The sequence below is a fragment of the Corylus avellana genome, chromosome 1, assembly GCF_965113065.1.
Source record: "Corylus avellana chromosome 1, dhCorAvel1.hap1.2, whole genome shotgun sequence".
NCBI classification, from domain to species: domain Eukaryota; kingdom Viridiplantae; phylum Streptophyta; class Magnoliopsida; order Fagales; family Betulaceae; genus Corylus; species Corylus avellana.
Window position 1 is genome coordinate 40,752,528 of NC_142490.1, and position 144,179 is coordinate 40,896,706.

The 144,179-nt window shown below is 34.8% G+C and overlaps 9 protein-coding genes and 2 pseudogenes across 12 annotated transcripts; 5 read left to right on the plus strand and 6 right to left on the minus strand.

Moving 5' to 3' along the window:
* Positions 1 to 11,797: 11,797 nt before the first annotated feature.
* On the plus strand, positions 11,798 to 12,742 carry LOC132171429 (glutaredoxin-C9 pseudogene; annotated as a pseudogene).
* An 8,393-nt stretch (positions 12,743 to 21,135) lies between these two features.
* Positions 21,136 to 22,922, plus strand: LOC148589846 (F-box/FBD/LRR-repeat protein At2g04230-like; annotated as a pseudogene).
* Positions 22,923 to 33,956: 11,034 nt separating this feature from the next.
* Positions 33,957 to 49,445, plus strand: LOC132168530 (Guanylate-binding family protein). The gene is made up of 14 exons (XM_059579523.2): positions 33,957 to 34,355; positions 37,415 to 37,576; positions 37,867 to 37,932; positions 38,189 to 38,332; positions 38,464 to 38,577; positions 39,671 to 39,772; positions 39,893 to 40,078; positions 41,894 to 41,983; positions 42,048 to 42,182; positions 44,984 to 45,106; positions 46,802 to 46,887; positions 46,986 to 47,598; positions 47,729 to 47,806; positions 47,974 to 49,445. Exons 1-14 carry the CDS (start codon positions 34,104 to 34,106, stop codon positions 49,015 to 49,017), a joined length of 3,195 nt encoding a protein of 1,064 aa, XP_059435506.2. The 5' UTR covers positions 33,957 to 34,103; the 3' UTR covers positions 49,018 to 49,445.
* A 1,649-nt stretch (positions 49,446 to 51,094) lies between these two features.
* On the minus strand, positions 51,095 to 55,717 carry LOC132168531 (NAC domain-containing protein 73). The gene is made up of 4 exons (XM_059579524.2): positions 55,634 to 55,717; positions 55,205 to 55,435; positions 54,944 to 55,133; positions 51,095 to 52,165 (listed from the first exon to the last, which is right to left on the minus strand). The coding sequence occupies exons 2-4, from the start codon at positions 55,352 to 55,354 to the stop codon at positions 51,555 to 51,557; spliced, it is 951 nt and encodes a 316-aa protein (XP_059435507.1). The 5' UTR covers positions 55,355 to 55,435; positions 55,634 to 55,717; the 3' UTR covers positions 51,095 to 51,554.
* Positions 55,718 to 72,556: 16,839 nt separating this feature from the next.
* Positions 72,557 to 74,185, minus strand: LOC132172163 (Protein kinase superfamily protein). Its single transcript, XM_059583613.2, has 2 exons — positions 73,611 to 74,185; positions 72,557 to 73,527 (listed from the first exon to the last, which is right to left on the minus strand). The coding sequence occupies exons 1-2, from the start codon at positions 74,158 to 74,160 to the stop codon at positions 73,085 to 73,087; spliced, it is 993 nt and encodes a 330-aa protein (XP_059439596.1). The 5' UTR covers positions 74,161 to 74,185; the 3' UTR covers positions 72,557 to 73,084.
* A 7,980-nt stretch (positions 74,186 to 82,165) lies between these two features.
* Positions 82,166 to 86,324, minus strand: LOC132170211 (HAESA-like 1). Its single transcript, XM_059581100.2, has 2 exons — positions 83,556 to 86,324; positions 82,166 to 83,034 (listed from the first exon to the last, which is right to left on the minus strand). Exons 1-2 carry the CDS (start codon positions 86,143 to 86,145, stop codon positions 82,643 to 82,645), a joined length of 2,982 nt encoding a protein of 993 aa, XP_059437083.2. The 5' UTR covers positions 86,146 to 86,324; the 3' UTR covers positions 82,166 to 82,642.
* A 20,874-nt stretch (positions 86,325 to 107,198) lies between these two features.
* Positions 107,199 to 108,546, plus strand: LOC132171359 (protein DMP4-like). The gene has a single exon (XM_059582656.2). The coding sequence runs from the start codon at positions 107,603 to 107,605 to the stop codon at positions 108,365 to 108,367; it is 765 nt and encodes a 254-aa protein (XP_059438639.2). The 5' UTR covers positions 107,199 to 107,602; the 3' UTR covers positions 108,368 to 108,546.
* Positions 108,547 to 108,630: 84 nt separating this feature from the next.
* Positions 108,631 to 112,403, minus strand: LOC132171358 (Pentatricopeptide repeat (PPR) superfamily protein). 2 transcript variants are annotated; one of them, XM_059582655.2, is made up of 2 exons: positions 112,197 to 112,403; positions 108,631 to 111,713 (listed from the first exon to the last, which is right to left on the minus strand). In XM_059582655.2, exon 2 carries the CDS (start codon positions 111,478 to 111,480, stop codon positions 110,041 to 110,043), a length of 1,440 nt encoding a protein of 479 aa, XP_059438638.2. In that variant the 5' UTR covers positions 111,481 to 111,713; positions 112,197 to 112,403; the 3' UTR covers positions 108,631 to 110,040. The 2 variants fall into 2 exon arrangements, with proteins under 2 accessions (XP_059438638.2, XP_059438637.2); XM_059582654.2 differs by having other exon boundaries at positions 108,631 to 111,726.
* Positions 112,404 to 116,097: 3,694 nt separating this feature from the next.
* On the minus strand, positions 116,098 to 117,702 carry LOC132170872 (anthocyanidin 5,3-O-glucosyltransferase). The gene has a single exon (XM_059582009.2). It carries the CDS (start codon positions 117,699 to 117,701, stop codon positions 116,244 to 116,246), a length of 1,458 nt encoding a protein of 485 aa, XP_059437992.2. The 5' UTR covers position 117,702; the 3' UTR covers positions 116,098 to 116,243.
* A 3,252-nt stretch (positions 117,703 to 120,954) lies between these two features.
* Positions 120,955 to 126,255, plus strand: APE2 (Glucose-6-phosphate/phosphate translocator-like protein). Of its 3 annotated transcripts, none has more exons than XM_059581710.2 (12): positions 120,956 to 121,554; positions 121,638 to 121,712; positions 121,876 to 121,941; positions 122,076 to 122,154; positions 123,153 to 123,273; positions 123,391 to 123,486; positions 123,877 to 123,989; positions 124,133 to 124,210; positions 124,319 to 124,435; positions 124,700 to 124,799; positions 124,903 to 125,003; positions 125,834 to 126,255. In XM_059581710.2, exons 1-12 carry the CDS (start codon positions 121,283 to 121,285, stop codon positions 125,849 to 125,851), a joined length of 1,236 nt encoding a protein of 411 aa, XP_059437693.2. In that variant the 5' UTR covers positions 120,956 to 121,282; the 3' UTR covers positions 125,852 to 126,255. The 3 variants fall into 3 exon arrangements, with proteins under 3 accessions (XP_088366678.1, XP_059437693.2, XP_059437694.2); XM_059581711.2 differs by having other exon boundaries at positions 121,332 to 121,559; XM_088510552.1 differs by having other exon boundaries at positions 120,955 to 121,554; positions 124,903 to 125,907.
* Positions 126,256 to 127,925: 1,670 nt separating this feature from the next.
* On the minus strand, positions 127,926 to 134,302 carry LOC132169803 (receptor-like protein kinase FERONIA). Its single transcript, XM_088510543.1, has 2 exons — positions 132,473 to 134,302; positions 127,926 to 128,672 (listed from the first exon to the last, which is right to left on the minus strand). The coding sequence occupies exons 1-2, from the start codon at positions 134,300 to 134,302 to the stop codon at positions 127,926 to 127,928; spliced, it is 2,577 nt and encodes an 858-aa protein (XP_088366669.1).
* Between the last annotated feature and the right edge of the window lie 9,877 nt (positions 134,303 to 144,179).

Below are 144,179 nucleotides of genomic sequence, written 5' to 3' on the forward strand. Positions count from 1 at the left end.
TAATTCGAATAATATCCGATAAAACCAAGTAATTTATCGTGGTTAGTACATAACCACTCAAAATCATTCATTTTGATGAACAACAATATTATCCACAGTGAACCAATAAATCCCAATAATTATCATAATTAGTCTCACGATAGGCGGGTACATAACCATTCAAAAATCATCGGTTTTGGTGTACAAAAAAAAATTATGCATATTTAACCAAAAGTTCATTTATCTCTAAGTGAATATCATTATACATGCAAGTAATTCAGCTTCAATTAGAAGATAACAGAAAAACCTCCAATCACAATTAAAATAAATATTAGTCATAAATTGTATATTTCATTTAAAAAACTTTTATTAGGTAAAAATGGAAAATAAATCCTTTTATATGTCTCATTTAGTCCAAAAATATTTTCACATAACTCATTAAAATGATTACAAAGTACACCTTTACAATAATAAAGACATAACATATTAAAAATTACTTGATAATCATTATAAAATATTATGGACAAAAAATTAAATTTTGTTCCATTAAATAAGAATTTTATATGCACAAATAATCTCTAGATTTACCCCAAGATATCCTTCAAACAACTAGAGATTTAACCAATAGACACTAAAATAACATTCAATCAAAATAACACAAAATTGTGACAACCACCAAATTACACAACATGCACGGCATCACCGAATTACATAAGGGCAATAATGTATTATGTATTAACATACCGCTGCTCTCAAGGTTCACAAAACCTTTTATTGAATTAACGATAAAATCTAACAATTTATCGCAGTTAGTCTCACGATAGGTGAGAGCATAATTGGTCAAAATCATCAATTTTATATGTAATACAATTATTCGTTCACCAAAAAAAAAAAAAACATTTATTGAATTTGCAATAAAATCCAACAATTTATCATAATTTGTCCCACGATAGGTGGGAACATAACCGGTCAAAATCATCGATTTTATACACAACACAATTATTCATATTGCACAAAATTTCTTAATCTCAATAAGAATGTATATAAATTCACATACATATCTCAAAACGAATGCATATAATTTCACAAGCAAAAATAATATGCGCACCCTTTTATTATAGCACATACCTGAAAATTAGTATTTGTTCATAACCACATATTTCAGTATTACAAATATTATGAACAATGTATACCAAATAATGTGTATATAAAATACACATATATTAACATTTTTTTTCTTCATATAATACTTACCCCTTTCTTTTCACTTCTGAATATGGGACATAACACTTACACGTGTATTTACAACAAATCTTCCACTCACGTGTGAGTTTCTTTTACATTGACTCGGCTTTCTCTTATATGTGAGTCATTTACAAATCATAGAGTGTCACATATACAAGAGTTGCATCATTTTTATTTTATCAATTGATGGGAGCATGACCAAATTTTATGATAATATATATAATTTACTACTCTCATAATGATACATCTCCAAGAAATAATACTTAAAAATTCTTGGCTCAAAAAACGCTTGTTGTGCATGACAAAGGAAATAAAAAAAATGTTGGATTCTATGTTCCACATTTAACATGCATGCAAGAAATTGTCAATCTGTGCACTATAAAGCTTGAATCTTTATGTTGAACATAAATATACTATATAACACATTAACAATTTATGCTCGACAAAAAATATTTCAATCAAAATAAACATCACTTATGATTGAAATAAATATCATGGAGTTGCCAAAACCCTCATTTGTTAGGGATAAAAAAAAAAATATGAATACTCAAAACCATATGTATACATAAAAAATAAAAAAAAAAAAAAAAAAAACAATGTGTATATTCACAAAAATAAAACACATTGTTGAAATAAATACTGCACAAAAACTTAACAAGCTCAAAACAAATACCGCAATTGAACCCAATCTCCTTTCCGCCAAATCCTCATATCCAATAAATCCAAGTTTATTAAAAATATAAAGAACTCATAATTTGACATAAAATGACATGAATCTATGATAAGTTTACACAGATTTAAAAATTATAAAGTGCCACAAGTGTCAAAAGAAATTCAAAAAGTCACGACACATGCTTCAATCTTTAACTTGCTTTGTTTGGTAAATAAGTAAATCAATGTTAATGCAAAAGCCTCATCGCTCCATCTATGGCATGTCCATCTTAACCTTTATATATATATATATATATATATATATATAAACGGTTAATACCTTATACTTCAAAATACAAAGCAAACCCAAAATCAGAGAAAAACACACACAGGCCACACTCCAGATTAAGCTAAAACCTCTTTTACACATATGTGATCAAGCTTTGTTAAAAAAAAAAACTGCGTTTATGCTTCAGTTTAATTGCGGTCAGAGATGGGCGTTAAGCCTGAGCATCCAGTAATTTTCACGCATAAACAATGAAATTTTGTCTTTTTTTTAGACTTTTTTTTTTTTTTTTTTTTGACTTTTACATGGCTTTTTTCTGTCCTTTGGATTCCATTACGAATGAAACATGAGAACCCACTCGTACCAGGTGCAGACAGGATCTAAAATAGATATAGATATGTTTGTAAACAGTGCAAATACCTACGCCGCCATGGAAATTGTGAGGTCTTCGGCCAAAGCATCCAGAAAATAAAATAAAAAACGCTAATTTTTTTTTTTTTTTTTTTTTTTGTGCAGTGGCCGGCTGGATTCAATATCTCATTCATTCACCAAAAAAAAAAAAAAAAAAAAAATTGCAGTGATAGCCCATACGATTTTACGAATAACCTTAAAAAGAAAAACAGCTCAAATGCAAGTTTAACGCAAATTTCATTGTTCACAAAAATAATAATAACAATAATATTATTTAAAACAACAAGATTTATCATAGCCATGGAGAAAAGAGACAAAAGGCTCTGATACCAATTGTTAGAATTTCATTAAATAAATCTGTCTTACTCCATAGCATGTGAACAATAATGAAAAGAACGTAAAAACATACCTTCTTTGTTAGAAGATGAGTCTGTCATCTTCCTCCTTTTATCCTGTTGTGTTGTGTGTGTAGAGGGCACTAGTCTCTCAACCCTAATTGCTCCATTGACCTAATGAAGTCTAATGGGCTAACTTCATTTATATATGTAGGGTGAGAGAACATGGCTTTCTCAAGTGTTTATAGAATTGGTCCAGCTCATTATGGACCCAAATATTAAAATGACTATGTTAGTCCACCCAAAAGTGAAATAAAATACAATAGAGGTACGTTATAGAATCACTTCAAGAATATGAAGATGTGCAGGTCGAACCGCATGAGAATGAAGGTTAATATATAATGGTGTGCCATAGCTGGAAGGCTCGGGGACTAGTGAAGGTGGATTGGGATGCTCCGGTTGATGATGACGGAACTAGGGGGAACTAGCATAGGCCAGCCCCCTCGGGCCCCTCCCCCAAAATAAGGAAAAAAAAAAATCTAACTAAAAAAAAAAAGAAATAGTAAAATAGGGCCAAAGATGGCCAAAATTTGGCCCAATTTTCTAATTTTTTAGCCCTATCCAATAAAAAATTTTGGCCCTATTCTTAATTTTTTTGGGTCATATTTATTAAGTTTTTTAATTTTTGGCCCTTACTTTCAAATGCCCACTTTTTTAGCCTTTATGGTAGTCTTTAGTTCATAAAAAAAAAAAAAACCAAAATATTTTTTTTTTAATAAAAAAATTCTAAAGAACTAAAAATAAATAAATAAATTGGCTGGCCCCCTCCCATAAATTGTTTTGGTTCCGTCCCTTTCGGTAGATACCCGAAATAGGAAGATGGGCATAAGAGTAATTATACGATTTTATGGAGAGGTGTTTGCCACTTTGCATTCTCCAAAATATAATATTATTGAGCCGGTTGTTGCAGAATATGTTGTAGCTTTAAGGGCATTAGTTTTGCTAATTAAAGAGATGGGGTGGCATAAGTTGGAGTTGGAAGGAGATGCGTTACAGAGGGTGTAGGCATTAAGAAATTATGACAAAAATTAGTATTGTTATGGCCAATTAATCGACGATACCCATATTGTGCTTAATTCTTTTCAATAGTATTAGAGGGTGTATAATGTGAGAATGGAGGCGAACGAAATAACTCATAAGCTAGCAAAGAATGCAATCTTATTTATGAATAAAGTAGTCCACATTGAGGAAATCCTTTAGTGTGTTAACGATATTGTTTCAGCTAAACACGTTTTTCTAAGAATTTTTTTTCGTCAATAACATGAATGAATGAATAGTTTAAATAAATAAATAAGTCTCATGTGCCTCCCTATCCCCACATGGATCTCACGTGCCATTTTAATGCCAGTTGTGTTTTCTTAAACATTAGAAGGCAAGCACCAACATACTATAAAGAAAGATGTCGCTTACAAAAAAAATTGTCACACATTGAATGAATTATAGATACCAACAAACGTCAGTGATTTCAATTTTTCTGTTTTAGTTACGTTTTATGCATCTCCTTTTGTTTTGTTTAATTATTCTTTCAAAAATTCCATAAGCTTAAAATTTTTTTTTTTTGATATTTTATCCTTATAGAACTAGGACTACATTGTTAAAGTATTAATCAAATAATTAATTAAATTTACATTTTCATATCAGTGCAAATGTGATTTAATATGATATATTAAAACAGATGTCTTGAGTTTGAACATTGCTTTTGTTAATTCACTCTATTTAAATTAAATATTTCACATGTTAGACATCACCTATAAAAAAGAAGTTTGAGCCCACACGTAAGTGATATAACATGGCATTGCCATTAATATTTATTATCACCATGAAAAAAAAAATCGACTTCTTTGGTATGTAATCCTAATTGAAGGTATGGAGGATTTGGATTTTTTTTTTTTTTTGGGTGGGGGGGATATAGAAATATCTAAATATCTAGATGATGTGGATCAGCTAGTGTGGTGGGAAAAAACGACATGTCAAATCATGTGTGCGTGGAATTTTGCCATTGACTCGTCAAACAAAATATGTGTCTACTTTTTTAATTGGTGCTGATGTGACACATTAACGGTTTTCATTAGAATTGCAAACCGAAGTTAAGTGTAATGGGTTATTAATTTGTAGCATAGGATTACCATAGAGAGTGCTATTTGTCAAAGGGGTATAACTATGGACTGATTTTGCATTTTTTGATATATTGCAATACAATGTTACAAAAATGTACAGTACAGACATGGTAGGTATGGCAAGTAAAGGGCAATAGTACAAGTATAATGGTTGGGCAAAATACAATTAACGTTTACTACCTAATTGCAGAAATGACAAACTTTAGCCAAACCAGAGATAAGAACCAAATTAAAAAAGAAAGAAAGAAACGAAACAAATTGAAGAATATAATTATGGATCGATGCATTTAAAATTATTAAGCCAATTTGAAATTAGGTCTTTCCTTTTTTCTTTTTCTTTTTTGTTGTATTATGGCAAGAATTTTAGTTTGATTCTCCAATCAATTAAGAAATTTTAAGGTTGCGTGCATGGAAGAAAATTTGACCCTCTTATATGTAAGTGTCACTCTCTGAGAAATTAACCTCATTGATATTTGGGGAAAATGATTGCAATTATAATTTATAATAGCAGTTATTTATTATTGTCACGAAACCACAAAATATTAGTTACATTTGCATTATATCCTAAAAAACATTAGTTGGCTAAACATTTGTTTCGAGATAATATTAAATGTGGAAGGTTGGGTATGGGAGTGGTAGTTTGGGATAATGAGGAACGTGTGAAGGCAGCTAAATGCGGCATTAGTCACGGAGGAGCTGATTCTACAACTGCGGAGGCATTGGCAGCAATTCATGCCTTGAGATTTTGCATGAAAATTGGAGTGCAAAATATCAGCATGGAAGGAGATGCTAAGAGTGTGGTCGATGGGCTGAATTCAAGGGAGGACAACTGGAGCAGGTTCGGAAGTACATCTTATAGCAGACATAAAACTCTGCTCAACAATTTTGCTTCTCGGGATATAAATTTTGTAGGAAGAAATGCCAATTTTGCAGCCCATAACATGACTAAATTGGCGGCGCAAATGGGAATAGAAAGAGAGTGGTTGGGAGAAATCCTTGATTGTATTTAGTTCAGGGATTATCCGAAGAAAACAATCTGTAACTTCTGATTGATTGATTAATAAAAAATTATCTGATTTACTCAAAAAAAGAAAAAAAAAATTAGTTGTAATTATAACTCGAGCTTCACAAAATGGTTTATATAACTCAGGCTCATCAAATATATAATCAATATATATAGGACTTGGTATATATACACCTTCGTTACCTAACGTAACACTTTATAACTTTTACAATTTCTCTCACTCAAATTCTTGATGTTTATGTCAAAGTCGTCTTGCTTGCCCCAATGTCCGTGACTCACGTGATGTTACTAAATTACTTTTTATTTTTTATTTTTTTATTTTTTTTTATAGCATTTGTAATAATTTAGAGAAGCCCCATATCTAGAAAAAAAAAAAAAAAGTTAAAATTATAATTAAAACCCCTTAAAATCACTTATAAAGTTGATAACAAATCGATTATTAATGGAGTCTACACCAATTTTCTAAAGTAGGCCCACGATCCTCTCTTCAAATTTCCCTTTCAACTTTATTTCCCATCAAGATTAGTGAAATTTGTTAAATTGTGATGCTTGTCCTGGCTCTGAAGTCATCTAACATGTAGAGAAAGGTATCCTCGTTAAGTACGTCATTAAATTTGATTAAACCATGTTAATTCGAAACACACGTCAAGGAGATGTTGAAAACTTTGTCGGTATACACAAATTAGGGTCAAAATAGCATGGGGGTTATATATTGAGGACAGCTATGTATATAGTGATTCTAATTAATTAGTCGCCTGATCTTCATACTAAGCAAAAAAGTTAAGAGGTAAGGAAGAAGAGGGCTGCTACGTGTCTCAAAATTCTTCGTAAATGATTTGGAAAGCACTATCTTAAGAAGGAGTGGAAGACAAGGAAGAGAATAAGAATTTTTTAAGGAAAAATGCTTGCCACATCATTTGAGAAGCATTTTGAAAAGAATATCTTAAGATGTTTAGCATTATCCAAAGAATTTGTCTTTTTTCCAGCCTGGAAAGCAATTGGGGGGGGAGGGAATAATTGATGGTTGGTTAATAGAAATTATTGTCATATTCGTGGGTGTTTTAGCAAATTTGTGTTCTTCTTTTTATAGAAATGCAGGGCGGAAAAGGAAAACAGTGGCCATTTTAAGATATAAAGACAATTAGACAAAGTTACATAAGGCTGGCCAACGTTTGTATGGATTCCATGGGTGAAAATGATTGTAGAAACATGAAGGAATGTGGCAAGAAAACGTAGACGTTTAATTTATTGCTTTGCTGGGTAGAGTCTGAAGACAATAAATTAATTAGGTCTATTTTCTGAAAAATGTTCTCTCTATTTTTGAGCGTTTGCCGTGGAGTAAATTATGGGCCAATCTTAAACCATCTTCAATTAATAAAGCGTAAAATATCTCAATCTTACCTCAAAAAGCCTTCTATTCTCACACACTCTTCCTCTGCAACTCCTTTAGTGTTTTCCTCGTTCTCATAACTCTTTAAATTATATGAAAATATAAAAAATAATTGGGCGATTTTCTTATGAAAAACATTTTTTGAACAAACTAATTAACAACAACAAAAATAGCAACTTTTTCCGCATGATGTTTTCAATTAAAAATAATTTCCGACTAAAAATATTTTAATCACGGGCCCAAGCAAAAAAATCCAAAGCATAAGTTGAGGAATCAATTGAATATGGAGATATTGTTGATTCTTTATTAAAAATATAAATTAATTAGTTGGAACCAAATTATTGTAGGTGACTCAAAGCAGACCACGATCTCTCTTTCTCTCTCTGCATGAGGCGCGTGGGGTCCAATACTCACAAGTCGTGTAACATGACATGAAAATAACGGCTACTTTAGACCAGTCTTCAACCTTTTATTTTTATTTTTATTTGTTTTTTAGTCTTCAACCTTTTATTATCTGGGTTTGTTCCTCTCCATTACTCATCACTTTCCTCCTCAAAATACGTGCCATAATGGCATGTCCGCATGTGATTTGTGAACCTTCTCTTTGAGTGCGCTTTCGATAGCAGATGATGACCATTTAATTTCCTCGATCGTTCCACGTACAGTGGACCGACCGACCGACCAGCCATTTTTTTCAAAGTAAACCCTAGCTGTAATTGCTGTCTTCTCCTCCTCCTCTTATTGTTCCAAATTCAAAGTAAACTCACGGAATTTCAAACTCGATTTGTCTTTCTTTCAACTAGAAAACAAAAACCCAATTCTTCTCGCATCAATTAATCCTATAAAAAAATTAAAAGAAAAAGAAAAAGAAAAAAAAGGAAGAGCAGAAAGAAAATCAAAACATCAAAAGGATCACGGATGACGTTTTTTCCTAACTTGTAGCATTATATATATATATATATATATATATATATATATATATGCTACTCTTCCATGGCATAAAAATACAAGTTTTCCTTTTTAGAGATTTGTCATTGCTCAAAGTTAAAGATTTGTTTTCTTTATTTTTCTAAAATCACCTTTGTTTTGCATGAATTACAAGTAATGCAACATAAAGTAAGTTTTCAGTTTCAAATAAAATTAGAAAACTAATGTAAAACAAAGGGAAAAATTATATTTAATCTTTAGGTTTTCATTACATTTGGATTCAATACTTGGGTTTTCAATTTCAGGAATAAGATTTGAAAGTTTTACCCGGGTTTACAATAAGTTTCTCTATCACTTTAATTACCATCAAAATAAATAGTTTTTCACTGTCACTTATGTTTCATTTAATACGTCAATGTCCATCGCATCCCAATGCAATGCAATTTCAACACAACCGAAGTCTTTTGTTACTATGGGTTTGCTCTTTAGATTAATCTTAGGTTTGTGGTTATCTAAGTTTTATGTGTCAAGTCAATTATTTTTTATGAGTCTTTTGTTTTTGTTTTTGTTTTTGCTTTTTTTTTTTTGTGAACTTAGCACTGCATTTGGGTATTATAACGTGTTAAATAAGACATATAACATATGACAAACCGTTAATTTTGACGATAAAATGACAAAATAACTTATTTTAACCTTAAGCAAAACCTAATGATTGTTTTCTTGAAATTGTAAACTCTAAGTACTAAATTTAATTAAGGGTTAAATACTAAATACCTTCCTGGGGGTTTGTTTTTTTATTTTTTTTTCTTCCTTAGGGTTTGATTTTTATCACATGAGATCCCTGTGGTTTTGATAATAAACTAAATTAGTCATTCCGTCAGTTACACGTTAGTTTACTAAACGGAAGTCCATGGGGACCAATCAAATGTTGACATGTGGCACCTACTTAAATTTTTATTTTTTTTAAAGGAAAAAAAATTTTGGCCACCCCCATCCGGCCGGATGGGGGTAGCCGAAACCGCCCCCATGGCCAAAGGGGGTGGCTCCCAAATGGCCAAGAGCCACCCGCAATTTTTTTTCCTTTTTTTAAATAATAATAATAATAATTATGTGCCACGTGTCAACATTTTATTGATCCACATGGACTTCCGTTAAGTCAACTAACGGTTAACTGACGGAATGACTAATTTGGTATATTATCAAAACCACAAAGACCTCCTATGATAAAAATCAAATCCTATGGGAAAAAAAAATAAAGAAACAAAATTCTAAGGGGGTATTTTGTATTTAACCCTTTAATTAATTAAGGAAAATGTTAGGTGTTCTTCTAGTATTTTTCTGGTGTCCTCCCAACTGTGATGTAGTTGAATTTTAAAATCACCGTTAAATTTAAAATTATCATTATTGACTTTTAATGTATTGGTGATTTCAAAAGTCACATTATAATTAAAAAAATACAAAAAAAAAAAAAAAAAAAAAACACTAAAAAAACATTTAACATTTCTCATTAATTAAAAAAACAAAATTTGGGGCGGCCTATTGCAAAAAGAGTAAAAAACTGCTATATAGTACATGAGAAGCGTACCTCACTTATTGCGTGTCCCTGTCCCACTTCCACACAATGCCAACGTGGAATGTCAGGAAAAAATGGCCTGACAGGATAAATGGCATGTGTAATCGCTGAATCATAAGATAGTAGTGCATTTTGTCCTTTAATTGCATCCATAGGCCGTGACGTTAGCACGTATAATACCATTTCTCCACCTTTGACCGCCCGTGGGGAATAGAATTTATTTAATAGAATGAATTAAGAAACGACCACACACACTGTCCCTATACGTGTCATGCAATCGTCAGCAGAGGACAGTACCCAAACTTTTGCAATACGTGGCTGAAAACGACGGGTTCGATAGGATAACTATATATGGGAATGGAAGGAAGGTGTATTATTGTTGTTCCGATCTCCTCCACGTGGCGGCTGTAGTGGGGGATCAGGTATGGCGTCATAGGCTGGAGTTGTTGTCGTTTTGGCTACGTGTCCTTCTTTGAAATCTACTTTTTGGCTACCCTTCCATTTGAGCTTCGGTGTGGATGCATGAAGGAGATTATTTCCCTTTGGGTTTGTGTGCGGTAAATATGGAAATATTTGGTTGGTAGTCACCAGGATTTGAGAGTTGTGTACGCAAAATCCACTCCATTAAATTACCAAGAAGTGAAGAAGAAGATGAAATGTGTGCGCCACTGGAGCCATGCCTTTATTGTCTTTCCAATAAACTTTTGCATAACTTCCAAAAGTTATTGTGATCCATCATCCCTATAAGGTTTTACTTGTTTAGCAAGTTAATTATAAAGTTATTATTGAACACAACAAATAATTAGGGCCCTTATCAAATGGATACTCCAATTTGATTTGTCATTTTTAAGGGAGTTAATGTAGGATTAATATATAGTTTGTTGTTTATGTGACATACAATGATAATGTTGTTGTTCTCTACAATTTGGTCGTTGGAAATGTGTTTATTATGTGCTTACACATTGAAAATATAATTTTTTTAAGAAAAAAAAAAGTCAAATTAATCACTAAGTTTCATGCGATTTTAATTTGGTTATTAGATTTTTAATTTTGACAACTAAGTTTTTAAGTTTTCATATGGTTTGAAATAGGTCATTCCGTCAACTTACGCTTATTTTACGAGTCGCGTGCCAATTGTACCGACACAAATAATATTTTTTTTAAGAAAAAGAGGTTGTTGATCAACTATGCCACATGACACATACAACTGGCACATAACGTGTCATTAATTAAAATTGTTTTATTTATATATTGTTCTAGATTTTTTTTAATCACATTTTAAAATACCTTCAAAAAAATCAGTTTACATATATATATATTTTTTGACATGTCCGTATAAGAGAAGAAAGATGGATTCGAACTAGTGATATCCACTTCATTAAGCCTGGTCCTAATGGATTGAACTACCTCTTAGAGATAATTAGTTAACATATTGAATAATAAATGATAGTCAATTAACATAATCTTGGTATGCTTGATAAACGGAACTGAATGCATGCTCTTCATTTCCATTTCAAATAAAATGAAGAAAAATTATTTTATATTTTGTTGTAAAATTTTAAAACGGTATTAATGAAGTGAAGGTCACTAATTCGAATTCATTTCTCTCTTTCATGCGGACATATAAAATATATATATATATATATAATGTGCTACTGGAGAGGATCTAATCCAAGATAAACATGCGAAAAACTATATTAAATTAATATAAATATAACCTCAGCCTTATCTGAAAGCTCCCCCCACAAAACCCCACCCTTTTAGAATTCCTCGTCCAATTGTCGGTGACCGAGTAAAAGCGCAATTGTGGAAGTCGTCACCGGTGGGACGTAGCTACATGGAATCTGTCGCCAAAGCGGTGACGTAATGCCATGTCACCACAGTGTAGGTGACGTACAAGTGTGCGTAACTGCCGTTGACGTTAGAGTACTCTCTCCTCCTTTATTTCCAGCCCTCACACTACAACCGCCCTACACACAAAAACATTATAAGTTTATAACCAATCCCCCTCTCCCTTCACCCTTTCTCAACGGAAACGCAGAAAAAACCTCTCTCTCTCTCTCTCTCAATCTCAATCTCTCTGTCAATCTTTGTACCATGTATCAAGCGATTCCTTACAGTTACAGAACATATCCTCCGAGCAGCACCGGGCTGTCGGCACGTGAGCCACGTGATAGGGAAGCCAGCGACGCAGCAAATGTAGGAAAAATGGTGTCCGAGAATGCGGTGATAGTGTTCGGGAGACGGGGGTGCTGCATGTGCCACGTGGTGCGCCGGTTGCTACAAGGCCTGGGGGTGAACCCCACCGTCGCCGAGGTCGATGAGAAGGACGAGGCTGCCGTGACAAAGGAGTTGTCGAGAACGGTTGGCGTCGAGGAAGGACATCTCGACGACGGTCGGTTGCAGTTCCCGGCGGTTTTCGTCGGCGGAAAGTTGTTCGGCGGGTTGGAGAGAGTCATGGCCACCCATATTTCCGGCGAATTGGTCCCCATCTTGAAGGAGGCAGGGGCTTTGTGGCTTTGACCAAAATTGGGTTTGTTTTAATATTACTGTGTTTAATTTGTTGTGCTAGCTTATAATTCCATAATTATGCTGGGTGGGTTCCTTCATTCTCAAGAATTTATGGAGGGAGGAGTACTGCATGGAATTTTTCTTTTTTGTTTGTTGTTAATTAACTTGTCCCTTTGGAATTGGAAAAGAAATATGTAGATTTTAATTTTAAAATTTGAATAACAATCTTTATCCATGGCATCATCGTTGGCATCGATCGTAAGTAATCAAATATGTTGTTGGGAAAAGAGAGAATTTTTCGTCAAACGGCCGCCCTCGATTAAGAAACTCAGAAACGCGCTGGACGACAGATCGACCTTCTTTGCACTCAACCAACTATTTTAGTCTTACAAAAAAAAAATATTATTTTAGTCATATTGACCATGCCGGCACCTTCGAATGGAAACATTAAACAAATACAAAATAAAGGATGAATTAATTGTCTCCTCTATTTTCACAAGAGAGCAAAACCAAATAATAATTTTAGAATATGGTGTTATCGTTAAGATGAAATATTTTTAAAAAAATAAGTCATTTTTCTTTGAGTATTCGGTGTGACATGTGCGTGATCATGGCTTCCAGAAAGGTTAAAACAGTTATGGTTTTTTAATTTTTTTAATTTTTATTTATTTTTATTTATTTTTTTATATATAATCAAAATCAATGAGAACAACATGAGCTGCAGTGAATAAATTATAGGGTTAATAATTTTTTTGATAATTCAGTTTTAATGTTTTTATTTTTTTTCCTATGTTTTAAAATCAGATAAATCTGGTACCTCACCTATAGGAAAATACAAAATCAATATCTCTGTTAGTTTTCGTCAGTCCCAATTAACGAAATTCCACTTGTCATTTTCCAAAATACGTCACGTGTCCTAAAAATTAATAATAATAATAATTAAAAAAAAAAAAAAGAAGGGAAAATTGTATGAGGTGGCCGGTCTGGGGATAGCTGAGAGGCCATGGGGGTGGCCCCATGCGGCCCCTCTGGGGGTGGCCGAACCACCCCCTTTGGCCTAAATGGGGTGGCCGGCCACCCCATAAATTTTTTTTTTTAATTATTTTTAATTTTGAGGACACATGTCGTGATATTAATGGAGATGATGTGGAATTCCGTTAATTGGGATGATGGAAATTAACAGAGGTATTGATTTTGTTTTTTCATAGGTAAAGTACCAAATTTGTTTGGTATTAAAACCTAGGGAAGACAAAATAAAAACGTTAAAATCGAGTTACCAAAAAATTTATTAACCCTAAATTATATAAAAATTATTTTGATTAATTATAGTTATCCCATTAATGCTCTTGAAAATGACAGCGGTTGACTAGAGTATATATCGGGGTGAGTCAATATTTGCATCCCACGCCGATTACTTTTGCTATATTCCTTACCGGCATTGCTTCTTGAATATATATATATAGCTTGAAAATGTCTTGTGCATGCTTTCTGCTAATATATATACTTTTGCTATCCAATCGGTGTGTACAAATCTGCCAAGAGATGCTAAGGTGAGTGCTTTGATTGACCCGACACTTTGTCATGGAACAATGAGCTCATCCGGAGATCTTTTTCTGAGGAAGATGAAATTATTTACAATTTACCAATAAGTAGATACCAGCATGCAACCGGATAAACTGATATGGTATCCTATCAATACTGGTGTTTTCTCGGTACGTAGTGCCTAGCACTTGGAGGTAGAGAGGTGTGGGAAATTGAGAGCACCTGTCGGTATAACAGGAAAATTTTTTGGGATAGTATCTGGAAATTGAGGATACCCAGTGCTGTTAAAATGTTTGTATGGAAGGCGTGTTGCAATATTCTTCCGACGAGAGATAATCTCAAGCGGCGAAATGTTGTTCAGGATGAGAGCTGCTTCATGTGCACAAGGAGTGTGGAGATAGCAAAACATGTATTGTGGGATTGCCCTTCTGCCTAAGATGTATAGGGTGGAAGCAAGCAGATTTTTCAAAAAAGTGTGCTGGGGAGAATTTATGGAAGTGATGGAATATTTAATGGGGAAATGCAAGCTAGAAGAACTTGAGTTGGCGGGGATTATTGCACATCAAATCTGGAAGTGCCGCAATAATGTTATGCATGGAGGAGAATTCTTACAACCGAAGAGGTTGGTTCAAAATGCGGAGGAATTGCAAAATCAATTTTCGAGGGCAAATCAAACCGACCCTGTCCAAGGGGAAGCACAAAGCTCGTCCATTCAGATACGTTGGTTAAATCCCCCCCTGACAGCTACAAAGCTAATTGGGACGCAGCCATAAACACTAAGGAGAAGATGATTGGAATTAGGGTGAATCTGGGTGATCATCAGGGATGATCAGGAACTGGTTTTTGCGGCTCTAAGCAAGACTCTGCAGGTAGTTTTCGACCCATCTACAGCTGAGGCAGTAGCGGCTCTCCATGCGGTGGAATTCAGTCATGACATGGGCTTGAGGCAAGTGATTTTTGAAGGGACTCGAAACATGTAGTTCTGGCCCTTTCAAAGACGGAGCAAAGCATTTGTAGTTATGGACAGGTCATTGATGATGCCAAGATAGTTTTAAAGGGGTTCGGAAGTTAGGAGGTGCGCCATGTCAAGAGAGAATCAAATATGGTGGCACATAGACTAGCAAAGAAGGCAGCCAAAAAATTTTTTGACAAGGTTTGGCTCGAAGAGACTCCTAATTGTATTTTTGACTTAGTCAATTTAGAGCGTTTAGCTCTTGCTATCATGTAGAGCTTTGGCTCTGTTTTTTTTCTTATGAATGAGATCAGATTTCAAAAAAAAAAACATAGTACGTTGTCACCAATAATTTAAGCACTATAATTATTTGAAGTTCAATTTTATTTATTTGATTTTTATTTTTTTTTAAACACACAAGATTCTAATTATAAAATCACATATTCATAAAGAATTTAATTCTGATCCACTGACTATAATTACATATCGCTATCAAAAATATTCTTAATAAACTAGGTTTTATATAAGATGGATAAGAATGATGATGATCATATCATATGCTTTAAAAATGCAAAGAAATGAAGTCCCTTCCATTTACTGCATTTTTCTCCTTTCATGAATTTAATTGGGTTAATAAACGTGATGTGATGGGAGGTGGGCTGTCACACATCACAACCTTTGATTAAATGGTTAAAATGATTTTTTTTTTAATTAATTACCTCAAAGTAATAATTATTATTGACCCGAGTGTAGCTTATCCGTACGGCTTTTCCTTCATAGTTGCATATTTTTGTTTCTTATATTATAAGAATGTGAGTGGGCAATCCACTAATTACTTAACTAATTAATCAATTTAACGTTGTAAGTCGGAGGAAATTGTCAAATGAAACTTTTTTCGTGTAATGATGGAATTAAATGAATTTCCAACACCACATAATACAAATATCTACGTCAGAGCTAGGCCGGCTAAGCTTAATCTAGAGACCTTATCAAAGCCCAAGTGAGGTCACATTGGGAGGGCCCATGAGCTTCTCATCTTTATTATTAGAGTATTGCTATTTAATACATTTTTGTCATTTTTCTTATCTTCATTTTTAATGAATTAGTCATTGAATTTATAAGATCTATATCGGTAAATGTGTGGTAATACAAATTTAATGACCGATTTTTTATTTTTTTTTTTAAACAAAAAAAATACAAGAGAACACTATTTTACTGTTTATACTTCATTAATTTCAAATTTTGAATTAATTTTTTTTTATCCCTTTTTTCTCACATAAAAATTTCTAATTTCTACTTTCTTCTTTCACCCTTTTTCTCATGTCTCCCTTGCTTCCCCTCTTCTTTTCTTACCTCCTCTTATAATTCTCTTCGTTCAGAACAGAGAGGGAGAGAGAATGAGACAGACAAAGAGAGCAAGAGAGCCAGAGAAAGAGAGATGGAGTGTAGTGACGTTGGGCTCGTCGGCTTGGACAACCTGAGCCTGGAATTGGCCGCTTCGTTACATCGTTCGCCACCTATTCCTTTTCTTTTCCTTTTAGGTAAAGAGAAATTATATTTTTCTTTTTTCTGTTATATATATATATATATATATATATATATAAAGGTAGTTAGCGGTTAGTTGGCGGTTATTAACCGCCCACCTTTTCAGCCCTAATAATTCCTCCCATTTAATTGAAGAACTTGGTAATAAAATACAATAGCCATCTCCATTTGTAATTTCGCATTCAACCGATTCTTAATATTGCATTCTTTTATAGATGCAACGGTGTCTCTTCGCAAAGAGTTGCATGTGTTAAAGAAATACAACCCTTGAAACTTGAAAGGATGCAACTCTTTGCATGAGAGACTATGGCATGCGAGGGTGCATTTTATTATGGTGAGCATGACTTTTTTTTTTTTTTTTAATTAAAAAGGACATGAGTAGGCGACTAACTACGGCTACTTTACCTGGGTCTGTGTTCATTCGCTAGTTAAATTTGTTTTTAATCACAAAATCGTTGGTTTTTTTTTTTTTTTTTGTCATGTTTAAGCACTAAAATGAAATGGGCATTCTACAATGGAAAATAACACTCAAATCCTCTTCAAAGGCAGAGTCAGGATTATCAAATCTATCAGCCAAAACCATGAACCGAAAAGACAAAAATAAATAAATAAATGTAGTTCATAAAATAATGAAATAATGAAATAATCTTAGCATTGTAAAAATATTGCCATACAAGTGAAATATACGATAAATTCATCAAAACTGTTCATTTACAACCTAATTTTGACAACATAATCACCTTATTAAATTACAATTTATCCCTAAAAGCTTAAGCAACTAGAAAAAAGATAAATTTAATTAATACTTTAACACTTTCTTTCATGTATGTGCTCAAACCCCCTTTTAATAGAATGATGTATAACACGTGAAATATTTTATTTAAATAGAGATGAATTGATGGAGTTCGGGTTCGAACTCATGACCTCTAGCTCTAATACCATATTAAATCACAATTTATTCCTAAAAGCTTAATCTCATAAAAAAAGATAAATTTAATTATTTAATCAACACTTCAACACACCTAATCAAAACATCTTCCCTTCATACACTAAAATTGCAATTTCTCAAAGACATAGAATACAATTTCGCATACCCAGAGCTGTCTTAGACTTTTACACAATCATGATGGATGGATTAAGAGAATGTTTTGATTCTTGCCATTCAATTTTCTCAACAACCAGTTAAAAGAACAGTTAGTGCACTAGTTAGAAGAAAATCAAATTGTGTGCATTTTTTTTTTGGGGGGGGGGGGGGGGTGGTGGGGGGGTTTGGTTTGGGGGAAAGAAGAAATTTCTTATTCAAGATTCCTAGGGGGTGGAATATGATGGACTAGAAATTTTCTTTCATTTTCTCACCTACCAGCCAGAGCACCAAACTACTTCTAAACTAAACATGGTTAACAAGCTCAAGTATCAATAAAGGCAATTCAGAGGAAAAGATTGAAACACTAGTCAAATATGTAGGTTTTCTTTCTTCTCTCAAAAGCCAATTGGAGTCCAATACCCAACAGCCCATTTATTTTTCTCCAACTTCTCAGAAATTACACAAGAGAATAATAAACAAATTAGTAGTTTTCACCAATTTCCTCCAAACTACTTTCAACCCAGTCTATAAAAATGGCACGTGAAAAAAACATGTTTTTTTTTTTTTTTTAACTTTTTAATAAAATTTCTTTAAACTTTATATTCACAATTGAAAAAGATGGAGATGTATTAGAGGTCTCATGCAAGCAAATGTAGTAATCCCTCATAAGCCAAAAGAATATGGTGGAGGGTGATATCTTGGATTCAAGATCCAATGGGTGTTTCATGTTTGTGCATATTACCAATAAAAAAGAATTTTGCTTTCTATCATCTTTCATGCTTATACTACTAAAGAACCGATGAATATCTTCGATTTGTTTTTTAGGTCGTTTGTTTAAAACAGCTTTAAGTAAGCAGGTGACGTCGTTTCTTTTAAATGTATGATTTAAAGGACAAGAAATATAAAAATTTAATGATGTTCTTTCGCTTGGAAGTGTTAGATTTTGCCTCATTGGTCTGACCTGTCAAGTATATACCTCTTAGATAAATTTATTAGCTTTATCACAATACTAAAGAAGATCCAATGTTGCATACACCATGTGACAATATAACATGCGTGAAGGAATAAGAAGGATTCAATCTCTATTAAATATACCGATAGAGAAAAAACTTGTAAACTGAAGGAATCATGCCAATTGCCGACCACATATTCCATAATTACTTAATAATTATAAGAGAAAAGTTTTGTTTCCATCGTACATGAGATATACAAATCCCAAAAGGTGATTTTCATTTCTTCCAAATCTTTGCTGTTGTTGCTTGTGATTTTGATGATGCTCAATCTGTTTATTTCCAAGAATATTAACATGGTCACACTTGAACATTATGCTACTTGGAAACTCAAGAGACCCACATCCCATCGGAGAAATTACTTCCTCATTCTCAAGGAAGGTTCAAAATTAATGAAGGGACATGTTACCAACCTAAGTTCGCAACGGGATAAATTAGGTTATAAGGGAATTTAGACCTTATAAATTCTAAGGGAACCTAGACCTTTCAAACACAAGGTTTGTGATTAATTTTTTGCTTACTTTATTCATAACACAGTTACCTTTAAATAGACAAACTATTGCAATATTTCTAGGGCTGAGTCATCAACTCTTATTAGAATATAAATTAAGCTTGAGTCATCAAGACCCTTATATAAAATAAAATAAAGATAATATTATAACCCTAATATGACTAGGGTTAGCCGACTTATATTAACATAATATAAACCTAATACATAAAATTAATACGGCTAGCCTAATATGGAAAGACCCATAACAAGAGAATTATTGGGATGATCTCCCAAATGAGCCCACCTAGTCACCCTAATTTGGATGAAGCTTTGGCTAATTCTTTAACAACTTCTCTTAATCTGAGAAATTTCATGATTGAAGCAGACTCATATTGTTATTTTGACCCTTCATCACTCGTACATTATCCAAGACGGGAGAATTTCTTTAGGAAAGCTAAAAGGTCTAAAGAATTGTAAACTTTTACGCCCATAATATACGACACGATGTTCGCAACCATGAATTTTTCCGACCGCACTCCTATAACCTATCCTCCTATTCCCTCAATCCAAATGGTAAGTGGGAAATACCAACCTCCCAAAACTGTAATGGCTTCTGCCTCTTTTTTAATATTTTAAACGAGAAATGTTAAGAGTCTATAAGTTTATAAATCTAATGATTGATTTTTTTTTTTTTTTTTTGACATGTCTACACATTAGGGGGAGGGAGATTCGAACTAGTGACCTCAGCTTTATTAAGCGTGGTCCCAGATTAAGCTACCTCTTGGGGATATCTAATGATTTATTTATAAAATGAGATAAACCAAATATAAAAAAAATATTGACCCCTAATATTTCTCATTTTAAATCGTGTCCCAAAAAGAAAAAGAAAAAGGAAAAAAAAAAAAAAGCAATCGCGTGTTACCTGGCTGAGCTACCTTCATATCCACGCTGTCATTTGTTTTTTGTTTTTTTTTTTTTTTTGGGATTGATATATCCACTCTGTCGTTCCGACATACAAGAGTCATAGCCCATAGTGACTGAAACACCCTTTCGCTAATTGAAATAGCGTTTCGACAATTTACTGATTTAGGTACATAGTCGTAATTTGACACTCCTTCTCCAGTCCAGTGTATATAAAGCCCAAAAGGCCAAACTCTCTGTCTCCTATTCCTCCTATGTTTACTTTATCAATTCTGAAGAATATCTCTTGCTTTCTAAGTTCTTCTCAGTGAGAAGGCTGGTCTTTCTCTATGCTTTCATTTAAGGACTAAATACTTTTTTGTCCAAGTGATTTAGCAATTTTATTTTTTGTCCCTTAGGATTTAGTTTTTATCACAAGAAGTTGGTATTTCCCACGTCGGCACCATTACGGCTACTTCAATTTTTTTAAAAAAATAAATTAATTAAATATAATTTTTTAATGTTTTTAATTTATTTTTTTAATTAGTTATATGGATACATGTCAATTTTTGAATGGTACTGACGTGGCTTTTCATCAAATTTTAGACAAAATTTAGACCGAAGTACTATCTCCATCTTTACGTAAACCCAAGGTACCTCATGTGATCAAAATTAAATCTTAAAAAACAAAAAATAAAGTCATTAAACCACAAGAGAAACCTTATAAACTTATATATATATATATATATATATATATATATGTATATATATAAGTTTATTCCTCCCTCACAAAACAATTTGTACATAACTGCTCGGCTGCTCTGAAATTTCACAATTTTGCGTTGCACTTTCCTCTGCCCTGGTTGAAGCACAAACGTCGTACGGAGGGAAAAGTTTGGTCTTCCTATGATTTTATTTATTTCGGAATAATACGTCTATTATTGTTATATATATATAACCGTAGTAGGACGTTTCTTTTTTACATGTTCACACAAGGGAAGGGGAGGAGGGATTCGAACTAATGACATCCGCTTAATTAGGCGTGGTCCATAGCCGATTGAGTTACCCATTGAGGACTACTAGGACGTTTCTGTTGCAACCTTATGGAGCACAAAATTGACCGGATATCCGAATTGCCGGAACCTATTCGATCTAGAGCACATTCTATCATTGATCAGCTTTTATAAAATACTTCAACTTAGTATATTGTGTAAGAGATGGCAAAAGGTGTGGACTTTATTCCCTATTATCGATTTTGATCGAGATGTACTTGACTTCAAGGAAATAGAGGACTTCAATTATTACGTGGGGAGAACTTTACTTAGCCGCTATAGGCAAAGGCTAAGTATAAACAAGTTTATCTTCGCCGCTGCTGGCATATTCGATTATGCTCTTCTGAACCATTGGATTGCCTATGCAACAGAAAGCAATGTAGAAGACTTTTAGCTAAGGCTCAATGAATACTACTATGAAGTGCCCAATCAATAATTGAGTTGCAGTTGATTGGAGTTAAATTCAAGTCATTTTATAGTAATATTAACTTATCTTCTTTGAATAAGTTGCTTTTGTCGCAAGTTCATGTGGATGACCAATTTGTCCAAATACTACTTGCTAGCTGTCCAGTGGTAGAAGAGATATCTCTTAAACGTTGTTATGGGTTGAAAAGTATAGTGGTGTCATGTCTTCTTAAACTCATGAACTTTAGGCTGTGCTATAATCCTATACTAGAGAGTGTTGAGATGGAAACATCAAATCTTGAAATTATTTTCTTGCTGGATAATGCCAATTCAGCCTAGTCCCATTTGAAAATCTAAAGGAGATATACTTATCTTCATCCAATATGACGGACAAATGGTTGCATGCCCTTCTTTCTAAACATCCACATACTCAATGAGATCTTGGACCTACATGATTGTGAAAAGTTGAAAATGATTAATATTTCAAGTCATCTCATGAAGAGTTTGACCATTATTAATTGCATAAGGCTGGTTGAAGTTAAAATTGCTACCCCCAACCTACATAGACTCAAGTATTATGGTGGTGCTATATCATTTTCTTCAAACATTTCAACTCTACCAGAAATCAATCTCGAATTTGAGAGCGATACTCCTTGGAATGTTGAAAAGATTGAATTCCTTGCAAAGTTAAGACATCCAAAATTATTGACCTGGGATACTCTCCATATCGAGGTATTCTAGCTTCTTTTAATTGATTCTCATTATTTTTATTTTCGTAGTCTTCGTAACTTTATACAGCAACTACAAAATAGATATTTTAAAAATCTAACATTTGTTTTTGTTTACTTATGTGAAGAGTGTGATTGCTCCAAAGGAATTGAGAGAAAACGTACCATCCCCATTGTATAATGTCAAGCAATTGAAGCTAAAATCATTTTTACCACCTACGGGAAAAATCAATGAACTTGTGGATGCTTTGTTGTGGATTTCTCCTCTTCTAGAGACTCTCCATATTGAATGGTGGGATAGGACACCTGACACTATATCTTTCAAGGTATCACATATCTCTACAATTGAAACCTCTTCCTTTTTTCTTTTTTCTTTTTTTTTTTTTTAATTTTATTGAAAATTGCAAATGTTAAGATGATGTTTTTTCTGGCATTTCTTATAATGTTCCTAACTTTGTGCTCGCACTTCAGTTTTCATATGAAAATCAAATTTGTAAAGGGGAAAAGCCTAGTTGTTGCAAACTTCTTTCAATTCTTTGTTGGCGGCATTCCTTAAAGACTATCAAGATTGAAAATTTAATTAGAAGATTTGTAGAAGAAGAGACTTTAAAGAAGTATTTTTTCGAGAATTCAAAAATCTTGGAGAGCTTTCAATACGTAAGTGGACCTGTATTGCCTGAAGATTGCGAAGATGAAGAACTATAGAGATTGTGCATATAAAAAAATCTAAAATAATGCATAATTCTTTGAAATTGTCAAACATATTATGAATTTTGAATGTGTTGTTGAATCTTTTGACTCGATTTTGTTGGTGTTTATATTGAATTTTAATAAATATTTTAGAAGACTGATCGACTTGTAAGATTTATCTAGGCATTCACCAACTTTTCATACATAATAAATTAATTTGTTATGTTTATTTTCCAGTGTTAGTAACTAGCAATACTATGTTCTTAATTTATAGTTAGTTCAAAAGATTCTAAATTAATTTTAGGGGTGGATAGTATGTTTGTGGCGGCGGAGCTATTGATGTTGTGTTTAGTTGAGTTGAATTAATTGATGTTCTCAATATAATTTTCATCTGCTTCGGCATATGAAGATAGAAAGTTATCTATTTACTAGGGGTGTCAACCCGGTCCGGTTTCCCGGTTTTTGGCCTAAAACCGGAACCGGAACCGGAACCGGGGTACCCCGGTTCTCAATTTTGAGAAACCGGAACCGGAACCGGGACCCCGGTTAACCGGGGTCCCGGTTACCGGCCGGTTCCGGTATTACCCGGTCCGGTAACCGGTTTTTTTTTAAAATTGATTTTTGGGCTTATTTTAGGTATTGGGCCTAAAATAAGCCATTTTTTTTTTTATAAGTTGGCCCATTTTTTAAAAAATCTATTAGTTTCTTTGTCTAAATTAAAGGGGCTTTGTTGTGATTGTTCCAAATAATTAAAAAATAAACCTTAAAAAGTCCAAAAATCCTAAAAAATCATTATTTTTGCCTATTTGAGCCTTAGACATAAAAATTTAATTTTTTAAAATACCCTAAACCTAAACCTAAGTGTAAAAAATATTAATATATATAATATATATATTAATATATAAATATAATAATATATAAATATTATTAAATAAAATGGAAACCCGGTTCCGGTATTCCCGGTAAAAACCGGGTACCAAAAACCGGTACCGGAACCGGGGTACCCGGTTTTTAGATTTTTCAAACCGTAACCGGAACCGGGACCCCGGTTTCCCGGTTTCCGGTTTTCCGGTTTCCCGGTTTTCCGGTTCCGGTTCCGGTTCCCCGGTAATTTTTGACACCCCTACTATTTACTAGAAACCAAGGAGAAAAGAAAGTAATGTCAAATCCTGTATATATTAGAATGGGTGATTAATATATAATATATATATATATGATGTCATAATGATTTCACCGGCATTACAAAACCTAGGGGTGAAAAGCCGACTCTAATTAGCGGTTATTGGTTAAAACTGTTAACTAGAATCGGGGTAGCCAGTTGGTCAATTTATAAAACTGGCACAGTTAACGGGCTACCGGTTACTCGGTTATATAATAACCGTCAATTACCTCTTGGTAGCCCGTTATCCAAACCAGTAACCAAGTCTTTAAAAAATTTGGCATTTTGGGCCTATTTTGGATATTGGGCCTACATTTTGGGTTTAATTTAGCAACTTGGGGCCATTTTTTAAAAATAATTAGGGCTTTTTTGGCCTAATAAGCTAGACTTTGTTGGGGTTGTTCAAAATAAAAAACCCTAAAGTAAACGACGACGTTTTATGTTCAAAAAATATATATATACATTCGTTTACCGGTTATAACCAGGTGTTTGAAATGAAAAAAAAAAAAAAAAAAAAAAAAGATACTAACCAATTATTTCCAACTGCTTTTAGAAGCAGTTGGCCGATTACCAGTTACCGATTGGTAGCTGGTTATAACCAGCTGGATTTACGCCCCTAACAAAACCCCTCATGCCATATGTAGTGCCCCAGAATTTTCAAAGCTATTTAAATAGATTATTTTGATAATGATGTTATTTTAATATCTATTGTAGCTAAGGATTTTAATTCTTGGGAAATTTATGAGAGTGGTAATTAGAGAATGGTAATTGGTAAAATAATAGGATAGTAAATGGTAGGTATAAGGATGGTAGAATAAGAAGGTAGAATAGTATAGGTAGAATAGTATAGGGTTGGTAGAATAGTATAGGGTTGGTAGAATAGTATAGGGTTGGTGAAATAGTAAAATGAGGGTATAATTGTAAATTGAAGGTAGAATAGTGTTTGATATTCTCCTATAAATAGAGCTCTTCTCCTTCAGAATTTTCATCACTCATCTCCTCTCCCATCTCTTGCATATATTCTTCCTTCTTCCGCTTTTTACTCGGTCTTTCTTCTTTCTAAGAGTATTTACTCAGAACAGAGAGAGAAAGGGCGAGACCAAGCGCTACAAGAAAGAAAGAACACAAGAGATAGCGGACTTTAGAAATTAGTTTCAAAAGATATACTAGTGGTGTTAGTCATATTGGAGCAACTAGATTCCTTCATACCACTTTTAGCTTCAGTCTAGAGGTAAGTAAATTCACTACCCCTTCTAAAATTACTTCATGTCATGCTATTTATTCATTCTTTAGTAAATTGTGAATGATTATTTTATTTACGTATTATGAAGTTATGTTGCATGCATGAAGGATTTCTAAAAGAATTATCTAGAAAGTTTCTGTTTATTTAAACGCTTTCTAAGTACAACAAGTTTATATTTGAAAAGGTTTTCATTTTGAGAAAAGAAAGTTGAGAAATGATGATGATTATAAGAAAGAAAAAAAGATGATAAACCCTCCTACATGTTGCCCTAAGATGCATCAAAAGAAGTACAAAGAAAAGTACAAGAGATGAGATAAATGTTTATGAAATAAGGGCACATGTATGGAGGAGAGTATTTTTGGCCCCAAGATAAGTAAAGATGAGAGTTCGGTACCGATACTCGGATGGAGGCGAACCCACTGAAGGAGGCTATGCCAGAAGGTGGTATTCCATCAACTAGACCGTTGAGTGCACCAAGAAAGAGTTAATTGACGGTCGGGCATGGCTGAGGCCACAGTTCAATGCCATGGTCACAAGGACCCGCAACCCTCGTACACAGGGGTAATAGTGTACATGGGCCCTATTATGAGAAAATGAATCTATATTTTCAACGATGATATGCTATGATGATTTACAGAGATAATTTATACTGATGATTTATAATGATGCATCATGATGATGATTTATAAAGATGATTTACAACGATGATCTATTACAAGATGTAATAGTATGTATATGTTACGGGGGATGCAACCGTACATACATATATTATTATGGCTAGAAGTATATTTATTTGTAAAAAATGATTTTCAAAACTGAGAATAAGGAGTAAAACTATCTATGGTCGTGGATGTTACTTGCTGGGCCCCCTTTGGGCTCATTCTGTTTTATTTCTTGTTTTCAGGTAGAAAGGATGCTGGAATAGGAGGCCGGAATGGGGACGGGAGTAATTATTAATTTTCAAAGTCTTTTCATATAAGTTATTGTAATAATATGATATTCTGCAACTAAAGTTTAATGTTTTCTAATTTCGCTTGTAATAAAATCTCTTGAATAATGTTTTATACATTTATCGTATCCTTTAAAATCAAGTACTCTGATAGACCTTATAGATCTTTGCAAGAATTTTTGTTGTAAAAGAAGAAAAGTGGCAAACTCAGCCTTAACGGGCTGGGGATGTTACACCATATGCACTAAAGAACCTCCAAATCCCTAGGCCCAAGAATTTTTCCATGAAGTCGGTCCATATTCTCCAATGGTATTTTTTTTTTTTTTTTGGTTTTTTAAAGGTTTGAGAATTGAGAAATCCTAAGGACAAGAATGTTTAGCGTGCTTATTATTCTTATTTTTACTGACATGTCTACACAAAAGAGGGAGGAGATTTGAACTAGCGACCTTCGCTTTATGAGGCGTGGTCCTCAATAAATTGATTTAGCAATTTATTAAAATAATCTATTTAGAGGGATTTCTTTTCTTTTTTTTTTAAAGAAAAATAAACTATTTTCCATTGCGGGAGGAATGTGGTTTCGCAAAGAAAAATTCACATTTGCAACAAAAGGAAGTTAGGAGGACAATCATTTTTGGCACTGGTTGTACATTATTCCAATAATATGGGATACCCTACAAAATTTGAAGTCATGCACTATTTTTGCTCTTCCATGATTTTATATCATTGTGAGATCTTTCATTACTCTAATTTATTATATTGTATTCTATTTATTTTAGTTATTATTTTTTAAATTAATATGGTTTAGTATCAACAAGAATTATTTTGCACTATGAAAAATAATTTTTGTTTTCGGTTTAAAAAAGTATTCTATGTAATATAAATGAGATTTTTTTTTTTTTTTTTTTTGGTATTTTGAAGAGTGTTTGTGTTTTAAGTTGACTATATCTTTGCTTGATCATTTGACACTCATGAGTACAACACTCTGTTTATAGAAGTGAATAGAGATTTGGATAATTCCAAATATAAATAAATTCCTTAACTTAATCCCTTAATTTACAACAATCAAATTGTAGTGCCCCAGAATTTTCAAAGCTATTTAAATAGATTATTTCGATAATGATGATTATTTTAATATCCATTGTAGCTAAGGATTTTAATTCTTGGAAAATTTATGAGAGTGGTAATTAGAGAATGGTAATTGGTGAAATAATAGGATAGTAAATGGTAGGTATAAGGATGGTAGAATAAGAAGATAGAATAGTATAGGTAGAATAGTATAGGGTTGGTAGAATAGTATAGGGTTGGTAGAATAGTATAGGGTTGGTGAAATAGTATAGGGTTGGTGAAATAGTATTTGATTTTCTCCTATAAATAGAGCTCTTCTCCTTCAGAATTTTCACCACTCATCTCCTCTCCCATCTCTTGCATATATTCTTCATTCTTCCGCTTTTTACTCGGTCTTTCTTCTTTCTAAGAGTGTTTACTCAGAACAGAGAGAGAAAGGGCGAGACCAAGCGCTACAAGAAAGAAAGAACACAAGAGATAGCGGACTTTAGAAATTAGTTTCAAAAGATATACTAGTGGTGTTAGTCATATTGGAGCAACTGGATTCCTTCATACCACTTTTAGCTTCAGTCTAGAGGTAAGTAAATTCACTACCCCTTCTAAAGTTACTTCATGTCATGCTATTTATTCATTCTTTAGTAAATTGTAAATGATTATTTTATTTACGTATTATGAAGTTATGTTGCATGCATGAAGGATTTCTAAATGAATTATCTAGAAAGTTTCTATTTCTTTAAACGCTTTCTAAGTACAACAAGTTTATATTTGAAAAAGGTTTCCATTTTGAGAAAAGAAAGTTGAGAAATGATGATGATTATAAGAAAGAAAAATGATGATAAACCCTCCTACATGTTGCCCTAAGATGCATCAAAAGAAGTACAAAGAAAAGTACAAGAGATGAGATAAATGTTTATGAAATGAGGGCACATGTATGGAGGAAAGTATTTTTGGCCCCAAGATAAGTAAAGATGAGAGTTCGGTACCGATACTCGGATGGAGGCGAAACCACTGAAGGAGGCTATGCCAGAAGGTGGTATTCCATCAACAGACCGTTGAGTGCACCAAGAAAAAGAGTTAATTGACGGTCGGGCATGGCTGAGGCCACAGTTCAGTGCCATGGTCACAAGGACCCGCAACCCTCGTGCACAGGGGTAATAGTGTACATGGGCCCTATTATGAGAAAATGATACTATATTTTCAACGATGATATGCTATGATGATTTACAAAGATTATTTATAATGATGCATTATGATGATGATTTATAAAAATGATTTACAACGATGATCTATTACTAGATGTAATAGTATGTATATGTTACGGGAGATGCAACCGTACATACAGATATTATTATGGCTAGAATTATATTTATTTGCGAAAATGATTTTCAAAACTGAGAACAAGGAGTAAAACTATTTATGGTCGTGGATGTTACTTGCTGGGCCCCCTTTGGGCTCATTCAGTTTTATTTATTGTTTTCAGGTAGAAAGGATGCTGGAATAGGAGGCCGGAATGGGGTGGGAATAATTATTAATTTTCAAAGTCTTTTCATATAAGTTATTGTAATGATATGATATTTCGCAACTAAAGTTTAATGTTTTCTAATTTCGCTTGTAATAAAATCTCTTGAATAATGTTTTATACATTTTTGTATCCTTTAAAATCAAGTACTCTGATAGACCTTATAGATCTTTGCAAGAACTTTTGTTGTAAAAGAAGAAAAGTGGCAAACTCAGCCTTAACGGGCTGGGGATGTTACACAAATCATCTAAATCCCATTATTAACCTCACATAAACATGTCTAAATTCGTAGGATTTTAGATTTAATAAAAATGTCAAAAACATTGTTCGAGATTTGCTACAAATCAAATCGTAACCACCAACAAAGTACGGCCAAATTTGGGTGGCTGAAGCCACCGCCAAACCCCAAATGGCCAAAGGAGTGACTACGGCCACCCCTTTTTTTTATTTTTTATTTTATGATTTTGGTTTTTTTTTTTTTTTATTGGGAATGTGTTTGGAATTCTGTCAAAAAATATGGGGCAATTTTGGAAAGTAGAGACAAAAAAATGTACATATGTTGCATGTGCGAAATTTTCAGTCAAATTAGACAGAAATGGGTAACAGATGAGTTACATTGCAAATTGTTGATACTTTGTTGGGGTACATTGTTAATTTTTAAACATTGGAAGCCAAATTGCAAATGAGGTAAAACTTTAAGTAGTAAAGTACATTTTTCCTGAAAACTTACTTGCAACAATGGTGCATCATCACACCATGTAAATGAAAGTGAATAAAGAAAACATGAGTATCCAAAGTTCAAACTTCAAACCCATCCTTAATTTCACCTTCAACCAATTCCTAATATTTTTTTTAAAAAAAAGTTTCAATGGGTACATTGCACAAAATGTGAAGAACAAAAAAAAATTTACTTCTATAATTCCTCCGAAGAACTTGGTAATAATATACAATAGCCATCTCCATCTGTAATTTCGCATTCAATCGATTCCTAATATTGCATTCTTTTATAGATGCAACGGTGTCTCTTCGCAAAGAGTTTCATATGTTAAAGAAATACAACCCTTTTTTTTTTTTTGGATACTTGAAAGGATGCTACTCTTTGCATGAGAGACTATGGTATGTGAGGGTGCATATTATTATGGTGAGCATGACACATTTTTTTTTTTTTTTTTAATTAGAAAGGAAATGAGTAGACGACTAACTGTAACTACTTTACCTGGTCCGTCTTCATTTTGGCTAAGCTAGTTACATTTGTTTTTAATCACAAAATCGTTCATTTTTATTTATTTTGTCATTTTTAAGCACTAAAATGAAATGGAGATTCTAAAATGGAAAATTACACTCAAATCCTCTTCAAAGGCAGAGTCAGGATTATCAACTCTATCAGCCAAAACCATGAGCTGAAAAGACAAAAACAAGTAAATAAATGTAGTTCATAAAATAATGAAATAAACAAAAAAAATGAATGATAGAGAACTGGTCTTTTTAATCTTGCCCAATTCATTTGAGGAACAAAGTGATTGTTTCATACAACCAAGAAAAATTTCATGATATTGAAAATGTACTATTGTGTAGGTTCGACTTTCCACAATGGAGAATCACTCGCACAAGCTTGACTAGTATTAGTCGTCTTGGGTTTCACTAATGTCCTGATGGAGCTAAGTTATGCTATAATTCAATTGGTCTTGAGGAAGCGTACGCGGTTTCCGTTGTTATGGTTACGCTCAAGTAGATGGTAAATTTTAAGGTAAAGATTGCTTGCAAAATGATCTTAGCATTGTAAAAATATTGCCATACAAGTGAAATATAGGATAACTAGGTCAAAACTGTTCATTTACAACCTAATTTCGACAACATATTCACCTTATTAAATCACAATTTATCCCTAAAAGCTTAAACAGATAGAAATAAGTAAATTTAATAATTTCATCAACACTTTAATACTCTCCTTCACGTATGTGCTCAAACCTCATTTTAATAGGATAAGACTTAACACTTGGAATATTTTATTTAAATGGAGATGAATTGATGGAGTTCGGGTTTGAAACCACCCCTGGGGTGGTTTGGGGTGGCCAAGCCACCCCTTGTATTTTTTTAGAGATTTTTTTAAAATTTTTATTTAATTTTTAAATTAAATTAATAAAAAAATTATTATGTTAACGTGGCAAAACGGTATGTTTCAAAGAATCTAATGGCAGTTAAAAAAATTTGATGGTAGGGATTTTCTTGGCATTTCGATTGACCCAGTGAGTAAATTGTCAAAAAAAAAAAAAAAAAATTTGGCGCATTTATCCAAGGTGTTTTGATATAATTTTCTTAAATTTAATCATTTAATCAACACTTTAATACACCTAATCAAAACATCTTCCTTCCATACACTAAAATTGCAATGCGGGGTGACTCTAGTACTTTTTTTTTTGAAAGATGGTGACTCTAGTACTAAAAGGGTTTGCAAAGTCAATTATTTTGCTATCATAGTCCTACCAATTGAATAAAGAAAACCTGAAATTTCAACCCCTCCACTGTAATCCCTTTCCTTATTCAATTAAAATAAAATAAAATAAAACATGAACCCCACTAACCCTCACATTGGGTCGATCTCCTAAGCAACAACAACAAACAATAAACTCAAAGACTTGAATACAATTTCGCATACCCAGAGCTGTCATAGACTTTTACACAAATAATGATGGATGGATTAAGAGAATGTTCTGATTCTTGCCATACAATTTTCTCAACAACCAGTTAAAAGAACAGTTAGTGCACAAGTTAGAAGAAAATCAAATTGTGTGCATTTTTTTTTTTTTTGGGGGGGGGGGGGGGGGGGGAGATAAAGTAGAAATTTCTTATTCAAGATTCCTAGGGGGTGGAATATGATGGACTAGAAATTTTCTTTCATTTTCTCACCAACCAGCCAGAGCACCAAACTACTTCTAAACTAAACATGGTCCACAAGCTCAAGTATCAATAAAGGCAATTCAGAGGAAAAGATTGAAACATTAGTCAAATATGTAGGTTTTCTTTCTTCTCTCAAAAGCCAATTGGAGTTCAATACCCAACAACCCATTTATTTTTCTCCAACTTCTCAGAAATTACACAAGAGAAATAATAAACAAATAAGTAATACTATCTCTTAGTAGTTTTCACCAATTTCCTTCAAACTACTTTCAACTCGGTCTATAAAAATGGCACTTGAAAAAAACATGCTTTTTACTTTTTAGATTATGCATTAGTCAAATATGATTTAAAGGACGAGAAATATAGACAATTTAATTCTTTGCTTGGAAGTGTTAGATTATGCCTCATTGGTTTAACCTATCAAGTATGTACCTCAGATAAATTTATTAGCTTTATCACAATACTAGAAAAATCGAATGTTGCATATACCATGTGACAATATAACATGAGTGAAGGAATAAGAAGGATTCAATCTCTATAAAATATACCAATAAAGGAGAAACTTGCAAACTAAGGGAATCATGTTAATTGCCAACTACGTATTCCATAATTACTTAATAATTATAAGAGAAAAGTTTTGTTTCCATCTTTTTTTCATCTTCGTACAAGATATATGCCAATTCACCATTGAATATGTGAATCCAAATATAGATCCCACAGATTCAACCAACCTTCCACTTCTTCTCCCCCTCTCCCTAGTTCCTTATGGAAAGTAATTTGGAAGATTGACTTGAGTGATAGACTCAGGCTTATCATATGGAAGATTATTGTTTGGAATATTATTACACTACTAAAGCCCAAATTCAATCAATTGTCCACTCTTCCACAACCGATCCTTTATGTTCTTTGCTCTAAGTATGGACAAATTCTTTCTCTAATTTCTCCAACATGGTGGATTGGATCAAACTTATCATCTCCCCCGGGCATCCCAAAACGTGATCTTCATTTCTTCCAAATCTTTGCTGTTGTTGCTCTTGGTCTACTATGGTTCAGTTCCGTAGAAATAAAAGCTCTTCATGATGGCTCCTCTCATGATGGTGAATTTATTTCTAAGAATATTAACAAGGTCACATTTGAACATTATGTTACTTGGAAACTCAAGAGACCCACATCACATTGGAGAAATTACTTCCTCCTTCTCAAGGAAGGTTCAAAATTAAGACAACATTTCCGCGAAGGCTGCAGTTTGCCACAATAATGAAAGGAGGATTATATGGATGATTTCCCAAATCAGCCCACCCTGTCACCCTAATTTGGGTGAAGCTTTGGCTAATTCTTTAACAACTAACTTCTCATAGTCGGAGAAATTTCATTCTTGAAGAAGACTCTCATATTGTTATTTTGGCCCTTCAACACCCGTATATTATCCTAGACGGGAGAATTTCTTTAGGAAAGCTAAAAAGGTATAAAGATGACACGATGTTCACAACCATAAATTTTTTTGACCGCACTCCTATAACCCGAAGAAATTTATAGGTCTAACTCATTTCATAAAATCAGTTTAATAAGAGAGTATTGCCCATTCATTATAAACATGCCCAAAATCTTGTTCACAGGCAATGTGTGATTATTTCTCAATACTCTCTCTTACGTACAAGCCAGTATTTTTTCTAGTCATTGTCATGGGGTAAGTAGTGTGGGCGTCATATGGTAGGCTTTGATAACATGAAAAAAATCTGTGGGCCTAACTCATCTCATAAAACCTGTTCAATAAAAGATGGTTGTCAATTTCTTATAAACATATTTAAGTTCTCTTACAAATATTTGATTCATATTCTTCTACAAATTTAATAAATTAATCATTAAATTTGTGAGGTCAATTTAGGCTCAAAGATTTTTCTAAAAATAATATAAGTTAATAATGGACTGCACAAATTTAATAATTAATGTATTAAATTTATAGCAAAATATAAGAAAAATATTGCATTTCTCATGGAAAAAATAAAAAAAGGAAAAGCAATCGCGTGTTATCTGGCTGAGCTAGCTTTATATCCACGCTGTCGTTACGACTTACTAGAGTCATCGACCACAGTGACCGAAACACCCTTTCGCTAATTGAAATAGCGTTCTGACAATTTCGGTACATAGTCGTAATTTGATACTCCTTCTCCAGTCCAGTATATATAAAGCCCAAAAGGCGAAACTCACTCTCGCTCCACATTTCCCTCCCCAATTTTAAACCCTTCTTTCTAAGACCTGAAAAAGAAGAGCAAAGGAAGGTCAAAAGAGAAATCGAAAGCAACGAAAAACGATAATCAAAAGCAGAGACAGAGCAAAGAAGAATCCGAGGGACAACGACGACGATGATGAGGTTTTTCAGAGGGAATGACAATTCCCCCTCCGACACTTCACACTCGTCCTACGCTCCCTCCACCTCGCCGGGGCCGCCGGTGACCGGACCGGCAAGGCCGATCCGGCTCGTGTACTGCGACGAGAAGGGGAAGTTCCAGATGGATCCGGAGGCCGTGGCCGCGCTCCAGCTCGTCAAAGGTCCCGTCGGCGTTGTCTCCGTCTGCGGCCGCGCTCGCCAGGGCAAGAGCTATATTCTTAACCAGGTTAGTCTTTTGTGTGTGTGAAATTTAGGGTTTTGTGGATTTTTCTTCGACTTGAGTAGTGCTTTCCTTTAGTTGGTCTTTTAGGGTTTTAAAGCTAGAGAACTGATCCAGTATGTTAATTGGAGAGTGGCTTTGTGATTTGAGCAATTTAGGAGAGGCTTTAGTACTCGTATTAGGCATGGTTGCTGAAAAAGTAACCTTCGTAAGCATTTTTTTTTTGATAAGTAGTAACCTTCGTAAGCATTAGAATGGCTATTGTTTCTCTAGGTACCTTCCAGTGTGCTAATATGAGAATGCATTTCTGATTTCACGGAATGCTGTGGACATTAGTAATACTATTTAGTATCATTGCTGGTAAAGTAACTTTCAACAGCAATTTGAAAGTATCACTGCCTCGGGCTGGTGAAGAATGTTAGGAGAAGATGATTTGGCTGCTCTGTCGCTTAAGGTGAGCTTGTAAAGTTGAGTGCTGCCATGCAATACAAATCATGTTGAGAGGCCAAGACTTTGCGACTTGTTGTGCCCTGCTGCCCGAAGCTTGCTGTACCTGGTGTTTTCTATGGAGCCTGAACCAAAGAGAGTAAACTAGAGAAGATTGGTAGTATGTGGTGGTGGAGCTTAGTGCCATAAACCATGAAAAGGGAGGAGCAGGCAGCATGTGCAGTGGGTGACCGATGGAAGTGGTGGGTTGCAAATTGTCCTGTTGCCTACATAGGTAATTGCTCAGAGAAGACATTTGGGGTAGCTTGCTTGGGCAGTAGTTATGATAATGAGTTATTTTGAGGTACAAGCTAAGTTAGGGCTCAAACTATTGAAAGAGGTTTTGCAAAAAAAAAAAAAAAAATCCAATATGCGAAGGGAAAGAATGAAGCCTGTGGCTTTTAGTTAAGATGGAAAGCAAGGGGACAGAAGAGAAGGATTAATGGATTCTTATGCCTCAGTAGTCTTGGAAATTAGATGAGAGGGACAATGTTTATACTGAGCTCGAATCAATAAAGCCTTTATCCTGACTGTTTCAGGCGAGCCATTGGTCATGTGCTTGACCATTGGCTGTATTTAGGGCCATAAGCAAATGAGATGCCATTGTCTCGCACCATTAGCTGTATTTAGAGCCAGAAGTAAATGAGATGGCATTATCAGTGGTTGATGCCACTAATTTTCCTTGGAGTGGTTTGAGCTTTCTTATTTTTGAATTTAACTTTATTACTTTATGGGAAAAAAAAAAAAAAATCCTATATAGGCCTAATGCTCTTATGAAGGATAATTTTAACCTAGTCTTATAATTTGGGGGATATTATAAGCATTAGCTCAAATGGCACCTTTTCCCCCTATAAGAATAACATGGAGAGTGAGGTTGGGGTTTTAAAACCAACTGAAAATGTAACTTCCCAATAAAAGAAAAATATACAATTTTTTTAGTACCTCATGTGAATTGTTTCGGTTAAACTTAAAATTGAACATACTCTTTGTGATAGACTCTTCTTGCGACTTGTGGAGAGTAGCATGGCATGAAGTATAGATAAAGGAAGCAGTAGTACTGCAGAAACTCGTCTTAGTCAAGGGAGTTGAGATAGCAAAACTGGCTAATGTGTCAAAAAATTGGCATAAAACAGTTATATAAATTAAAATTCATAGGTAAACCCCAAGGGGTTGGCCCAAGTGGTGAAGGCCTTGGTCTTGAGGTTTACTCTCTTCAAGGTCTAAGGTTCAATACCTCATGGGTGCAAACAATCCCTTGGGGCCACTCCCCCTGGTGAAAAGCTAGCGACTTAACCAGTTCCGTGTAGAGAAACTTCCGAGGGTGCGGTATATGGGACCGGGGTTTATTCTATAGGGGTGGGTCCGAAGGGCCCTGCCTTGGAGAGATTCCCCAACATAAAAATAAATTAATTAATTAATTAATATTCATAGGTGTTGGAAGACTGAAGTATTGTTCTTAGCTTTTTCTCTGCCTTTTTAAAGCCAACCTCATAAATGGTTTCTCTACCTATTTCCTTCTGTGCTATTGACAGTTCAGAAGGGAGACAAAGTTCCATACATTTCTGGCACTGCTTATGCCTTGTTTTGATTCTTTAGATGCCAAGTAATTTTATAGGCCATAATAGCACACATTTGCAAATTCCATTGGCTAATCCATGATTTTTGCATCCCGTTCATTTCATCCCCATGGGGGAAGTGTTAGAAACTTACAATAATTGTTATTGATTACTTACCTGTTTCTGCCTCTTTTTCTAGTCTTCCTTTCAAACTAGATGCTGCTACCAGATTTTGTGCCTGACTGGTTTAAGCATGCCTTTTTCAAATGAAGTTGAGAGTTTGAAATTATCTGTGAAGGAAGGAAAAATATTTGCTTGTATATTGTATACGATAAGCGCTTTTTGGGCATTATCTTATTCAGTCTTGAATGTTTTGGTTGGAATGGAGAAGAATGTATTCTTGCAATTATTCGTCTATATTTGTGGTTAAACACAGTTATATAGTTCCGACCATGGGGTTGAGATCCACCAGGTGCATGTGTAATTACTTATAAAGGAAAAGGAAAAGAAAATTTTGCTCAAGAAATTCTTTCCATATTGTTCAGTAAATGGGCATGATCTTCGTTGTTAGATTAGGATTTGATTAAATCAAAGACATTGAGATGGAAGCAGATAAAATCTGTTCATATATTTAGGCCATTTTTTTATCTGCTTCAAAGAATGACTGTGAAGCTATTTTTGCTAGTAAACCATAAGATTTTGAACATTTTCTTTTGACAAAAAAAAAAAAAAAAAAAAAGAGTTTATCCCACTTCTATCAAAGTTTTTTTTTTTTTAAATAATATTTCCTTTTCAATATCCCTATCTTGTAATGTAATGTCCTTGTTTTGTTGTTACTAATGTACTGCTTGCTGAAAATCTATATGGAATCCGGACCATTATTTGAATTTGAAGTATTGAGATCCTGTTCTCTTAGTTGATTCTTCTTATAATTATTTATGTTTGCGTATTACTATGATCATTATTCAAATGTCATGAATCGCAATTTAACTGAGTCTTATGCTTCAACTTTTTGTGTTATAGCTTCTTGGGAGGAGTAGTGGATTTCAAGTGGCTTCAACTCATCGGCCGTGCACAAAGGGGCTTTGGTTGTGGAGTGCACCCTTGAAGAGAACTGCTCTAGATGGAACTGAGTATAACCTTTTACTATTAGATAGTGAAGGAATAGATGCTTATGATCAAACGGTCAGCTTTCATTCCTTACGCTCATGAGTTATTGACGATTTTGTGTATTGCTCATTTTTATGGTTGATAAACTAATAATATTTACTTTGCTTGTAATGCTTTTAATGCATTGTTGGATTTTTTTTTATTGATTTAATTTATTTGGATATGATGAATTTCAGTTTTTATTCTGCAGCTGCATAACTATCTGCTATATTAATACTGAGGATCCTTTTAGCTGTTGAATATTTAGTTTTTTCTTTTTGATCTTTCTATTGATTATGATTTTGTTTATCTTACTTCTTTAACAGGGAACATACAGCACCCAGATATTCTCTTTGGCTGTCCTGTTATCTAGCATGTTTGTCTACAACCAGGTTGGGGCAACTTATGCTAAGACCTTGATCCTTCTGGGCAACATCACTTGCAGAATATAATTGAGAATGGCTTATTCTCTACTTCTTCTAATTAATTAATTAATTAATTTTTGATTAGATACACTTTTAGTCAAGTTAGAGTATATTGTCTAAAGAGTTTTTCTCTCTCTCTCTCTCTCTCATCCTTTGTGGGATATAATTTTTCTCTGTGGATTTATTGCTAGATCTGCCTATTTACTTTCTTCTTGTTAATTAGATGGGCGGTATAGATGAGACTGCAATTGATCATCTCTCTCTTGTCACTCAAATGACAAAGCATATTCGTATTAGAGCCTCTGGAGGAAGAACTACTGCTTCTGAACTTGGCCAATTCTCCCCAATCTTTGTTTGGCTTCTAAGGGTAATTTGTTATGTGATTAATTATTTATACTCTACCATATATGCATGTAGTGTGTGTGTGAGTGTAAACATGGAGGCATATATATTGCTTCCTTCTATTAAGTGATTAAATTGCTAGGTAATATTTTGCAGGACTTCTATTTGGACTTAGTAGAGGATAATAGAAGAATAACACCCCGTGACTACTTGGAGCTTGCTTTAAGGCCAGTTCAAGGTAGTGGGAAAGATATTGGTTCCAAAAATGAGGTACTTTCTGAGTCTTGTTTTAGTTATTCTATTAAGATTGCTGGGAAATTATATGAGGAGAGGGGTGGCTGCACGACCACTTCTTATTTGGTTGGGGTAGCCACACAGCCATCCCTAACTTGTTGGGGTGGCCGTGTGCCCATCCCTCTCCTCTGTTGGAAATGGCTGTGCGGCTATCTCTCTATTTTTTTTTTTTTTTTTGTAAGTAATAAGTCAACCTCCACATGTAAAAAAAAAAAAAAATGCACGTATTTTGTCAAAATACTGCTATAAAAAGGCTTAAGAAGTTTTCTAAAAAATGTTTTCAGTGTTTTGTTATTTTTAAAAGTGTTTCGCTTGGCAACTACCTTATGAAAAGCGTGTTTTCGTAGTTGAGAAGAGCGAGCGTCTCAAGATTGTTAGCTAGTAATCTTACTAAAATATCTTTTACTTCATATTAAAGGGGGCAAACTTCTAACAAGAATCTTGTTTGTTTTTCTCTAAAAAAAATTAAGGATAAAACAGGGCAATTGCAGAAATGAGAACTTCCACTTTGGAAAGTGAACATGTATTTTGGAACGTGTCAAAAAAGAAAGCAATGCATTTGAATTGGGACATAGGGAATGCTTATTTCTGTGGTTAACCAAACTTTAAACCTTGATGCATTTACTTTGTGCACTGCACATTGCACAATCCAAAACTAAAAGGATTGATTTAATTATGGTCATGTCCATGCATATTTTGAAACAAATGGAGTATTGGTATTCAGCATACATCCAACAACAAAAAAAAAAAAACAATCTTTTTGCATCCATCTTTTGTAGTTAAAGCGGTCGTAGCTGTTCGGTCACCTCTCCATTTATTTGTATGGCAGTTGTTTGAATCAGAGGGATCATCCTTGCTGCTCCTACTTTTCAAGAATTTTTCTCTACTGGGATTATCTATTTCTTGCTTATCCTTTTTTTTTGGGTGTAATTTGTTCTCGTCTATGGTTTTAGTATGCCTATCATAGGCTCTTCTAAATAATTGTAGGGGTGACCAGGGGATTTTGAATCTTCTAATTTTTTTTTTTTTTTTCGTTTTGGTGCTGCTAATTTTGTAACTGTGTTCATAGATTCGAGACTCTATCCGAGCTCTTTTTCCAGATAGAGAATGCTTCACCCTTGTGCGACCTTTGAACAATGAAAATGATCTACAGAGACTTGACCGGATTTCGGTTAGTACCTTTTGGTTCTCACATATCCTGTTAACTTATTCTTCTTGTTTAATGCTCACTTTGCCATCTTTTCTTTTTGGTATATTATTTGTATATTTAAGTACTTTGTTTTGCATGCAGTTGGACAAACTAAGGCCTGAATTTAAATCTGGATTGGATGCATTGACAAAGTTTGTTTTTGAGAGAACAAGGCCAAAGCAAGTCGGTGCAACTGTAATGACGGGTCCCATACTGGTTGGTATTACAGAATCTTATCTAGAGGCTCTCAATAATGGTGCAGTGCCTACAATATCCTCCTCATGGCAGGTTAGTATTATTTCTGAAATTCTCTTGTAACTTTTATAATGTTTAGTTTGAAAAAAGTGTTGGGTATGTTTTCCAAATTGTTTATTTGCATGCATCATAAGGAAATTTGCATTCATCATAGCAGTTTAAAGAAATGAAACTCTCACTATAAGTGGAGGAAAGTTTTCAATCATATGATGTGGTAACAATTACTGTTTTTGAGAGGCATGTGGAGCTTATATTAAATGTCATTAACCTGTACAATGTCAGATTTGGAATGTAGCCTTTGAAGGAGATGCATGTTTACGTTTACATAACCAGAAAACCATTACAAACCAAATGGTGGAGCTTTTTCATTGCAGCCTCTTTGTTATTATTATTGTTAATATGGAAGAGTAATTTTGGAGACAGGACTCGATGAGGAATGGTAGAACATACTGCTCATATGGGTACTTTCAAATGGTCATTAAGATGACTATTTATGACAAGAATTCTTTGGCATGACTGGACTCCAATATTACAGAGAAGAAAAACTTTTAACTGTTGCATGAGGGTCAACTTAAATTATGATTTGCTATCAAGTTATAAATAAGCACTTTGAGCAAAAGAAAAATATTGTGTCTCTTCCATGTTTAAAGACTTGGGATCCAGCTCCAACAACTTATCCATTCCAGACACGGATTTGGCTAGCTGTGGTAGTAAATTCGTTTTTAAGGATTGCTTGTTATCATTTCTTTAGGACCAAAAAGTTGCCATTACATTTAAATAGCTTATTCAGTCCATATACGATGTAACGGGCGCATAAGCTCTCTCGACACTTTGGTATCAAATTGGGATAATTACACTCTATCCACCCATGATGTAGGTTGAGATTGAATTTTTTTTTTTTTTTTTTTTTTTGATAAGTTTAGGTCGAGATTGAATTCTCAACCTATCTCAACCTATGGTTAAAGAAGTTGCTTTTTACCCGCTTGAGATTAAGTTGCGATTGGGATAATTACACTCTATCCACCCATGATTTAGGTCGAGATTGAAGTCTCAACCTATCTCAACCTCTGGTTAAAGAAGTTGCATTTTACCCGCTTGAGATTAAGTTATATTTGCTTTTGATTCATGAGAGTTAATGTATTCAAACTGTAATAAGGTTTCTTATGTGTTTTCTGTTTTGTTTTGTTTTTTTTTTCGAGGCACATAATTATTCATTCAAATTTAAAGATTAGGAGCCGAAAAAAATTAAAAGTGACCTGTGATGTTTTTAAACTATAAATTGGCAACTCAAATGCGAGGCAAACCACATGCGGGTCAAATGTAGTCAAACCTATCAAATATTTATCAAGAGAACAAAATGGTTGCTAAGCTAGAATGTTTGATGATGTACTTTTACTGTCCATTCATTAAAGAAATACTGAAATTTTGCTCAAAACTGAGGATTTAGACCACAAGCCATGCTTTTCATTAAAGCGAACCAAAGATGTGAAAATTCAAAATGCCCTCTTTACTTATCAAAAAAAAAATGCCCTCTTCACTTCCATGGCCTTTAGTCTCATGTAATGTTCTCTTTTCTTTTTCTTTTCCAGATAGCTATTTTGCCTTTATCTATGTAAAATTTTCTCCCTTAGTGCAGTTCAAGCGATATAAAATATTTATTTTACATGTTTTCATTCTGTTATATACCATTGAAAATTCAAGTGGTTTATCTTTTTGTAAATCTTAAAGTACAGTGTTCACTAAAGAATGAAGAAACCTCAAAGAACTTTTGAAAGAAAATAATCCAGTGTCAGATGATTAAATGATAAAACTTTTCTCTTATATAGTTTTGATATTATTGTTTTACAGAGTGTTGAAGAAGCCGAGTGTAGAAGAGCGTTTGATTCTGCTACTGAGGTTTATAGGTCTTCTTTTGATCGTTCAAAGCCGCCTGAGGAAGTAAGTGATGTTTTATGTCTTAGTTCTTGGATATTTCCATTATTTTCTAATTCCAGTGTTTTAGGTTGCATTAAGGGAAGCACATGATGAAGCAGTTCGAAAATCCCTGGCTGCGTTTGATGCTGGTGCTGTTGGTGGAGGTTCCACAAGGAAGAAATATGAGGGGCTTCTCCAGAAATTTTTTAGAAAAGAATTCGAGGTAACTGTTTTCTAAAAAAACACCATTATAAAATACTTCGATTAAACTTGATTTGACAATTATTTGGACCTCAGTAGAGTAGCGTAGTACAAGTCTCTGGAATTAAAAAGCGTACAAATGCATGCATGCAGATGTGCTCAGACATGCTTTATCTTTCATATGTATGTGTTTTAATGTTTTCTTTAAATTACCTCATTATATCGCAAGGTTTTTTTTTAGCTTGCAACCTGTAGGTGGAAAACTTGGGAAATCACTTATAAAGAACTCAAAACAATGATTTCAAATACAAAGCCTGGGTCATATCACAGGGCACACAAAGGTCTATGGTGTAATTATAAGCTTAAGTTCTCATGGTTGATCATTATCTGATTTGAAACTATCTAGATAAAATATCTCTAATGTTAGAAAATATCTGGTAGTGTCTAATCAGTATTTTGTATTTTGAGCAGCACATAGGCTGCATCTTCTGAACTTTATATTTAACTAGGAAATTAAATTTAGGGTAAAGTCCATATACCCCCCTCAAACTATCACCCAGTTAACAATGTCCCCCCTAAACTTTTAATTGTGACAATGTCCCTCTCAAACTACCAAAACATTGCCAATATTCCCCCCAAAGTTAGGAAAAAGATAAAAATGCCTGTATATATTTATCATTAAGACAAACAAGTCCCTCATGCCTTGCCGGGTGAGGGACTTGTTTGCTAGCTGGTGGTCGGGAGGACGATCTTGAAGCGCAGTTGTGTGGAAGATGATCCCTTTGTGTCTTATGTGGTGTATTTGGAATGAAAGAAATGCTAGATGTTTTGAAAATTTCACTAGGACCATAAAGGAATTGACTCATTTTTTCTTCTTTACTCTTTACTCTTGGACGGCCGCTTGGCTAGCTCCTTTAGTGATTAGTTTCTTTGAATTTCTTTTTCATTTTTCTCCCTCCTAGGCGCTCTCTGTTTATATTTCCCGTGTATGTGGGTTGCGCCCCTCTGCGCTCTTTTTATATATCATCATTACTTATCAAAAAAAAAAAAAAAAAAATTCATCTTTTTACTTATCAAAAAAAAAATTAAGACAAAAATACCCCTATAAATTCGATTTTTTTTTTTTTAATTTTTTAATTTTTTTTAAAATGAAACTTTTATTTAAAAAAGGAATTTCTTTTTAAAATGAAATTTTTATTTTTTTTCAAATGAATATTTTTTTAAAAACGGAAATTTTTATTTAAAAAAAAAAAAAAGGCTTTTTTATAAAAAAACGAAAATTTTTATTTAAAAAAATTATAAAACAATTTTTTAAAAAAAAATTTATTTTTTATTTTAATGATAATTAATTAATTTTTAGGTTAAATACTAAATACCCCCCTGGGGTTTAGTAACTTTATTTTTAACCCCCTAGGATTTTATTTTTATCACAGGACCCCTCTGGGTTTTGATAAAAGACCAAGTTAGTCCATCCGTTAGTTGACCGTTAGTTGACCGTTAGAACTGACACGTGGATCAATCAGATGTTGACACGTGGTACCAATTTAATTTTTTTTTAATTAAAAAAAAATGTTTTTTTTTAAAAAAAAAAAAAAAAAAAGAAAAGAAAAGAAAAGAAAAACAATTGGGGGTGGCTCTTGGCCATTCGAGCCACCCCCAATGTTTTCCGTTTTTTTTTTTTTTTTTTAAATACTTTTTTTTTTTAATTTAAAAAAAAAATATATTTTTTTAATTTAAAAAAAAAAAAAAATTAAAAAATTAATATATGTGCCACGTGTCGACGTCTGATTGGTCCACGTGTCAGTCCTAACGGTCAACTAACGGATGGACTAATTTGGTCACTTATCAAAATCACAGGGATCTCCTATGATAAAAATGAAACCCCAGGGGGAAAAAAATAAAGTTACCAAACCCCAGGGGGGTTTGGAGTATTTAACCCTTAATTTTTTTTTTTTTAGTTTTAGGTTTTTTTAGAAGCTTTAGTATTTTTATTTTATTTTATTAAGGGTAGTTTTGTCATTGGAGGAACATTGACATATTTTGGTAGTTTGGGAGGGACATTGTTACAATTGAAAGTTTGGAGGTGACATTGTCAATTGGATGGTAGTTTAAGGAGAATATGTGGACTTTTCCCTTAAATTTATTTCTGATTTGGTTTAATATTATAAATATTTTATTACGTATCACTTCCAAAAAGATCAGGTACATGGAGGGCAATGAAATTGCTCAAAAGCCCTATTAGTGTTGAATCTTTGACTATGTGATCGGTACTGACCGCAGGCTGACCAAATTGGTTGGAAGCTTATTTATTTGCTCTATGCTTAATCTAACTAGTATATTACCTAGACCTCGTTCATATGTCCTACAATTTCAATGCATTTTTTGCCATTCATTGCAGATGTTCTTATGACCTCTCTTTTTCTTTTGAATTTGTGGATAAGATAGTTTGGAAAAGAGAGAAAAGAGGTGACAAAATAATAGGAGAAAGAGACAGAATAGAGGGTAATTTAAAACCTAAAATTTTAATTTATTCATATTGTATTTCACTTTTGTACTTATTTGTTCTTGGTTATAGGTCATTTCATGGTTAAAAGAGAGATCAGGCCTGATAAAGACCAACAACCCAACATTTCACATTATTATTATTATTATTTTCAGTATGGATTTGTGAATAATGGGATCTATGAAGTTTTTTTTTTTTCCCTTTTTTATTCTCCCTTAATTGTTTATCCTTATGTGTATAGATGTTATTATTGTGCTTATACATCTACAAGGTGATGTTTGCATCTGGTTTTATTAATTCAAATTGGCCCATTGATGCAGGATTATAGAAGGACTGCATATATGGAGGCAGACTTGCGAAATTCAAATGCTATACAAAGCATGGAAAAGAGGCTGAGAGCAGCTTGCTATGCTTCTGATGCAAACATAGATAATGTTGTGAAGGTAAGCATCCAGTTCTAGTTCTCATAGGGAATAGTTAAAGTTACATGCATGTTATATAAACTTTGCAAAAAGCCCCACTGAGTACTGTAACTGTTACTACCTCAAAAATAGTCATGCTATTGTAACTGTTACTACCTCAAAAATTAAGTTGACTTGTCTGTCATGTCAATTAGACATGTGATAGCATTGAGTAGGGGTAAGAAAAAGTGGTAGGAGGCTAGCTGATTAATGGATCTTAATGGAGCAAGAATTGTACTTCTATGAAATAGACACCATATATGTTTGAAGAAGACTATCCTTCTAGTTAGGTGTTTCTCTTGTATGCTTCCTGTATATCCAGGTTGCGTCTTTCGCTTTTCATAATATTTTGATTACTTATAATAAAAAAGACTTTATAGTTACCGTGCCCTTTTGTTTTTTCAAAGATGATGAATGTAACAATTTGACAAGTCATGAAAAAAAAATAAAGTCTTTCCCTTCCTAGTAAGCATATCCAAGTGAAATCTTGGTTTTGATAGCCTGGTTTGTCTCAAAAGGGTGCTTTGAACTTTTGTGATGACATGTAGGGGTGGCACCAACCCAATTTGGTAGGAAACCCCACCCTTCGGACTTACGATCCAACAGAAGTTGGAAGCAGAACAGTTGTTCTGGGCTGACCTGCACCCCAGGGTTTTTTTGACAATGTTGGCTCAGAAGTTGAGTTGGTGTCAATGCTGTGGATGTTTGAGGCCATGGATGGTGGCTCAGATTTGATACTTTCACCTCTGTGACAACTGACATGTGAGGTTCGGAGGTTTGAGGCCATGGTATGTGGACGTAGATGGTGGCTCAAATTTGAGAAACTTTCATGTCTGCATCGATGTGAACAGCAAAGATCTGAGAATCTTGACAACCTCCCAAGGCTATCGATGGTGGTCATGGTGATCTTTGTGACTGCTTGTAATTTATCTGATAGGTTCTCTCTCTCTCTCTTTCTAAAATAAATATAAAGTTTGGTTGGGTTGGAAGGGATTTCTGAGCATCCTTTTCCGACCCGACATGCGTTGGAAGTCTGAAAAACCTTCTGATCGTCACACTGACAGATGTTGGAAGTCAACAGGTCAGGTTTGAGGTGTCAGATCGGTGTCGGAGGTGCAGTTTTTTGCTCCCTCTAATGTGGGAGGAGATCTAGTGGGCAGGCTATGCTCGATGAACTATGAGCAACTATCTTTTAAATTGTCCTGAGCAGCTTGGTTGGTCTTAAGGGAATGTATGCTTTTTGATTTCTAGTATTGCCATACTTGTATGTCAGGCATATATTTGAAACTATTGATTTCTTTTATGTGAAGACAAACGAGCACAAATCTTCCAATTTTGTGGTAAGGGCTTTTAACGTCTCTAGTTGTCTCTACATAAAGCATTTATTGTTAGAGGTTAAAACTTTGAGCTTTACTTTCTTTGGTTTGTGAATGTGATAGTTGTTTGAGATTCCCTTATATTTACTTTCTCTTGCATAAACTGCTTAATTTCTCATCCTTTCTTTTAATTGGGACTTTAGTTTGTTCAGGAGGGTTTAGAGCTAATAACACTTGTCATGTTCATTCTGCATGATATATAACACATGCTGTCTTTATTACCTGAATAAATGGTTTTTGTCATTAAATTTCTCCCGGAAATACCTTTCCCATTGAATTTTGTCTTAAATATGTCATGCAGGTTCTTGATGCTCTTCTATCCGAGTATGAGGCATCATCCCATGGTCCAGGAAAATGGCAGAAATTGGCTGTGTTTTTGCAACACAGGTTTGTATTAGTGTTCTTTTGTTTTGTTTTCTTTCTTGGGGGTGTTATATGGTTCTCTGCTTGGATTTGTGTCTATCTAATGCTATCAAACTTCCCAGTTTGGAAGGTCAAGTACTCGATCTCGCCAAGAAGTTAATTGAGCAAGTCAGGACAGAGAAGAGTTCCCTCATGCTTAAATGCCGCTCCATTGAAGATAGGATGGGGTTGCTTAACAAGCAGCTGGAAGCTAGTGAGAAGTATAAGTCTGAATATCTGAAGCGTTATGAAGATGCTATCAAGGACAAGAAGAAGCTTGCTGATGAATATATGAGTCGCATAGCTAATTTACAGGGTAGTTGCAGTTCACTGGAGGAAAGGTGTTCAAGCTTATTGAAAGCTTTGGATTCTACCAAGCAAGAATCCTCAGACTGGAAAAGAAAATATGAACAGGTCTTATCAAAGCAGAGAGCCGAGGAAGATCAATCCAGTTCAGAAATTGCAGTTCTCAAATCTCGAAGCAGTGCTGCTGAAGCAAGGCTTGGAGCTGCTCAGGAACAAGCTCAGTCTGCTCAAGAGGAGGCGGAGGAATGGAAAAGGAAATATGATATTGCCGTGAGAGAAGCAAAAGCTGCTCTAGAGAAGGCAGCAGTTGTGCAAGAACGCACAACTAAGCATACACAACAGAGGGAAGATGTTCTGAGGGAAGAGTTCTCTTGCAATTTGGCTGAAAAGGTGAAACTCTCTATCTCTCACACACACTCATCTACCGGCACATGTGTTTTATATGGTTCTACTTCAATTCATTAATGATGTGCCTGAGAATAATGTGGATTATATATTTTCATTATCAATAAATATGCAGGAAGAGGAAATAAAGGACAAGGCAGCAAAGCTCGAGCATGCTGAGCAGTGTTTGACTACTCTAAAATTAGAGTTGAAGGTGAGTGTCTTTGATCTGTTTCATTAAGCAAAGCAAACTTTATATAACACCTCCCCACCCACCCACACACACACATAGAGCAACATATTCATGTGTAGCAATCCATGACTACGATTGTGTGTATGCATACGATTAATGGCCGTGCTTGACTGACAATTCCTTTGCAGGTTGCAGAGTCAAAAGTGAGGAGTTATGATGCGGAATTATCATCAGTGAGGCTTGAAATCAAAGAGTTGAATGAGAAGTTAGATAGTGTAAATGATAAGGCCAAATCATTTGAGAGAGAAGCAAGGATGCTGGAACAGGAGAAGATCCATTTGGAGCAGAAGTACGAATCTGAGTTCAAACGGTTTGACGAAGTAAAGGAAAGGTGCAACATTGCTGAAAGAGAAGCCAAGAGAGCAACTGAAGTTGCTGATAAAGCTCGGGCTGAATCAGGCATTGCTCAAAAGGAGAAGGGTGAGATGCAGAGGTTGGCAATGGAAAGATTGGCCCAAATTGAGAGGGCTGAGAGGCAAATTGAAAATTTGGAGAGGCAGAAGAATGACTACGCAAATCAAGTAGAGAGAATACGTGAGTCAGAGATGAATGCCCTTTCGAAAGTTGCGCTACTAGAAGCAAGAGTTGAAGAAAGGGAGAAAGAAATAGAGTCACTGCTGGCATCGAACAACGAACAAAGGGCCACTACTGTACAAGCCCTTCAGAGTCTTCTGGACTCCGAACGTGCGGCACATGTGGAGGCTAACAACAGGGCAGACGCCTTATCTCTTCAGCTACAAGCTGCACAAGCAAAAATAGATATTCTTCAGCAAGAGTTTACCAAAGTTCGACTAAATGAAACAGCATTGGATAGCAAGCTTAGGACCGCTTCCCATGGGAAACGTCCAAGAGTAGATGACTTTGAAATGGGTGTGGAATCTGTTCAAGACATGGACACAACTGACAAGATGTTGAGAGCAAATAAGAAGACCAGGAGCACCACTAGCCCGCTGAAGACCATGCACTCTGAAGACGGTGGTTCGGTGTTCAAGGGCAACGAGGACAACAATAGCCAGCATAGCAATCCGGAGGATTATACAAAGTTTACTGTCCAGAAACTCAAGCAGGAACTAACAAAGCATAACTTCGGTGCTGAATTGCTGCAGTTGAGGAATCCCAACAAGAAAGACATCCTTGCTCTCTATGAGAAATGTGTCCTCCAGAGGTCATGACAAGCTATTCTACAGGACGACTATTGTAAAGGGTGTTGGAACTTGATAGATTAGAATAGGGTTCAAATCTTTTCAGCGTGCTTATCTAGGATAACTAGCTAGTTTGCTTTTTCTTAATATCATCGGGCCCTGAAATGTGCAAAATTTTTTAGGCTGGATATATGTTAGTTCTTTGTCCATCTATAATTTATTTTCTCTCTTTTTTTTTTTTTGTATTTTTGGGTGCTTCTTTAGGGTGGGCGTGTTGTTTTTTTGGCCATCGAACTTATTTGTCAGTCTGATGTGTGGTTGTTGAAGTGCAAATGGGTGGATATGCGTATACCTCGTGTATCATGTGTTGGCCTAGTGATGTTGGGCCAGCATCGTTTAACTAAATTTCGATTTGGAGCAAGTATGAATAATTTTAAGTGTGGCCTTTTTTTCTTTTCTTTCTTTCTTTTCAATTTTAATTGTTTATTAGTGCTTTTAATCGTATCTGTTGTCGGATTTTCAGTGATGATTTTGGTGCTCAAATGGCCATTCCGTTCCATTAGCTTTTAACTGGTGCTTTTAATTTGAATTCTAATGTTTAAAAATTGGCAATGTATTTTTATAATGTTTTAAAAATTTTCAATTTAAACTCGCCGTTACTAATTTTTGTCTAATTAGACGGAAATTATTTCATTTGCGTGTCGCGAATGCCCTTACAATGCCATTAGCTTCTTTCTTTTTCGGTGTAATAGGAAAAATTGAAGTACAAGGTACAAAAACGTACAGGGGTTAGACAAAAAGAGTTTGTAAAAATTTTCTGTTGTATTTTTAATAGCATTATTATACTAATCCGACCCCAACATAAGAATCCTGACTCCCTCTCTCCCTTCTCATCTTTTCAAAATTGGAAAATACTTGTTTAAATTAAAACAAACATCATCGTTGACAACTTTCTAGTGTATGCAAAAAAAGTTTTCTTGTTTGACGAACTCCCCAGTGGCGCATGAAGCCCACGTCTTTGAGACCTTTGACCATTCTATCCCAAATGTCGGTTATTCCATAATCTCAGACATGTTCCTTCCTCGGTACTCTTATCAACTTCTTTAAATTTTTTTGTTTTTTGCTTTTCTAAATTTAGATAAAATCTCCCAAAACCTTCTGCCAGCAGTACCTTTTCTACATATTCCCTAAACTACCCTCTCCCTTTCTCTTACACTCTTGAAGTCTGCAACTACCATCCTCATAAAAATCCTCACTTTCCTCTTTCACAACACTCCTTCCACCCTCTCGTCCCTTCTTTTCAAGTTTTCAACCTCTAGAACCTTGTTGAGCTTCAAGATCTCTTCTGGGTTCTTCTCGAACCGCTTTCACGTTGAGGTGGATAGTTGACACATGGTGATGCGCTTGGAGCCCAGACTCCATCGTCATGGATGACCAGCCGGGGGCTTCTTCTTTGTCTCTGTATGTGAGTGTGAGAGAAGAAGAGGAAGAAAAAGAATTTGGGATTTGAGGATTAGCTGGCAAACGCGTGGGATCGCACGTGGAACTCGTCAGGCATGGCGAAGGGCCACGTGGTACTGTTGTCAGAGCCTATGTAGCATGCACCGCAAACACGCACCACCACACACTCCAGCTGGCAGGACTCAGATACACAGACAGAGAGAACCAAGCCTATGGAATAACAAAAAATTAAAATAGTTTTGAAGAAGATAAGAAAATTATTGTGGAGTGTAATTTAATAAGAAAGAAAAAGATAATTTTTTGTTAAAAGAATATTAAGAGTAAAGCAATTTAGAATTTACGCCATCTCAATCCATTGGTGTTTCTTATACATTGTTCTCAACCAGTTGCATGAGTATTTTTGGTGTTAGTTATTATTTCTTAGAATTAATATTAATTAAATATTTACATTCTCTATCTTTTAGTAATTTGAAATTTGTGTATAAATGATTAAACATAATATCATAATCACTATCTTGAATTTGAATTTTAAGTAAAAGCCATGAAATAAATAAACAAGAGAAAGTAATTAATTAGTAAGAATCAACTTATATATATAGTAAAATCATTGTATATCATTGTACATAATGACGAAACAAAAAGCTTACACACAAACAAGAAAGTTAAGAATAATCTCTTTTGTAGGAAATCTACAACGAAAATCCAACAAAGCGGTATCATCATCATCAATTGAGTCAAAAGTTCCTCATGATCCATGAGAGGAACAAAGTAATGATGAAACTAAATACTAACCCTATCATACGTACGGATCGATGTTTGTAGGCATCGATCATCACCTTCGATCTGTACATTCCTAAAATATTACGTCACTTTCCCAACATATTCCTTAGCTAGGCCTGCACAAAAGAAACTTCCAACAACAACAACATTGGCCAAATTTTCCATACCCAATTTGGAAATACTTGAGCCATATTATCTTATTATTCCCCTTACTTTCCCCTCTTGTCCTCATTGAAATCTCAATCCAATATATATAACTTATTTGACTAATATTACACAGCAACAGCAACAGCAACAACCACCACCAGAAGCTAGCTCCCCCATCACTATTTTCTCTCAAACTTTCCTTTGCTTGCATCTGAAGCTATTCGAATAAAAGATGACCCATCACCCTGGACAACCAGATTAGGAATTAGTTGTGGTGAGATTTCCCTATTATGCCCCCCCTGGTGATGATCATAGTTGATGAAAGAATTAGGATTGTAATACTCCACAAGAGCTGCGTTCTTAGGCATAGGAATATTGTTGTTATGATCATGGCCGATGCTTTGGTTCTTCGTCATCAATTGTTTGTCTTCGACAAAGGAATCCTTAATACTCGAACCACATTGTCTAGGCTGTGTTTGGTAGAAAACCTTTGAGACCACTAATTCTCCATCTTTCTCTTCTTCATTGTCGCCAAGATGGTATTGGTGCATCACCCAGTTTGTTTTCTCAGGTTTTCTTTGCCTGCCATAGTTGGTGTAGAGAACCAAGATCTTTTTGAAACCCTTTACTGTTCCACCGGCAAAGACAGGCCTGGTCTTGCCTGTTTTGTGCCATCTTGTCTCGCTTCCATCCTCATCGGTGTGGACCTTCCTTCGTTTCCTCGTCCCTGTCGTGTATGCCTTTGAAGGTCGATGAAAGAAGTGGCGAATTTGGCCGTCTTTGCTAACTCCTGCATCACCAAAATGTGAATACTTCTGATTCAAGTTTCATTGGTTGCTTGATAAAAAAGTTAGTAATCAGCATCTAGAATAACTTAGAACTACATAAAAGAAGACCCCATACGTTGAATAGTCAAACGTCATGAATTCAAATTTTGACTCTATAATTCACCTCACATTTTAATTAAATGTTACACGTATTTATCTCACCAACCAAATCGAAAACTAAAATAAAGAGAGAAAAAAGAAAGTTGTGGAATCAACTTAAAAATAGAATGGGAACAACAACAGGTTAAAGGACAATGAAGCATGAGAACATGACTATGCTTATATATATATATATATATCCTTATATATATATATATATATATATATATATATATAAGGGTAACTTGACTGAAAACTCCTGAACTTCCATCTGATTTGACAAACCTCCCCAAACTTCAAAATCTCTCAATTTAATCTCCTGAACTTTCAATTACAATCAATTTTGACCCCTCCGTCAGATTTTAAACGTTAAATGACATTTATAACATTAACTTTTTTATAAAATTTCAACTTTACCTTTAATTTCAAAACCTTTTTTTACTTAAAAAAACAAAAATCATGGATATTTTGATCTTTTTTGGTATTTCTAATAGTTAAATTTGACGGAGAGGTTCAAATTGAGAGCAATTAAAAGTTCATGAGACTAAATTGAGAAATTTTGAAGTTTAGGGAGGGTTAGTTAAATCGAGTGGAAGTTCATGAATTTTCAGTAAAGTTATCCCTAAAAAGTAAATGTGTGCGGTTAAATGTTGATAGCCTTTCGTGAAAGATTTCTTTGGTGTCATTGTAAGGCACTGATGGTTAAAGTGCTCTTTCTCATTTGTTCAATACTATTCACTTTATTTTAAAAAAAAATAACTAACATCAATTTTTTTTTTTATCACATCATTTACTTTTTACTACTATTTAAATAAATAAATAAATCATTACAACACAATTTTTTTTTTTTTTTACTTTTTCATATTATTTTTTACTTTTTTTATATCAAACATTCTTACTTTTTTTTTTTTTCTAAATCTATTTACATCGGAAAAAAGGTTAAACAAACATACCTGTGTCGTCAATGAGGCTACAGAAATGGATGTTAATGATATTGTTTACCAGTTTGTGGGATACATGCAGTAGAAAATGGGAGAATTTTATTTAGTGGATGGCCACCTGTTTTAAAGGTATATCATTTCTCTATATAGTGGTCAAACTTATGCTAGCTGCAATGGATGGGAATCCTTTACACTATGCCTAAATTGCTAGTAATTTGGACAGTCTTACAAACAAGGATTGCGGAACCTACTTGTTTTAAGCAGCTCCAACCTGCATGAGGCAAGGGCTTGGGCAATTGGATCCTACAACCCCTTTCTTTATAAAACTTTTCAAATTGCTAGCAATTCAGGTAGCTAAATGCAACAAATTCTCATCCAATTGCAACTGTGCACGTGTATGCTATCTGGGATGATAAAAATGTTAGGTTATTCTAGTGGAGAAACAAAATTGTCATGAGTATTGTTTCTAAGATAATTTATTGGAAAGGGTGAAAGTGAATTCCTTGCAAGGTATCCGATCCTTTTTTCTTTTTTTGTTAATAGGGATTTGGTTGGATCTTAGGGTTCTTTTTTCTATTATTATTATTTAATGTAATCTTTTAGTTTAGTTAGTCCTTGTAGCACTCTTAAGTACTTGTTGTTGCTTGTGTTGGCTTCCTCGTTCGGCTATTATGCCTTCTTGATTTTAGGAGATTATATTGGGGGGGCTCTATTTGTTAATGTTGAGGTTTCTTTTCAATAAATTCCTTTATATATATATTAGTTACAAACATAACAAGCATAAGTATTACTTTTCAATTGAGAAACTAGAAGATTAGGATGAAGAATAATGCTACACTTAACAATCATTTTACAACCCTATGCCACCTTAGGAGAAAAGAATTTGCTCCACTCCTCCTAGTCGGCAACAACCCCAACCCCAACCGCCACACGAGGGTGGTTAGACCATCCGATCTGGCGGCCGTGACCACCAAATGGCACACTGGGAGTGCTTGCAACTACCCTGAGGGGCTCCAGGGGTGCAATCCCCCCAAGATTTAGCCGACCATCTCATAAAAAAGGCTGGACAATTTCTCTTTTGAACTACCTTAGCAGTACCACATCAATAATATTTTTGAGAGGCTAACGTGACAGTGCCACTTCGCACTACTTCATCAAAGAGTTATAAAATACTAAAATAGCAGTAAGTGTAGCATTTTTCTTGGTTTACGTTAATTAGCACTATAAAACCCTTGTATTGGTGGTGGTGTTGAAAGTTTATTATACATACTAATCTTAATTAAGGAATGAAAGTAACATGATTTCTCTAGCTCCTTTCTTACATATTAAAAGAGAAACCGACTCCCTAACCGCAATTAATCGTGTCAGCAATCACAGCCAACTTAGGTATTTACTTATAACATACATAAATGTCCTGCTTAAGACATGTGCATGTTTTTACGTTTCTCTAAAAACGACATCTATGAATGGAGACGCAATATCCTTAAATTTATATTTGTAGTTGTCCCACAAATTTAAATTATATATATTGGCAATTAATATCCTTTTTTTTCGATAAAAAATCTTGGCAATCACTCTCAATTAGTACGTAACTTTCCTCCTTAATTCACTTTCTTAATCACAATTTATTGTGATTTATGAGATGAAAGAAACACATGCTAAATTTTTAGGGTATAACAAAAATTAATAAAGAATAATCACCTGGCAGCTTTTCAGGGTGAGTATAGCAAATTCCATTCTCTCCTTCAAGCGTCGGGATGAATTCATCAATAAGAGGATGAAGCTTCCCAGTGTCGGAAACTACCTTCGCCTCTAAATGTTCAAGAATTTCATTGTCCGTTGGATCAAACTTCACTCCGGCTGGTAGCCCCGGCAAGTCATGAATTCCGGCCTAATTGTTCACATAAATTAGAATCTAGAGATCAAGAAACATATAAAAAAATATATAAAATAATTAATTACCTGATCTTGGAATTCTATGTTATGGCCACATGATGGGCATGTTATGGTCCGAATTTCATCGGTTCTTTCAGTGAAGTTATTGTTATCTTTAGGAGTTGGCGCGATGATGTGAAGGGCCCTCTCATCGTCTGAGTCATTGCACCATGTCATCTCTTTGGATTTGCTCTCACGCCCATCCCAAAACTGGACTTTCCCTATTGTTCCCTCCACTTCTCCAAAATATAGACAACTCTATAAACATAACATACCCACATAAGAAGATTTAATAGAGATGGAGAAAATTAATTAAACACTAAGAAACAAAAAGCTAAAAAAAAAAAAAAACGGGAAGAAGAAAGATCACAAGAACATGAAGTAAAGCAAGCAAGGGTTGGGGTTGGGGTTGGGGTTAGTGTCACTTTTTTAAGCACGTTTTTTCCTTATAACCACCTTCTTGTTTTTGATGTTAGAGAAGGAATCTAGTAGTACTTCTTCCACGCTTTTATTCTTCGCTCTTTCAATGATTGATCTGGGTTCTTCTTAGCTCTTGGGAGGGCTTCAATTCCTCTGCGAGGGAGAGAGAGAGAGAGAGAGAGGGAGAGGGAGACAGAGAGAAAGGTTGCAAGAAGAACAAAGGCTATAAAAGAAGGGAAAAGAACAAGATATCTAAAAATAGTTAAAGGTTGCTTGAACGACAAGTTTGGGTATCCTTGCGTATATACGCTTGTACACAACACAAGCGAATAAAAGCACGACGTCTATCTCTCTTTGTTCGTTTTCTTTCTCCTCTTTTTTTTTTTTTCCTTTCTTCTTTTTTCTGTTGTTTTTACCATGTGTCTAAAGTCGAATGTCACGCTTATTCATTTAAAAGCTTAATTAATTAGTAAAGTTAAACCTGGCTAATGTGCAAGAGGGTATACAGCTAGAGTGGAGATGAGGCAACCTGATTCTTCTGTGGACGTTTCACCTCTTAGAGAGAGAGAGAGAGAGAGAGAGAGGGATTGTTGGGGGTGTTCGATCGGCTGCAGCGTCAACCTAGAGTACCTTTAAAGGTGTTGTAAAATTCAGACATGTACATACGAACAAACGAACATGAAAATAACACGAAGGAAATAATATTACATGTACCAACCTGTAAACCTGTATATATATTCTTGCGAATCCCTTTCTTCACGTAGACTACTTCTCATGCCAAGCAAGGAATCATCTCTCTCTCTCTCTCTCTCTCTCTGTCTCTGTGTGAGCTCGTGCTTTCAGCTGGAGATCACGGTGAAATTTGCCGTGTAGTTACGATACTTCAACTGGTTGACTGATGGTAATTTCCCCGGCACTGTCCCATTTATGCCAGACAAGACCTAATCCCACGAATACTCCTCCATTTTTCGCATCTTATGTCATATTGCACCAACACCCAAAACGCATCATCAAATATTTCCACTGGTTTTAAAATTTTAATGACTACAACAATATTAATAAAATTTTAATTAAATTATTACATACTCGTTTTTGCGGATTAAGATGGTGCCTAATATTTTATGGTCAAAATTTTGTTTTATTGCATCTAATTAGTGTACATGGTATTAGGTCATTTAAGATTTTTTCAATGTGTGAAATCTATTTTGATTACTGCATATGGTTTGTGTTTTCTTTTTTAGCAAAAAAGTAAGAACATTAACAAATAGCTTCTAACAAATAGCTTCAAACATAAATTAAATACTCACAAACTAATTTCATCTTTACGTCACATCACAACTAAAAAGCAAAAAAAAAAAAAAAATTCTAAATTTTTTTCAACATGTTCATATTAATAATTATATCTGTTAATTAAGGGCAATGGTGTAGTCATATTCATACTAAACAGATGATGTTAATTAGGATAATTAAAGATCTGATTCTTAAAAAAAAAAAAAAAAAAAAGTGTTCTATGTGATATAAGGATGAAACTATTTTTGTATTTTGGAAAAATTACAGTTTACTCCCTAAAGTTGACAGCGTTTTTCAATTCGAACACCAAAATTTCAATTTTTGCAATCCACCCCCACAAAGTTCCAATTTTTTTCAATTCAACCAATATTGTTCCAAAATTCTCATATTGACCTTAATTTTTTTTTTATTATTAAAAAAAAAAAAATTGGGGGTGCAAAAATGGCCAGATGGCGTAGCCACCCCGAATTTTTTTTATTTTTTTATTTTAATTTTTTATAAAAAAAAAAAAAAAAAAAAAAAAAAAAAAAAAAATTAGGGGCAATATGTAAAGTTTTGGATACAATTGGTCAAATTGCAAAAAATTGAAACTTTGGGGATGTGGATTGCAAAAATTGAAACTTTGGTGTTCAAATTGAAAAACGCTGTCAACTTTGGGGGAGTAAACTATAATTTTTCCTTATATTTTTTTAGGAGTATTTTGAGAAGAGAAAGCATATATATATATATATATATATATATATATATATATATATATATATATATAAGACCAAAAAAGAAAAATCAAATAATTTAACAAACGTGTCAAATTTTACTACAATTCATGAATGAGAAACCAATTAAGGTTTATATATATATATATATATATATATATATATATATATAAGACCAAAAAAAAAAAATCAAATAATTTAACAAACGGGTCAAATTTTACTACAATTCATGAATGAGAAACGAATTAAGGTTTAATTATTTAAGATGATATCAAACGTTATTTAGTTTTTACTTATTTTATAATATATAAAATATATATGAAATGTCCCCAAACATTTCTTAAGCCCACTTGCTATCTAAATAATAGTTGGAAGAATTACCGTCTGCGCGATATCCATTATCCAACGTACGTAATTGTTTGCAGCGTCCAATACGTTTCCACTCACAGTAAACGTGGCACTTTAAAATCCTAGTTTTCTTTTCTTGATGCAAAAGCATAAGACTTGTCGAGCAAGCTGAATCGCATGACAATAATCAAATCACGGCTCTAGAAAGTAAAAAAAGGATTAAACTGGTCCAATTGTAATTAGTTTTTTAATCCAGTTATGGTTTTTTTAGTCATTCTTAACTGGCATGGCCTAGATTCAGGGCCAGGCGATATATGTTTGTGAGATGTCGTTCCTCTATTGTTGGAAAGCTGGCAAGTTGCAAGTATTGAAAAGAAAACGATTGTAGACAAGAACATCTCGAGATCTATATATTTCTTGTCCCAGCCGACATGTCTTAGAGCTTCTCAGAGAAGCCACGCAACAAAAAGCTTAGGCGTTAAGCTTTGAGATTTTAAAACTTTAACGTATGGATTAGGGTTTGGACTTTGTCAAGTTGTTTTCTCATAATAGAGAGGCTCCAAGTTGTCTGTTGCTGAGTTTTGGCTTCACGTGATCATTATCCACAAACACTTTCTCTCTTTATCTCTCTCTGTCTCCGGTATATGTGTTGTATACAAACAAAATAATATTGGACTGGCTTCGTAATGCTTTTAGAGTATTTCTTTTTTAGCAAAAAATAAAGATATTAAGAAACAATTCAAAATACAGTTCAAATTAATTTTCAACACAACTAAAAAGCAAAAAGCACAGTCTAAATTATTTTATCAAACAAACCCGACCAATACTTAATTTCTTTTTCAAATCTCTCTTGCATATATATGAATCTTGTTGAAGAGTAATTTAGATGGTTAAAACATGTAATTTGATGCGAACATCATGTATTAGTTGGACAGCTAGCTCCTAACAGTTTTGTAACATTTTGGATTGGATACACCAACAGATGTTACTAGCTACTTGTAATACTATTAAGGTTGTGTTCAAATATATATATATAGGATAATGTGACAGTGTCCATCAGCCATTTTTTTAAAACTATCTTAAAGCTGATGGACAATGCCACATCAGCCACATGAGATCGACAGTGTGTAGTATATGTATAACATTTCTATTTTCTTTTCTTTTTTTCCCCTTTTAACAAGATAGTTGATTGATAATATCATACTAGCATAGTAAGACAGTGGTATATAAAATTACTCCATAAAACATTAAGTCAAATGGCAATAACTTGAAGATGATGATGGTATGGTATAATAATATTGATAGTGAGAATATCCCGATATAGCGAGTTAGGGGTCATTTGGAATAATTGTCACTGATAGTAGAGGCAGCGAAGTGAATTGCGTTTGGGAATGCGCTTGTAGTAGAGATGGAAAAGCAAGGAAATCATCGTCTAGTTGAGAAAGTTCCAGTGGCCCGGACAGTGGCCATAGACGTGATTCGTCGAAATATGCTGCAAATCTGGAAACTGATTAGGACAGTGACATTCAAAGAGTTAAAACATAGATCAGATTTGAATAGAATAAATTTTTCATTATATTTATGATATTGTTTTGTTATAGCAATATGTTCTATTTTTATTACATGGATAAAGAAGAATCATTGTTTTTTTTTAAAAAAAAAAACGCAATATTTGGTTTCACCATGACCTAAATTATGGTATTGGAAGATGAGCTTCTATGATGTTATTATAAAGGGAGATGCCTTGCAAATTGTCAATGTGGTTAAAGCGAAGCACAAAAGTTGGAGTAAGTTCGGGCATATTGTAGCTAGTATTCAAGAACATATGTGTTTACTGAGATGGTGCATGATTGAATATGTTAAAAGGGATGCAAACTCAGCAGTTCACAGTTTGGCTAGGGAAGCCATCATATATGTCATAGATAATGTTTGGCTTGAGAAAATTTCAAATTGTATCTATAGTATTATAATAAGGGAGCAAATTGCTCCTGATTGATCTATTATTCATAAATGAAGAATATCTTTGTTAAAAATAATAATAATAATAATAATAAAATGTGGTATTGGGATTGGGAAACTATAAGGCAATTGCAAGATATTTCAAATAGTTTGCAAAGGAATTCACACTGCATTAAATAGTCCTCATCGAAGTCATCGACTTGACCATACTAATGACTGGATAAAGTCGAAGAGAAATGGATAGAAATTTTCTTCAAAATAGTTTCAAAGAAATTTCCTCAAACTCATTCTAATAAATGCCAAGTGTGTTCTAACAAGGGAGATATTTGGTTTCACATGACCTAAGTTATGGTATTGAGATTGCGAAATTACAAGGCAATTGTTTACACCATTTCAAATAGTTTGTAAAGGAATCACACTGCATTAAATAGTCCTTATCGAAATCATCAACTCAACCATATTAATTACTGGTTAAAGTCGAAGAGAAATGGATAGAAATTTTCTTTAACTCATTCTAATACATGTCAAGCATCCTCTAACATGTGAGATACGAATTGAGATCCTTTAGAATTTTATTTAAATTTGAGATTATCAAATTCATAAATTTCAGTCGTTCATCTCATCTAAACGTCTAAAATAAGTCATGTTTCAGCATTTAATGAGAAAAATTAATGAGGAAGCTACCCTCAAGAAATTTAATAAGTCATATTTCCTCATTAAATGCTGAAAGATAGCTTATTTTAGACGTTTAAATGAGGTGAACGGATGAGATTTATGAATTTAAGAATCTCAAATTTAAAGAGAATTTTAGGAGATGTCAATCTGTGACACATGTTTTCTTTAATAATCATTTAATTATACCTAATATTTATTAGAGTGGGTCGAAGAAAATTTCCTCCTAATTAACTATACCCAGAGAAATTGGTGGCAAAGTTGGTGAATTTTCAGGAGGCAACATGACGTTTAGAAGTACATAGGGATTAAAGACTTAGCTGGCAAGATTGCTTTTGGAACAGCGGTGGTTGGCTAATTAACAATGTTCCAATTGTCAAGGAACACCCCATTAGTAGAAAGTTCAAAAGGCAGTCTTTTTACCCAGAAGGGGAAGCTAACCACTGGCTTCAATGGTTCCAGAAGGCCTTTAAAGAAGAAGAACATGTGATTACGTACGTACGTGGGGAAATCTTTGAACAAGAGTTTTGGGCAGATTTGGTCCGACTAATTACCAAAATTATGAAGAAGTAATATCTCACATTAAGCAATCGGGATCATTGAGGGAATTATATATATCAAAAGGAATTTGAGAAATTGGCAAATTGGGTGAGAAGTTGAAATAGAGAGAATTCTGTTCCATTTGAATGCTTATGTACCAAAAAAGTCAAAAGGATGGTCTAAGAGTTAGGAATCTAGGCGTCAAATATTTAATGCTCAGCAAATAAAAAAAATATTTTATTTTTAGACTATATTTTTAAGTGACAAATGAGAGAGTTGAACTTTGGGCCTAAGCTTCTTGTAAACGTTCCTTTCATCCTATTCTTTTTCTTCAACTTACGGTTAGGCCAGACAATGAAAGACAACATAAATAATGTCTTTTACCAATAAAGTTTGCTAAATATAAATTTGTATGCGTTTAAAGGTATGACATCTGAAAATTTGTTTCAATAATTATATATTAAAGGGAAAAATATAAAAAAGCCCCCCAAACTACCAGCCGTTTTCGATTTAGCCCCCTAATGTTCCAAAAGTGATAAAGTAACCCCCTAAACTACCAAACTATTGCATTTTGGCCATTCCGTTAGTCAAAACCGTCAGTTTGGACAGAAACTGCAAAACGACATCGTTTGTTACAGGTAAGTTACTACAATGCCCTTTTGGGAAAAATATAAAAAAGCCCCCCAAACTACCAGTCGTTTTCATTTTAGCCCCCTAATATTCAGAAAGTGATAAACTAGCCCCCAAACTACCAAACAATTGCAATTTGGCCACTCTGTTATTCATTACCGTCAAATATGATGAAAAATTTAAAACTACATCGTTTTGGCAATGGTAAGTTACCAAAATGCCATTTTTGGAAAAAAAATATCATATTAAAACAAGCAAGCAAAACGGCGCCGTTTTGCTTGAAATTAGGGTTTCCTTACACTTACCAAAATGATGCCACTTTGGTAAGTGTTAGGAATTAAAAGAAAAAACCCTAGACCCCACGCAGGTGACCCACGAAAAAACCCCCAGCCCCAGTTTATCTTTCTCCCCAAAACCGCCGGCCACCACGTCGTCTATCTCCGACAGCCTGTAAATCTTACCCATACCTCAATCTTTTTATTGTATTTCATGGTATAGCTGTCGGATCGGTGTTGTTTATCTACGAACGTGATTTTTTTGTTTGATTTCTACAATGGGTAAGAATTTTTCGGTGGCGCTTCGTAGCTAGTGGATGGTGTGGCCGGCGGTGATGGATGGTGGTGGCAGGGGCAGTCGTTTTGAGAGAAAGAGAGAGAGGGGCGTTGCGTTTTTTTCACTTGAGGGAGAAGGTTGCCGGAGATAGAACGATGTGGTGGTCGGCGGTTTGGGGGAGAGAGATAAACTGGGGTTGGGGGTTTTTTCTGCGTGGTGTCTAAGGTTTTTTCTTTTTATTCCTAACACTTATCAAAACGGCGTCGTTTTGGTAAGTGTAAGGAAACCCTAATTTCAAGCAAAACGGCGCCATTTAGCGTGCTTGTTTTAATATGATTTTTTTTTCTAAAAGGGCATTTTAGTAACTTACCATTGTCAAAACGACGTAGTTTTGAATTTTCCATCATATTTGACAGTAATGACTAACGGAGTAGCCAAATTGCAACTGTTTGGTAGTTAGGGGGCTACTTTATCACTTTCTGAACATTAGGGGGCTAAAATGAAAACGGCTGGTAGTTTGGGGGGCTTTTTTATATTTTTCTCAAAAGGGCATTGTAGTAACTTACCCGTAACAAACGACGTCGTTTTGCAGTTTCCGTCCAAACTGACGGTTTTGACTAACGGAGTGGCCAAAATGCAATAATTTGGTAGTTTGGGGGGCTACTTTATCACTTTTGGAACATTAGGGGGCTAAATCGAAAACGGCTGGTAGTTTGTGGGGCTTTTTTATATTTTTCCCTATATTAAAAATATGTTTAATGTTAGAAAAATTAATAGCTAGGTTGTCTTGTCTCCAAGGGGTAGCTCAATCGGCTGTGAGCCACGCCTCATGAAGTAGAAGTCACTAGTTCGAATTCCCTCTCCCCCTTCCCTTCTGTGGATATGTCAAAGAAAAAAATAGCTAGGTTGTCTTTCGGGGAAATAGATCTCTCCATTTGAAATGAAATTGAAAGTACCCATTTAGTGCATTTAAGAGGACAAATTTGTCCAAAAAAATTGCCCCTAAAATGTAAAGACAATATTACCCTCCTTAAATGCACTAAATAGATACTCTTCATTCATTTGAAATAAAGAGGATCCTTTTCCGTCTTTCAGCCACCCATTTTACTCAAGGTGACACGGGAGAGATCCTAACCTGATTTCCTTAAATATTACACTATAGGCCAAGTAATGCTAAACGTTCCCAATTTATATTTCTTGTATCTTTTCAATAAGAGAAGAACTTCAATTAGGTTGTGGTGTAAATTAGGTGTTTTGCACCCTTCAATTGGAAGCAAACACCTTACCTTAAAACACCAAAAAATAAATATAACCTTTCGCACAAAATAATTTTCTTTCTCTTAACAAAATATCTCATAAATAAAATACTCATCGATAAAACTAATGGAACCACCATCTTGGTTGGTTTTGGAAACTCTGATGTTAAGGGCTCAAAGGTGGGTGTAGGGTTCAGTGGTGGGTGGTGGGTGGTGGGTGGTGGGCGTTGAGCTAGAACGACTGAAAAAGTTTATGAGATTTATTTGAATTAAAGATACAATATTTTCATCTCTATTGTATTTGGTGTTTTTACTTGATGTGCCAAATTTCTATTAGAGACTGTAAAAATTGAGTTTTACACAACATTCTGATATAATAAACTCTCTTTCAGTATTGATATGATCTTAAAATACGGATGGTCTATAGCATTACTCTTTTCACTTCATGCATTATTATATATATGTTAGATACCATGTGTATAAATAATGTCTCAACAAAAATCCTAAACAAAATTCAACTTGAACTATCATTTACTATCAACAATGAAAAACAACTTACATCGATGAATTCTTATTCCAAAAATCAGCTTCCTCATCTCTAGTGGATACAATAAGTCTTGCCCGGCACGGCTCTACTACTCCATTATCCATAAGTCATCAATGAAGAATAAAAAAAAAAAAAAAAATCATAAACCCAAGTGCATGCACGAGGTATATTTGGAATGTGAACCGAATATGCCGAGCATGGAGCCATGATCAATCCCCCTCAAGCCACGTCAGCTCCGATCCCGAGCCTGTTTGGCAAATCCCCCTTCTTTTTTTCTTTTTTTTTTTAACTATTCAAACAATTTTAAAAAAAAAAATTAAGATAAAAATATTCTTATTTTTTATATCACATTATTTACGATATTTAAGACAAAAGAGTTTACCAAACGGACCCTATATCGGTGACAAAGAACATCACGACCAGGTTTGGCGGCGGGAATTAAGAAATTGAGAGGCAAAGTTGCAAGACTTTTCAACAAGATCACAAGAAGGGATTCGGAAGAGTCATTATCCAACTTATCTACTCGACAATCTTTCAGTTGGATAAAAGTGGATCTAAGAGAAATTATTTAAATATTTAACAACTTTATTACTTTTTGAAAATGTCGTGACGACTAATTGTCGCGTATTGATTGGGTAAAGTGTTGTACACGTACGAGGTGAGAAGCGTGTGAGGACAGTTGGTTGATGAGGGTTTATGAATAGGCATTTACACAACGATTACTACTGGTCTCCTAATTATTGACAGCTAGCTTCTTGTGGACAAAGAAGAAGCAGAAGAAGAAGATGCATGGCAAAAGCTATGGCGGTGTCAATAAAGGAATAGGAAAAGGTGACTTTGAGGTACTTGGGTCAATGACTCTTTTATTAGTCAAATGATTATATGGTCGTGGACCCCATGCTGCACAAATGGTGGGTTGATGATGGTAACCTGCCTGTGCTGGCTGATGCTGCTCTGAACTAAGTATGAATCAATTTATCAAACAACTGAAAGAGATTTTTTTTTTGAGTCATGTTGACGCGTAAATGACCAAATGGTCAGCATAGAATGATTTCATATTAGGTATATATACCAATGTCTCATCTTTTTATCAATTTTTTAATTTAATTTTATTTTATTTTACTTTTGGGTGCAGCTTTGAGATAGAGATAGAACAACAGAACAATACAGACAAGAAAAAAGAATAAAAACAACAACAATATCAACAAAGAAGAGAAAAACCATAGCTGCTTCATGTGCTATAAGAGTGTTTGAAAGCCCATCTTCCCAAAGAATTAATGAAAACGACAAAATGTGATGAAATCATCACTTTTCTTAAAACAATAAGTTTATAAAAAGTAATAAACTTAATTATTTAAATTTATATTCAATACTCTCTTATGTATGACATCAAATTTCTTTTTAATAGGTAAAATCTAACATATTAAATATTTTATTGAAATAGTAGGTGAATGACGGACACTGAGCTTAAACTTATATGAATGAATAAATTTAATCATTTAAATTATATTTTAACAACCGGTGGCGACCGGGAGAGCATTACTAGAAGCGATAATATACCATTTTATCTCATTACATATACTAACTAGGTTTTTTTTTTTTTTTTTAACGGAAATCTGAGTATTTCATTAATTAAATATCACGAGCATAAAGCTCTTACAGCACAAAATATGAATAAAGCTCTGCAAAAATCATAACCACATACTATGAGGTTACAAAGTCATAGATACAAACAAAAATTCTTACAATCAGGTGCTATCTATGACTTTAATCTTCCACTAACCCATGTACAAATACAGTTAAAGCGCAAATCCACTCCGAGCATACTAGATCTAAGACATGAGTAACCAAATTTCCTAACAAAATTTATTTAAACCGGCCGTGAGAAATAACTCATCACACCTAATTATTCCTCCTCACTCATGAGGGCATACAAATCTATAGAGAATAAATCTCTTAATTATTTTAAACAAAAAAGCACAAATAAACAACTAACAAGTAGTAGCAGCGGTTGGAAAAAAGATGAATGACACAACACAGTGGAATGTGGACGGATGCATAGCAGAAATGCCAAAGTTGCTGATTTGTTTGGAGAACACCTACAAACATTAAAAAAAAAAAAAAAAATTAAAAAAAAAAATTAAAAATTAAAAATTAAAAAATTAAAAAATTAAAAAATAAAAAGGAAGTAGGGTTGGGGGAGGGTAGGAGCAGGGAGTAGAAGGATCTGCCCTCACCTCCTCTCAAAACTGTTTTCTACGTACACTAACTAGTTAAATATAATTTATATATAAATAAAAATGTAAAAAGTTTATAAATATAATAAAAAAGTTTTAAATATAAAATATAATAAGTCCAGTTTCTTAGCTCACACAGCTAGGGGTGGGCACGGGTCGGGGCGGGGCGGGTATGGGCTTTTTTTCCACCCGCCCCGCACCCTGCGGGTTTTGAATTTTTCAACCCGTCACCCGAGCAAAATTAACAAAACCGCGCAGGTTCGGGTTGTGCGGGGCGGGGCGGGGCGGGTTGATGCGGGTTGTGCGGGTTGGGTTCTTCTCCTCCATTTTCGTCTCTTCTGCAGGTTTCTTGTCCTCCATTTTCAAACAAACCCTACATCAGAATACCAAGAAACAATCAAACACAACCTAACCCAACATCAAACCTATAAACAATGGAATAGAAAACCAAAAAATGATTAGATATGAATGATAAAAGATCTTTTGGTTCCCATTCATGAAAGAGGCCTAGAGAGAGAGAGAGAAAAACCTGGATCGTGGATCGTGGTCTGTGGAGTGGAGGTGGGAGCGGCGCAACAGCCAGTGATTTGAGGTGGAGCGGCGGCGCAGACGAGCAAGCAAGAGCGACGGAGAGAGAGCGAGAGCGAGAGCAAGAGAGATGGAGAGATGGAGAGAGAGCAAGAGACAAGAGGCTGAGAGAGGAAGGGAGGGAGAGAGGCGGCTGAAACTGAAAGAGAGAGTTAGGAAATTAGGTTAGGGTTTTTTTAGTTTTAATATTTTTATACTTGGGCGGGTCGGATCGGGGCGGGGCGGGTACCCGCATGAAATAAATCTCTATACCCGCAACCCGCCCCGCCCCGCACGGGTTGGAGAGATCCTACCCGAACCCGCAAAAATATGCCTAAAAACCGCTCGGGGTGGGGCGGGGCGGGTTTGCGGGGCGGTCGGGTTTTTGCCCACCCCTACACACAGCTCACACGTCACGGCCGCTAATTTGTTGTCAACAAGTCCACTTAATTAATTCACCAATCAATACTAGAATGGAGATAGAGGTTATCCCATCTATCCAAATTTAGAATTCACCGTCGATGAGGCTAGGCAAAATTAAATATAAATAAATAAATAAAATTGTTTGTAAAAAATATTAAATAAAATGAAGAACTTCACTTATACCGAAAGTATAAGCTAACAATCATAATTTAAAATTTTGAAAATATATGATATCGGTATCCTATGTTTCAACTTATTTTAATTTCATCACTTATTTGTTAAAATGCTTACAACGCATGTTTCAACCGAGTAATTCTAGAAGAACTACTTGTGTCCTACTAAGAATGATGTGGCTATTAAAATCACTCTTTGATCAAAATTCAATAATGACTAATCACAAGCCCAATAGTGATTTTAATAGCCACATCATTCTTGGTAGGACACAAGTGGGCCTCTTAGAATTACTCATTTCAGCCCCTTGATCATTATATGGGTAGATAAGGATAAATTTGAAGTTAAAGTTTTAAAAGGCATAAACTTTGAGCAATTTTTTCAAGGACAAAAATTTCTTCTAAACCAATTTAGAAAAAAATTCTAAAACCCTTTTTTTAAAAAAAAAATAATAATCCATATCAGTCTCATTCATAGAAATCATGAGCAAAAAGCTCTTACAAGCAACCATAGCCAAAGCTACAAGGTTACAAGCGTCACAGATGACGTATTAGATTCCAGACCCAAAACCAATCCACTACTAATCTACATATTTAAAAACAGATCTGTGCCAAACAGATTCAAACTAATGCATAGGTGGTACTTATTCCTCAAAACTGAGGGTAGACAAATCTCCGATCAAAACTCTTCCTCCTCGACCTGAAAGCCAAGATAACGTTCACATCTACAACCCAAAGATTTGGACCACAGCAAATAGCCTAGAGGGCATCACACATGCAGATCAAGAGGGGACAGAGCCTTATTACAAGCAAAAAAATAGGAAATAAAAGCGTACAGGGAAATAAAGGGACTAAAACAGAAATACAAATAGAATAAAACAAGAGAATCACATTAAGCAGGTAACGGCAGCCAAAAGGAAGCTGATCGAGTGCTAGCTAAAAACTGACGCGAAAGGTAGCATTGGAGCTCATCGAGGGAGGGCACGAGGAAAGACCCGACAACGGATGGTGGGCGGCAGAGCGGGCGCGAAAGAGATCGGCGTCGCACACAAAACAAACTAGGGGGAATTTGAGTGAATCCCTCAAGAGCATCACCAACAAAGTGTGACAAACAGGCAAGGCAACAAAAACAACACACCAAAATGCACGCCCAAAGACAGGCATAAAGGAAAGGAAATAAAACAACCAAAAATGAAATAAAAAAATAATAAAAAAAAAAAAAAGCAGTCGGAGAGAACCGAAATCAAACCACATCCGGAGAGACAGATCCAGTGAAAAAGGTGTGATGGGCACTGGTGGATCCAGGTAGCAAGGTGGTGGAGCACGCGTCGAGCGGTCAATCGAGTAGGGACGACATGAACCGGAGCCAAACCCGACCCAACAACAGGCGCGGCGGATGGAGAAGGGCGGAAGATCGGCCTCCAAAAAAACCCTAAAATCAGAAAAGGGGTGGAGAGGGAGGGAGAGGAAGAAAACGCTCAAAGAGCAAGGGACATCAAGTAAATAGGTTAGTTATAGGGTGAGGGGAGAAGAGGATGAGGGGTAGGAGGGGGAGAGGGAGAACATGACGGCGCTCTCTGCTAGAGATGAAACCCTAGTAGAGAGCATCTTGAGGGAGAGTTCTCCTTCATATCTTAATAAGACAATATTCTTAAACTCATTTAAAATAGTGTCAAGTATTTATAAACATTTAAAATGCACATTAAATTCTTAAGGTCATTAATAGCAGTTTACTAATTTAGACTAACATTTTAAATGTTTATAGACACTTGACACTATTTTAAATGAGTTTGAGGATATTTCTTCCAGATTGGAGTAAATTTCTGTCCTTTTTTCAATGCCTTATTTTTGTTTTTTCTCATAAGGTTTCCAACTTATATTGTAAATTTGCAAAAAACTCCTTCAACTATTTTTTTTTTTTTTTTTCGAATTTTTACTCACTAAGTCAATCAAAAAGATGTCATAAGTTCGCTCGATACATTTTCTTCTAAATGTCTAACGTCCGTCATTCAAACTCAAAACTCACCGTTTTGCTACACCAGCTTTTTCTCACCTCACTTTAAAATATTAATTTTTATTAATTTAATTTTAAAATTAAATCTAAAAAAAAAAAAAAAAAAAAAAAAAAATTGAAAGAGTGGCCAGCGGTGGGGTTGCCACCCCTGGCCACCCCCAAACCCACCATGGGGTGGCTTTGTGGCCATCCCAAACCCCCCAACGGGGTGGCTCGTGTTTGGGGGGGGGGGGGGGGGGGGGGGGGCTTGTGGGGTGGTTGCAAGCCAACCCATTGGGGGGTTTGGGGTGGCCAAGGGTGGTAGCCTCACCGCTAGCCACCCCTTCAATTTTTTTTTTTAATTTTTTTTTTTAGATTTAATTTTAAAATTAAATTAATATTTTAAAGTGATGTGAAAAAAAAGTAGACGTGGCAAAACAATGAGTTTTGAAATTGAATGAAATTTTGAAGAAAATGTAAAATAAGTGCTTATGACATCTTTTCGATTGACCTAAAGAGTAAATATTCAAAAAAACTGAGTGAGTTTTTTTATTTTCACGCATTGACTCAAGGATTTATTTGAAACTCTTTTTATAACTTGGATAACAAATAATATATGCGGTAGAATTATGGTTGTAAATAAACTTGATACATTATTTATAAAAAATAAATAAATAAACAATCTTTTGGAATTTTGCTTGCATTTCCTGAGGAAGCCTTTCAGTCCAAAAGGGCCGAGCCCGCTCAGGAGAAAACAAATAGCCACTGAATTGGGCTGGATTGGGACCTTGGGATGAACATGTGCCCAGACCATACTGGGCCATGACTCTAGCACACGAGAGAGAGAGAGAAGGGGATATTTCATATTTGAGCTCCATATTTTCAATCGCATTTATTATTCAACTGTTTCATTAAGTTTGAATTCTTCAAGTATTTTCATATCCTTTGATATATATATATATATATTTTGAAGTGAATATCCTTTGGTATTGACTAGTATATAGTATTATTGACTAGTAGTAATTTTATGAAGTTGTGTTTTTTTTTTTTTTTTCTCTCAAAATCACAATTAAAATTGTGATTTTTTTTTTTTTTTTACATGTCCAAATAAGAGGGGGAAGAGGGTTTCAAACTAGTGACCTCCGCTTCATAAGACGTGATCTCCAGCCAATTGAATACAATCAAGCTTGTGATTGATCATTATTAAATTGTAATTAAATGGTAATTTTAAAAGTCACCTCATTTTGAAATGATACAAAAGGAATTTCTAGAATTACTCATTTCTCAATTCAAACTATCAGTTTAGTGTTTGTTCCTTTTCATTTGCTAGATATAGAGTGTATTTAAAACTGCGATTTTGGTAGATAAAAAATGCAACTTTAAATCAAATCGCAAAAAAAGTATCTTTTGAGAGTGTATTTTTAAAAAATTGTGATTTGAAAACGTTAAAAATATTTTTAAAAAAAATTAGTGTTTTCTAATCGTGTAAGTAAGAGGATACATTTTTAAAAATGCATGATTTTAAAAGTTGAACTACGATTTAATATATTTTTATGTAGGAAAAAAATAAGTAAAAATGATTTCATCATAAATAATGAGCTAAATCCATTGGTGAGATCATTCCACCCACCATTGACCATCCAGGTAGTTAGACGACCTACTCATATTGTCCGACAATTTATTATCAAAACGGATAAACTACTAACAGGATTAGGATGACCACGTGTGGCTCCTCCGATCTGTCCTGCGCCCGCCTACCTCCACTCCTACCGATGTTTTGTGGTATTTTGCTCCTTTGATTTTGGCCCTCTAGTCTCCATCACCGGCGTGTGTACTTCACACTCCGGTGAATGGCTTACACTCTCCGGCCCAGAATCTCGTTCCATAGCCGATGCTGCTGAGGGGTTTTTGCTTTCTTTATTGTATTTTGCTTTGTGTCTTGTATTTTTGTTTGTTGTATTTTGTTGTTTTTTTGTGGTTATTTATCTCCTTGAACTACTCTAGTTTGATATTTTTGTGGAGATTGCTTCATCAACCGGAGATCGGTTCTCCCCTACAACAGATCCAGATGGGAATTCAGTGCCTCTCCTTCAACAGCCTCCTTTTGGAGGGTGTTGTTGTTTCAAAGTTAGTCAGATCTTTGGCTTGCTTAAAACACCACTTTGATGGTGCCATTTCTTGGTCTGTTGACCAAGATTCAGAGGACCGAGCCATTTTTTGGCACATTTTCTATTTGTTTGTATTTTCTGCATTGTATTACTGATTTGGGTTTGTTGTTGGGGAGCCCAACTCTTTTTCGGTTTTTTGATTCATGTATCATTTCCTTATTTAATTTGCTTAGACAAAAAAAAAAAAAAAAAACATGATTAGGATGACAAATTAATTTAATTTGCTGTGTTGAATTTAGAGCATTTCTATGCTATTTTAGCTATATATATTAGCTACTGTTTTTTCAATATAAATTCTAACAAATTATCCATTCTAGTGTCTACTTTCTTTAATTATTATTTTTCAATGTGCTAAATGGATAGAGGAACCAATAAAAACAAAAAGTCAACTATTGACCTCAATATTATATTCACTCAACTCAATGTATTACAATGAACTTTTATAACAAACATTTTACATTGAAGCTCCCTTTAAAGCATATGTTGAAGACACCTCTTTTAACCAATAACAATTTTTGAAAGACTTTTACGTTACGATTCTAAAAGTTAAAGGTTTAACTAAATCATTATCTAAATAGCATTAGGGTTTTTAGATTGATGGTTAAGCCGTTTATCACTTCCATTCCTACATGCCACCACGGACAAAAAAAAAAAAAACCAATAATTGCATTCAAACTAATCACCTTCGAATTATAATAAGATAAGGGTCCATTTTACCTCAAAAAAACAAAACAAAAAAAAAGACATGGGTCCCTTATGGGTCACAAGTACTATACATCATGTGAACATTAGAACAGTTGTAGCCTTTGGCTAAAAAACAAAAACAAAAATCATACGTAGCCAATAGCCATATAATTATGCAGATGATTTATGTTTAATCAAAAGAGGAAGCAATGACAAGGAAATAAAGAGGTTGATTGAAAGAAAGGCATTCGGGTCCCTTTCATCACAAAAGAGATTCCCCGTTCCTCACGCAAACAAAAACATCAAAAATTCACCGTCCAAAGGACAAAGTCACCTGTTCCCACCTTTCCATTCAACTGTTCCCACAGAATACTTGTCAAACACATGCAGGACAACTCTAACATGTTGTGTTGCTCTTTCAGCCCCATAAAAGTTCATACTCTCTTAGATGATTTGATTTGATCAAAGTCAAATGCCCAAATTTTCCAATTTTTCTTCGAATATTCTGATCAGATACTTGTAGCAGCAGCAACCTTTTTAGACCAGAAGTATACTTGGCTCCGCGGACAACTTAGGAGGCACCAATTTATTAAAGAATAATGTTATTTTGTAGACTATTATACGATTATTATATAATCTTCTGAGTTTTACCGTCACATTATCAAATTGTATGACAATCGTATAACAGTTTAGCTATAAAATAGCATCTAAATTGGCTCACTTTGGAGAGGCAGTGAATCAAAAGCATACCTCCATCTCCAAACTGTTCAAAATTGCAGCCACTTGACCCATTGAAGGCCTGCTCTTCCTTGAGTTACCAACACAAGCTGAAGCAGCTTTAGCCAGTCTAACAAAAGGATTTAAATCAGAAGGAATTACGAGTCTTGGGTCCAAAAGCTCAGAAAATCTCATGTCTTTAATCAATGGCAATGCCCATTTAACAAGTAACTTTTCTTCACTTTCTAATCTCCCACTCAAAATTTCTAACAAAAGCACCCCAAAACCATAAACATCATTTTCCTTGCAAGCACCAGCCTCATCATCCACATACCCCATTAGGCCTTTCTTCTCTTGGGATGCCAAAAACGATAGCCCATAATCACTAACTCTTGCACAAAATTTCACATCAATCAAAATATTCGAGGCCTTGACACAACCATGGACAATATTCGGTGTCATACCTGTTAGTTAAAATATAAATTAAATGATTAAATTTATGATATCAGATATCATAAGCATTCAGATAAGTGGTGATTTACAATACCTTCGTGCAAGTACTCGAGCCCTCGGGCAGCGCCGGCTGCAATCTTCAAACGGTTGCTCCAATCCAACAGAGTCGCCCCATCTGGGTTTTGATGTAAATAGAAATCCAAACTTGCCATGCCAACAAACTCCATAACTATAATTCTCTCACCAGGAGCTTCTGAATAGCCTATAATTGGCACTATATGGGGGTGTTGGGCAAAAGAAAGCGACTTGATCATAGTAGAAAACCTGAATCCTGCATTACTCAACACCAGCCGTGAAAGAATCCGCTTGACGGCCACCACCACTTCTCCTTCTTCTAGTACGCCTGCATACACCGTTCCTAGGCGGCCCTGGCCGACAATTCTCCGGTGGTTGAAGCCGTCGGTGGCAGCATCGATATCCGTTAACAGGTACGCGCGAGCACAGAGCTTGATGGGAAGTGTTTCTTCAGATTCAACAGGTTTCTTTTTGCAGAAACGGTAGAGGAAAATAGTAAGAACGATGAGGGAGATTGATAGGCTAACCAGGACAAAGTAGTAAGCAATATGCGCATGAGTTTGGTTCATTTTCGATATCTTTTTGCAGGGTTTGATGGGGGATTTGAGTATGAATAAAGGAAGAGTTGGTATATATGGGAGATCAAAAGCTGGTGAGGACCAAATCAATGAGTAGAAAATAGAGGGTATCTTTTGGAAAATGGGTGAGAAAGTTGGAATTCTTTCTCTAGTTTTAGTTATGTGTCGTTTGTTTTTGCTAATGGTTGGCCGCCTCCTTTACTTTATCAAACATGTAGTTAGAAAGTGTAGGAAAAACAAGCTGCAATATGACGTATATATGCTAACAATTTAGTGTGTTTTTTATTGTATTTATGTGTGAAATTCTTTTGCTTTGTCATGCTTAGGTATATATACCTCTTCATTCATGACTGGGATTCCTCATGAGTTTCAGTAAACAGAAGGGTTACGTTTCAAGCATTGACAGGATAAAACATCTCTAAACTAGAATAATAAAAGTAGTTGACTGACTTTCACCTTTCCTTTGGGGGCAATCTACTATATTTGTCTTGTATGGAACGAGTAAACTGTAACGATATTGGAAAAGCACTATTACTTTTAAAATGACCGTCAAATTATAATTTCAATTTGGCTAAGTCACTTATAAAGTTCAGTCTCACTTAATAAATAACCAGTGTAATACTTAACACTCATTAGCGTATTATAATCTATCCATTCAAAGGGGGCTACCCACCAACTACTAAAGAATCTCCTTTCTAAAATGATGTTTTCCAATTTAGGGTGGATGATTTTAAGATGACTATGAGAGCAGCTTAATTTTACCTCACCAACTAGGAGATCATTAGGACCAGTCTTTTATGTTCAGACATGAAGAACATTTCCTATAGTCTACAGAGTCACCACATATAGCTAATATCAGAGACAAAAGGAGGGGATGGCTGGTATTGGGACAAAATTAGCTAAATCTATATATATTTGGGACAATAATTAAGCTTGCCCCCTACCCAGAAAGTAACTAAATTGGCCCTATTATAACAAAAATTATTTTATACTCAAACCTTAAACAATTGATCAAATTTATCATGAGCAATAAACAATTGATCAAATTTATCATGAGCAACAACCCAAATCTGTCATTAGCCTACAAGATCAACGTAAAAAAATAAAAATAAATAAATAAATAAAATAAAATAAAAAAAATTGACGTATTAAGGGCAATAACAAAAGAAGTTGAAATTATAAAACCGGCTGAATGCAGATCATAAAGCATGGCTCCCAGCCAATTGAGCAACCCAACAACATAAGATGGATATCAATCCGTGTCAACTACCATGGGAAAAATCATGCAAATAGTCATATGAAAAAGATTGGGCATGGATGCACTCACTCATATACATTGCTAATTAACCACACGGAATAAGGAAGTGATGATTGCGTGTCTATGAACAAGTTTTAAGAATGAGCTCCTAATTAAGACACACGGCGAACCGTTGGATTACATCCTTAATTTCGGGCTTTGAGTTTTTTTTTTTTTTTTTTTTTTTATTCTATTCTATTCTATTCAACATGGGAGAAGGGAAAAAGCCGAGGGTTCTCCTCTTTTGAATAGTGGGAAACTGATCTTAAACGTCTCTTAAGGTATTATCTTGAACAGTGGCGGAAGCAATGGGAGCCTTGTATGCCTTGGAATTTGGTAGAGACTTGGGATTCCAAAATATTAGATTGGAAAGGGACTCCAAAATAGTGGTCCAAGCTATTATCGGGAGACTTCCTTGGGGAAAATTGGGCCACATTATTGAAGATATCCATGTTATCGTGACGGGGTTTAAGACATGGAGGTTGGAGCATGTAAAAAGAGAAGTTAATAAAGCAGCTCATGGCTTGGCAAGGGTAGCAGGGATTACATGAATTTTTAGAATTTGGATGGAAGAAGTCCCTGATATTATGAGTCATATTGTTCTCTTAGAGCAACTTTCTCTTGGAGTTTAGTGCCTCGTGCTCTTGGTATTTAGAGCTTTGACTCTAGATGTTTTTGTATTATTTCAGATTATTTGAATGAGATCGGTTTTATTTAAAAAAAAAAAAAAAAAAACCTAGATTAATAAACGCAAGGACGTCAATCATAGGCTTTTTTTTTAAGTAATCATTAGGCAAATTAGGCACATGTCTAAGGCATCCAAATAATAATTGATAATAAAGATTTATTCTATGAAAAAAATTAAGGCTCTAATTTTGATCAGTACTCTCTAATTAAGGCTTCCAAGTATAGGTTTTCAATGGGTAACTCAATCAACTGGAGATCATATTTTATGAAACGGAAGTCTTTTGTTGCGAAAAAAAAAAATTTCAATAAATTGAGATCACCCAAAATGGGCCCTACCGAGCCCAATCATGCAAATTGATACCGACCATAACCATCAAAGTAAAATAAAAGTGGGCTCTATCGGACCCAGTAGAGCTACTTGGGCGCACCATATATTTTTGTCGGCTCAGCCTTCCAGATTCAAACACTGTAATATGGACTTTGAGATGTCATGGATTGTGGTTCAAGAAAATAGGGTTTCAAGAAGTTTGGGCTCTGATCAGGCCCAACTCACCGAGCCCACAAATATTCAAGTGAAATGATTTCTCAGTCCAATAATTGGGTAGAGAGAAGGAAAAGAATAAAAGAAAAGAGTAATTCTATTTAGTAGAGGGGTGATGCCATAGTTAAGCTTTTTACCTTATTTTTATTTATTTTAAAGATGATGTGACTTTTAAAATTGTCATTAAAGTTAAGATTGATCAGTATTAAATTTAATTTAATGTTAATTTTAAAAGTCAAGCTACTTTTGGGGATAAAAGTCCTACATAGATTCTTGTACTAGTGCCATATAACTAAATGATATGGTAGTAAAAATCAGCGTTTAGTTAATTTTTTTCTTTTACAAGTGCTGATATAATGATTGGTTTCTACTGCAGAATCATCCAATTGTATGATAGTTGCAAAGTAGTCTACTAATCCTAGAGGTGGGCAGATTAACCGTTTATCACCTACTAATCGCTTAACGACAGCCACCAAACCGTCACCAACTGACAACCGACTTTTAGCAATCGATAAGGAAAATAAAAATATTGTTTCGACATCGGTTCTGTTCAGTAGGTGGTAGAAAGTTTTTTTTTGTCGGTTAACCAACGATTAACCGATTTTTCAAGTAAATTTTGAATTTTATTTGAAAGGTTTCCTTATTGTATTTGTCTAGCTAATTTATAGTTGTCCTTTTAGTTTGTGTTCGATGAATTAATTTTTTCTTTTCATTTATAAAGCATATGCTTTACTGATTATGTAATTACAAAGAAGTTGATAAATCTTAACATAGAAACTTGTAACTGACTTAACCAACCACGTATGAACCAACTAACCGATTAACCAGAAAAATCAAAACTATTCCTTGTCAGTATGACCGACTTCCACGAATCGTTAGGAAAAAATGTCCCTACTGACACCAACGGAACTAATATCCACCCTTATGTCTAATCCATTTATGTTTGCGATTTCACAAAGTGCGATTTAAAAATGTAATTTTTAAAAATGCAGTTAAGCGTTTAACAAAACTGCAGTTTGACCTTTAAAATCGAAGTTAAACTTTTTAAAATTGTGTTTTCAAAAAAACACATATTTATCTGTGCTTTGAAAATAAAAAGTTTTTACATTTTAAATCGCAATTTTTTTAACAATACAATCTCAAACTATCCATAAATAAAATTACTAACAAAAAAAAAAAAGGGGATGAAACTACTAAATATGGATACTGCGGTCTCTGCCTTCTAACAAGAAGATAGAATTTGTTTTCGTCTCTTATTTTAGACCATATATAGATTGAAAGTACATTAATTATGATGAGACCTTTTTTTTTTGATACCCAGTACTTGAAAGTTGAAAGTTCTAAATATTTCAACTTCAAACAAGATTTTTCATTGGCTTTCTGCAAAGGGGTGGACCCATGGGTGCAGAAATGCAGTGAAGTAGGCACTGATTTTTGACAAAAACATACAAAAAGAGAGGAATTTCCCAAAATTTCAAATATGGTCCCTCAACTGTGACTACCCGTGCAAAAAGACACACACAACCGAAACGTACATTAATTATACAACATAAAAGTTTGAAAGTGAAGTGGTGGTATCCTCTCTTGCCCATTGCCAATTCCTGCTCCGTTGACTGCCTCTAACCCAACGGCTAAAAAAATGAATTCAAATTTGTACGTGCCAAATTGTGTTTTACCAACTGAGTAAAGCAGAGTCGGCAACAGTGCACTGCTGACTGTTCATTATGTACCCCCCTGTGGATAATCGGCTCACTCAGCAGGCTAGCCTCTAGAGCTTTGCCCATCCTAAAAGTTACTTCCCTAACAATTATTGGTAGTAGTTCCGGGGCATTAAGATAATTGGATACCAGTGCCGGCTCAATCTATTTTGAAGCTCTAGAGCATTTTTAGCAGACTCCTTATAAGGAAGTTTGTTTCCAAAGTTTAGAAAATATATCCAAAAAATCACAAAAACACATCTCACAGCAGACTCTCTAAATAAACCCTAAACATTAGAATTCATTATAATGATATAAGGAAAGCTATTAAAGTGTATTTTGAAATAGAGAAGCAAAAAGTAGTTTAGATCCTTAAATGTAGGGAAAATGACAAAGAAGAAGTTGAGAATGCTTTTAGCATTCCCAGCAGCTACCCTAAAGCTACTTCCCTTCCCTACACATAGGAAAATTTCAAAAAAAATCACAAAAACTCATCTGCAGCAGCTTCCCTATATCTTTCCTATACATTAAAGCATTCACAGCAAACTCCTTACAAGAGAGTCCGTTCCTTGAGTTTAAGGAATATGTCCAAAAAATCGCAAAAACATCCCACAGCAGACTCCCTAAATGAACCATAAATATTATAATTGCTACAGTGGTTCTCTCTCTTCTCTCATCTCTCCTTTCTCCTCTCATGTCTCACAATTCTCTCTCATCTCTCCTCTCATATATATAATATAATTAAAAAAAACAAATATTTTAATAATATAGGGAATGATTAAGGAAAACTATTGGAGTGTATTTTGACATATGGAAGCAAAAAGTAGTTTAAATTCTTAAATGTAGGGAAAATGATGAGAAAGCTGCTATGAATGCTCTACAGTTATGGGGTTCAATTGTAGTAATCCACATAGTTTATTTTAATCATAAAAATGACGTTCTCTCTCCTCTCACACTTTTATATGCAAAATAAATGAATATAAAAACAAAATAAAAGTAAAACAAATAATATTTTAATGTTATAGGGAACTATAAAGGAAAGCTATTGTGGAGTGTATTTGAATAGAGAGGCAAAAAGTAGTTTGATTGCCTAAACTTAGGAAAAATGACGAAGAAGCTGCTGATAATGCTCAAATTTAGGCGAAACTTTGAAATGAGGCCCCCCCCCCCCTTTTTTTTTTAAAAGTAAAAAAATATATTTATTTATTTTAATATATTTATTATATTTTTATTTAAAAATTATTCTTTTCGATTTTTAGGATGCAAAATTACTATTTAAGTTTTTATATTCAAGATTTTCTAACATCTTTTTTTTCAATTGATAATATGACTAATCCATTTAATCTCTCTTGTGACATTATTAATCTTAAGTAGGATTTTATCAATTTTAATTTTAAAAAACTTCTTTCTTCAAAATTATTCATGTTAATAATATGTTCCTTGGTTGTTTTCATGACTTTTGAGTTTAGCACTAAGATTTTTCCAATCATTAGTTCCTTCATTATCTAGTTGCGTTCTATTAGGTTTTGAATTAAACAACTTGCAACAAAAACAAAATACTCTATCTAAATCTTTTGAATAGACTAGCCATTTTCTATTATGCTGCTCCTCATTTGATAATTTTCGTATATAATATGTACTAGAAAAATGCCAAGAGTTCTCATCTTTAGGAAAATCTATATTATTGTATCTTATTGGACCCTTTCTACTAATAAATCCCTTAATTTTGCATCAATATTTTTCCATTAGCCTAGGTCATAAATATTTGTAACAATAGAGTTAGATACATCAATAGTATTTTCATTATCTTCTAATTTTTTTTGATGAATTTCTTGTCCATTTATGAGTTTTTCACCTAAATTATCCTCTATATTTTGTTTATTGCTAATAAAAAATTTATTTAGAGCTCCTCTTTGAGATTCAATCAGTTTCTCTACCTTTTTCTTTTTTCATTTTTTTATAAAAAGTTTTTCATATCTAGATGCATATTTTCTACTAGTAGACTTGTTTGATTAAAAATATTAACAAATTAAACAAACACAATTTATATAAAAAAAAAATAAAATAAAAAAAAAAATTCTAACTATGATAAAATAAATTATAAAAATAGAACAATAAAACTTGATTTAGAGAGGTAGAGACTAGAGAGTTCTTGGAGATTTCTCGTTTTAGAGAGGAAGAAGCCAAAAAGGTTTTGGAGAATTAGCATGAAAGTTCTTGATCTTCGAGAGAGTCAAAAAAATTGTTGGCTAGATAATAGATATGAGTGAAGAACCGAAGGTTCTTGTGTTTTATGTGAAAGTAGGTTTAAATTTTCATTATTAGAGGCCTTAAATTTTTATGGAAATTTTTTTTGGTCTTATTAAAAAAATTTCCACAAATTTTTTTTTTTTTGGGCCTTATTAACAATTTTTTTGGGCCTTAAAAAATGGGGGGCCCTAGGCGACGGCCTAAGTCCCGTCGCCTAGCCTTTGGACCGGCCCTGTTGGATACCCAAGACGACATTTCTTTGAATTTTGTAATGAGATTTGCACACTAGTCGATCTCATTAATATTAATCGTTTCAAGTCTCGCCTAATTGGGTTAAGTTAGGCTATACTTGCTGTTAGGGGTGTACAAATAGGGCAGTTATAATTGTTCGGTAACCGTTAATTGCTTTGATAGGCGGTTATAAAAAAATGCTAACCGCTTAAAACGGAGCGGTTAATGGTTTTAGGGAAAAAACGGTAAATAACCTACCCTTATATATTTTATATTTTATATTAAAAATATAATATTAAAACGACGTCGTTTTGATGTTATACACCAAAATTGTGTCATTTTAAATACGAGTTAAAAATATGGTTTCATTATATTCCTTGTTTTTTAGAACACTTTAACCAAAAACTATTCAAAATAAGCCCAAAAAATAGGCGACAAAAATGTCCAAAACACCTTAAAAAAACCCATATAAAAAAAAGCTGTTATAGAATAATCACCAACCGTCTAAGTGGAGTAGTTGAAGTTATTAAAATTCAATAACTGCCTTAGGTAGTTGTGATTAACAATTTTAGCCAATAACCACTAACCGCAACCGTTTGTACACCCTTTACTTGTGGTTTTTCACCTAGTAAATCGTTTTGAGTCCTAAAGGCTTGAGAAAATGTTTGTTCGTATTTTTTTTTATTAGAAAACAATAATAATAAATAAATAAATAAATTCCATATAAAAAGGCCAAACAAAAAAAACCGTATAAATTCGTGGTCTTCGAAACCAACAGAAATGGGAAGTTGCACACACTCTTCAATGATTATTGTCGTTTTCACAACAATCAACAAGGGGTCTTTAGAGTGAGTTGGCATCGTTTGGTCGAATTTGGAATTCGTGTTTCCTGCCCCATCCTAAAACAAAACAAAAACGACAACCAAGAAGAGCAAAGGATTAGAATTATTTTTCTATGGCATTTCCCACTTCCCCTAGTCTCCTCCTTCAACGATACCCTACTTGATTCTTACTAACAATTTCATGGCCCAAATTATAATTTACAGATTTAATTAAGGATAACACCTTTATAGCCTTGAATCTTCATTATATTTCAGCCCACTTTTTCAAAAGTCAATTTCTATAGACCGACCGAAATAAATGACAACTTCAATGTAGCTAGGACCAGCTCTAAATTACAAGTGATATGTCCTGGTCATTTTCCGAAATGACATAATTATGTGGACACAATAAGTACAATGATCAGAGCTGCATCAATGGGGAAGTTAGTTCATATTAAAGAGGGTGGTCCAATGAATATCAACCCTACTAACTATATTCTCCATTGATTTATAGCTGTCCACATATGAGTAGTTCTAACCACATAATTTTGATAAGATTCCCTTTATGGAAATCTTCTCATAGGAGAAGTAAAATCTACTCTTATTGGTGCTCCCCCATAATTAAACCCACTGGTTTACATTTTCAAAATCACCTGAGTGATGCCAAAAGAAGCTCACCATCAAGAAACAGTGCAAACATGAAGCTTGGTTGGAGAAACCAATCATGGATAATCACTTTACACTTAAAAAGAAAAAAGAAAAAAGAAAAATAAAAATTCCACTTCTTAACAACCCACCTTCTTCTCCTTCTCTTTTACTCGATCTCTAGAAATTTACCTCCAATTGTATAATAATGGTAATTTAGCTTGAGAACCAAGTAAAAGAAAAGATACTTTCCCTTTCAAGGATATATTTCTGCAATGGAGACAAAACTTGAACACTGGTTTTCTTAAGCTACACTTCCATGATCTGAGGCATCTTCGTAGTAGTAAGGGGACAACTTGCCGTCTTTCTTGGCCGTCTTGGACTGGGTCTCCGGCCTGACTTCTTGCAGCAATTTCACCACCCGTCTCATGGCAGGGCGATTGATTGGGAGAGGACTTGTGCAGAGAAGGCCAATGTTGAGGAGCTTGCAGATTTCTTCCTTGTAACATGAATCAAGCTTGGCGTCAATCACATGGTCCACACCTTTCTGATCCAAGGTGGTGCAGACCCACTTCACCAAATCCTTCTCCCCAAACTCCGGGTCAACCGGCAGTCTACCGGTGACCAACTCAAGAATAACCACTCCAAAACTGTAGATGTCGCTCTTCTCGTTCACTCTAAGCGTGTACGCATATTCTGCAACAAGTTTAAGCACAAGGATTACTTCACTTTGAGCTAAAGAAATTGTTCTGCAAAGAGATAACTAACATGATGCTACGACTATAACATTTCAACTAAAATCACAATTAACATTCAGAAGTAATGGGAAATATTTGCATACAATAAGCGTCAGCATGTTGGGTTCAAGTCGTGTCAAGTATGAGTATAAGACTAAATTCGATCCATTTAATTAAACAAATTAAACCTGTCGACCCGGTAAATTTAGTGTTGAGTTCATCTCGGATTCATCAAAATGTCAGCCTTCATACCAACTAAAGCTATTAGAGTCTCCTTAGATAGAAAGCAGTAGCAGACCAAAACAAAATAGGCAGCTTTTAAACAGACTTTATGATCAAATAATGGTTTCCAGAAAGCAGAGAAGTAAATCAGCACATAACAACTAAAAAGCATTCTAATCTAAAATCAAAGCTAACTTGAACATGAATATACCAAAAACATGTAACTAACAAAAGAAATTTGATCAAAATTCGTCTAACCTGGTGCAATATACCCACAGGACCCGGCGATAACCGACATGGACTTGGGTCCCTTTCCGGTCGAATCGATAACCTTAGCAAGACCGAAATCCGACACCCGTGCTCCAAATTCACCATCCAACAAAATATTGTTGGATTTAACATCTCTATGAACAATTGCAGGGACGCAATCGTGATGCAGATAAGAAAGCCCCTCTGCTGCATCCAAAGCAATCTTATACCTTGTTGGCCAATCCAACAACCCAGATTTACTGCTGTGCAGCAAATCACCCAGACTACCATTTGGCATGTACTCATAAACCAAAAGCTTGCAGTCCCTGGTGGTGCAGCAGCACCATAGCTTGACGATGTTTTTGTGCCTAATCTTTCCCAAAGTATCAACTTCTGCATCAAACACATTGTCTCGAGCCTGACCTTTCTCAACATCGCCACTCTCACACTCTTTCTTCACTCCTCCCCAAAGCCTCTTCACCGCAACAACCTCGCCATTGGTTAGCACAACCTTGTAAACCTTCCCGGAAGATCCGCTGCCAATCAAATTATCTTCGTCAAGGCAATCCAAGATCTCATGTTCGCTAAAACCCAGTTTATGAAACGACATCAAAGTCCATTTTGACTTGTCAATTGCTCTCTTCGCTTGCTTGAAGCTCCTGTACTTCATGTAGAACCAAACCATTCCGACAATAAACACTAGGGCGGCAAGTACAAAAATTGTACGGAGCAACCAAATGTAACCCTTGTTCTTAGCTTCACCTTTCCCATCACACAAACCCTCTAAATCCCCGCACAAACCAGGATTACCCAGAAAGCTATTCTCGTACATTTGCTTGGCAAACATCGGTGGGAGCTCACCCGATAGCTGATTGTACGACAAATTGAGCTGATTGAGCTTCAAATTTTGCAACCCAGTGGGGATTTTCCCGGAAAATCGATTATTGGAAAGGTCAAGGTAATTGAGAACAGACAAGCTCCCAATCACCTCCGGTATCTTCCCTGAAAGCTCGTTATTCGCTAGATTCAGCTCGTTGAGCTTCTTCCAAGATTTAATCCCGCTTGGAAGCTCGCCAGAAAGCTGATTATTGTGAAGATCGAGATTCCCAAGCTGCTCGAGGTTCACTATACTCTCTGGTAATGACCCACTGAGATTGTTATCGTTGCCCAAAAACCCAACCAGATTTTCCAACCACCCGATCTCTTCCGGTATCGGACCCGAAAAATTGTTCCTTGACACGATTAAAAGCGACAGATTTGATGCTCCGGCAATTGTCTTCGCGATTTGACCCGAAAACGAGTTATCAATGAGTTCAAGCAAATACACATGTGGGAGGCCCCAGAAGCCAGCCGGAACTTCGCCGGAAAACCGGTTGTAACCCACTCTGACCCGGTTCATACTCTGGCACTCACCAAGACTCTCCGGGATTGGACCCGAAAACTGGTTGTATATAACCAGAAGCTCTTCCAGCGCTCCCTTTTCACACAAACTAGCTGGCAGCTCACCGGAAAATTGGTTGTTCGAAATGTCGAGCCATTTCAGAGGCGAGTGTCTGCCGAGATTTCTGGGTAACTCGCCGCTGAGTTGGTTCCGGAACAGTCTGAGCTCATATAACCCCGGCGAGTCGGCAATACTCTCAGGCAAGCTTCCCTCGAACCGGTTCTCGTAAAGGTTGAGGCTTTCGAGTGGCAACCGACACAACTCGTCCGGAATCGGCCCGGTCAGGTCGTTCATCGACGCGTCGATCAGTCGCAATGCCGTCAAATTGGACATTCCCGGAGGAAAACCGCCGGACAAAGAGTTGTTGTAGAGCTCAATCTGGACGACGCTGGTCAACCCGGTGAGCGACCTCGGAATCGAACCGTGCAACTCGTTCACCGCCAGGTCCAAATCCTTGAGCTTCTTAAGCCGACCCAGCGAGTCAGGAATCTCCCCCACCAAGTTACAGTCTGTGAGCCACAGCACCTCGAGATTCGTCAAGTTTCCGAGCTCCGGCGGAATCCCACCCGGAAAAAACGGATTGTAAGACAGGTTAAGCATCTTGAGGGTGGAAATGTTTCCTAGAAATGCCGGAATTGTCCCGTCCAAGAGATTGTAAACCAGTGAGAGAACCTCAAGTTTCTGAAACCGGCCAAATGTATCAGGGATAGCTCCGGAGAAATTGTTGCCCGTCAAGTCTAGGTAGACCAGATTGGGGAGGTCGGCTAGGGTGCGGGGGAGCGCACCGGTGAGGAGGTTTTGGGCGAGGTCGAGGTGCTGGAGATTGCTACACGTGGAGAGGTCCGAAGGGATGGTGGAGTTAATGGAGTTGTTGAAAAAGGAAATGGAAGTGAGGTTGGGGAGGCGGCAGAGGAGGGAAGGGAAAGGGCCGGCAAGGTTGGTGTTGGAGAGGTCGAGGGAAGAGACGGAGTTGGAGCCAGCGTCGCAGGTGACGCCAGGCCATTTGCAGGGCGTGTCATCGCGCTCATTCCAGGCGGAGAGCACGGCGTTAGGGTCGTCGAGGGAGTGCTTGAGGCTTTGGAGGTAGAGGCCCTCCTGGTTGAGAGAGAGGGTGGCGGGCGGAACAGAGAGGAGGAAGAGGAGGAAGAGGAAGAGCATCGTTGTTGTTGTTGTTGTTGGGTGTGGTGAGGAAGTGGGTTTTACGAAGAGGTTTGGCGTGAATATATGTGGAAGAGACAGAGAGACACGAGAATGAGAGTATTCGAGTATGGTGTTGGAGTGTAGGAGAAAGATGGAGAGACACAGCAGGGAGATTATTAGAGAAATAGGGCAGTAGGCGTGAGTGTTAAAAAGAGTGTGTTAGGATGAGGGCGGTTCACTATCTATTCATGATCTGTCTTTTTCCTTTTCTTTTTTCTTCTAAAAAAAAATAATATGATCGTTTTAATTATATGGAATTGTTATAATTTATTCATATAATCTTATACCAATGAATTGACCCAAATTTACATTCAAAATCCAATACACGACATTTATAATCTACAATTATTAACACGAGTCACGAACCCGACGTATTACCCAACATAAAATTAGTATGATATAATTGAAGTGTATTCATTTAATTAAAAAAATTGAATTATAAACTTATAATTGATTTATATAGTCTTATAATCATATATTAAAAAGACCCGAACTTGAGGCACGAAACAATTTGCCATCCCTACTCTTGAGTAAACTTGATATAGTTTATTTTTTTCTAAAACTTTTTTTTTTTTTTATCAAATATAATTTCTTACTACTTAATTGACAACTTGAAAATAAGCCTAAAAACAATATAAATAACAAATTCCATTCACAACATAAATTTAAATATATTATAGTTAGAGCATCAACCCAATTATATATATATAAGAAAAAAAAGGCACAATCAAATTCAATCATCTAGATAAATATAAATTATATAATGTAAAAGCAGCAGCATCCATTAGTTAAATGTCTTATAAACTATAAATTCCCAATTTCTATGAACATAATTTTTGTGAAGAAATTCTCTAACCAAAACCTTTGAAGATTAACAATTCTTTTTTTGTTGGGTCATAAATGCAATTAAAATATTCTTAATGACCAACTAATAATCACAGGGATATACAACATAGTCTCATCAAAACCTTCCATATTTATCTCTTCTTCATAAAAGTTACTTATAACAAGCTGATATTAATAGGTTAGTTAAGCACTTGTGTCTTTTATAATAGAGAAATGTTACCGTTGCTCTTTGTATTATTCTAGTATTTTTTTTAGTCGTACGTGAATATTATTTTTAAAACAAAAAACAAAAATAAAAAAACTTATCCCATCAATCCCTTAGAAAAAATAAAAATAAAAATAATATTTATATAAGACCATGAAAACACCAAGAAGAACCGTAACATTTCTAATTATAATAAGTTGGATTTTGATTTTCTTTTAGCAAAAGATATCACTTTGTAAAAATATATTGTAAATAATTTTCTAAGTTGATTATGAAATTGTTTGATAATACTTTTGCTTTTATCTCTTTTATTTTTTTCAAAATAAAAAATATTATTAAATCACATCTAAACATTTTTAAATAAAAAACAGAAAGCATCTTCTAAAAAATACTAACAAACAAAGAATGAGTGAGAAAAAAATTATTAAAAAATCCACATAATTCTCATAAAATGATAAAATATATAAAAAACCAAATATTCAAATCATAGACTTGAAAAGCCTAATTTCTTGGGATTTGTAACATTTTGATTGTTAAGAGCTCATTGTCAAGTAAAATAGCAAACAATTATTATTTATTTAATGATTTAAGTTAAATTTTAATATGCTCTATTTTTATGAATGGAAGAAAAAAATAATAATTATAAAAAAATACTGCAATATATATACTATTAAATTAAATTTAAATAATAAAATCCCTTAATTTCACCTGAAATTAAGACGGGAGGTCAAGAGGTCCAACAAGTCGGCCGCATCATGGTGGTCATAATGGAGCTCGGACCACGAGGAAGAGTGGATCCTGTGGTTTGGATTCCTCCGGAGAAATTTATCACTTGGTGTAACCGAGTTTGAGATTATTATTATTAATTTTTAATTTATTAATAATTTTAAAAATTATATCTTAATTAAAAAGACACCTGAAGAATATTAAAAGAATACTTAACATTTTCATACATATATATAGATGTGGAAATTGATAACATTTTTTTTTTTGCCCAACATAAGTTTAACTTTGCTAGGTGTTCTTTTGTTGTTATTTCAATTGTGATGTATTTTTTAAAATTATCGTTAAATTTGAGATTATCATTATTGACTTTTAATCTATTGGTAATTTTAAAAGTTATATCTTAGTTGCAAGGACACCTAGAAAACACTAAAAAAATACCTAGCATTTATATATATATATATATATATATGAAAAATGCTAAAGGCTCAATTTTTTTTGTCCAACATAAGTTTAACTTTTGCTTTATTTTTATATTTTTAAAAAATAAAATAAAAAATAGAAAAAATGTCTAAAGCAACCCTATCTATTTTTTGTCTTTCTTTTATTTGGTATTTAAAAAAAATGAAAAAATGATATTTTTCTTCATAATAATGACATTTTCTTAAAAAAAAAAAATGACATTATTATGAAGAAAAATAAAATTTTTTATTTTTAAAAAAATATCAAATAAAAGAAAGATAAAAAAATAAATAAAGTTGCTTTGGACATTGTTCCCATTTTTTATTTTATTTTGTTTAAATAAAAAATAAGATAAAAATTAAACTTATATTGGACAAGAAAGTTGAGTTTGTATCATGGCTCTGTATATATTACATAATCACGTTTATGGGAAAACAGCAGAGGGTGAAAAGCGTGGCTAGCCGTATGCGCTGGCCACAGCGGTCACGCGTGAAGCCTTTAGCGTGCCAAGACGTGTTTGTGTTGTCTGACGGTTATTATTATTAGCGGACCCTTGCGAGAAAATGCGGAGTGGTCAACAACTGGAGTGATTGAGTCAAAGCTGAAAACAGTGTCGTTTCCGATAAGGTTGTTTTCGTGCAAGCTGAAACATGATGCAGCAGCCACCAAGCTTGAACCATACACCTAAGCATCATGCAAACAATTAATTGAATGAGGAACAAAAATGTTATAAATGTTATTGAAGATGTAAATACCATGGGTCTCAACTTTTTTCTTTTAGGAAATTTTTATGGTCGGCCTAAATTATAAATCATTCAATGTGATATAAATAATAATTGATAGGTCATCAAGGTTTGCCAAACTAACAGTTTACTATTTAAAATTAATTTTCGTTAAGTAAATTAACAAAATCTGTCACTTTGTCACCTCATACAAACTAAAAACACGACACGTGTTATTATTAATTTATAACTTTTAAAAATGACAATTAGGATTTTTTACATTATTTGATGATACTAGCATGTCAGCCCTTACTTCACATTATACTGTTACACGAAATTAACCTAATATCTTCTATCTCCAAAATTTTACTACGTGCGTAATCCTTCATCATCTTCATTTTTTTCAGCCACTTCACAAAATACAATTGTTAAATTCTTGTAAAATGCTCATAAATCGCAGCCAGGAAGATGAAAATGATGAAGAATTACACACAGAGTAAAATGTTTGGGATAAAAGAAATTATGTTAATTTACTGTAATAGTATGATGTGATAAAGTAATGGATTCTGTTAAGTTACTTAACGAAAATTAATTTTAGGAAGTCAACTTTTATTTTAGCTAACATTGAGAACTTATAAATTATTTTTTATACCATATAAAATGATTTGTAATTTAGGCTAACTATATTGACCTATAAATTATTTATTATATCACAAAGAGTGATTTGTAATTTAGGTCAATTACATGAATTAATTTTACAGTTATCTTTTTTTTTTTTTATAAAAACAAGTATTAAAATTACGTGTAACTTATTTATTGGTATATATATTATTATTTTAATTAATTATTTTAATTATATTTCTATTTTTTTTTTTTTTTAAAGATTTGACGTATTTCTCTATTGAAAAACCCACCTAATCGTTATATTATGTAAAGAATTTATTTAATTATTATTTTATACTCGAAAGTAATATATTCTGAATTTAAAATATAATGGAGACAAAACAAATTAAAAAAAAAAAACATATTATCGAAATTGTACCAAAAAGCAACTCTGAAAATCAACCGTGCATTTAACACAGTGGGACTCGAGAGTAAAGCGTTGGATGCGTCTAGGCTTTGGTCTTGTCTCGCGTCCCACGATGGGATGGGACTAGAGATAGGCCTCGACGCCTCGTATCCACCATCGGATAAAATCGACGCCCGAGAATCGCTGCCCAGACATGTAAGTGTAAACCAGCTGAATCGTAACTTTGTCCAAACTTTTGGGAACCTCAGTACTTTGGAACTGTTTACACGACATTACAAGACGGAGGAGGCAACCTTTTACATTTAGATTTACAAGGTTTTTTTTTTTTTTTTTTTTTTTGGTCGTTGTAGAATTTGCAGGGTGAATCTAACCGTTCGTTTGAAAAGTGTGTTTTTGTAAAAATAACTTTCTTTTTTAAAAATTAGTGTTAATAACTTTTTTTTTTTTTTTTTTTTTGGTATTTGGGTTTGGAAATTTTTTAATTTTTTTCGCTGAATTTTAAAATATGATAAAATTAATATCTCAAATTTTAGAAAAAACTGAATCACCACCTCTAATTTTAAATTTTTTTATGAAGATGAGAGTTTGATCTTAGAGATGGCTGAACCACCCTAAGGCCGGTATGGGGTGGCCAAACCACTCTCTCAAGGGCCAAAAAGGTAGCCGAAATCACCCCAATCACGCCCGACCGGCCTTGGAAAGTAAAAAAAATAATTTAAAGAACTTGGTCTATTAATATTGATAAGGATTTGAATTAGGCCAATTGATTTAAGAGGAAATTAATTAATTGATTTAGGCGGCAAAGTAATTTGCACAACGTTCTATAAAAATTATATTTCTGCAGGTGAGAGGGAAGTGCGAAGGCCACAGGAAGTTGCAGAGAGAGAGAGAGAGACAGAGAGAGAGATGTGTACATTTTTGCAGAGGGCGTATAATAAGACTACTGCAAATACAGATTTGGATTTACAAAGAAAATGGCAAAAGATCTTGTGCATGCTTGCCCAAGAAAGTCAAATAAGAGCAGTAAAAGCTGTCGCGTTGGCCCAACATTTTCCTTTTCTCGACAATTTCTCGATGATTACGAACTCTCATCACTAAACCTCTCGGGTTTCTACATTTACTTCCACATTTAATTCTATTTTAACCCGAAAATGGTTGGGTTTTAGAGAACATTTCCTGTCAGTAATTAAAAAACAAAAAAATAAATTACAAGTTATTTTAAATTAAAAGATTAATTAAATTACAATAAAGGGAGGGAAAGTGTCCTGCTCTGCCATAGAATCGTAATAACGCCTATACATGAACAGTTATAAATGTGGATCGTATTGTTGTTGAGATTTCAATTGGGTTGCACCAACTAAGTCTGAGTGCACTTTAATCAGAATACAATTATTTATAGTTGAATTTTCAAATAGAGATAGGTGAAAGAAATTTAAAGAGAATACAGGACACCCAGCATGCGGTTGGCAAAATCTGGTCGGGTGCATTTAGAACAAACAATATATACTTATGCAAAGTATAAATCAGTCCAAAAAGAGTTGATGTCTCCTTGATTTATACTTACAACTCGATAACATTCAGAAAAGCATTCAAAATTAATTCAGTATCTAATCTTTGTCCTTTGTATAATGTTTTTTTTAAACAAATGAGTAAATTTATTACATTGTACCTCTTTTGATCGAGCTAATGTATTTTCATTGTTAATTACTATAATTTTAGCTCGTTTGATAATGCTTTTTAGTCAATGATTTTTGCCTTTCGATTGTGATGAGAAAATTATTTTTGAGTGTTTTGCGAGTATTTTGTGTGTTGAATTGTTTGTTAATGCTTTTATTTTTTTGACCTAAAGAGTGTTACCAAATGAACTCCTAAAGTTTGTGTTGGTGTCACTTGAACAAGCACATTAAAACACTTGTGAGTACTAGGGGTGGTAATTTATATTCATGTGTCAAATTCGGACCGTTAATTTACTGATTATATAAAAAATTGTCAATCTTATTGGCAGTGTTTGCCAATGGCCTGGGCTGATATTGTACCAGGCCCTTCCTCAATCCCAAAAAAAAAAAAAAAATCATTTCCCCTCAAAATTAATCCCAATATTCTTACTTTTTATACCACATTAATCATTTATTATTATTATTATTCAAATAAAAAATTCACTATAAAACAAATTTTTTACATTTTTTCATATAAAATATATTTTTTTACTTTTCCCCACAAAACCTTTTCACTAAAACCAATCAAACACATATTCCTAAAAAAAGTGCTACAGTACCAGTCTTGGTATAGTACCAACCCATGCCATTGGCAAACACTGCCATTATACCTTGTAAGAAACAAGTTGTTCCCTTCCATAATAAGAATGGAATGAAAATTAAGTTCATGCATTTCAAGAGCTAGGAATATTTTGAGCCTTTTTTTTTTTTTTTGGGTAAAGTAATTTGATTAGAATGAGTGGAATAGATGAGACCCATTAGTTGCAACTCCCGAAAGCTTTTGTTAAATATCTATAAAAATGAAAAAAAAAAAAAAAAAAAAATTGGACAGAAAATGACTCACATGTGCACTTAGAAAGTTAATTTAAGAGTCAAGGGTCTACGATTAATGTATCACGCTTTAAAAGTATGAATTCCAGTGGAACCTACCACGGATTCCGTTCGGACTTATGGAGATTTTGTTTGAATATGCAGTGAGTGTACGTACGTTGATCATTTGTTTTTGTGTATTGATGGACGACCACCAACTCCTCCACTAATCTGTGCACCTTAAAAGCCAGTTTTATGAATCCCAACAAATATTTTTAAGGGATTTCAAGTCCATGTAGAATCATTTCTGATTGCCATTGATGAACACGATCCACCACCATGTCTTTACTGCATCATTGTTGCAGTAGAAATTAATTAAGGTAATTAATTCGAAAAAGTTAATGCCGTTTGACGAAGTCAGACGCAAACCCAAACATTATCATGCATGCACAACAACGTAACCTTCAATGTAAGCGTTAATTAATTGTATGGTCGGAAATAATTAAAGATGCTTTACGTACAATAATTATTATTAAGTGTCCGGATGTACCTATGAAACTTAACTCTGAATGACTTTGCATCTTTGATTTTGGCTACGTTAATATGCCACCTAACAAGTATAAAACTGTCCATCTACCACCATTTAATTTTGATATCAAACCCATTAATTCTCATGCATTCATTTAGAACCAAAACTCTTTATGGTGTGGTACTGTGTGGTGTCAACGGGAATAAGATTCTCTCTCCGTTTTAAATGAAATGGTAGAGAATTCATTTCATATGAGGATTTAAATTAGTGTACCAAGAGGTAGCTCGACCACGCCTAATAAAGTGGATGTCACTAATTCGAATCATCCCCTCTTGTGCAGACATGTTAAAAAAAAATAATAATAATAATTAGTGTATACAATGTCTACCCGATATAGTTAATATTGACATGTCTTTTAAAAAGTTTATATAATGTGATATTATGTATATCGTTGGATTTGAATCTCTTCAACTTTTTTAAAATATGAGATTCTCAAATTTTAAAATTTGAGTCATCTATTACATCTAACGGTGTAAATAAATGCAGAGTTTTTTTTTTGAATCAAAATGCAGAGTTTTATGTGTTACCAAGGCAAACAATTTTAGTTTTCAACATGCCAAACTCACTTGGCTCAGTAACACACAAAACTCTGCATTTGTTTAGAATGTTATATGTAATGGAGGACTCGGATTTTAAAATATGAGAATCTCATATTTTAGAAAATATGAGAGGATCTCATGTTAGAGTACTTGTAGCACCTTTCTTAAATTCTATTTATTTTCCTAAAGGATAAAAATTTCCTTCAACTTATTTTAATAAGTGATAAGTGTTATTTAACATGTTAGAGTTTCTTAAAAGTTAATGTTTGGGTTCTTAGAAGAGTAATAAATGACTATTAAGAATATTAAAAAAAAAAAGAAAAAACATGTGAGATGACACTGTACTTATTAGAATAGGTTAGAGAAAATTTCTGTCATATCCTAAATATAGGAAAAACTCCTAAAAAAAAAACACGCAACAGACTTCCTTGATATTTCCTAAATTACATAACGTAATGTATTAAAGCTAATTATGAATGAATGAATGATAATTATTCTAAGTGATACTAAATTATTGAGTTGAGATTTCTCTTCTTGAAGTGTGATGAGACTCTACCTAATTTTATTATTGGCCAATGATAATAATATATATAGAGATAAATATAATAAAAGAAAATCTGTATCATAAAACGGAGTATCTCCAATTTAATTAAAATGAAGAAGATCCTCCATTACTCTGGTTTTGCATCTGGTAATTGATAAAGCGGGTCCACATTTGGATTTTGTGTTTAAGGTACAGATAAGAGCAATCGAACGGTCCACACAGGTTGTTGCTCCAACATAAAGATAGTATTAAGTATTCAGACATCGTATGGCCCACAAAAGGGTCCACCACCACCAGTACCACAAAATACAATTGGCAATCATACCGAATGTTTTTCATGAATGAAATTAGATCGAGCGATCCAGAATTCACCATCACGAAATGTGTAAAGTCAAATTCTTTTCCACATAAATGAGTCCCCTGTGCAGAAGTAATCACCAGTACTGGTGTTTTAGCCTGAGGAATTTTAACAGGAGAAATTAGGTGGGACTGTTGAGCATGATGGGCATGTCACCCGCGTGAAAACAGGACTCTCAAGTGCGCAAAACGGCGTAACCAGACCAACCTGTTAGTTGTTACTCTACTTACATGCATATATGCCGGCGATTTGGGCTTCCCTCTCTATAACATGGACAACCTCTGCCTGGGAGTGAGTGCGAGCGTTGATGATGTTGCTCGCTTGTAGCTTGTCACTTTTGTTCAGCAGAAGCTAGCATAGGGTACAATATTACTATTATTATTATTATTGTTGGTTGTTTTTTTTTTTTTTTTTTTTTTTTGTTTAACGTGCATGTACCAAGAAGTTAACGAAGATTGCATGCATATTCACGAGTTTAAATCAAATTTACTGTGGTTTAATTGTATAGAATATGTTAGAGCAATATTGCTATATATCAGGCCATTAACCCACCATTATTTCATCATATATAATGACACTCACACTACAACCCTATGATCCTATCATATCATAACAATGAAATAAGTCATGAGAGTGGGATGAACATAGCATTAATCATATTATATTGAACTCAATCCAATGGGATCCACAACAATTCACCTGCTCGGGTCAGTAGTCGGATAATCCAAAATTTATTTGAATAGATTAGTCTTATATGAATTCTCCAACAATAACTATCCAAATTACTAATAATTTAGACCGCTAATTCTTGTGAATCCCATGTCCCAATCCAACTAGATGCCTACATAGATGCTTGTTGTCTGTTGATGTGTACATATATAATAAAAAAATTAGAAGAAGGGAAAAAAATCTAAAAATGTCCAGTTATAAACCCCACAACTCCATATATAAAACAAGAATCAATTATGTAACTCATCTGATCAAAGCTACGTGAGAAAAAAAAAAAAAAAAATAGGCTGACTCGATTTCAAAGTTTTACCAACAACTTCTTACCTAATTAGAAAATACAAGGATTTTTTTTAAAGAAAAAGAGGATGAAAAGTTTTAACTGAAAGTCTTATTTGCTAAAATATTAATTAAATAATTAAATTCATCATTGATTACTTTAAATTTTTGAAATAACTTGTGGTTTAATATGATATTAGAGAAAAGATTTTGAGTTCCATCATTGGCTCTACAATTTATTCCTCATTTTAGTTAAACATCACACATAGTAGGTCTCACTTATTAAGGAGAATTAATGTTTTAATATTAACTAAATATGTAACCAAGAAAAAACTTTGACATGTAGACGTAAGTCATAGACCGAACCACCTTAATTTTGTGTTTCTCTTCCGTGTTCTCATCTCTTCCCTCAATTATAAGTTTATAGCTTGCACCAAATTGTAGATTTTTTCACTTGGTCTCAACTTGTATCACATGGACTTTTCAAACTAGATATGTTCAAATTTTTTTTGCCGCACTATTCTCCAATAATGAACTTTAATATTATCCCTCAACAATATCATTGTTGTCACAATCACTTAATTTCTAAATAAACTAGCACCACGATTATATATCTTGAAGAAGCTTCGATGGGCCCCCTGCTGAAGTTAAAATTCATACATGATAAATTTCGCAAGATGCTACCTAGCCTACCTCATATCAATATGAACATTACCTGTGAATAATAAAGCAACGCCAATCATTATTTCAACAATAATAAATATTACAAAAACAAAAACAGATCATGTGTAAAGAAGGTAGAAAGAACACTAATAGGGCTAATCAATCACCAATCGAAACTTTGACAGCCAACTAACACATTTGACTTAGAGATTGTAAGTAGAAAAAAGAGACATATTAATGTAAATTTGCGGAGGCCTTTTGTCCTTTTCTTTTTTTAACGTCTCTTTTATTTGTCGGGGCACGTGAAATATTTAATTGAAACGGGTGAATCAATGAATGAAGATGGAGTAAATTTAATCATTCAATTTAATGCTTAGTAAAAATAATAATGAGAAGTTTATTGTCCAAAACGATTATCGTTTGTTTAGGAAGACTAGCTAGGTTGCCTCGAAATGTAATACCCATAATCCATTATCTTTCACTATGTCCATTGCGCCCTTGAGAAATCGAGCACCTAACAATTATTCACACAATATTAAAGACAGATGCATGCATGGTTTCATGTGATTTATTCAAGATGCTTAAGTTGTCATGATTCCAAAAGAATGGTCCTTGTATGGCGTTTCAAAAGGGTGGAATGGAAGCCTCTTGTTCAACGGCTATCAATATTTGAGAAACAGGAAAGGAGAAAGTGATAGATTGAAAATGATTTTGTGGGAGTCAGTTTGTCAACAAAAGATTTAAAGAACAATAGGAACATTAATGATACAAGAAATTAAACTCAGGGTTTTTTTTTTTTTTTCCTTTTCTTTTCTCTATCCAATATATATAAAGGGTGTTGGGGAGATAAAGCGGTTATGGAGTTTTTATCCGAGTATATTAATATACATATTTGAACAAAAGAGAAGGAGAAAGGGGAAATACAAACAAAAATCAATGTGATGAAACCTAAAACTATTGAAAATTGGTCAAATAAATTATCCGAATATTGGGAGAACCATGACCACCACATATGACACTTTGCAGAGACAATAAATTTTATTAAAAACTCATGTGCATCTCACATGTTATTAAAAAAAGAGACACATGTTATTTTTATAGACTAGGTTGAAGGAAATTCCTCTAACTCAATTTGAATGAAAACTTTGTCTGACAAGGTTCTAGAAACAGAATAACCTACACAACAAGGAAAGTATTAAAGTAATGGTTAAGTGATTAAATTTATCTATTCCTATCAGCTTAAGTTGTTAGGATAAATAGTAATTTAACATGGTATCAGAGCCAAAGGTCATGGGATCAAACATTGACTCTATTAAATCACCTTCCATTTAAATTAAATATTCCACGTATTGGACCTTGGCTATTAAAATGGAGTTTGAGCCCACACGTGAGGAAGAGTGTTAAAGTAATGGTTAAGTGATTAAATTTACCTCTTCCTATTAGTTTAAGTTGTTGAAATAAATGGTAATTTAACATAAAGTAGCACTGAAAAAAGGTTGAATCAGAACCGTAGAAGCTTCGCCTCGATGTCCGGTGAACCTCATTACTTTGCAATGCACAATGCTAAACAAATCTTCAGTGCTTGTATCTAATTGCCCGGACCGGACGGCATAAAGGAGGAAAGAAGTCCTTTTGGATTTAATACAATTTCCTCTAAACGGCATCCTAACATCTTTTCCTAGCTAGTCTAATTGTTGTAACCCGTGGTCCAACCGAAGAAGACCAATCTGAATGCCCTCCAAGTCAATGATGATCCATATTTCAGGTTAAAAGATGAAGGCAGTAGTCCACCAACAAAGACCACAATTATGTACTTTTTTTTTTTTAATTAAGTGGTGAAATTATCTTTGCTTACACTTAAAAAAACACGTTAGTGCAAGAACTTTTTCTTACTCTATAGCAGCCCACGACTCTATAAAGATTAGGGGCTATTTTATGGAACCCACGTAGATCTGTGGGGGCCATAACCAAGCTGCTTTTTCAAACTTTGAGGCTATTTTATGGCCCTGATTCATTATACAAACGTTGATAAAGATGAAAAGGGTTGCAGAGGTAATGGTGCTTCCAACCTGTTTGAATCTATTCCTGAACCATAATCATAATTGTCCGAGTATGCTTCAACTCTACCTTTCTCCCATGCCACCATCTCCCCACTTTTTCTCTAACCCTTTTTTTTTTTTTTTTTTTTGAGTGTGTGTAAAAGAAACTTTGCAACTGTTGGGGGGAATTTTTTCCCAACTGGGATATTGCTTTCTCTTCTTTTTTCACAAGATCCCTCCTCTCTTTTCTGCTGTTGTGAATGATTAGTGGTGGTAGTCTGGTAGGCTTGGAAAGATCACAAAAGACATTTGTTTTTTATGTACTTCATTAAGAAAGTGTTTAGAGCTCATGTTTTTTTTTAAAAAAAATGTAATCATTGGGAAAGAGATCGAACTATTTCCACACATCTAATTATTGGTTTCTCGTTTCTCTATCTTACATTGTAATTAAAAATAAAGACAACATTAATAAGTACAAAAACATGGGTAGGATTTTTATTTTTATTTTATTTATTTATTTATTTTTTGAAGTTTGAAAAAGCATAGAAGTGAAAACATGTTTTGTATTGTGATGTATGTGGCACATTCACATATACCTTCTTTCTTTTTCTTTTTTTTCTTTTCATTTAAAAACAAAAAACGAAAAAAGAAAGAAAAAAAGAATGCCGAGTAGCATTTAACTTATCTTATGTGGATCTAAGAAAAACACTAGTTACATTTGCACTATCACTCCAAGAACACTAATTAATTTAGAGGTTTTCCAAAATCACTTATAAAGCTCGATCAGTTTCACTTAATAAATAAGCAATATGAAACTTAAAACTCATGAATGTTTATAAACTACCTACTTTAATATATATGGAATTTCAAATGAAATTGAGATAAGTCATTTAGGCAAAAAGGTGTAAAAATTATGATAAAATTGTCCTAATCTTTTAAAATTAGAACAATTTTGTCCCATCCTTTTGCCTCACGGGTTCCTTTCCATTTCATTTGAAATAAAGAAGACCCGTTTTAATTCTTTTTATATGGATTATTCGTCTTTTTAATATGACACTGAAGTATTATACATTTCCTATTTTTTACTTATATTTCGTAAAAGAAATACTAATATGCTAAAAAAAATTATAAAAAAATGTCAGAAAGAGCCAAATTCCTCACGAAAAAAAATGGTTGATTGATATTTGATAGCTACTCTTACAATGGATTTCGTTGCTTTTGGTCTTACTCGATCGTTCTGCCGAACTTATCCTCTCCAGTCTCCATCGAATCACGGATGGTGGCATTTGGGTGGCAATGGCACGAATTTGATGGGTAGAAAACAAGCCACATTTTAGACCTGGGTCCCAAGCTTCTGAGACCCTAGAACCATAAAGTAATTAAAGAAGAGACAAAATAATAGTAACAGTGATAATATAAAAAGAGACAATTTCCATAAAATTCATTCAACAAGACTCTAGCTAGATAGCTCAGGAAAAGAGACAATGCCTCAGATATGTATAGTAGCCAGTAGGGTGTGGAGTCTGCATCAGAACTCAGTGGTGATGTTACTCAGGTACAGACCCTAAACTAGGAACTCTTGTGATGCATTTGCATGTATCCTTTGTCGGAGCCAGAAACACGTGAAATTTTAGAATCACATTATTTTCATGGAAATGAAATGATGGATTGATAAAAAGAAAATTAAAAATTAAGAGGTGTCCGGTCCGTGGCTTTGATTTATTTTTTTGTTTTTATTTTTTAACTTGGGATTGCGGCATTTTAAGAAAAAAAAAAAAAAAAAAAAGAAGTCAGAATGGTCGAATTACAACAATTTGAAAGTTTGAAGGAGTCAAGTGTCACTTTTTAAACATTGGAGGTTAAAGTGCAAATGAGTGAATAGTTCAGAGGAGTAAAAAATGTATTTTCCCCATATATATAGGTTAACCAGAATCTGACATATTTAATTAAATGAGTCAGATTAGCTCATCCACTATAACCCACTAATTTTGAGTTGGGTTCGTGTTAAGTTTGCGAGTTATATAAAAAATTGTCAGCTCAAATGTTGTTTGTGAGGATCAAGTAACGTCGAGGCATGTGTATAAGATTATATACATTAAGCATATCTCGACTTATTTAATTAAACGCGTTAGATCCTCCAACCCTAATCCGTCAGCTTTGTATTGGATTCATGGATGATGTTAAAAATTGCTAGGCTATTGAATACTTAGATTGAGACTTACCCCTTGGATGCAACGCAGATGTGGTAAGCATACATATGATTGTATAGTCATATGTAGGAGAGGTGGGGATATAACTTGCGGGAACGGGAGCTCAAACAAGCTTAACGTCAACTATATACTAGGAGAATAAAAGATAAAGTTTTTCTCTAAATTAAGTTAAAGTAAATTCTTAACTTAAATTGACATATATCCAAAATGCATATGATTCTCACATTCATTTGTAATAAAGTATTTGATTTTTGCATACATTTTGAACACAACAGTTTAATGGGTTGAATTAAAAAAAAATATGTACTTTTCTTACATGTTTAAGAGACACGTAACATTTTATAGGGCTCAGTCAACCTAATGTATAAAACTTTCGTCCAACAATAAAATAGCATAAGGATAATGGCAATTTCTTTTATTAACAAGAACATATGACAAAATACTCATTGTTGTAAGGTATGTGAGGAAAAAGATAAAGGCAAATAGCTCAATGTTTTTTTTTTTTTTTTTCTTTGTTGTGAGCCATAATGAAAAGGGCAATTATGGTCTGAAAGCGTTATATAGACAGCATGCCCATTATGAAAGCATGATCATGGGTATGTCATCATGACATTTTCCCTACCCGTCCTCAAATTGAGGGAAGCTGAGGCAAAAAGATCAATTCCCTATCAACATGCTTGTGCGTGCAAATCTGGTATGTATGAGGTGTATATATATATGCAAAAGTGTGCTCCATTCATCATCATCATCACACCACCATACCCTTCAATCTTCATCACCTTTTCTCTCTCAATCTCTCTTTCTTATGATTGGTAATTAAAAGGGATCACCTTTTTTATTTGTACGAAATATATTTAAATTTGTACATGGCACAAAAATAAAAGAGAACATTTTATAGATGGGGATGTTAGATGTAGCAAATTTGTTAGAGCAATTTCTGGTATGGTGTTTTTAGTGAAGGATTACCTGCAAAATAATAAAAGCGTTAAAGGATACGTCGGTCCAGAGACCGAAAAAACTACGATGCTTAAGTTATAACATTATTGTTTGGGGTGAAAATATACAATGAGGTAGGGTTTTTGGAGATGGATTGATCCCCCTACCACATGTATTGCATGTCTTTTATAGGGTTTTAGCTAGGTAACCATTTTTCATACAGTCGTTTAGCGTTCATCTAGTGTTGAGAGATAGTGGAAGGTGGTTAAGAGATTATGGTTTTTTCATGCTCATTTGGTGGTTGATACGTTCAAGTAGTGGTTGAGAGATAGTTTTTTTGAAATATCTGGAGTTGCTGAATTATTGTAAAACTCTATGTAGTTGTAGTTTATCTGAATGAGATTACTTGAGTGGGACCTATAGTGAATTTTATCCCCAACAAAATTGTTTTCGCTTTTCTGTTTAATGAGCAAGGTAGTAATTTTTAGTATTATTGTCAATTTTTAACACGATTTGCAAATTTAATATAAATTTAATATTAAATTAGTGTGTTAGAGTTAATGATTGGAATTTGTTTAATTAAATAGGTTATATTAGAGTTGGTTCATATAATCTTATACGCATGTTTCGACATTTAAGACTCATAATTTTTTATAAACCTGCGAACTTAACATGAAATTAGTGATTAACGTTAATGAGTCTAACTCATTTAATTAAATAAATCGAATTATGATTGACGTATATATTTTTATATTCATAACTTAACACACAAATACGAATTATGCCGTAAAATTAAAGCTGCTTAGACAACAGGGGAATTTTGGAAAACAGAGCATGAACTTGAAGCTCCTCAAGAGACAAAGTTTCGTGGCTAGGGTCCATTTTGATGGTGTTATTATTTGGTCGATATTGAAAACATAATTTAGAAGCAACAAACACCGTAAACACGGTTTTAGTCATAATGACTTGATCTCGTAATTCCGGCAGAAGAAAACAAAACAGCATCAAATGAACATCTTAATTAGAACAAAATTATGATTGAAGAAAACTAAACACCACCAGCACCAACAGCAAGTCAACTATAAAATGGTGTCGAAACACAAAGGTAATTAAGATAATATGTTTTGAAAAAGAAAATATTCAATTAATAATCAATTATATATGGGATACTGAAAATACACAGTAACTTCCACTGACCAACATGTCAGAAAAAGGCAGATGGTGGGTGGTATTTTGTTATATGTAGTTTATTAATTTATTGAGTTTAGATTCAGCTCAACCTTATAATGATTGCCTAATGACCCAAATAAATAATCTTATTTATTTTTATTTATTATCTTATTGGATGGTCTCGAATTTCTCAATAAAATACAATATTCTTCATGATATCTCTATCTAGCAAACAGCTACCTAACCCTGTAGACCAGTTTCTGCATTCTAATATTCATGGAATCTTCCCATGAAAATTTAAAAATAAAAAATAAAGGATTTTTAAACAGAATAACCTCGTTGCATATTCAGAATATAATGAGAACGTCAATAATATTCTAGGAGTTTGGACCTACTTCTATCAAAAAAATCTTTTGTGTTAATTAACCTTTTTATTGGGAATCGTTAATCATTCCTAATTTCTGCTGATTTAATATATATGCAAGAGTTTTCTTTCTATATATAATAGAATTAAAATGGAATCCAATGATGATGGGGAGATCGATATGCATGGGGCAACTTTCTTCTTTTTTTTTTTTTTTTTTTTTTCATTATAAAAATATTTACAAATAATGTTACTCTTTGTTAGAAGTCCCACGTTGTTTGAGTATTAAGGAGATTGACCATTTATAAGGTGAGAGGAAACCTCAACTCTTAAGCTAGCTTTTGGGTTGAGTTAGACCCAAGATCTATTTCTAATATAGTATCAGAGCCTAGTCCAATTGGCTGTGGCCTACCGTCACCCATTGTCGCACGTGTTGGCTTGGATGTCCTCCCGCCACATGTGAAGGGGCGTGTTGAAAGTCCAACATTGTCTGGGTATTAAGGAGATTGACCATTTATAAGGTGAGGAGAAATCTCAACTCTTGAGCTAACTTTTGGGTTGAGTTAGGCCCAAGATCCATTTCTAATACTCTTCACACTAATTTATTATATTTATATCATACCAATTGACACAAAATATTAGCCGTTTATATATTTGTTGTATTATAAATTCAATTGGTGGACACCATATTGAACTTGGGAATGATGAGAGGGAAAAAAAAAATAGCATTTTAGGTGGTATCGTTGCCATAATTAATTGTTTCAAGCAAAATAAGAATTTTGTCGTTTTCAAGAGCTAACTCAATCGGTTAGGATCACGCCTAATGAAGCAGAGGTTACTAGTTCGAATCCTTCTTCCCCCTCTTGTTGCAGATATGTATAAAAAAAAAAAAAAAAAAAAAAAAAAAAAAAAAGAATTCCGTCACATTTGAAGGATTAAAATTATGCTAAACGACAGAATCACAAACCTTTTCAACATGAGGTTAGCAAATTAAGTAAATAATGTTTAGTCAAGGATGGTCGAAGCGGTTGGACAGACAACATTGATTATTTACTTATGTCTCTTTCGCAGTAATTATTTAGTTTAATTTGTTGAACAGAAAAGTCATTTTATTTTAATTCAATAATCACAAAAACAATATAGTTTGCTTCTTGTGATTTGGATATATCTCCTCCAGGTATTATTATTATTATCTTTATTATTATATATAAATATAAAAAGAAAGCATTAATAGACTCTAGTAAGAAACTCTTGACCCACAAGAGAGAACGTACGTGGCGTTTGTAGGTCTATATGGACAGTAATATTCTTCTTCCTATAGAAATTTCAAAGGCCAAAATCCAAAAGCTTGAATATTACTGTCCATATAGACCTACAAAAAGCCACGTACGTTCTCTCTTGTAGGTCAAGAATATATATATATATATATATATATATATATATATATATATTAGCTCTTTTATTCATTGCTTCTAGAACTGTAAAATAGCTAGGCATATCTAATTTTAAGCAATTTCATGTGGTATTGTGGTAATTAAAGATATTCTTCTATTATATTCTCGAATATAGGAATTAAGCTCTTTCTTGGCGTTTAGTTGAATTGATGCTGAAAGGCTTCTAGAGCTTAGAATACTTGGATTGGAAAAAAACCCATTTGAGATGAGAGACAGAACAACAACTTGAATCAACTACAACTGCCCTATCAACCTCAGATATGGCCAGTTTACTCACTTCCATATTAGATTTATAAAAGAGAAAATTGTGTGTGTTTATATATATATATAGGCTAGCTTGAGCTTAATTCGTATACACTCTCATGTTCAATTCATTTAATAAATGAACCGAGTTTATATAAAAATTTAGGCTCATTTAATTTACTAAACGAGCTAAACTCATATATATATATAACTTCATTTTTATTATTTGTGTGTATCTATATATGTGTTTTTATCATGTTATTAGCGGCGACTGAAAAGTCGCCGCTAATGAGGGGTAATTAGCGGCTACATTTAAAAGTTGCCACTAATGATGTCTCATTAGCGGCAACTTTAGGGTCGCCACTATTTGTTTGGTCGCTAATTAATGAGGGTTTTTCTTGTAGTGACATATAGATTCAAGATTATAGTGTTTAAGATTTGAGTTAATTAATCTAATTGCTTAAATAATAAAATCTTAACAATACCTAGGATGGATTTACCCAAAAAAAAAAATAATAATAATAATAAAAAAAAAAAATTAAACAATCATGTCAATTACTTTATATATGGAATAAAGAAGTAAATTATATAGCTCGTGAACAAGTTCAAATTTGTTTGAAAAGGAAATGACTTAAGCTTGAACATTCAATACTCAACTTGATTACAACTCTAAACCGGGGCGGAGTCAAAAGCCAATCATGCCTAGCTCTGAAGTAAACTTAAAGATTGTTTGAGCAACAAGATTAAGAATACAACCTTTTGTCCCATAAAAAATTTCAGCCTTCTAGAAATGTTTTGGTGACGTTGCATATATAAAAAGAGACGTTGAGGAAAATCTTATAACTCAAGTGACAAGAGGTGGTTGTCAAAGTGACAAGAGTTTGACAATCCTTAAATATTAAACTTGCTAATTTAAATATCTACTTGAGGTGATCCTTTTTATTCCATTAAAATATTTGAGATGTAAATGATAGAAAATTACTAAAACGCATATATTAATTACACCTCTAATTAAAAGGATAACAAGAAAATTTCATGCCCAATTATATCAGAAGCAAAATTAGCAATTTCACTCTTTATATACAGTTTTTAAATAATTAACTAAAGTGAATTTGCCATAAAATATATATGGGGTGGTTTGATGAAACGCCGAAGAGCTGGGCTTCATTTGGGCCTTAGCGTAAATGAATACACGAGAAGGTTCCTGTAATTGCCCAGTCAGTGTAAGTGGGCCGAGCTCTAAAAAGTTTATACAAATAAGCAATGGCCCGAACCCAAGGTCGGCAGCATGGGTTGGGTTTGAGCGCATATGGGTTTTTGGAGCATTGAATATAGCAACTCTCCCACATTGATTCAATACATTTTATTTTGTTTTCCAACCTTCTCTTTCAATTTTTTTTGGTATCAAAGCTATTTTCTTGTGAACTCGAACCTTCTCTTTCCTTTTTTCGGCATCCTTCACAGCGTTCCTCACATGTGTTCAACTACTGTATACTTCAAATCATTGCATTTCGTCGGGGCTCGCAAAATAAGCACTTGTCATGACTTGTTTATGACCCATTTATCCTATATATATATATATATATAGGATAAATGGGTCATAAACAAGTCATGACAAGTGCTTATATATATATATATATATATATATATATATATTATAATAAGGTTCATCTAAGCGTCATAAAAAGTAGTTATATGTATAGGATAAACAAGTACCTGTTTATTTGTCAGGTATCTATTTTGCCAGCCCTATATTTTGAGCGTGCTATCAAGTCTATTAGTCCATCAATTGAATGTTCGAAGGTCAATCTATGTCACATCATCAAAATCAGCACAAATAGAAGTGTTACGCACCCTCACACGCCGCCAAAAGTTTATGTGCCTCCACATACTACCGGAAGCTTCCAAGCTCCCTCCACAGTCTCTTGCGCACCGAACATTTAATTACATGTGATTTTTTACAAGTGATTGTAATTAAATCTTACCTGATGTGTCATTTGTATTGTAAACATATCAAGTGAATAAGACACAACGTAATTCTTAGAACAATTCTAGCGCCTCTAAGGCCGAACTACCCAAAATCTTGTCTCTTGCTTCATGCTATTTTCTCCAATTTCCACATTTCATCACATATTTCTACACACACACACACCCACCAAAAAAAATAAAAAATTGATTGAAAATATAGATGAAAAATATGTTAAAGCTTAACGAGGGATAACAGGGAGGATTGCATTACACTGCCAGCTAGCTATATATTTTTGAGCCTAGAAAAGAACTAATTCTTATCTGCTAATGAAATTATGACGTGCAAGAGATGCGTGCGATACATCATGATCTAATAACTATTTCATAGAATCTTGCCAAATTTGTTCTTATTAATGTGGTGGACAATTATCCCAATTATTCCATAAATTATGACGTGCAAGAGATACACGAAGTAAGATTCATCAAGTGCAACCTGATTAAAGAAACAAAATAAAAGTGCAACCTTGGAAGGCATGTAGTGTCACCTTAAAACTACAAACAAAACAAAAGTTTTCCCGAAGAGTCCAGTTTTTATATATTGCGTCTTACCGAAACAAATGACATGACACAAGCAACAAAACCCTTCTGGTGCCTAATTTACTCCTTACAGTTACTGTTGGAAACACCATAAAATCTCTCTTTCCCTTTCTCCCACTCAGGGCCACAACTTTCAGAATGCTTAAACAAGTTTCATAACGGCCATGAATGCTTTTGTAGACAAACTCCCCTTCCTGAAATCTGGAGCTCTTTCTTGCAAGGCATGCCTAGCCACCTTGCCCACCCTTTACCTCTACTCAGTTTCCCACTACTTATAAAACACTGCCTTGCAAGAAACCTGTGGATACAAATTGAAAGGAGATCAAAACAAAGGGGAAAGAGAAGTGAAAGGTTCTGTGCCATGGAGATTAAGGTAGAATCTAATTCCGAGCATCACGATGAATTGAAAGATCCCCTCTTGCGAGATACAACCGAAACAGAAGAGAAAACACTGATACAGAAAGCCATTAGCCAGACATTTCAGAGCACGGCTCATTTGGCCAATCTTTTACCTACTGGATCACTCCTTGCTTTCCAACTTCTATCACCCATTTTCACAAATCAAGGTGACTGTGACTCGGTCAGCTGGTTCATGACTGCTGCACTTGTGACCCTCTGTGGGGTGTCATGTTTCCTTCTAAGCTTCAGTGACAGCTTCAAGGACAAGAAGGGAAATATTTGTTACGGGTTTGCCACATTCCGGGGGCTGTGGGTCATTGATGGGTCAGCCAACCTCCCACCTGATCTTGCTGCAAAATACCGGTTGCAATTCATAGATTTCATGCATGCCTTCATGTCAATACTGGTATTTGTAGCTGTTGCACTCTTTGATAACAGCGTGGTAAGTTGCTTGTTCCCAACGCCATCAGATGAGACTCAGGAGATCCTCACAAAATTGCCAGTCGGAATTGGTGTAATTTGCAGTATGTTGTTTGTTGTGTTTCCTACCCAGCGCCATGGAATTGGATTCCCCCTCTCTGCAAATTAAGAAGAAACCTCTTTTGTTTGGTTTCTACAGATCTACCTCCATGCTGTTCAAAACTCATAAAACTCTGGATTTATGTGAATTCTGCAACATTATTCTTTTATGTTCTCTTTGAAGTGCATTCATAAGATGATTCTCTGCAACTTAACCATTATGTTAATTGGAAATAGCCTGTTCATACATCTCAAAGTATAGAAAGTGCTAATATTGACACAGAAAGGTGATTGTGACTCAGCAGAATATATCACATATGCAGTTCATAACTTCATTATACTGAAACTTAGAGGGTTGGGGTAGGATTTTAAAACATAATCACTATTCCACTGCAAATAATGGGCTCTCGTGTATGCTGCGTGAGTTTGAATGAATGTCAATCATTTTTAGTCACAGATCATTGCAATGCATTAAAATCCATAGTGAAGAATGTACCAAATTTTAGTTTATGTAATACAGTAATAGGATAATGACCGGACATGAATAGCATAAATCAAATTTCACATGCACACACATGAGCTTCTCATGCAAACCAGCTGCAGTGCTTGCTTCAACCAAAATGAAGATTGACACCACAGGATTAAATTATTTCACAATTGTTTCAATAAGGACTACCATATTCCAGTTGTCAAAAAGAAAGGGAAAAAAATGGTATTTGCAAAATGATCATTTCAGCCATGTCAATGCTCAATACATACTAGGAATTAGCATAAGCCATAGAATGCATTTGGACACTGAAAATTACTTATCACCTCATTCATCCAAGGCAATTTGTACAAGCAACATAAAGCATGTTTGCTGATTTGATAATTCCAAAGTGATAATCTGGGTTTTGAAAGAGGAAGTGTGCCATTAAAAGTGTATGTAGGAAGGCAAGGTTTTCAACATGCCAGTAGAAGCTTGCTTAGCTAAAAGCAGAAAGGGCAGAGTTGAATCTCTGAATTCTTACATAGCACACACACGCACGCGCTCACACACACACATATTTTCACTAAAGAAGGAAGAAGAAAAAGGAATATTCAATACCAATTAATCTACAAATCATGGCAAACACGCAAAAGAAATGCTGAAGAAGAGGACTGTATCCAAGCCACCCCTTCCAGGACCCCACTTAAATAGAACCTACACTGGCTAAACAGCGGACAGCTCTACGCCAAAGTACTCCATTGAGGCACATTCCATAAAATGCTATTTAGTTAGGCAACAAAATTCAGAAATCAACTTTGTAGCACACCTCTATTTTATTCCAAAAATCAACAAAATATCTCTCCCATCAGAACATGAAGATTTCATCGGCGTAATAAACACCATGGACTGTCTATGAGTTCCAGTCCCAACATCTAGGGTGTTTTTGTAGAAATAACTCTTAATCACAACACCTCCTGATTGGATAGTTCTAAAGGATGGTCCGGGTACGGTTTTAAGGACTGCAAGTCAGTTTTCCAGAGAATATCAAACAGCCTGATACATTTTTTAATACAATATCTGTTACTTTGGCATGTTAATGATAAAACTCCATCAAACAACAACTCCTACAATTTAAAACGTATCATTCATCTGATAGGCGAATTAAGATTCTGAAGTTCAAAGAGATGCTAATGTGATTCAAATAATTTGATGATTAGAAAGAATAGAATCCATACACAAAGAGCACTTACTAATTCATAGAACTCATTTCAGATCTATATTTCAGGCTCAGCAAATTCGCTCATCAGCTTGACCTGCAAAAGTTCAACAGCTTCCCGCACCTTCCTTCGATCCCAAAATCCATGAAACACTGCATTCCATGTTCCCTCAGTTGGAATACATCCATCGGTCACCATCTCATCAACAATGTGAGCGGCCTTGTGTAAGTCTCCTCTATTAGAGAAACAGTTGACTAGAAAATCAAAAGTTCCAACATCAATGGAGATACCCCTAGTCCGCATGCTAAGGTATAACTGAAAAGCCCGATTCGGATCTCCATTGGTACAAAGGCCTTGGACCACCATATTATAAATCCTAACATGAAGGCTCCAAGTTAATCGGTTTGGTGAGATTCCCCCAAGGACCATTTCATCAAGGAAGTTCGCAGCTTCTTGGAACTTGCAAATATCACAGAAGCCACTAATGATCTTCCCATACAACCCTGCATCTGGTTTCAATCCCTGAAGCTTCATCCTGTCAAGAATCTCCAAAGCTTCTTGAAGCTTTCCTTCTTTACAGAGTCCATGAATCAGAGAACTGTAAGTTATCGTATTGGGCCGAAGGCGCTTGCTCATCATCATCTCCAGTAGTTCCATGGCTTGTGAAGAACAACCACCCTTGCACAGACCATCCATTAAAGCACTGTAGGTAAACACATTTGGCGCAATACCTTTGCTTGTCATCTCATCGAGCAATCCAATAGCTTCATCCAAATTTCCAGACTGGCAAAAACCATGTATCAAAGAAGTGTAGGTCACAACACTGGGAGAACAACCTTTTGTCTCCATCTCTTTGAACAGCTCCTTCGCTTCACCAATCTTTCCCAATCTACATAACCCGTTAATTAGAGTACCATATGTATATGAATCTGGAGTACAACCACGATTGGGCATCTCGCGAAATATCCGAAGAGCAGCTTCCATAGTCCCACTGTTCTTGCAAAGGGCTTTAATCAATACATTAAGGGAAGCAACACTAGGTGGAATACCTATTTCTCTCATATGCCTATAAAATCTTAGAGCCATCTTTAACTGGTTTTCTTCAACAAGAATGGCAAATACTGTAATGTAAGACTTCGCGGTGGGTTTGCACTGGAAGTCCTCCATCTTGTTGAAGACCCTAATGGCCTCCAGTGGCCTGTGAACGCGACCATAGGCCCTGCAGATTGAGAGGAAGATATCTTCTGTAATACTACACTTTTCCTCCTTCATTCTATTAAGGAGCTCTTCTGCTGGTCTGAACTGGTTTGCTGAGACTAATTTGGAGATCATTATACTAAAGGTGTTAGGATTATGCTGAAATCCATTAGCATACTCAGCTGTCGCCGAATCAAATATTAGAATAGCTTTTTTTACGTCCCTTTCAGCTCGTATCAACTGCTCAACTTGGGAGGGTGTTACCTGTTTTGACCATTTAAACATAGTTTTACTGCCCATTACTGGAATTTCTCTTTCTTGACAACACCCACTCCAAACGAAGCCGAATTTATCTTTTCATGTCATGCATCCATACAAACTAACTAACAACAAAGATATGCGCTTCTGCAACATTCAATGTCCAATGGCATTTGCCAGTGAATGTATGTTAGTCGGTACAGAAACAAGTTGCTCCTGAATAGAGTAATCTTCTCTAAATTACATAGTCTGACCTAATGCAAAAGTCATGGTACCTGTAGGAGTAAACTAACAATGAAAAAATCTTCTTAATACTCAATTTTATCAAAACTCCGAAAGTTGTAATTGAATCAGATGCTTGGAAATTCTACAAACACTCCAAACGCTTTGATATGTCAAACCCATAATAATAAAACAAACAAATATTCTCTTCAAGCAACAAACAAAATGATATCTGAAAAAACAATATTAAAAAAAAAAAACCAGTGGTGGTGTGGGAATACATACAAAAATATAATCAGACTCAATCTTCAGGCAATTTTCGTATGAAGATAGTGTTTTTCTATTCTACTATCCAATAAAGCAGCCAAATAGTCTATTTAGGAACAAAGCAATAAACCGAAGCTAAGATTCCATTTTGTAAACCAGTGTGTGTGTCAACGTGAACGTGATTGTAAATACAACTCTGTTACGCATTTTATCAAGCAGGTGGCGGCCGCAGTGAGGCTTTCTTCAATACTAGCTAACCGGAAGAGTACCTGAACGTTGGAACTTTCTTCAATCTTGGCATACGAGATCGTGATCATCTAGAACGCAGCAACTGATCCCAACATCAAATCGTAACCATGATGTCCGAGAAATGTTCGAGATTTCGGAGCCATTTTCAGACTCAGAGAGACCGTATTATTTTTTCAATTTTAATCTTAGAGCGATAGGCAGAGAGTGGGAGGGGAACGAACGAAGGAGCCCGCACTTAATTGGGCTTTGCAAAGGTGGGGATGGGAAAGTCGTTGCTGTCTTTTGGAGAATGAGGCTACTTGGGCTTCAAACTTCTATTTTTACGCTTTCACTTTTATATATATATATATTTTTTATTGAGCATAAAGATTAAAGTATCCATTTTTTAGCTTAAAAAAAAAAAAAAAAAGGGACATAAATATGTCACACAGAAGAATAGAAGATAATGCAAGCATTCCCAGCAGTTTTTTTGTTATTTTTCTTACATTTAAGGATTTAAATTACTTTTTGTTTTTCTATGTCAAAATACACTTCAATAGCTTCCCTTAATCATTTTCTATATCATTTAAATATATATATTTTTTTTTAAAAAAAAAATTATATTATATATATGAGAGGAGAGATGAGAGAGAATTGTGAGATATGAGAGGAAAGAGGAGAGAAAAGAGAGAATCATTTTTTTATTTTATTTTAATAATCATAAGGATTGCAATAGTGGAACTCAAAATATTGGATTCCATGGTAGCAATCCTAATGTTTAGGGTTTATTTAGGGAATCTACTGTGGGATATTTTTGTAATTTTTGAACATATTCCCTAAACTTAGGGAACAGACTCTGCTGGGAATGCTCTTCCTCTTCATTTTTCCTACATTTAAAAATTCAAACTACTTTTTGCTTCCCTATGTCAAAATACACACAATAGCTTGCCTTAATCATTCCCTATATTATTAAAATATTTGTTTTAGGGCTGGCAATTTTGACACGACCCGTAAACCCGACACGAACACGATACGAAAAAATAGGTATTGGGTTTGGCCTTATCGCGTTCGGGTCTTAATCGGGTCTACCCGTTTAAGACCCGGTTAATTCGTGTCTATCGGGTCGACCTGCCAAACACGGTTACTGTTCGGGTCTGACAAGTACCCGTTAGACCCGGTTATTGTTCGGGTCTGGCAGGTACTTGTTAGACCTGGTTACTGTCCGGGTCTAACGGATACCCACCAGACCCGATTAAAAACATTAAAAAATTAAAAAAAGTAAAAAAAATGAGCATATTTGTAGTGTTTCATAATTCATATCTTTGATTACATGGGATGGATCATGGATCCTTCAAGACTTCAAGTGGACAAGTATTTTGTAATGAATTATGAATGTAATGTTGATGTAGTTTTGAGTTTTGTTTCTTTTTTTATTATTATTATTATTTTGTTTTTGTCAGCTTTTTTTTATTATCTTTTTCTTTGTTGTTATGATAGAAACGTTGACACATTTTACCCCTCAATCTCATTCATATTTGGATCATTTTGAAATAGAAATTTTAGTTTTGTTCCTACTTAGACTTTATGCTTTATGAGGTATCGATGAGAGCCAAGTGGCTTACTAGTAACCAAGCGTCCAAGCCAACCCCTCGAGTAGGTTCGACTTAATAGATTTTGAGGCCTAAGACAACAAATTTAGGTAGGGCCTTTTTTATATTTAAATAATTAAATGATTTTAATTTAAAAACATTCTTCTTGCTTTTTGCCCTTAATTTCTTTTTTTTTTTTCAAATGATTTCCAAAATTCTTCTCTGTTATGAGATATTTAATTTTAACAGATTACAAATATCATATTTTGTGTTGAAATATACATAATTCTTTTTTAGTGGAATGTAATTTGAGCAAAAATAAATTTCTTTATACTAAAAATTATTTTAATAAATAAACTTAGTCAATATGCTTGCTTGTTTTAAGTTTAGGTGAAATCATGAGTTTAGTAATTTCTTTTGGAGTATAATTACAGTCACTTTCCATTTTTTTTTTCTTATCCTTTATTAAAGTCTTTAATATCTTGGAACTCAATTTTTTGCATTGACAATGTATTGATGTATTATTATTACAATTTTGAATTTTTTTTTAAATAAAAATTTATAGTTTAGGGTTTTGCCGTGCCGGGTCGGGTCGGGTCGGGTCGGGTCTACCCGATTAGACCCTGTTATTTTAAACGGGTAAAACGGGTCATGTCGGGTTACCCAACTATTTTCGTGTCATAATCGTGTCAGACCCAATTACCCGTTTAGCTAAACGGGTCGTGTATAGGCTAATCGTATAACGGGTACCCGCGAGTCGTAATCGAGTAGTGTCAGGTACCCATTTTGCCACCCCATTTTGTTTTGTTAATTATATATATATATATATATATATATATATATATATATATATAACTCTAGCAATCCTAATGTTTAGGGTTCATTTAGGGAGTCTGCTATAGAATGTTTTTTGTGATTTTTTGAACATATTCCCTAGACTTAAGAAATAGACTCCATTATAGTGAGTCTGCTGGGAATGCTCTAAGAGATTGGCATAAAATAACGCTAAGAAATTGACATTTTCTATTTAAAATTATTATTAGATTAAATTTTAATAGTAATCTATTACAAATCTAATAGTGATTTTAAAAATTACGTCAATAAGAGCATTCACGAAGAGCCAAATGTTACTTTTATTTAAAATGACTAATCAAATTTGTAAAAAACCACTACATTGGATTAGTCAAAAAAAAAATGCAAAATAAATATTTGATTGGAAGAACAAAAAAAAAAGCTAAGTATAGCAGTACTTTTTAAGGGAGTCATTTTATTTTTTATTGTTTCTTTCACTTGTTTTCTCTTTTTTCTAAAACTTTTCCCACTTTTTTCCAAAACTTTTTCTCAATAAAGAGTAAAAAAATAATATTTAAATGATATAAATAAAAATATAGCTAATTGGATGTAGAGGGCCTTTAAAAATTTATTAGCTAAATCAAATAAAATAAATTTTGAGTAACCATTTTGTATAAAAATTTGGCTCCGTGTTATGAATGCTCTTGACGTAATTTTTATACAAAATAGCTTTATATCGATCCACACTCGCTCCATTTTCTTAGCTCGCTTCACTGAACCCAGTTCCTCTCCCATAGCCTAAAAGTAGACCCCATTGATACCGGAACTCTGGCTGCAGACAGGTGAAATTAAAACTTTTAATTTGGGAGGGCGAAATTTAAAAAATGCAAAAAATCAATTTTTGAAAGTTTAATTTATAAAAAATACATATAAATTTTTTAAAAAAATTATTTTTTTGAGAGATCCTTTAGAGCATCCATACTCAGCTCTTCAAATAAAAGTTAAATTTAAAGAGAAAAACTCACTTTTTAAATTTGAAAAGTCACTTTTAAAATGAATCAAATATTAAACTCTCTATATCTTCATTTACTTTAGTTAAATATTATTAATATTATTTTTTTTAATTTTTTGTTCATAGTAGATGAGAGAGAGAATGAAAATGAATATATAAGATTACAAAACTAAGTAACTTTCATTTGTTTGCATTTGGTATTTAAATAGCCTTGTTGATTAAAGTTGATAGAAAAAAGGTAAATTTAATCACTTAATAATTAATTAGTTTAACACTCCCCTCACGTGTGAACTCAAACTTCTTTTTGATAGGTGAGACCCAATATGTAGAATATTTAATTTAAATAGGAGGTGAATTGACGTAGTCAAGGTTCGATCCTAAAACCTTTGACTCTGTTACCATCTTAAATTACTAATTGTCCCAAAAGCTTAAGCTGATAGAAAGAGATAAATTTAATAGCTTAATTATTAATTAGTTTAAATATAAAACTTGTAGACCCATTGATACTTTTCCAATTTATTTTTTCTCTAAGGACCACCCTCACGCAACTGAAACCAATTAAAGAGAGCAATTTTCCAACTATTAAATTGGTCTAATTTTGCCTTTTGAAGATAGAAGGAGCAATCAGAATCAGAAAGTCGATCACAGTAATTAATCAGACAATCTAAGAAAAGAAAAGTATGACGTAGCTGTAACTAGCAGGTTGTCGTGACCCACGACTCAGCCAGCTTGTCCAATGCAACATGAGCGGACCCTCCCTCTTCCACGGCTGCCATAGCAGCATCTCTCATGGCTGAAACTTTCTCTCTCACCTCTTTGCCTGCTTCCGAGACCATTAACTCCCTCACTCGCTTCTCCAACTCGGCCGCACTCACCAACCCGTCTTCCGACTCGGTTACTGCCAACGCCACCTTCAATTCCTTCACCAAGCCCGCCCTGTTCATCCTCTGCTCCGAATACAAAGGCCACGCAACCATCGGCAAGCCGCCACACAACGCTTCAAGCACCGAGTTCCACCCGCAATGAGTCACGAACCCACCCACCGAGCCGTGACTCAGTATCTCCACTTGTGGAGCCCATTGCTTCACCACAAAACCCCTCTCCGCTGTCCTTTCCAAGAAACCGTTTGGCAACAATGCATCCAGATTTGGCTCTTTGTTGTCATCTGGCGGTGGATTTCTCACTACCCACAAGAACCTTTGGCCACTGTTTTCTAATCCTACGGCTATTTCTTGCAACTGTTTTGCTGAAAACGATCCCATGCTTCCAAAACACAGAAACACGACGCTTTGACTCGGTTGCAAGTTTAGCCAACTCAGACACTCGTGCTGATTTTCTCCATCTTGAATATTGCTGCTTGATATCGAAGGTCCAATACAGAATATTGGCGGAGTGGGTCCATCTGGCACGCATAGCCCATCCCGTATTGCCCCAAGAGCTTTTCTTTCGAGCATGTCAAACGTATTTACAATAAGCCCATTTGAATTGGCCATGTGGGTCGCTGTGTTTAAGAAATTCTCATACACTTTAGCACTACGATCTGACATACCTTTCATCATGTCTGAAGCCGGGAGAGGCGGCAAGCCAGGAATATCAACAAGCATATGATCGTCGAGATCTTTCAAGCTTTTATCCAGGCTTTTATGGAGAGTGGGGAGGTATAGAAAGGTGGCTAGACTGCTTCCGCTAGAGGTGTAAAAATAGTAGGTGGGGATGCTAAGATTTGCGGCTACTTGGAAAGCAGCGTCACAGAAGAAATCAATGATGAAGGCTTTGAGTTTGGAGGTATGGGAGATGGTTTGGAGGGCTTGGTGGAGATTTGGGTTGTTGAGGCGTGGGAGCAAGTAGCCTGACTCTGCGGGGGAAGAGGAGGAAGGGACGACGTCGTAGACGGGAGGGAGGCGGTGGAAGGTAATGGATGGAGTGGTGGCGTTGACTGCAGCAATGTATTGGGCGGTGGCAGAGCTTGCCGCGTATTGAGCGGCGGAGGCAGTGTCTAAGATGAGGATTGTGACGGAGAAAGAAGGGTGGTGCTTGACTATGAGCTTGCCAAGCTCTACCATGGCGATTAGGTGGCCTCTAAAAGGAGAGGGGTATAGGACTATGACTTCCTCCATGTTCACAGCGTCTCTGAGGAAGTAGTGAGGAACCATATGTGACTATATGTTTATACATAGGAAATTTGATAATATCAATCTATACATCATTTTAATTGGATCCGGATTCTCTACGGTTTATTTTGAACTAAAGAATATCCAGTTAATAGTTATGATCTTTTTAGACCATAAATAAAATAATTATCTTATTAATAAAAAAACAAATTATTATATATATTTTAAAAAAAAATTAAAGCATCTCTAGCTACTTATTGGAGGTGACAAGCCATTCTTTAATTTATTATTATTATTATTATTATGTTAATTCTTTGTTATTTTATTTTTTAATTATTTTTAAAATATATATAATATATATCATATTTATAGCTAGAATCTCTCTAATAATAAGATATTTTTTAGTTTAAAATAGACTGAAAAGGATTTAGTCCATTTTAATCAATACTTTCCGGCCTATTAATTAGGAGTAATGTTCGTCTTAATATTTTCTAACCGATAGGCGGTCCATTCAAAGGCACGAAATAAATATCTGTACTTTAAACTTTCTCTAAGGCACGAATTCAACGGCACGTGAATTCGTCTTAAATGGCTTCAGTACTGTTGACTGGCCGACATGCTGTTGGAAGATGCCAAATTTACGCCTGTCCTGGAAATCCTTTCCAAGTGAAGGACAGATATGCTGTTGAATTATTGAAACTACTGTATATAGTACCTTGCTAGCTGATCGAATCTCATTGTGATGTTACGTGGAATATAATGGACCGTCGAAAATTACAGGCATCATGTTGATCTACAAAACTGGAAAATAAGACAGCTTATTACTTACTATATATTTCATCTTGTCTTCTCTTTGGGGAAGCAAAGAGGTGAAGGCTGGGCAGTGGAAAATTACAAATTAACCAGAGTTTCTAGAAAGAAACAACAACTGTCTAATCATAATCAACTTACAAGATTACAAGTTACAACCCAAAACTGGAATTACAAATAACAATATTGCTTCTATGAGGTTTCGCTTCCGACACAAACTTAGCGGAAGAACTCTAATCTCCACTCCTGCACTAGTACCTACTAAACTCTAAAGCAAACGAATGTTTTAGGGGTAAAAACAAGTAATTGCATAAGTCGGATTTCATAAAAGTAAATATCTATGAACTGAGCTTGGTTTAGTTGAAAGAATAAACAGAAATGAACATTACAAATATCACGGGGTTTATGTAATTTCATTTTGAAAATTTGTTATGTTAGCAATTAATAATCATGCCAACTGGGAAAATACTACATTTATTAAATTTGTTTAAGGTGCAATTATAGAGACAACATTTTTCAATTTGAGGTTTGTGCGTCCTAGTCGACTTCTCGTACAACACTGGGTATCCGATGAGATACAAAACATCCATAACTAGTAGCCCCGATCGGGTTCAACCTTAGATGATCCATACTACTAATAATGTTGGTCACTTATTTGGCCCATTGGGTCCAAGTGACAAAACATAAACATAAACTTTTGAGTCATAGAATCAAGTCTATGTACACTTGTAACCACGCACCATTTGTACATTGCGATCCACACAACATATTTCAATTGAGAATGAGGGTGGTACGTAGGCCACCCCATTGCCACAAAGGGGTGGCTTGAGGCTTGAGCCAGCCCTCTTCGGTGTGTGTCTATATATATATATATAGAGAGAGAGAGAGAGAGATATTTTTAATTATTTTTTATTTTTATTCTTTATTTTTTATTTTTTATTGAGGTAAATGACACGTGACAGGTTTTGATTAGTTTGACATAGAATTATATTAGTTTTATGGATGAAAGATTGGCAAAAGTACCATCTTTGTATTTACCTATAAAATAAGCACTATCTATGATACAAAATTAAACCTAGATGGAAAAAAATAAAATAAAATAAAGTCGTTAAAACTCAAGTATCAAAAGGTCATTTAACCTTTAAAAAAATTGTGAGAAGCACATTATTAAAAAAAAAAAAAGCATCTCATGCGCTATCAAACATGTCATTTTTAGATACTAGTTTGTAAAATTTTTTATCCATTTATAAGTGTATTGATAATTCAACGTTAATCTTCAAACGAGAGCCATCATGCATACAACAAATCATCGAACATTTCTATAACTGAGGTGGTGATTTGATGGTCTTAGGGGCATTTTCGTTGGGTTTGGATAATGTAAGGGCATGAGTTCGACTCCTAAATATGAAAATCTTTATGTCTATTTGTATTATTCCTCTTGGGTCTCATTGAAGTCTTGGTGGGGTGGTCGGTTAAGCTATGGCTTAGTTGATCTTTAGGATGCGTCTACAGTTTTCGTCTTCTAGGTTCTTCCTAAGCAGTCCCATGTGGGTTGGTGCTATTATATTTACGCTCAGATAAAATAGCTACAATTACTCTCCGCTTCAAACACTTTTTGAAGGAAAAAAAAAAAAAAAAAAAATCATCTAACATTTCTTTAGGCGAGTTAGCTACCTCACGGATGACAAGCACTTTTCTTTATTGTGTTTTATCACATGAATTATTAATACCTCTTCAAAGAAAGCCTACATGGCACACGGGAAAAAGACCTTATGTCTTATACACATCCATTGGGGGGTAGCTGCCTAGCTGGTATGAGAATTATAGCTATTGTCTTTTTGTAAGACGAATGATACGGTTTCTTTTGGTGTTCTCGACTTCTCGATGTGTTTTTCTAATTTTACGTAAAAATTATTTTTTAAGAAAGTAGGAAAAGAACTTTTCTTACTCGTTTTTCATATTTTTTTTTTTAAAGAACAATATTCATGTAGGATAAAGAGAACATAAAAAAAAAAATTGTAACATTTTTTTTTTTTTTTTTCTGAACTCATAATAAATGGTAACTTTTAAAAGGAAGTTTTATATCTTATAAAAAAAAAATGGGAAGATTTCTATTATATATATATATATATATATATATATATAAGGATTAAAATATTTGATAAATATATATTATTTTTTATTAGTTTCTGTTTGGAGAACAATCCTAAGTTAAAATTCTATTTTCATAATTTATCTTTTTTTTTTTTTTAATTAAATATTTTATATTAATTAAATCCACTATTTCTTATCCTTTAAATTTTTGAAGGATAAAAGTAGACATAAAGAAAAAATAGAGAAAGACGATAAGGGATTGAACAAAGAGCACCGCGATTGGACAAGACAAGCCCTCCCTCCCAGGCCTTTCGCTGGGGATAAGATGGGCCCCCATATCCTCCCCCACAGCCACAATATTATCTTTCTTCCTTATGCCTCCCCTGTTGGACTACAATCTGACACGTACCCCTCCATCTTACCTCTATGCCCCCAACGCTCTCACAGCGTTCATCAAACTACACGATGATCCCTGATTCCCTTTTCAGGTGATCAACAGGTTGGTGTATTGTATGAGTGTGTCCCGCGAGGTACCAAATCAGAATCGAATAGGTGATTAACCGCTCGGCTTGTCACTATTGAAACGGTCCGCATTGCTCCCTGGTGCAAGTTATCCATTTCCGCGCAGGATAAGCCTTTCTCTGATCGTGAATAAAAGCTCAGCGTAGCTACCACAAGCACATTTCGCTCTCTTCCTTACTCTTTCTCTCTCTCTGATCATGGAGTCGCGAGTGCTGTCACGCGCCGCCACCTTCGCTCCCCTCTCAAACCTCCGAAAGCCGCAGAGAGAGAGCGGCGCCAACGGCAGCGTCAGCTTCGTCTCCGCGCGGCCGATCGGAGCCGTCGGAGAGGGCGGAAACCTGATATGGGGGAGGCAGCTCCGACCGGCTCTGCTGCTCGAGAGCTCGAGGCTCAGCGCGAAGATTCTGAGGCCAAGCACCGTCTGCGCCACGGCTTCGTCGTCGCCGGCCGAAGGGGGCGATTCCGCCGGGTGAGGTCCGTTTCCTCCGTTCTGACTCGGCCGAGTGGTAGTTCTCTTTGGCCTCCCTTCTGACTCGATTGTGTTTCTTACAGGGAAGCGAAGATCGCTCCGGTCGGGTTCTTCGCGAAGTACCCGGCTCTCGTCACGGGCTTCTTCTTCTTCATGTGGTAGGTCACGTGCATTCTCTAACCTGCGCCGGTGGCTACAATAAGATATCTAACTGACTAACTGAGTCTTGGGCTCGAAAGAGTCGAAGATACGGTGTCGTTCTTTATGTTCTCGGTATGTGTGTGACTGAATGCGTGAAATTACGAAATTGTCGTCGTGCAGGTATTTCCTGAACGTGATTTTCAACATCCTCAACAAGAAGATCTACAATTACTTCCCGTACCCCTAGTAAGTTCGGTATTTTGACTTTTGAGATAAATTATGTGTAATTTTAGGTGGGTAGGATTGTAAATGTGATCAACTCTAGCGGTGTACATACATTGTTGTTTTTTCCGACGACAGTTGGTTTCTGATGCGTACAGCTTTGTGTCGGTTATACACTTGTTGGTCGGGGTGATATACTGTTTGGTGAGCTGGACTGTGGGCCTTCCCAAGCGCGCTGTAAGCTAAACCCTTCAAGCCCACTTACATTCTAATAATTAATTGTAAAAAACAAAAAATTTTTTTTTTTTTTTTTTACCCTGGATGTGTGTTTTATGAGCTTGGTGGTTTTTAGTATGATACGGATTCAGCTTAATATCAATTTTGTAGTTTAATCAATGTTTAAGATTGAATTTTTTTTAATTTTTTTTTTTATTAAAAGCTTCTAAAAATAAGTTAACTTTTAAATTTAATCTTGACAAATTATAGCATTATTTTAGTACTAGGATTTAAGCAGGAGTATGGTACTTGTTTTTGGGTCATGTCGCGCTTAAATTTCCCCGTCGTGTAAAGTAAAACGACGACACATAGCTTTTTTGTTGATAATGGGGTACCAGATCTCGAGTCCTCTTATCATATTATAATTTCATAATTCCCCAGTTACCATTTTTGTTGGGAACACCCAACTATTACTCTATTATTGAAACGTGGTCCACCTTCAGTGCTCTTGTAGCACCGTTGTCTAGTTTCCATTTCCATACATGGTAATTTTAGTATGTCAATATATAGCTTCTCTTTCCTGAAATTCAAAGCAATACCAAAGTGGATGATCCATCTGAAAGAAATTACAAGTTTAAATAATTGATTTAGTGTTTTGAAGTTGTTTCTAGTGCAATATTACACCAAATTTGCAGTCCTTTAGAACATGGTGCATAGAGAAATGCCATAAATAACCATAGTTGATGTGGCAATTTCAGTCAATTTTTTATTTTATTTTTTAACAAGGACTAGTCCAATGGTTAGTTAGGACTATAATGTCATCATTGTAAAATAGTTGTAGGATAAAAACGTAGTTTCTAGCATTACTTTGGTGCATATCACATAAAATTTGATGCTCCTCCGGTCTGATTGTGGTTACTTATCAGGACTATGTCCAAGGCTAATTTTTATGAGCAGAACTTGAAACCTTTGTTATGTGCTGATTGCACTTGGCATTTAAATGGTGTTTCTCTTTGTAGCCTATGGACTCAAACCTCTTGAAACTGCTCATCCCTGTTGCCGTGTGTCATGCACTTGGCCACGTGACAAGCAATGTCTCTTTTGCAGCTGTTGCTGTATCATTCACTCATACAATTAAAGGTTATAGAAACTTCGATGCTCTTGCGCAGATTTTACCTTTATGTTTTAAGCTATTATATGACCAATACTAATCGAGTCTAGAGTTTCTTCCACTGAAATAATATTTATTTGTTTCAGCTCTTGAGCCCTTCTTCAATGCTGCTGCCTCTCAGTTCATACTTGGACAATCAATACCTATAACTTTATGGCTGTCTCTGGCTCCTGTTGTTCTTGGTAAGCTCTCGCTATTTATGTGGTTGTTTCAGTCATATCATGCTGGTTGAAATATCCTAATCTAGACAGTGGATCACACCGCTTGACCAGATGACTACTTTATGACATCAATTCTCCTTCTATCACAATGAACTTTTATTTTTGGACTGTCCATCTAAGGATATTTTAGAAAGGGTGTTTGTTTCATTAAAATGCGTACCATTTTTCAAATTTTCAGTTATTATGGGACGAAGAAAGAGAGTATTTGTTACTTACAAAATATACATATTATATAATCTATGAAGGTTTCGAAGGTGAAGGCCAGACTTGGCCAGTCCATGTAAATTTTATTCGATTAGTCTTTGTACATTTCTATATTAATGGTAAGTTTGGCTTTGATTTGACATGCAGGTGTGTCAATGGCATCATTGACCGAGCTGTCATTCAACTGGACTGGCTTCATTAGTGCTATGATTTCCAATATATCCTTTACATATAGGAGTATCTATTCAAAGAAAGCCATGGTTATCTACTACGAAACTCTTCTTAACTCTTTTACCTTGAGTTAGTCATGCAAAAGCTATTATATGAGTTTAGAGAGTTCTTATCTTCCATGGCTCTAAAGCTTGTCTAATGGGCTTTTTGTTTTTATATGTGAATTTTGCAGACTGACATGGATAGTACTAATCTCTATGCTTATATTTCCATCATTGCTCTCATTGTCTGTATTCCACCTGCCATCATCGTGAGTGAACTTCACTTACAACTCTAGAATTTCGATATTATGTAACCCAAATAAAAGTTCATGTTTTAATGTCTTTCGATATTTCCATGGCCTCATTTTGTTTTACAGTTGGAGGGACCAAAACTGCTGAAGCATGGCTTTAGTGATGCAATTGCCAAAGTAGGTCTAACCAAGTTCGTCACAGACCTTTTTTGGGTGGGAATGTTTTACCATCTTTACAATCAGGTACATTTTTGTTTCTGCATATTCTTTTGTAACTGATGTTTGCATGGCTTGTGTAGAAGTTATTTTATTCTTGCAATTATATGAGCCCTCTCTTTGATCCCCCCCCCCCCCCCCCCCCCCATATTGGAATCCGAATTTCATACCATGCCAACTGCTGGATTCATTCTTATTGTAGCCCGTACTTTCATTAATTGATAATTTTTAGTGGAGTATGATGTTATGAGCTGACAAGAACCGTTCTCTTTTTCGGCTGCTTGAATACAGCTGGCCACCAACACCCTGGAGAGGGTGGCACCTCTTACACATGCAGTTGGGAACGTGTTGAAACGAGTATTTGTGATTGGATTCTCAATCGTGATCTTCGGTAATTTTTTTTTTATCTCCCTTTTACTTTTTCCTTTCTTCCGTTCTTTATTTGCCTAAAGAACTTTTTATCTGAATGATGTCTAACATATGGCTCTTGGCAGGTAACAAAATTTCAACACAAACTGGTATTGGAACAGCCATTGCAATTGCTGGAGTAGCAACCTACTCTTATATCAAGGCCAAGCTGGAAGAAGAGAAACGAGTGAGTTTTTCAGCTTAAACTTAGTAGAAGAAAAGTCTGGTTGAGTGTCAAGCATTCAACCCCAAACCTTATACCAGATGATAGATAGTCATCTCGCAAGTACATGAAAAGTCTCAAAACCCAACCAATGTGGGATTACCTAACGAGCAGCATTTATATATGCTTCAAAGAATAACTGCCATAAAATTTTGGGTTCTTGCATATTGAATTAAAATCTAGTTTTACATGCTTAGAAAAAAAAAAAATCTTAGGTTTACACCATAGTAGGCATTTGTTTCAACTTTTTGGTCTGCAACTTAAGTGGTGCTGAACATTTGTGGCTTATCAGTGCTGCGTATTAAGTTGATTTATGCTGTGTCTGCCTTTTGCTTGCCATTTGAGATGGTTCCTCTGATTAGGTTGTGAACAAGTAAATAAGGGGAATCTCCATTTTATGTTGTTCTCTAGTGAATTAGGATCCTCTCCATTTTAAATGAAACGGATAATATCCATTTTATATAAGAATTTAAAGTTTGTGTATTTATCGATATATAAGATGTCACATCATTTAAATGTTTTAAAAGATTTGCCAACATTGACTTTATATACACCGTTAGATGCGCAAACATTAAATCCTGATAAAAATGTATAGTGAATCCCAAGTTGATAAAAATGCATTCCTTGTGGTTTCCTGATGCGCCCTGAATCTGTCTACCCATCAATTAAATTGGTGATAGTTTTGGTGCTATATAGACGCCATGTTTTGATGTACACTTCTGCTAGAATTAACACTTAAGCTGACTTTTATTAATTTTGATTTTGAATTTTTTTTTTTTTAATGGGATTGGCAGCAAGCTAAAACAGCATGAGGAGAAAAAGAGGTCTGGACATGGGTGAGAATCATGCGTTGTACATTTTCAAATATTTCCTTCAAAAGAGAGAGATGGCAAATGGATTGCCCTATTATTTACCAAGAACAGAAAAAAAAAAGAAAAAAAGAAAAAAAAAAGTGTATCCTATTATCCTTGTGGCAGTTATTTTTCTTTTGATGGCAGTTATTTTTCTTTTGATCGATTTCCTTTGATTCAGATTACAGACAATTGCTAATTTGCAATCATCTCATGTTGTGAGTGAAAATAATGAATCACTTTTTCTGTCACAAGCCATAATAAGCTTCAAAGGGAGTTAACACAATATGTGATGAAATATGTGATGATTATGCATATATATACTTGGAACTGCTCATTATTCAGGCAGACGTGCTTTGATGATTGATTGTTCTCATAAGTGTCTTGATTGTGAAATATAGGGCATTTGTTTAGGTCTTGATTGAGATCACGTGCAATACTTAGGATACTGACGTTTGACGCAGTGTAATAGCTTTAATTTAAGCCATTTGTTTTTGGATAGAAAAATTTTCAAATCCAGTCTAATAAATTGCCACATGTCCTCTATAATGTGAGAGGCATATGGCTTTTTAGTATAATTAACATACTACCTACACAGTTAACGCTCTTTACTGTAATGTTAACTATTCTTCTTCTAACGCTCGAACACACAAAGCTGAAACACGAAGGAGTCCAATGGCTTTCTCCTAAACCGATTCGTTTCCCTTCTCACTTTTCTTTGATTTTTTTTTTAAAAAGAATTTGATCCAAGTATAGGCAGTCATCTCTAAAGAGTTTAAAGAAGTCTAATTTGTATTTAGGTGAGAATTCATGTGTGGCCGTGTGGTGAGAGTCCAGCTGAGAATTCTGCAGTGGAAGCTGGTTTGGATTCTGCAGGTGTTGTTCTTCCATTAACAAAGACAGGTGCAACCCCAAATATAATATTGGATTGTCCAAACGGTTCTTGTTTCCTCCATTCTGCAAGCCTTCATTAACGTGTACACAGAAAGAATTTTAGCACATACCTTCATTAACATCCATTCTGCAAGCCTTCATTAACGTCCAACCCCAGCTGCAAATTTTTCAGTCGTATATCAGAGAGAGAAAACTGAGAAAGAAGATGAACGGCTTAAGGAGAGACTTTTGGATTGCTTTCTATGTTGAGCATATGCAAGAAGACATGTGGCAAATTATTAGACTGGGTTAGAGAATTAATTTCTTCCAAATTAGTTTAGAGAAAATTTATGTCCTTCAATTTTTAAATGAATTACCCAAAATGTAATGGCATATAAGAGAGAAAAATGATAGATTGCACCCTGTGCAAGTCATAGGAGTGTTTGTTGGGGTTGGCTGAACCACTCTTCTTGTCCCCTTGAGGCCACCTATGTGGGTTGCATGCATGCAAGCTACACCTTTCTCTTCTATGTGTGTGGTATTTTGGACATTTCATTTAAAAAGAACGGTCCATATTAGAATTATTATAGATACATATTTTATGATGAAATTATAAGTTCAACTAGATCTTTGATGATCTACGCTAGCTTTATGAATTGAGTCTAATAAAATAATAAGAGACGTATCTCTCCATGATTGTTATTTGAAGAAAACAATTTTGACGATGAAAATCACATTTTCAACTTTACACCTTAGAAGTGTCTCCCGTTAGTTAGAGATGCACGAGATGAGAACCTAACCCTCTCTTATCTTAAATAGTCTTCGAAACTGGTAAGAAAAAAAATCGCAGAGATATTTTTGTCCCACAATAATTCATATGTATCTATTAGTTAGGCTAGTGTAAAACACATGCTGCATACATGTACGTGGATGTGCAGGACACCTCAGTAAAGTGAAAACTTTAACATTACATCCGTCCTACATTAAAACTAGACATCCTAAAGAATATATTTCCTTGAGATTCAAAGATTGAGTTTAAATTCGACGTTTTCATACAATAGTTGATCCACTTGCTGACTTGCTTTCAAACCCACTCCTTGTTTTCGGCAATGTGACTCTAATAAAACATCCTAAAAATTGATCGATCGGCTACTACCTTCTTTCACCGACCTTGAAGATTTACAATCTCAGAGAAATCTTGTCCACTGATCCTACTACTGCTGCTACACATGTCATTGGGCTGGATAATTTCCTCCTCAAGCTTGACATCTTTGTCTGCACTCTCCTGCAACTGCAATGCTAGCTCAAGGTCCCGCACCACATCATTCATCGATGGCCGGTTGATTCCATTGTCGTGCAAACAATTAATCGCAATCTCAACAAATGTCTTTAAACACTCGGCTGATACTTCATCCTTTAATGATGGATCAACGATCTGATCAACCTTTCCATTGCGATAGCATTCCGGAGCCCACTCTCCTAGGCACACCGCTTGCATCTCTCCAGTATGTATTATGGGTGGCTTCGCAGACAATACTTCGAACAAAACTACACCAAACGAGTATACATCAGACTTCTGAGACAACTGTTGACGTCGGTAATATTCTGGATCTAAATACCCAAAAGTACCCTTGACATTTGTGCTGACATGGGTTTCAGACTTTCCTATTTTGGATAACCCAAAATCAGACACCTTTGCTACCCATTTCTCATCCAATAAGATATTTGTCGTCTTCACGTCACGATGAATGATTGTGTGGTTCACACCCGTGTGAAGGTAGTTCAACCCACTTGCTGCACCGATACAAATTTCCAACCGTTGCTTCCAGCAAAGAGGAGGATTATCAATAGTTTTGTGGAGATGATCACGGAGGGTCCCATGAGCCATAAAATCATAGAAGAGGATCATCTCATTGTTAGGAAATTAATCCTATTTCCCAAGACCCGTGAGATGCGAAAAATAAGAAGAATGCGGAATAACAAAGATAAGCAATCACACACGACACAAAAATTTAAGTGGTTCGGCTTAACAAGCCTACATCCACTGGCGGAGACGACCCGGAGAAAATCAACTATCAAAAGATGGAGTACAAAAATAGTAGAAAGAAAATCACTCAGATCCCAAAGCCCCAATACACCCAAATCTCACTATCACACAAGAGAGATTATTCCTAAAATAGAATACAAAAGACAGATGTACAAACTCTTCTTTTGCTGGAACGGATGGCGGCTGATCTCTATTTTCTTCTCTCACTCTGCAGCACCCTTTTTCTTCTAATCACCTGTTTTTGGCTCCTCCATAAACCACCAAGAAGAAAACACCTTGCTGCCCTTGTACCTCCTTCTCACAAATTCTCTCTTTTTTTTCTCCTCTCTTTGGTGCTTCACGTTTTTGCACACACACAAATTCACCTTGTGCTTTGTTCCTTATATAGAAGCTTAACTCTCCTTTTACATGTTGGTCTAGGACTCCTACTATAAATCAAACAAGGAGTCCAATTACACATAGGAGAAGGACTCCAAATCAAACTTGGACAAAAGTCTCCTAAACCCAAAAGGAGTAGAGAACTAGTGGGGCCCACGTGTGATGGATGGCAAGTCACACCTAACAATCTCCACCTTGACTTGAATCCCATCAAGTCTACCAAAACGTGTCTCCTCTAGATGTCTCCGCCTCAACCCCCAAGGACAATCACACTCTACAAGTGTCCCTCAAGTCCAAGCGTCTCTTGAACTTGAGCATAGGACCTGATTTAGACATAACACCATGCCTCCCTATCTGTCCTGTCGACCGTACAGCTTTCTCCGATGACTGTTTCTTCCTGTAGACCCATTTGCACCCTTTAGCCTTCTTTCCCTTGGGTAAGTCTGCCGATTCCCAAGCTTTACCACTCCGTAGTGACTCCACCTCTTTCGGCGTACCATCCTGGACAGACGATGAATCTCCACTACTAGCTGTCAGAGCAAAAGAAACCATATCCTCAAAGCCATACCTCTTTGTTGCTTTTCGATCACGTCTCTCTTTGCCTCTTGCTAAAGAATAAGACTTTTTCCGGTGCAGTAAGTCTCTTGAAAATTCTCTGTCATCACATTTATCCGTGAGTGAACACTGTTCATCAAGCTTCACCTCCACGAATTGTTTCTCTTTCTGCACTGTACTTTCAGAAAGCTTATCTAAGTTAAAAAACTCAGACTTCTTCGGTTCATGCTCTGTAACTTCAGGTTCTGCACTTGATTCATCCTTGTACATAGCACACTCATTAAAAGTCACATTCCGACTTCTAATAATCCTCCGATTTTGATCATCCCAAAATCGATAACCGAAGGCCTCATCTCCATATCCAATGAAGAAACACTTACTAGATTTACCATCTAGTTTACTCATAGCATCAGACTCAACATGGACATACGAAACACAACCAAAAACTTTCAGATGTGAAAGATTTACCTCTTTTCCACTCCAGACTTCTTCCGGTAGTCTATGGCTCAGGGGAACGGAAGACCCCCTATTTATCAAGTATGCAGCAGTGCTCACTGCATCAGCCCAGAAAGTCTTTGGTAACCCAGCATGCAACCTCATACTCCTAGCACGCTCATTGAGAGTTATGTTCATGCACTTAGCCACGCCATTCCGCTGCGGCATTCCCGGGATAGTTTTCTCCATTCTAATCCCATTCACTGCACAAAACTGTTTAAACCCCCTATCTTCGTATTCTCCTCCATTGTCTGATCTCAAACGCTTGAGCTTCAAACCCGTTTCAGTTTCAACCATGGCCTTCCATTTCTTAAAAGTCTCAAATACATCAGATTTACTTTTCAAGAAATAAACCCATACCTTCCTGCTTGAGTCATCAATAAATGTGATGTAATACCGCGAGCCTCCAAGAGATGCCACTGGTGCGGGACCCCACAAATTCGTGTGTACCAGCTCCAGCTTTCCAAGCTTAGGTGCATTGCCAACTTCCGCGAAACTCACCTTCTTCTGCTTCCCTAGGATGTAGCCTTTACACAAATCAGAATCAACTGACTTCAACCCCAGTAGTTTCCCTTTTGACATAAGTACCTTCATCTCTTTCTCGCTCATGTGCCCAAGCCTTAGGTGCCATAGTTTTGAGTCAGCAGTCGTATATACAACAGCATCTGTATCCTTGCTGTTCGTGGTCATATAGAGAGTACCCGTCTTATGACCACGAGCCAAAATCCTAGCTCCCTTGCTGACCTTCCACTTTCCACCGTGGAAATAAATAGAATGCCCTTCCTCATCAAGCTGTCCCACTGAAATCAGATTCTTTTTCAGCTCCGGAACATGCCTGACCTTTTGCAGCTTCCATACCGAGTCACTATGAACTCTAATGCGAACATCGCCTAGGCCCACAACATCCAGCGCCATTCCGTCAGCCAAATACACCTTCCCGAAATCTCCAGCAACATAGTTCTCGAGAATTTCACGGATCGCTGTCGTATGAAAAGATACTCCTGAGTCTAAGACCCAAGAATCAAGGGGACTGTCAACAGAAAGAAGTAGGGCATCATATACTTCTTTTGTCACTACGTTTGCATAATCATTCTCAGTCTCCTTCTGCAGTTCCCTGCAATTCTTCTTGTAGTGGCCAGTCTTGCCACAGTTCCAACACTCAGGTTGTCGGTCGAATCTAAATTTGCTTCTCCCTTTTCTGGAATTTGATCTGCCTTGACCAGAGTTTCTATCTTGTCCTCTACCCCGAGTCTCGAGGTTTAAAGCAGCACCAGAACAAGAGGCTTCACCCGCATCTCTTCTGCGAACCTCTTCACTGAGAATCAAATCTCTGACGTCTGCATAGCTCAGTTTACTCTTTCCTACAGAGTTACTCACAGCCATCCTCACTGCTTCCCAGCTATTTGGCAAAGATGCTAAGACGATCAACGCGCGAACCTCATCATCAAAATTAATTTCCACTGAGGACAATTGATTTGTGATGGTGTTGAACTCATTGAGATGATGTGCCACCGAAGCTCCTTCCGCCATCTTTAGGTTGAACAATTTCTTCATCAGATGCACCTTGTTGTTAGCCGACGGCTTCTCATACATGCTTGACAAAGCCGCCATTAGACCTGCTGCTGTCTTCTCCTTTACAACGTTGTGTGCAACTGATTTTGACAGTGATAACCTGATAACTGCTAGGGCTTTGCGATCAAGCAGAGCCCACTCGCTATCATCCATGTCGTCGGGTTGTTCTTCCAAAAGAGGTTGATGAAGATCCTTCCCATAAAGAATATCTTCAATTTGTACCTTCCAAAACCCAAAATCTTTGCCGTCGAACTTCTCGATTCCCATCTTTCCTTCTTAACTTGCCATCGCTCCCACTCGAACCAACAGCTCTGATACCAGTTGTTAGGAAATTAATCCTATTTCCCAAGACCCGTGAGATGCGAAAAATAAGAAGAATGCGGAATAACAAAGATAAGCAATCACACACGACACAATAATTTAAGTGGTTCGGCTTAACAAGCCTACATCCACTGGCGGAGACGACCCGGAGAAAATCAACTATCAAAAGATGGAGTACAAAAATAGTAGAAAGAAAATCACTCAGATCCCAAAGCCCCAATACACCCAAATCTCACTATCACACAAGAGAGATTATTCCTAAAATAGAATACAAAAGACAGATGTACAAACTCTTCTTTTGCTGGAACGGATGGCGGCTGATCTCTATTTTCTTCTCTCACTCTGCTGCCATCGTTACAGTAGCCTATTAAAGAAACGAGATGACGGTGGCGAAGCTGGGAGAGCATCTCGATTTCGGTCTCAAACTCGTGAGCCCCTTGTTGAGAACCGGGTGTCAACCGCTTGATCGCAACTAGGTTGGCCCCACCGTTAATGTTTATGTACCCTTTGTACACGTTACCAAACCCACCAACACCAATTATGAGAGCTTCGTCAAAGTTATTGGTGGCTGCTCTAATCTTAGCCAATGAAAAGTGACGACACTGATCGGATGGTAGAGATGACATAGGAGTCTTTGTTGACTTGTTCGTTGGGAAAGAAAGCGGACCCCACCAAGTCGTCCTATCACTGAAGCTGGAGTGCTTGACTCTCTCGCACTGCCGGAGAATCAAGAACCCGAGAATGGACAGCACAACAAAGCCGGAAACTCCACCACCAACGATGGCAACTATTTTTGTTATGTTATTCTTCAATGGTGTTGGTGGCACAACAATTGGCTCTGGATTGGGTCCGGCGAGACTGCCACTAGAGGAGCTTACTTTAAATATTTCAACACCGTTCAAGATTGCATCAGTGTAAGAAGTCTTCCAGTCTTGTGGGTTTGCTTCCAATGCGAGAGAGAGGTTCATTTTCTTCTCGCCTTCTTTGCCAAACATGGAAACCGCGTAGTCTCTATATACCGGAAAACCATTTCCGCCGCTCCATTTTATCACGTCGGCTGCTTCCTCTGCGGTTGTATTTGCTATGAAAATTAGGAACACTCTGTCGTGTACTTGAGTAACCTCTGATTGAAACTCGCAGAAGTGTAGCCTAACGAGATAGACGAACCCAGAATCTACAGGGAATTCCCAGGTTAGATTGTAGTTCTTGTTGATAGTTTTGTTCGTCCCCATTGTCCGGGCAGTGCGATAGACCTCTTCTGGCGCAGTGTACGCAGGTATGTTGGTAAAGTTTAGTTCAATAGAAATGTTTACAGGTAGAACAGAGTGTCCAGATACTGTTAAGTAATCGTCGTCTTGACTCCAGCCCCGGAACATGCCAGTGTCTTCAACGGGTGCGATGGAGCGGCCTCCAACATTAAGTCTGTATACCATCTCCATAGCAGTGTTGTTATGGTTGGTCAGGTTCTGCTGGTAGTCGTCGCTTGAAGAAAACGTTTTCTTGGCAGAAGAAGCGTTATAGAAATCTGGAGGCATCGACGAGATTTCAATTCCGTTGATAAAAGCATATGCATTTGGAACGTCCGGAGTGAAGGTTATGTTCAATTCCGTTTGATTCTCCTTGATGTTTACGCAGTATTCTCTTAATATGGTATCCCCAGGATCATCATCGGCATCTGCTGTAAGTGAAGCATTGAAATTGCTAAGAAGAGTAAAACCACCGGCTTTGACAGAGAATAGGGCGTTAGAGCGACCAAAGTTAGGGTACGAAGCCGGGTAGAAGTATAGTCGAACGAAATAACGGCCCGCAGGGACCGGGAACATGTAGGTGAATGCAGAGAGAGAGAGCCGGACAGTGGAATAGGGTACTCGTGGCACGGAAGAGAATGAGCGTTGAGAAGCAGGTGCGAAGGCGGTAGAAGATGTCTGGTTTTGTGAGTGTTCAATGGGGGAGAATTTTGAATACACGTCTCCAACCCAGAGTCGCCCATCTAGAGCTGTTGAACCCTCAGAGAAACCACAGGCTAGGACAATTTTAACATCCGGTGTGTAAGGAGACGGCGAGCCACCGGCGACGGTGCTAGTCAGGTGGTACAGCAAGAAGGCTAGGTAGAGAGGTGTAAGACATGGTAAGATGGTGGTCCAAAGACGTATTCTGCTTCGGTTACTCATTGGAGAGAAAGAAAAGGAGGAGGTGATAGATTGGAAAGACTGTTCAAGGCTTTATTTCAGTGGATGACTGTTCAAGGCTATCCTCGTGCAAGTGGACGACATTGTCATGAGCAGAAGAAGCCAAACCCGTTTAAGCCTCTTGAGATTTGCAGGACTATGTCCAAGGCTAATTTTTAGTAGCAGACTCTAACATCGTTGCGATTTTTATGATACTCGCCATGTAACTGCAGGTGTTTCTCTTTGTACCCTATGGACTCAAATGTTGCCGTGTGTACTCATGCACTTGGCCACCTGACAAGCAATTTCTCTTTTGCAGCTGTTACTGTTTTGGTTTGAAATCCAAAGCAGGAAGCTTCACTAACAACATCACATTATTGAGTTTGAATTATTGATATGATAATTCAAAACTTTTGAACTTGGATATTTTGAACTAAGGACATTATCATTTTTACCTTTGTGGTTTATGCTACCATTTGTGTTACGAAAAACGGAAAAAGTAATGTTAATTAGACTGATTTGTATCTAATTGGTTTTTTTTTTTTTTTTAATTTTCTTCAGTATCCCTTTTTATTTTCTTAAAAATCCGTAAGAATTACTTAAATTGAAAAAAATAAAAAAAAAATAAATATATATATATATATATTATAAGATAAACTTCACTTAGTCTAAAACTTTCATTATTTTTGCAATTAATTCAATTCGAACTTTCAATTTTTTACAATAACATTTATTTATTATGTTTTTTTGTTAAATCTTAGCGAAATTGGTCAGAATTTAAGGAAATATATAAAAGTACTCACATTTAAATATTTGCATTTTTTTATTTAATTAAAAAAATTATAAATTCAATGCCATAAATTAAGATTTTTTGTATAATAAAAATTGAAGGGAGTAGTTAGCAAGTTTCTCTGTATATTCTCTGTCGTCATTAATGTGCTGCTAGTGAGTCGAAATGGACATCGCAGAGGCAACAGAGAACCACATCTTTGAAGATAAGCTTTCCGTGTATTATTTTGCATTGGAAATCTTCCATGGATCATGCGCCACTTTTAGTGGTCTGCAACACTAATTTTCAGGTTCACTAACTTTTTCAAAGTATTGACACCTTTGTTTTCATTGAGACAAATGTTATACTTTTTAAAAACAAATTTTTAAATTTATTCTATATGAGAATTATGACACATTATTTAAGAAGCAAATTCAAAAGAAATTGGGTGGTCATCCATTTTTTAAGACAAAAAGAAAAACATAGAAATTACAGTATATAATAATTTTTTTTTTCTAGTGTTACTTTAAAAAAAAAACAAAAAACAAAAAACAAAAAAAAACATATCTTACACATGATGCGTTTAAAGTAAGAGAGAGACATGGTACAAATCAGAGTTTTTTTTTTTTTTTTTTTTTTTTTTTTTTTTTTTTCAATAAAAAAATAACACACTAACTTTGAATACTAAAACTGAAAAAGACAAAAATACAATTATTTATTCTCTCCCATTTTTTTCAATTCTGTGTTGTTCTTTTCGACAGTCCCCACTCTCCCGGCCCAATTCAAGACAATGATAACGCGAAAAAAGAGAATGAAAAGGAAGCTAGCAGTGGCAAATTTTCTTCAAAGTTCAATAGAGTGAGATTCATTAGGAATCCATAGGCGGAAATTACTTGACGTTAGCAGCATAGTGGCAAACCGTTTGAACAATTTTCAATTCCTATATAAGTGATGAGAGGAAAATTTTGTTTGATGAGCGAAAATTAGTGTTAATTATTCTCTCCAACAAGAAGTCTGAAAGAGAAGGGTGTGAAGTAGGGGATTTATGTGGTCTAGTCTGATTTAACCTACTGAAATTTACTACCAACTGAGCTATTTCATGCAAACGCATCCAATAAAGTGACACGTATCCTTTAATATGCGAAAATTAATTAATTTTTTTTTTTATTGGGAAGTTGTTGAGAAGTTACAATCCCCACCGCAGGTAAATGGAGTCCTGAGCTAGCTGCCGCTTGTGCCTCGATTTAGATGAAAATACAATAGATGAATAGAGTTATCTTAGAGCAACTAGATTACATATAAATTTTATCGATTATTTGATAATTATTAACCAAACATGTGATTCTCACATGTTTTTTTAATAGTTATGAGACACATGTCATTTTATTATATGTATTTTTACAAAATAGCTACAAACCAGTTTGTAACTAATAGAGATAATATGTGGGTTGTCCTACATTCTCCAAGTAATGAGAGACTTTGGCCATTGGCTTGTATAAAAGCCTCCTCCTATTGTCCCACGTTGCTAAGATACAACGAGCTCTTAAGGTAGTTCGGTTTAAGACTTACATCCACACACTAAAGCCTTATTGGCACATCTTACTTTATTGAGTGATTTGATTGTACATAAGAGGTAAAGGGAAAGCAGCTCCTTGTATCTTAGCAATGTGGGACAAGAAGAGTAGGTTTTTATACAAGCCAATGGCCAAAGTCTCTCATCACTTGAGCAATGTGAGACAACCCCCTATTATCTCTAACAATAACAAATTATTTGTCATGGTTTTACGGGAAAGTAAAATTTTATCTCATCAAACAACACAAACTTTTAGATCAAACAACGTCAAAATTTCCTCTCATCAAACATATATAGCTTAAGCTCAATAACACCACCAAACAACCTTAAAAAGCAAACCCAGTCGAAAAAAGAACACATACTTAGATCGGGGAAAAACCACGTGCAGATGGAACGATTTTAGTTTTTTTTTTTTTTTTCCTCATGTTCTTCTCTATATTTTTAAAATGCAAGAAGAAGGGGGCGAATCGGGCTGGACCTTGAAAATATGCCACTGGATTCTATTCCATTCTCTTGAATTGGGGGACCATATATCGAAGAGAACAACAAAATGGGGGACTGGGGAGAACAACAAATAATCTTGTGTTTTGTCTTTTTCAATTTTATGTTTCAAGTGAGGCACCTTTGCAAAATTTTGTTTAAAATTTTAAAATGAGGCATAAAAATTTTAAAATTCTGCAACAAAAAAATAAAAAAATGAGGCACCTTTGAAAAACTTTGTTTAAAATTTTAAACTGGGGAGACATAAAAAATGAGGCACCTCTGCAAAACTTTGTTTAAAATTTTAAAATTCTTCGTCATCTTCTTCGATCATATGTTTTGCTTTCCTAAGAATAATTCTAACCAACAAGGTAAAATGATGGAGTTTGTACTAAAATTTAGAGAAAATTACATTTTATCTTCCAAAGTTTTATCCGATTTGCAATTTGGCCTCCGGCCAATGTTTAAAAATTTTAGGACGTAATAAGTCTCATTTAATTTTATAATAATTTAAGTATTAACAACCGTCACATTTACCCCAACAAATCTATTCCCTATTTTAATTATCCACTTTAAAAGGACCTCCATTCTCTCTAGTTTAATTATTCAATTTAAAGTTCCTAATGAGTAGCTCAATCAGCTGGAGATCACGCCTCATGAAGAAGAGGCCATTAGTTCGAATCTCCCATTCTCCCTCTTGTGTAAACATGTCAAAAAAATAAAATAAAAATTATTCAATTTAAAATTCTCCAGAGAGGAGCCCCTTTTACTCTCCGCTCCTACCCTTCCCCTCCCATACTTGTTTTTATTTTTTTATTTTTATGTTTGTAGGTATTCTCTGACCAAATCAACAACTCCGGCCAATCCGCTATACGTCCATCCATCTTCCACCGTGTTGTGCCATTCATCTCCTCCCTGGCTGCTGCTGCTGCTGGCTAATTGTTTGTTTGCGTTTTTTGTTTTGAATAAGATGTTTCTTTTCTCTAGATCTGCCCTCATACATGAGGAAGAATAATTAGGTATAAGAGGTTATTTTTCACAGCTTAGATAATTAGGTGTGAGGGGTTATCTCTCACGGCTGGTTTAAATAAATTTTGTTAGAAAATTTAGCTACCCATATCTTAGATCTAGTCTGCTCGAAGCAGATCTGTTATTTAACTGTATTTGTACATAAGTTAGCGGAAGATTGAAGTCATATGTAGCACCTGATTGTAAGAATTTTTGTTTGTATCTATAACTTTGTAACCTTATAGCATGTGGCTATGATTTTTGCAGAACTTTATACTTTATAATGTAAGAGCTTTTTACTCTGCTCTGTAAGAGCTTCTTGCTCGTAATCTTTAATTAATGAAATCCTCACATTTCTATTCAAATAAAAAATTATTCAATTTAAAATTATTTCTTGAAAGAAGCGAGAATGATATAGATTTATTAATGTTTTTTTTTCATATTTGGTGTGTAAATTGTGGTCACCAATTTGTAGCAACTTACCAAATGTTTTAGAATTTTGTTAAGCCGGATATATATTGTTCATTTTGGTCTCATATTTTAGCTTCTTGGCTAGCCAAAATAACACGGATGAGAATGCTCTAACATGTTTTACTTGGCCTGTAATTTATCAATCATTTTATAAGATAAATTTTTTAAATAAAAAATTTTAATCAGCATTGATTGTTAGAGCGCAAAAGATGTTTTTATTTAAAAATGTAAAAGAATTCTTTTCAAACAAATTTTTGTTCATTGGCAAGCTCTTTAATTAAAAGTTTTTTTTTATTATTATTATTTTTTATTTTTTATTTTTTTAGTTTAGTACATAATATATGAAAAGGAAATTTTAACACAATTCATAATTTTCGTACTCATGAATTTTTCAAGAGAAAATGACCAGGAATAAACCAGACGCAGTACTAGTGCTTCCAATGCAATGCCTCCTTCGCCATCATCAATTTCTAAATTAACAATTAGTTTGCATCCTCTTCTTTTTCTATCCAATAAATAATAATTGAAATGGACTACTTGTTCGTAGTGGTAAAATCAGAGTCCATGCACATTCTTTGGTAACTGATGCCTGCATGGGTTGTGTAGAAGTTATTTTACTCATGAAATTATATGAGCCCTCTCTTTGATTCCCCCCGTATGATGTTATGAGCTGAGAAGAACTGGTCTCTTTTGTTTCTTGCATATTTAATTAAAATCTAGTTTTACATGCTTAGAAGAAGAAGAAGAAAAAAAAAATCTAGTTTTATACCAAAGTAGACAACATAGTAGGCATTTATGTCAACTTTTTTCTCTGCAAACTTATGTGGTTATATGGTGCTGAATATTTGTGGCTTATTAGTGCTGCGTATTAAGCTGATTTATGTTATGTTTGCCTTCTGGTTTAGATTGTGAACAAGTAAATAAGGGGAATCTCCAGATTTCATATAATCATACAATTATGTTCAGCATTGCATTGAATGTGACCTTATTCTCTTCACTTTATATATATATATAATGGTAAGGATTTAAAGCTGTTGGTGCTTTTTTTTTTTTTTTTTTTGAAATGGAAGTTGATGCATTTTACGCTGCCACAACATCTAAATTTTGTAAAATACGTGACAATCAGACAAAAATTTGTTGCAAATTAATTTGTACCTAATTCATACAAACTCATATAATAATTTAGTAACATATGAGAAATACATTTTTTTTAATAACATGTGAATAGTTATTGAACATATGTCAATTTATTATATAAGTTTGTATGAATTAACTACAAAATAATTTGCCAACATTAGCGTAATATATTATTAGACCATAAAATTTATATAAAATGAAGAACAACTTACTCCTTCCTTAGCAAATCCCTGGAGGATAAAAATGCATTCCTTGTGGTTTCTTGATGGGCCCCGGATGCATCGATCTACCATCGATTAAATTGGTGATAGCGTTCGTGCTACATAGTGATAAACGCCATGTTTTTGATGTACGCTTTTGCTTGAATTAAAACTTATGCTGAATTTTACTCATTTTGATTTTATATATTTTTGGATTGGCAAAAAAAGAAAAAAGCAAGAGGGAGAAAGAGATTCCAGACATGGGGGAGAATCATGCGTTGTAAATTAAGAATTTTTGTATAAAAAAAATTGAAGGGTGTTAACGAATTTTCCCTCCTATATATATCAACGGACTCAACGGAGGTTAAACTGAAGTCACGTCATTTCATTTTCTGAAAATTAAAAGGAGTAAACGAAATTGATGTATTGCTAGTGAGTCGAAATGGACATTGCAGAGGCAACCGAGATCCACATGCAGGGACGGAGTTAGAAAATTTTATGGGAAGAGGCCAACCAAAATTTTTTTTCGGTTCTTTAGAATTTTTTTATTAAAAAAAATTATTTTGGTTGTTTTTTATGAACTAAAGACTACCATAAGAGCCAAAAAAAAAGTGAGCATTTGAAAGTAAAGGCCAAAAAATGGACATTTGAAAGTAAGGACCAAAAATAAAAAACCTTAATAGGTATGGCCCAAAAAAATTACGAATAGGGACAAAATTTTTATTGGATATGGCCAAAAAATCTAAAAGTAGGGCCAATTTTTTTTTTTTTTTTTTTTTTTGGAGGGAGCCAAATGATTAAACTTAAAACATTAATTTTTTATTTTTTATTTATTTTTTTTTTTACTTATAAATTTTTTTTCTTCCTTATTTGGGGGGACCATGGCCCACCCCGGTCCCCCCTCTCTCCGTCTCTGTCCACATGCATCTTTCCAGATAAGCTTTCCATGTATTGGAAATCTTCCATGGATCATGCGTAACTTTTAGTGTGTCGGCAACACTAATTTTCAGGGTTCACTAACTTTTTCAAAGTATTGACCCCTTTGTTTTCATTGAGACAAATGTTATACTTTTTAAAAACAAATTTTATAATTTATTATATAGGAGATTATGACACATTATTTAAGAAGCATATTCAGAGAAAAAAAAAAAAATTGGGAGGTCATCCATTTTTTAAGACAAAAAGAAAAATATAGAAATTACAGTATATAATTTTTTTTTTCCAATATTACTTGAAAAAAAAAAAAAAAAAAAAAAAAAACATATGTTGACAACATGATGACACATGATGCGTTTAAAGTAAGAGACAGACATGGTACAAATCAGAGTTTTTTTTTTTTTTTTTTTGTCTCCAATAAAAAAATAACACATTAGCTTTGAATACATTTACTAAAACTGAAAAAGACAGAAATACAATTATTTAGTCTCTCCCATTTTTTTCAATTCTGTGTTGTTCTTTTCGACAGTCCCCACTTTCCCAATTCAAGACAATGATAACGCGAAAAAACGAGAATGAAAAGCAAGCTAGCAGTGGCCAATTTTCTTCAAAGTTCAATCGAGTGAGATTCATTAGGAATCCATGGGCGGAAATTACTTGATGTTAGCAGCATAGTGGCAAACCGTTTGAACAATTTTCAATTCCTATATAACTGACGAGAGGAAAATTTTGTTTGATGAGCGAAAATTAGTGTTAATTATTCTCTCCAACAAGAAGTCTGAAAGAGAAGGGTGTGAAGTAGGGGATTTATGTGGTCTAGTCTGATTTAACCAACGGAAATTTACTACAAACTGAGCTATTTCATGCAAACGCATCCAATAAAGTGATATGTGTCTTTTAACATGTGAAAATTAATTTTTCTTTTTTATTTTTTTATTTTTTTAATTTTTTATGGGGAGTTGTTGGGAAGTTACAATCCCCACCGTGGGTAAATGGAGTCCTGAGCTAGCTGCCGCTTGTGCCTTGATTTACATGAAAATACAATAGATGAATAGAGTTATCTTAGAGCAATTAGATTACGTATAAATTTTTTCGATTATTTGATAATTATTAACCAAACATGTGATTCTCACTTTGTTTTTTTAATAGTTATGAGACTCATGTCACTTTATTATATACATTTTTATAAAATAGTTACAAACCAGTTTGTAACTATTAGAGATAATATGTAGGTTGTCCTACATTGCCCAAGTGAGAAGAGACTTTGGTCATTGGCTTGTATAAAAGCTTCCTCCTATTGTCTCACATTGCTAAGATACAAGGAGTTCTTAAGATAGTTTGGTTTAAGACTTACATCCACACACTAAAGCCCTATTGGCATATCTTATTTTATTGAGTGATTTGATTGTGCATAAGAGGTGAAGGAAAATGAGCTGCTTGTATCTTAGCAATGTGGGACAAGATGAGTAGGTTTTTATACAAGCCAATGGCCAAAGTTTCACATCACTTGATCAATGTGAGACAACCCCATATTATCTCTAACAATAACAAATTATTTGTCATGGTTTTACGGGAAAGTAAAATTTTATCTCATCAAACAACACAAACTTTTAGATCAAACAACGTCAAAATTTCCTCTCATCAAACATATATAGCTTAAGCTCAATAACACCATCAAACAACCTTAAAAAGCAAACCCAATCGAAAAAAGAACACATACTTAGATCGGGGAAAAACCACATGCAGAAGGAACGATTTTAGTTTTTTTTTCCTCATGTTCTTCTCTATATTTTTAAAATGCAAGAAGAAGGGGGCGAATCGGGCTGGACCTTGAAAATATGCCACTGGATTCTATTCCATTCTCTTGAATTGGGGAACCATATATCGAAGAGAACAGCAAAATGGGGGACTGGGGAGAACAACAAATAATCTTGTGTTTTTTGTCTTTTTCAATTTTATGTTTCAAGTGAGGCACCTTTGCAAAATTTTGTTTAAAATTTTAAAATGAGGCATAAAAATTTTAAAATTCTGTGAAAAAAAAAAAAAATTGAGGCACCTTTGAAAAACTTTGTTTAAAATTTTAAACTGGGGAGACATAAAAAATGAGGCACCTCTGCAAAGCTTTGTTTAAAATTTTAAAATTCTTCGTCATCTTCTTTGATCATATGTTTTGCTTTCCTAAGAATAATTCTAACCAACAAGGTATAATGATGATGTTTGTGTTAAAATTTAGAGAAAAATACATTTTACCTTCCAAAGTTTTATCCGATTTGCAATTTGGCCTCTGGCCAATGTTTAAAAATTTAAGGACGTAATAAGTCTCATTTAATTTTATAATAATTTAAGTATTAACAACCGTCACATTTACCCCAGCAAATCTATTCCCTATTTTAATTATCCACTCTTTCAAAAGGACCTACATTCTCTCTAGTTTAATTATTCAATTTAAAGTCCCTAAGGGGTAGCTCAATCGGCTGGAGATCATGCCTCATGAAGAGGAAGTCACTAGCTCGAATCTCCCCTTCCCCCTCTTGTGTGAACATGTCAAAAAACAAATAAAAATTATTCAATTTAAAATTCTCCAGAGAGGAGCCCCTTTTACTCTCCGCTCCTACTCTCCCCCTCCCCTTCTGGTTTTTATTTTTTTATTTTTATGTTTGCAGGTATTCTCTGACCAGATCAACAACTCTGGCCAATCCGCTATGCGTCCGTCCACCTTCCACCGTGTTGTGCCATTCATCTCATCCCCGGCTTCTGCTGCTGTTGGCTAGATGTTTGTTTGTGTTTTTTGTTTTGAATAAGAGATTTCTTTTCTCTGGATCTGCCCTCATACGTGAGGAGGAATAATTAACTGTGAGAGGTTATTTTTCACGACCTAGATAATTAGGTGTGAAGGGTTATCTCTCACGGTCGGTTTAAATAAATTTTGTTAGGAAATTTGGCTACCCATGTCTTAAATCTAATCTGCTCAAAATATATCTGCTTTTTAACTGTATTTGTACATGGGTTAACGGAATATTGAAGTCATAGGTAGCACCTGCTTGTAAGAATTTTTGTTTGTATCTATGACTTTGTAACCTCATAGCATGTGGCTATGATTTTTGCAGAACTTTATGCTTTATGCTGTAAGAGCTTCATGCTCGTGATCTTTAATCAATGAAATCCCCATATTTCCGTTACAAAAAAAAATTATTCAATTTAAAATTATTTCTTAAAAGAAGCGAGAATGTTATAGATTTATTAATGCTTTTTTCATATTTGGTGTGTAAATAATGCTCACCAATTTGTAGCAACTTACCAAATGTT

Coding starts and splice junctions, on each gene's coding strand:
- LOC132168530 (XM_059579523.2), top strand. CDS start 34,104: ATGATGAGGTTTTTCAGAGGGAATGACAATTCCCCCTCCGACACTTCA. Junction 34,356..37,414: donor AGAGCTATATTCTTAACCAG/GTTAGTCTTTTG, acceptor TTTGTGTTATAG/CTTCTTGGGAGGAGTAGTGG. Junction 37,933..38,188: donor GCATGTTTGTCTACAACCAG/GTTGGGGCAACT, acceptor CTTGTTAATTAG/ATGGGCGGTATAGATGAGAC.
- LOC132168531 (XM_059579524.2), bottom strand. CDS start 55,354: ATGACATGGTGCAATGACTCAGACGATGAGAGGGCCCTTCACATCATC. Junction 55,134..55,204: donor ACATAGAATTCCAAGATCAG/GTAATTAATTAT, acceptor GTGAACAATTAG/GCCGGAATTCATGACTTGCC. Junction 52,166..54,943: donor TCACCCTGAAAAGCTGCCAG/GTGATTATTCTT, acceptor TTGGTGATGCAG/GAGTTAGCAAAGACGGCCAA.
- LOC132172163 (XM_059583613.2), bottom strand. CDS start 74,160: ATGAACCAAACTCATGCGCATATTGCTTACTACTTTGTCCTGGTTAGC. Junction 73,528..73,610: donor GCTCGAGTACTTGCACGAAG/GTATTGTAAATC, acceptor TTTAACTAACAG/GTATGACACCGAATATTGTC.
- LOC132170211 (XM_059581100.2), bottom strand. CDS start 86,145: ATGCTCTTCCTCTTCCTCCTCTTCCTCCTCTCTGTTCCGCCCGCCACC. Junction 83,035..83,555: donor CTGTGGGTATATTGCACCAG/GTTAGACGAATT, acceptor AACTTGTTGCAG/AATATGCGTACACGCTTAGA.
- LOC132171359 (XM_059582656.2), top strand. CDS start 107,603: ATGCCTAGCCACCTTGCCCACCCTTTACCTCTACTCAGTTTCCCACTA.
- LOC132171358 (XM_059582655.2), bottom strand. CDS start 111,480: ATGGGCAGTAAAACTATGTTTAAATGGTCAAAACAGGTAACACCCTCC.
- LOC132170872 (XM_059582009.2), bottom strand. CDS start 117,701: ATGGTTCCTCACTACTTCCTCAGAGACGCTGTGAACATGGAGGAAGTC.
- APE2 (XM_088510552.1), top strand. CDS start 121,283: ATGGAGTCGCGAGTGCTGTCACGCGCCGCCACCTTCGCTCCCCTCTCA. Junction 123,274..123,390: donor ATTCACTCATACAATTAAAG/GTTATAGAAACT, acceptor TATTTGTTTCAG/CTCTTGAGCCCTTCTTCAAT. Junction 124,436..124,699: donor TTTACCATCTTTACAATCAG/GTACATTTTTGT, acceptor GCTTGAATACAG/CTGGCCACCAACACCCTGGA.
- LOC132169803 (XM_088510543.1), bottom strand. CDS start 134,302: ATGAGTAACCGAAGCAGAATACGTCTTTGGACCACCATCTTACCATGT. Junction 128,673..132,472: donor ACTGTAACGATGGCAGCAGA/GTGAGAGAAGAA, acceptor CCTAACAATGAG/ATGATCCTCTTCTATGATTT.